General features: G+C 46.8%; 5 protein-coding genes across 13 annotated transcripts; 2 read left to right on the forward strand and 3 right to left on the reverse strand.

Moving 5' to 3' along the window:
* Positions 1-514: 514 nt before the first annotated feature.
* LOC117586502 (protein transport protein Sec61 subunit gamma-1) lies at positions 515-1,005 on the forward strand. Its single transcript, XM_034276627.1, has 2 exons — positions 515-644; positions 698-1,005. The coding sequence occupies exons 1-2, from the start codon at positions 595-597 to the stop codon at positions 963-965; spliced, it is 318 nt and encodes a 105-aa protein (XP_034132518.1). The 5' UTR covers positions 515-594; the 3' UTR covers positions 966-1,005.
* An 8,182-nt stretch (positions 1,006-9,187) lies between these two features.
* On the reverse strand, positions 9,188-9,670 carry LOC117582214 (general odorant-binding protein 57a-like; the record flags this gene model as incomplete). Its single annotated transcript, XM_034269825.1, has 1 exon — positions 9,188-9,670. A coding segment is annotated over one exon (273 nt), but the record flags the coding sequence as incomplete, so codon positions are not given.
* A 161-nt stretch (positions 9,671-9,831) lies between these two features.
* On the reverse strand, positions 9,832-10,425 carry LOC117582203 (general odorant-binding protein 57c). Its single transcript, XM_034269814.1, has 2 exons — positions 10,324-10,425; positions 9,832-10,259 (listed from the first exon to the last, which is right to left on the reverse strand). The coding sequence occupies exons 1-2, from the start codon at positions 10,384-10,386 to the stop codon at positions 9,855-9,857; spliced, it is 468 nt and encodes a 155-aa protein (XP_034125705.1). The 5' UTR covers positions 10,387-10,425; the 3' UTR covers positions 9,832-9,854.
* Positions 10,426-15,088: 4,663 nt separating this feature from the next.
* Positions 15,089-15,971, forward strand: LOC117584550. 2 transcript variants are annotated; one of them, XM_034273507.1, is made up of 2 exons: positions 15,089-15,250; positions 15,300-15,971. In XM_034273507.1, exons 1-2 carry the CDS (start codon positions 15,200-15,202, stop codon positions 15,945-15,947), a joined length of 699 nt encoding a protein of 232 aa, XP_034129398.1. In that variant the 5' UTR covers positions 15,089-15,199; the 3' UTR covers positions 15,948-15,971. The 2 variants fall into 2 exon arrangements, with proteins under 2 accessions (XP_034129398.1, XP_034129406.1); XM_034273515.1 differs by having other exon boundaries at positions 15,099-15,250; positions 15,306-15,971.
* A 25,190-nt stretch (positions 15,972-41,161) lies between these two features.
* On the reverse strand, positions 41,162-99,064 carry LOC117587415 (nephrin). Of its 8 annotated transcripts, none has more exons than XM_034278139.1 (21): positions 98,640-99,064; positions 93,088-93,426; positions 90,899-90,919; positions 58,809-58,941; positions 56,424-56,629; positions 54,824-54,937; positions 53,902-54,111; positions 53,664-53,815; positions 53,032-53,176; positions 51,686-51,816; positions 50,759-50,918; positions 50,153-50,367; positions 49,769-49,850; positions 49,429-49,588; positions 49,003-49,139; positions 48,456-48,620; positions 47,203-47,628; positions 46,738-47,090; positions 45,268-45,579; positions 43,364-43,717; positions 41,162-41,721 (listed from the first exon to the last, which is right to left on the reverse strand). In XM_034278139.1, exons 2-21 carry the CDS (start codon positions 93,230-93,232, stop codon positions 41,608-41,610), a joined length of 3,735 nt encoding a protein of 1,244 aa, XP_034134030.1. In that variant the 5' UTR covers positions 93,233-93,426; positions 98,640-99,064; the 3' UTR covers positions 41,162-41,607. The 8 variants fall into 8 exon arrangements, with proteins under 8 accessions (XP_034134030.1, XP_034133979.1, XP_034133969.1 ...); XM_034278088.1 differs by having other exon boundaries at positions 45,421-45,579; positions 98,640-99,063; XM_034278078.1 differs by having other exon boundaries at positions 45,421-45,579; positions 47,194-47,628; positions 98,640-99,063.
* Between the last annotated feature and the right edge of the window lie 43,844 nt (positions 99,065-142,908).

A 142,908-nucleotide genomic window follows, 5' to 3' on the forward strand; every position in this document is an offset into this window, starting at 1 on the left:
GGGGATACTCTGGAAGCCAAGGCGCTGTCAAATCGTAGCAACAGCAAGCAGCAGCAGAGGGTGGCAAGGGGTGGGGATCAGGAATAGAGATGGAGAGGATGTGCCTGACCATTGTTGGCTTAGTCTCTTTTGGGGTAACATTTTCGGACTACGTCGACTGACTCCCTTTGCATTTAGTTAAGCTTCAAGTGAAGACAGCCAACGATTCGGCAGTGAAACAAATTGCAGCATTTAGGCAGCCCCTGCCCCAGCCACTGTCCTGTGCCTCCTGCCATTTGCAGTACAAGCACAAAAGTGGCAGACAAAAGCATTCTCGCAAATGCTCGTACTCGTCGTAGTTTGTGGGGCAAACAGTTTGCATAAACTTTGATTATGTGTGTAAGCCTCGAGGCAGAGTCGCTCGCATGTGTGGGCAAGAGCGAGAGAGTACAGAGAGCGAGCGAAGGAGAGGGAACTTCAGATCCGAGTAGGCCGCAGATTGGCTCTCAATCATTCAGTAAACAAAAACAAATGCTAGCAAACACAACACACAACAAATTTCAGAGTTTTTTAGTTTCCTAGTAACCAAATTTAAATTACTAATTAATCCCACAAATGGATCGTTTTCAGCAGCGTCGTCGCCAGCGGCACAAGCAGAATCATGGGTACGTGCCACCAAGAGAGAGCCATAGAGATCATTGCCTTGTCCCGCCTTTAGTTTCGTTGACAATATGCTCAAGGAGCTGCAGAAAATGTCTTGGGCACCCGGCTGCCGTCCCATGTTTGATTCCGTGCTGCTGCCCACAATGGGATTCGTTAAGGATGGAATTCGCTTCTACAAGCGCTGCCACAAGCCCGATCGTCGTGAGTTCAAGCGCACAGCCATTGCCGTCGGTGCGGGCATCCTTGTGATGGGTGCCGTCGGTTATCTGGTCAAGATACTGCAGATACCCATGATCCTCACTGCCTACACCACAGACCCGTGAGAGAAATGAGTAATAAAGTTGCACAGTTCATCCGATAGCAGCCGTCCGGGAGTGTCCTCGTGGCAGCGGGCCAAAAGCCAAGCTGCTTTTTGGCTTGAACCCCGAACCCAGAGAGAGTGTTGACAGGCGAGCAGAAAAAAAAAACACATTCGATGCTGCCAAAAAGTTTCCACTGCACCTTCTCGAAATCAGAGGGGGTGGAGGGGCATGGCAGGGCAGGAAGCGGCGGCATCGAAGAGTCAGATAAGCAGGCAGCGGGCGTCGTGTGGCAACCTCTCTGAGAGTGTCGTCGTTTTGGCTTGTGTCGAAGGTTGCCAGACGGCCCAAAAGCATTTCCAGCTTAAAGTCAAACTGTCAGAGCGTGTCCTTTACGCTGTCCCCTTTAGTCCCTGCCCCTGCGCCCCCCACAAAGTGCTGGCTCAGGGGCAGTCGAAGTTTTCCTTCCTCAAGTGTCAGCATTAAAGTTTCTAGCTTTTTCACCCACTCACAAAATTAGCTGCCGTTGCTTCTGTTTGCGGCTCTTATCGTTGCAGTTGCAGCAGGCAGCAGGCAGTAGCCAGAGACTGCATGGGGACTGCATGTTGCATGTGTCTCCATTTGCTCCGGCTGTTATGTTTTATTGATGAGTCTCGCTCAAACCAAAATTGATGATGCTCTCGTCCTGCGCTCGTTCTGCCGGCAAATGGCGCAAATTTATTCAAAACTTTTGTCGGTTGTTGCATCCGCTCAAAGCGGAGTTTGCCATGCAACAGGCAGTGCAGCAGCGCAGCTGTGGAATGCAACTTGATGGAGGAGATCCTGTGTCCTGCTTAGCTGCACCTGTGTTTATGAAGTCTTTTTGCTTAAGAGGCATGCAATGGAAGGCAGACACAAAGCCATGGAAACGGCGGGTGTAACGCAGTCACAGCATAAGACACTGCTTTATACAGATGGAGCTGTCACTGTCTCGCTCCCACTCCACTCCACTCCACTCGACCCACACACAAAGTCCTGGCAACCCAGTTACTTAGCCTGAACGAACGTACCTCCAGGGAAAACCTCAGACTCACACCAAACGAACCGAAAAGAACCAAAAAGGAGTGTGTCCTTAGCACTAGAAATTGTGTACAGCTGCACGAAATTCCACAGCAAATTTATTATGATGTCCTCGTTGTTGCTGGTGAGGGCAGAGAGAGAGAGAGAGAGCCAGAGTCGCTGGATGCTGTTGTGCAGCTTGTTTGAAGGAAATGTTTATCATTTTTGGACAAAAGAGAATGGGGATTCACAGGGACATATCGATTGTGGGCGTAATTTATCGATTGGTAGCTTGGCTGAGCGATTACTTGCGATCTTCTGCGATAATTGATCGATTACTGCTGTAATTGATCGATACAAAGGTGACATTTCATCGATTTCCAGCGTTAGACGTAGATTGCTTGCCTAATTTTTTGTGTAACTTTCTGTTGGATTTCGTTTGCCAGTTGCCAGCACCTGCAGCGTATCCTTTATTCGTGTCAGCCCTGTCGCTCTCCTGTCTTCTACTTCTCTTTTTGTTGCATTTTAATTAAAAGAGAAGTGAGGCCATTAATTTGCAACTACAAATTACACTCAATAAAACATGGGTCTGCCGCTGCTGCCACTGCCGCCTGACTGCCTCTGCCACACACTGATTTCCCGGCAATGTACAGATGGAGACAGCCATGGAGCGAGAGAGCGAGAGAGAGAAAGAGTGTGAGAGAGAGAGGAGAGCGAGTGGCAATCAATTTGCACTTTGACTACAATTACTGATTTTCGACACTTGAAAGGATTTTATAAATTGCCATTTGGCCCCCCAAAAAAAAGGACCTCTGTTTGGTGCTGCTGCTGCTGCTGCTGCTGCTGCTGCTGTTCTTTTGACTTTGGCAATTTGTTTTGGCCTTTTGCTTTTGCTCTGTTCTCTGGTGTCCCCGCTGCTGCATATGTGAGAAAGAGCCTTTCGGCCAGGCTTATGCTCCTTTCCTGTACAACTTTAATTAACTCACTTCTGTGCGACTTCTGTGGCCAAAAAAGGCAGGGCAGGGCTCTATCTGAATGGGGGGAAGGGTTAAGCACAGGAAGGGTTGGGCTTGAGTGTAGAAAGCAGTCGAAAACTTAAGTGATATTTGCTGGAATGGAAGTGGCAATTGGGTTACGCCTGAATGGCCGGCTTAATGGTGTGATGACAAACGAGAGGGTAAGGAATGATTGTGTGCTTAACAGATGTGCAGGAAGAGAGAGTGTGAGCTGCCCTCAAAGGATCTACAAAGCCATGGAACTACAAATGCTCCTTAATCACACTGAATCGTTGGTTTTTCGGCGTTGCCGCAGATCATCATAGCTATGCCCCACACCAACGACTTTGCCACAGCTGTTGCCTCACTCCCTCTGTCTCTGTCTCTGTCTCTCTTTGAAGCAATTTCCATGCAAAAAAGGCAGCCACAAGCATTGGCCATAAAGGCGGAAAACATTTTTACACATATGACTGACGAGTGACGACCTGACGACCTGACGCTGATTGCGTTTGTCACGTCCGCAGCATCGGGGGAAAAAAAACGAATACAAGAAAGAAACTGCGGCCCCGTGTGACGGCTAAGCGAAGCAGAAAGAGGGGCGGGCACCCCAGCAAATAGGCCATGGCAGGAGGTGAGGTGAGGTGTGGTGTGGGGCAGCGGCAGCGGCAGCGGCAGCAACCAAAAATTCCGAGGACACGCCATGACTTTGTTGCTGGTTGTTGTGGCTTGACTTTTTGGGCTGCCTGCCCCTCTGCAGCGCTCATGCTCTGTGCTCCTCGCACGTTGCCTGCCCCTCTGTGCACTTTTAATACCCTGTATTGGTAGATGGAAAAGCTGCGTATCGACAGCTGATTTTCGCAACAAATTTCCTCCCATTTGGAGTTTTTTTTGTAGCTAGAATATTTCCTAGAAACATAAAATATTTTCCCAGAATTATTCGAGGGTATACCCTATTCGTTGCACGTGTGTATCCTTTTTTGAGTGCGTTTTTTTTTTGGTCGCTTTTGCAACTGCGCCAAAAACTAGGCAAAACGGACGACAGCAGCAGCGGAATTGCAGTAAAATCGTCATCGATGAACTCGGCGACCTCTTTACGCACACACAACACAGGCACACATATGTCTGGTATGGGTCCAGCCAGCATTGCGTATACGTAACGTGCTGCATATGGAGTTGGTGGTTGCCCTGCCTTTGCATTCCGTTCCGGCGTTTCTCCGATTGTCGCAGTTGCGGCATATTTGCATAATTTAGCGATTGAATTTTATGCTCAGAAGCAGCCGTATGTATGTATGTACATGCCATACATAAATGCATACATAAATACGTACATACATGCATCAAACTGAAGCTGTAGGCTCTGCCATCCATTCTGGTTTTCACTTATTAATTAAATAATTTTTGTGTTGCATTTGCATGCTGGGGCAGCAGCAGAATGATGTTGCTGCCGTTAATGATCATTGGCTGCACAAGGGGAGTGCCACACAGGACACGAGCGACATGCGACATGCGACAATAATTGCATGCAACATAATTAAAGCCATTAAAGCACTTAAGCTGCCGGAAAACCCACGACATGGCCATACGGCAGGGGTGCACAGAGAGGAGCAAAGAGGGGACTGGCACTGCCACTGTCCAGAGTCATGTTTGCATATTGCATAATTATGATGAAACACACATTTAAATGCATTTAATGAAGCGCACTGAGGAAGCAAGCGCACGCACAGAAGGCCGAAACCCTCGCCCGAGCCCCGGCAGTGAGATTCGTGGTTTGAGCCCTTGGTTTTTGGGGTCAACCCGGGATTGGCAGATGGCTTATGGCCCTACCCTATCCCGCCATCAACCCAAAAATGCTTTTAACGTTTATTGGTTTTTGTATTAAATATGCTACGGGGGGGGTGGGGGGTTCGTAATATTTATAGACAGAGGTGTAGCGACGCACCATCAAAGGGCATATTTAAGTTCAAAAAGGGATACACCAGGGGCAGGGGCAGGGGCAGGGGCAGGGACAGGGCTGAACTACCAAATGAACAACTACATACATGGATGGATGGATCTATGGCAAATATTTTCAGCCTTTCCCCTTTCTATTTGAAGCCCATTTGTACACCCGAAAAGCAGCAAACGAAAATGTTTTCGGAGTGTCCCCAAAACTTGCTACAAGGAAATGCAATTTTAGTTTTTCAATTACAAAATTGTGTCCAGAAATGCAATTGATTTTGCCAAAAATCTTTCACTTTCCGTTTCCAAGATTCAATATTTGCAAATAAACAAAAGTCATTGAGGGAAAAGGCCGGAGTAAGAAAATTCGAAATGTTCGATTGGATTGCTTATTTTTCCTATTTTTGCTGTGTTGCTGTGTTGCTGTGGGTTATAGTTACTCTCTGTGGAAAGGCAATTGAGAGTTGAGTATTTGGATGCAGGATGCAGCCAGGATACATGATATTTTTCTAACCAAAAAACTTGTGAACTGCACAAATTATGCATGCAATTCAAGTGACATGATTTATGGGCCAAAAAGATTTACCCAAAAATATTTATGATGAAAACACGGTACCTCTCCCTCTCCCTCTCCCTCTCTCTCTGGCTCTACTATTTTTGTAGAGGCTCCCAAAACATTCAATTAAATCTCTGCTCTGCTCGCCCTCTCTGTGGGTTTTAAATTGTCTTTTCCCATTTTCTATTTACACTTTGTGACAATTTTTAACGCGTCAAACAGTTCCATTTGCCAGGCCAGGCCTTTCGGCCGTTTCATCTTTCTGTTTCATGTGGCTGCCACAAATGCTGCACGAGGCGCACTTCCCGTTTCCTGTTTCGCTTTCGAAACTCTCTCTCTCTCGGTGCCAAGGCGAACAGGAAGAAGATTTTTCGGCTTGGCTCGAGCAGGAAGCTGCAAAGTTTTGTGTAGCAAGTGCCAGGCCCACGGAGGGGAGTTTGGGCTTCAATTTTGGCTCAAGTGGGGTCCCCCCATAATTGACACATTATCAGTGGATGTCCTTTGGCTTCAGCTGCCACCTGCTGCTGTTGGGGGAGGGTTTTTTCGAACGCGCCTGAATAAAGTTTCAATTACGCGCGCATTTCCATGGACTCTCTGTCTGTCTGTCATGCCGCGCGTGGATTAAATATTTATTAAGTGCATTAATGGGTCACACTTGGGGGAATGTCCAAGCGTTGCATGGAAGGCTGTGCTGCATGAAGGAAACTCTGGCTGGTAATCACAGAGGATGAAACACCTCCATGGCGCACTCTCTGGATGGGAAAGGGTATCCATGAAGGCAGTGAAGAAGCCACAACAATTATAATTATTTATTATGCCACAGTGTTGCCATTTGCCAGTGTCTTTTGTCTCTCCTGCTGGCGCCCATCTCTGTGGCAGTCACCTCCACCAACCCCCCTGTTATGGCACACTCTGCAAACGAAAGCGAAACGAAACTGTCGCGGGAGTTGGCCATAAATCATTTATGCAACAGACACACACACACACACACACACACACACACACACGCATGCTGCAAAAGGGTATACAAAGTGGCATAAATCAACTTACAGTCACCCCCCGCTCCAGCTCCAGCTCCGAGAGAGAGTGAGAGAGAGAGAGAGATAGAAACGTGCCTGCAGTCATATGCAGAACTTGCAACAAGAGGGAATTTTTTGGTTCTGTGAAGAAAAAACTTACGCGTTTCGCTTTGGCGCCTTGTCTTTGCTTTTCCCCACCCCGCCCTGAAAACTTACCCGTGAATTTTCCACCCTTTGGCATTCCGGCTTGCACCTCACTTCCCCCCGTGTCAACTACTTTGAATGCATGTCAGTGCCTTGGGTGTGTGTGTGTGTGTGTGTGTGTGCCTTTTGATAAGCGTTCTTTTGGCTCCGGGAAGAGGGACAGGCAGGCAGCTTGTCGATGCAACAGCCAGGACCCGAGCATAAGCTCAAGCAGCAACTGTGAAACTGAACCTGAAGCTCAAGCTGAAACGCTTTGCAGCGGGAACCCCCTTCTCCTTCTCCTTATCCTTCTCCAGCAGGGCAAAAGTTGAGCTTCTTCTCCTTCTGCTTTTTTTTCGCCAGTTTTTGCTCGTTTCGCGGCACTTTATTGGCAGTTGCTGGCCCAAAGTACGCGACTATGCAGCACAGTGTAAGTTTTCTCCCTTGAATTTAATTTCTGACACGTGTACGAGTATGTGTGTGTGTGTGTGTGTGTGTGCTGTGACCTGAGGGGGAGGCGTGCTAGTGCCGCGTGATTAGATTGCCACATGAGGGTGCCACATTGCCTTGGAGGGTGGTGCACTTGCAGCAGCTGCTTTTGTTTGGTGCCAGCGAAAAATATGAAGCGAAAACTTTTCATCGGAAAATACTTGCGTGTATGTGCATAAAAGAAAATTGCTTCTAGATATACACAGATACAGATACAAGCTTACACGTGTGTGTGTGTGTGTGTGTGTGTGTGCGGCATTCGGGAGAGCTTGTTAAGAAGTTTTTTCTTTTATTCCAGGGATTTCGTTAGGGATCTGCTTTCGGGCAATGCCTGTGAATAATGCAAAGTCAATGCAAAATATTAACTAAAAATACGAAAGTTTCCCCTAAAAAAGGCCCCAAAGAGGTGCAAAATTACAGCACAGAATATGCACAAAAATAGTTATAAATATTTTTATTGTTCAAAAATTTGATTTATTTTATTTTTTCTTTGTTTTCATTTGGGAACGGCAAGGCAGAGCGCTGTTAAAACTAGTAAAACAGGGTACTAAATTAAAGCATATAATACTACCACCTCCAGAGTTGATAGCAGTGTACATAAAAAACAGAAAAACAAATTATTTTTTTTAAATAAACCAAAAATATGGTGGAAGCTTCAGCTCATACCAATTTTTGGCTCGACTATTGACTGATCCCTAAAGAACTTTAGCATGATATTTACTTGTTATTTATTTATAATATTACTTAGTATTATTTATTGCTTACTGCTTTTATTTCTTATAATTTCAGCGTTGAAGAAATCGCTTCTAAAAATTACTTTTGCCGGTGAGTGGTTTGTTGTTCTCTTTTACATTATGAGATTTTGTTACATATTTTGTTTATATTTTGATTTACAATGTGCAACATTTTGGCATAATTTCCCTCAACTCTTGTGCTGCCCCTGCGGCTGTGTCGCATTTTTTTTCGCAATTTTCGCTGAACATTTTCTCATTGGCCTGAGGGCTGCTGCTGCGCTCTTTTTTCTTTGCTTGTTCGTGCGTTGTGTTCCTTGTTGTTTGGGTTGCACAGCAAACGATTTGCACGTATGTTTTTCCCGAACATCCGTCGATTTACAAAATTATAATTGCAACCACAGTCCACAGTGAGCGACAGAGAGAGAGAGAGAGAGAGAGAGAGAGCTGCAGCCCCAGAGCCACGTTCTTGCTGCACTCACGGGGGGGTGCTGTGCTCAATATGGGGTTCATGCCACGTTTACAATGCACTTCCGCCCCATTGTTGTTTTGCATGTTGACATGGCAGAGGAGCCAGAGGCAGAGCCAGCGCTAGGGCCAGCGCCAGGATTCAGAAACAGGAGCCAGACATATTACTCATACGCCCCATAGTCGGTGCTGCCGCTGCTGTGGCGGCGTACGAGGTGGCAGCGCGGAATCGTTGCTGCGTGTTGACAATCATGGGATCTCCTTTTTTTTTATTTTTCGTCTGCCTGCCCCACTAATGTGCCACGCCTTTCGGGAAGTGTGTGTCTGTCTGTGTCTGTGTGTGTGTGTGTGGAAAGCGGAAAAAGTTGAACTGACACAATCGAAAAGGGGAAGGGAAGTGAAGGGAAGGGAAGGTAAGCGTCAGAGCCAGTCAAGTGTGCGGCTCGTCTTTTCTTTCCACACCTCCCGTGTAACAGTAACAATAGCAGTGGCAGCAGCTTGCAACAATGCAACATGACAACTTCCGTTGCATTCTGCCGCCTGCTGCGGGCACAAAAGAAACAGAAACACAGAAACACAGAAAGAAAAAAAGAAACAAACAAATCCTCGAGAGTGAGGGGGAAAAGCGCGTGGAAAACTGTAACGGAATCGCATTGTGTAAGGAAATATGTTTTTTCCTGCAGCCCCACAGCAGAGGAGTGCCAGCAGCCAGCGATCGATTAGGAGAAGGAGCTGTAACTAGATAAATGCCACATGTATCTAATAGATATAAAGTAAATCAATCTCAAGTCTCCCACCCTGCACCACGGGGATTGGAAAATGTAATTAATTTGATGCCAGATTCGCTGGCCTGCAATTCCATTTAATTATGCAAATCAAACGACCCTTAACCCCACCCTGCGCTTATTAATTACTGTCCACTTTTTGGCGACTGCTATAGGTCGGAGCTACCCTCGGGGATGTCCATGTACTCCTCCTCCTCCTGCTGCTCCTGCTGCTCCTCCTCCTCATAATCGATGACGGAATGATCCGCCTTGGCTCAGGGCTCTGCATCGGCAGCCTCCATGCAGCTGCTAATCTTCAGTGCCGTCTCCCCCGTGGCATTCAGCAGCTGCAGCTCCATGCGACCCGCTGCATCGAGCCACTGGGCAGTGGGTGGCTGCCTCAGCAGCTGACAGCGAATGTTGCACTTGAGCTTGTACTTGAGCTCCACTTGCGCTTCGTTCAGCAAGTGCCCGAGATTCTCGTCGCTCTCAAACGTTTCGTACTCCTCAGAAAGGTGAAGGGATGGCGGCCCTGTTGGCAGACTCAGTCAGGGATTTAGCTAGAGATATTCATGAATTCCCACCTGAGCGAGGCCTAAGCTGAGGGCCAAGATCAATGCGAGCTGACTGCTGGGGCACATGGCTAAAGTGGAAAGTGGAACTGAACTGCAGTCTAGATTTACAATAGAAAAAAACACTTTTGCTTTTGCTCAAAACCAGTTCCATAAATGATTATTCATTGCTCTCTGACTGTGCCGCTCCCTCCACCCCTGCTGACTCATCGCTGCCCTCCAAATGATCCGATACACAGAGCAATATGCTAAAGGCATATTCACAGGCATCCGCCTGGGCCTGCTCATCGTGCGTCCGCTTGCAGCTGTCCAGTGCCTGGCGATGTTCATCGCTTAGCGGCTCCATCGCATCGATCTTGGCCACATCCACCAGCCCGGCACTGTCCAGAATGTTTGCCTTGGTGGCCAAACAGTGGGCAAAGCACTTGTATTTCCTATCCAAATTCTCGAGATCCTCCTCGGAGCTGCTCATGTTGATGCGTGACTGGAACTCGACTTGGCTGATGTTATTCGTGGTGAGGCAATCGTCGACCAAAGCGGACTCATCCAGCGCACCAGGCAGGCACTAAAGGAGTTGGTTTTTAGAGCAATTTATTGTATTACTATTACTGGCAGCCAGCCAGACGTACCTCCGTGAGTGGAGCAACCGCCAGCAGCAGTGCCACAACAACGATCGCCGTACAATGCAACATTTTGACTCGTTGGCTCAGGGCGAGCAACTACTTGTTGGGTTTAACCAGATCTCTGGCTATATATACGACTCTTATCTTTACAATCGCGAAGCCAACTAATTAGCTTCTAGGGAGGAAACTCGTTAGCGGGCGAACAAAAAGCAAAAACCTGAAACTCTCGTGCATTTAATTGTGTGGCGGCTGCGGAAATCTATTTCGAACTATATAGAAAACACAATCTCTCGCCGGCATCCCATTGGGCGGTTTAGTCACGAATGATTGATTGAGGGTCATTCATTTTCCCACTCAAAACTCTGCATTTCCCTTCTCATTTTCCACTCTGCAGCAATTGCACTTTTTTCCCTGCTTTTCTTTTTTGCGTTTTTATACGCAGTGAAAAATTTCGCATAAAATTTGCCTGTCAACGTGTAGGTAGCGTGTGAATATTTGTGCAACTCTTTTGCCGTCTCGCTGCCCGAAAATGAAGCGACAACTGCGGCACGAGTGGCGACAAATTGGAGCTGACAGCCAAAAGGGGCGCACGCGATGCGTTGGGTGTGCCGTGGAATTTGTAACCATGCGAAAAACTCTAGACAACAAATGAAAATTCCAAGAAATACTCGGCAGGGAGGCTTTTCGCTCTCTCTCTCTCTCTCTCTTCCTCTGGCTTCCACTTGCCTTCGTTTATTTACGGCCTTGCTTTGCCACAAGAATTTTCCTATGTTTTGGTGCATATTTTGGCCTGGGGCCAACAGTGCAAATATGTGTGCTGTGGAAATTGCATTTAAATGGTCATCTATGGGAGGTGCTAAACTGTGTCCTCTGCCCACTCTGTGTGCGTTCATTTCCAATGCATTTCCATCGCATCCATCAACTTATCAGGGAAATAAGGTAGACACTTTAGACATCCCTCTCTGGGTATAGGTCCAATGCTAATTAGAGAGGAATATGAACTGAAAGTTCATTGGTTTTTTTTTGGCATTTGTTTGTCATTTGGGGGCAACCGTTGCTGCTGGAGAGTGCTTATAATATATTTTTCCATTGAAAGGCTCTCTAGAGGGTCTTAAGCTTCTTATTTAAACATCATAAATCTACGCAGAAACACTCCACCTCGGGTAGACTTTATTGCAACTTATTTTGCTTCCACTTATTTTCAGTGTTCTCCTTTACTGCCGCTCCCTTGTGCTGGTTCCAACGCATATTTCATCTAATTTAATGTCTTTGGATGATATTATAATAAACATAGCTTTAGCTTAGCGAGAAGTTTACTTTTCTGCCACCAAAAACTTCATGACAAAGTTGTGCCACACGCAAAAACCAAAGTTGGCGCTGCTTCCCCTTTGTTTTTTTTTTGTTTGTTTTTTGTGTAATAAAAATAAATAGTCCGACGACTTTCCAATATGCATGTCACGTATTTTGCATGCACTTTGATGGCAGAGCCACGCCCTCACACACACACACACACACAGTCATGTGTGGCACCTGGCATCCAGGGAGCAGACAGAGAGACAGCGAGAGAGAGAGAGAGAGAGAGAGAGATGGCCCTGCAGTGCCCTGCAGCGTCTGAAACAATGGATAATGCAACAAATTAATTGGTCAAAATTTCAAAGGTGGGGAGGGGACGGTGGCAGGTGTCTTCTTCAGGTTGCAGCCCCAGCGGCAGGTCCATTTCGGGGGACAAAAGGACACACTAAAGCAGTTTACATTTATCAATTAGTACGAAATGGAGACCAAGGCGAAGGCAGTGGCAGAGACAGTGGCAGGATGCTGTCTTCTGCTGGAGCAGACCAAGCCAGCTGCCAAGAGTTCATTGCAATAACAGTTACCGGAGGAGGCGGTGGGGCGTTTGTTCTGGGAGCCACTGAAGTGTGAACTGCTGCAAAATAAACAGAGAACGAGAGAGAGAGAGATGGAGATGGAGATGCAGCGGCAAAGCCAAGACAAACTCTACTCCCAGCCCGCTCCACACTCTCATCCCCCTGCCCTTTGCCTCGCCCGTTGGTAATTACAAAATTTTTAATTAAATGTTAAGTGTGGAATGCACCACCCTCCGCCGCCCTCCTCACGCCCTTTAAGCACTCATAACTATAAATGCGCACGAAGCAGAGCTTTAAGTTCCACTCCAGGACGACGTTGATGACTTGACACTCGTCCCGCTCCGCGTCTATGCCCAGAGCGGAGTATGAAACTATCTGCCAAAAGGACCACAACGAAACGGACTTTCTCTCTGGTTATTTTTTAACAACTTTCCGTGCGATTTTCACGCCTCGCTGCCCTACCTCGGTGACAATTGTGTGCACTGCCGCCAGAAAGACGGGACATCCACACGGTGTCCATTGATTCGGTGACTCAAATGAAGAAGATTAGAGACTGAAATCTTACAAAAAAATATTATTTTGGTTTGAATTTTGGAATGGAAAGTAGAAACCTTGAAAACAGACTGCAAATGACTCGAATTTTATCCAAGAAAACAAAAGCTTTCCTGCTCTGAGCTTAAAAATCAACGGAGACTCCTCTTGAAAGGGTACAAATTTCGCACCTAGAATTGCCAATTCATTTTCTATAATTATAATTGTTGCTCATTGAAAGGAACCTCTGGAGTGAAATCAGCTTGTAGGAAAGTGCATAAATCTACGGGGACTTTCTCGGATTTGTAATCATTTTTTCGCTCTAAATTTAATCAGTTTTAAGACAAAATTTGTTCCTCTCTTTATTGAACCAAAGAAAGTGCTGAAAGTGTATGCCCATATTCGTATATACCGCTCTTAAATGTACTTTTATGTATCTCTGGACGGACACACCTTTTAGGCTTTGGCTTTGGCTTTGGCTTTGTCGATGGTTGAGGAGAGCTTAAAGTTTGAGCTCAGTGCCCACGCCGCTGCCTCTCGTGTGTGTGTGTGCGGAATAGTTTTACTTTATGCGCCAAGAGGAGGGGGGTAACGTTAACTAAAAATAAACCGAGTGTTAAACGTGGGCTAACAACACACTGGCCGTGGCCATTCCCCCTGCCCCGGGTCCTTTCTCTTTCCCATTTTATATTGAAGATTCGTGAGGCGTGAATAATCGCATTAGTTGCGAAATTAAAAATTACAAAATAGAAAATAGAATAGATAAATCCGCCCACGGCTGGGTGGATTTCCCCCCTACCCTTTTTTGTGCGCTTGTATGGGCATCCTTATTTATAAGGATTTACTGCTAATTGAATTGTGTCCGTACAGAAAAAAAGAGGAGAAGGCAAAGACACACAAAGACAAAAGTGGCGGGAGAAGGCAAAAGGCGGGAAATAAGTTAAGCCAATGCATAAAACTTAATGTCCTGGAAGTTTGCGGGCCTTCGCACAACTGTTAAGTGGGTCAAAGGTGACCCCTTGGTGTAGCAATTAATGTTCCATATAAATGTATCAAGTATCAGCGCTGCCACGCGTTGTTTTATATCAAATCTCATGGCAGCAGCAACAGCGAGAGCAAGGGAGACAGCTGCCCAAAGACAGACCGAGAGCGAGAGCGAGAGAGAGTGAGAAATCAATTTATTTTGTATGGCTTTTGTAAGGTTTCGAAATGATTTTCAATTGTTGAGTTGCATTGAAAATTGCAACAAGGAAAAGCAAAAAGCAATACTTAGAGGAAACTCAATCGTCTTATGGATGCTTATTCTCGCTCTTTTCGCTCTTCTCTCTCTCTCTCTGTCTCTTGCTATCTCTTTCTTTTTGTCTCCTTATTTGCTCCTCTTTTTTCTGCTGCCTTTTTATTGTATCGCTTTTGAGCTTCATAATCCGATTCTTTTTACCCTTTTGAATTGTGGGGTCCATGACTTCACCTTTGACCCCAGGCGTCTGGCATATTGTGTATTCAATTCCGCAGCGCTTAAGGTAACCCTTTGTTCCCCTTAACCCCTGCCACCAGCCACCTGCAACTGCGACTGCGACTGCAACTCCGACTGAGTGGCGTGTGGCAGAAGAACAACACTCATTACTTGAGTGCTGCCGCTTGACTGGGCTGGCTTGGGCTCGCTTGCAGCACTTTTTGTGGCAATTTTCGAGTGCGCTTTCTACAGTTTTTAACTTGCAACAACAAGAGTCAAGTGCTGCTGCTGGTTGCTGCTGCCTTTCTTTCGTGCAGCATGCGCCAGGTGCATATGTGTGTGCTGCAAAGTGCCGCACAAAGCGTCATTGATGCTGACGTTGATGTTGCTCTTGCTGTTGCTTCTGTAGTCAAGCTGCCACTTGTCACATGGCAACAGTTTAGTTTTCCACTCACCCACACACACACACACACACACACACACACTTGAGGCGGGTGCAAGTGGCGGCTCAAGTTGCACTCTCACATAACGGCAAAACGGAAATCAAGGCAGTGCAGCAGCCCCGTCGCCGTCGCCAAATGAATGCAACACGAAAGACGAGACAGGCGCAACGGTGACGCAGCCACCCAACCCCCCTTTTGAGTCTTAGCTTGTGTGGGGGCAAGGTGCATTTTTCGATAAATAAATATACAAATAATTGACTTTAGAGGAAAGCAATCAGCAAAAACATTTGAGCACTTTGGACTCTATTTTTGGACCCATTTTTTGTTTCATTTTTGAACTTTTTTTGCACTCGAATATATTTTGGGACTCAACTGAACTCCATTTTTGACTCATTTTTGAATACCATTTTTGGCCTCAATTGAAATGAATCTTTGTGGAAATTGTTGTCAAAATTCGTGTTGTTGTTCATTACTTTATTGGAACTTGTATTAGACACACCAAACAAAAAAAAAAGTATCTATCAAAATTGTATAAGTTATAGATTTATTCGAAGGATTTTTGTTTTGTATTTTGTCACTTTGTTGTTGAAATGCGGCTTCATTTTCTGGTGCATTGCCTGTGGGCGGCTCTACTTGTGGTGGTAAGTGGAGTCTGTGGACTCTGATGTATCCGCTTTTAACTTGCCACAGTCACAGCTCTCGAGTAGAGGATATGCACGAAGTTTGCCAGCCCACGAGACGCTGCCATTATCAGTCGAGCAGAAGATGAAGATTCCAACTGGCAGCGGCATGAGGCACGAGCCTGGTACAGCCAGAGGGGCAGCCATCGCTGTGGGTTCAACCAGGGGCAAAAGCAACTCCACTGCGCTGACCGGACCGGAGTCCACGATGCTTGTGGCACGAACAGGAACAGGAGCAGGAACAGAAGGAAGTGCTGGCAATGGCACCGCCGCGGGTACAGGCACTGCGATTGCCACTGGTAAAAGCACTGCGATTGCCACTGGTAAAGGCACTGCCCCCGGCGGCCCCTCCGTTGTGAGGCACATTCTCCGCAAGCGTGAACTGTATGTGGATACACCGTACGACTTCCACACGACTCACTTGTTCTGCGACATGGACATTCGGAACAGGCACCTGATCATCTGGTTCTTTCCCAATCACTGCATTTGGGTGTGGAACAACAAGTACGTCCACGAGGGCTTCTACCGGCTCTACAAGATGTATCAGTTTGAGGGCTTCATATTCGGCCAGTACAACATTCGGCTATTCCAATGGGAGTTTGAGAGTTTCTATTTTGGCTATGTCTGGTCAAAATTGATCCCGCCAGAACTGGATTAAATATTTATATATTTGTGCACGCTTCACCCTAGACTATAATTATTCCAATGAAGCAAAAACGATCATGCAGTTACTTTCACTTGCTGGGTTGTATCTGTGAGTCGGGAGTCGGGAGTCGAGTGTTGTTCCACTGCTCCTGCCACACTCCTGCCACACTCTGTCGAGACACAACACTTCGGCTCTCAGCTCTCTGCCTGCTCGACTCCCAGCTGCCACAATGTTTGTGTACATGTGTGCAGTGTTGCATAAGCTGTAAGAATAACCTGTCGTCTTGTTGCAGACTCTACTCTACTCTACTTGCCACTTGCCACTTGCCACTGCCACTGCCACTCCTGTTTCTGGCATTGGCAAATATTTAGTTTCGATACGTTTGCCTTTGGGCCAAACTCATTTAGATGCAAATTTTTGGTAGCCAAGACGCTGTCGCAGGGCAAAGTGCATCGAATGCATAAAGTTTAATAACTACCAGCAAGTATTTAGACTTTGTGCTAGTCAAGGGGCGTGGGAGGCGTGACGGAGGCAGCATAAACGGAACAGATTAAACGGCAACTTCTGTGTGTGTGTGTGTGTGTGTGCCTGCCCTGCCCTGCCCTGCCCTTGCACACCTTTTTCTGAGCTGCCACAGATTTATGTGTGCTTCAAGCTGACCAACAGCAGTAGGATCCAACCCACAGACTGCTTCCACTTTGACATTCAGCAGCGTTCCCCTTTCTCCCCCGTTTCCCCGCTTCGAGATAATGCTCTCGATCCGTTGGCACCTCTCTTCAACGCTCTGCCTGCTGCCTGCTGTCCTGCTGCTTCCTGATTCCTGCCTCTCTTTCTCTTTCTACTCATGACAAATGTTTTTGTTTACCCCAACATAATTCTTTTGTGATTGATGTCCTGTTTCCCCCACACTTCTCTCTGCGTGTGTGTGTGTGTGTTTTTTTTTTGTTTGCATAGGCAAGAGGCAAGCTAGACTCTGTCATATGTGTAGGTGCACCTCTTTGTCGCCCTGCCTCCTGTGGCACTTGTAATAATTCGTTGCCAGAGTCTGGGTCACTTTCTGAAGGTGCAACAGCAGCAACAGCAGTGGCAGTGGCAGCAGCAGCAGCCTTAGCTCAAGTGTTTTCCCTGGCAGTGGCGAGCAGCAGAGTCGAGAGTGGAGCACTCCTAAGGGCGCGACTGTTGGTGAAATATTTATGAGAACGGATGGAGAAAGGTGGAGCAGGGCAGGGGCAATGCAGGACAGCCTCTCTCAGCGCTCCTTCATAACTTTCGAGTTGCAAAATTCACTCTCAACACAGAGGAGCCATCAGAGTGGAATAAGTGCAACGATACGGCTAAGGATGCGGATCCTAAGCTGCAGTAAAATACTCATAATATGCATTTCCAAACAAGTTTCCAGCTGAGAGAGTTCCCCATTAAATAATATGCTAAATAATTACTGATACAGGGAAAGGGCAAATAAAATGCGGGGCTGCCTTAGTGGAGAATTCTAGAAGGGAAGAGCCAGTTATCAATCTAAAATAGTTGCGGTGGCACTTGGTGGAGATTTTAAGAATATTTTGCACATAGAAAGAGCTTTATTTGTCTCTTTAATCTTTGAGTCTTCGAGGCAGAGAATAGTTCCATTAATTATGATGTTTATCTCTCAGAGAAGTACTTCCCCAAATCATCGTCGTCAGATCAACAGTTGAGCAGCTGACAGAAAAAGTTTTTTTTGCAGGGGATTAGAACCGTAAAGTAAAGTATTTCTCTTCTTATTTCTCTGCTCCTTTACCTAAAAGAATATAACGTTTAGTAGAAGAAATAATTCACGCTCCTTTCACATATTTTTGGTGCTTAGTCAGAGAAGCAATTGAAAATTCAGCGAATCCAAAGTTGTGTCTCTCTCTCTCTGGCCCTCACTCTGTCTCTCTGTCTTTCTGCACGAATTTGGCAAAAGAAATTGAAATTGCAGGCAGAACGAAGTGGCTGTCAAAGTGCCTTTGCCTTTCAGCCTGATAATACGCCAGCCAACAATACACACATCAAATGAATGAAGGAATGACTTGGGCAAAGCTTGTGTCCCGGACAGGCCAAAAGTTAATTTAAAACTTGTGGGGAGACACCACCAGCAGCAGCATTCATTCCCCCCCCAGAGATATATCCGCAGTGCAGTTTTCCCCACTTGAAAAAGTTGTTTAAGATTTTGAATCAATGTGCGAGTGGCGCATCTTTTAAGAACTTGAACAATCAGCAGCCATAGGGACACATATTAACCATATAGTACAGACCCTTTACCTGCATAAACTTTAAGGCATGCCTTGGCATAAATTGAAGGCACATTTCCGCGGCAATCTCGAAAGGCAGTGGCTTTCCCTTTGCCTTTTCCTTCACCCTCTCCTCCAGACCCCTTTGGTTTTCCCTAAGCTGTTCAAAACAACTGACAACCGCAGAAGTAGTGCGACTTTTAGTGCGCTGCTGGCTTCCGCTGCGGGTCCCACCCTTCCCCTGCCTGCTGCCACTTGCCACTCCCTTTTTCTGGGACGTAACTTTCGTTCGCTTCCGGCGACAGCCGCCTCCCGTCCTGCTCGTCTCCGGCAGTCCCCGACTGACGACAGTTGTTGAAAAGCCAGAGGAGTCCTGACGGAGGCGCTGCCGCTGCCGCTGCCTCGATGCCGCTTTAGCTTCTGGCTTCTGTTGTTGATGTGCATTTGGCACTTGTTGTAATTGCTCAGCCTTTCCCTTCGCTGAAGCAGGAGCAGGGTGTGCTGCTCATTGAATAGTTCTCCTGCCGCTGCAATGAGGCTTTGGACGCGCATCAAAGTCGCTCTTGGCCCTGGGCAGTCGCAGTCGCGGTCGAAATTTATTACAAAATTCCATTAGCTCCCCACGGTCGCAGCTTCTGCTTCAGCGTCAGCTTTGGACATTGTTCGCAGCCGCAACAACTATGCAAATAAGCTGGGAATTTATTATATAATGAGCCGCGGCGCTGCAATCCTCGCCTGATGTTGCACTTTCAGTGTGGTCGGAGGACAGGTACCATCAGCACGGCCTAATTCTTTTGCGCTTGAAAGCTTTTTGGTGTTTTGCAGAGGGGGAAAACGCAGGATTACGCATAATTTGTGAGTGTCAAAAGGGGAAAGAGAGAGGACAGGCTTTGGGGAGGGATTCTTCCACTGAATTTTGTATTTGTTAACCTTGTTTATAGGCCCTCTTGCACATATCTACTTGTATTTCATATTTGTTGAACTCTGCACCCATCGCCCGTTGCATTTTTCCATTTTGCATTTGCAGATTTTGCATTTTCTTTGCTTTTCCTTTTGTTTTTTTCTGTGTGTTTCCTTTGTTATTTTTACGTTTTTCCTTTTGAAATGAAGTGCAATTTATGCGAAGCAACAAAATGCAAATAATTCCAACGAAAAATTTCATTTTGCATACACAAAAGATTAACCCATTGAAACCCCCCGGGGGGCGGTGGCGGTGGCGGTCGCGATGGGGTTAAACGGCTGTAAGCAGCAAGTGTCCGACGGGTAAATTCCCAACGATTAACCCCCCAGCCCCGCCACCGATATGCAGAGCATGAAGCGGGGGCGTGGGTTGTATGCTGCTCAATTTATGCATCAGCAGCAGCAGCAGCAGCATAAATAACTGAAGAGAACCAAAAGGAATGCCCAGCTATGGCTACCCTTTTTGGGTCAACGATTTGTACTTTAGGGGAGATCTTTAGGGGTGCTGCTGTGCAGTTTCCCACTGCTGATCGTGATCCGAAATGTATATCCAAATGTAAGCTGCACTTTTTTTCTTGCTGTGTAAATCAGTCACAGCCTCGGTCATGCCCTCTGACATACCCCCCAAAGGGCAAAGAAGAACTGCAATTCGTATTTATATGGTCATGCGGCCCTCCAGCTGTGGCCTGCCTCTGCCTCTGCCGCTCCCTCTCCCACTCTCATTCTCTTGCATTCTCTCTTTCGCTCACTCTCTCACTCTCTCATTGTCTCGCTGTGTGGCATGCGTGGCATGCATAAATTCGTAACTTGACCGCTTTTAAGTTGCATAAATTCTCGAATCCAAAGTGTCAACAGCACAAAATGCTGTTGTTGATTGTTTTTCTTGCTGGCTGCTGCTGCTGCTGCTGCTGCTGCTGTATGCCTGCCCTCCAGGGTGTCTACTGCTACTTGTCCGCCCTCCCACCCGCCAGCAGCCGCCAACTGATGGGTCATTGGGTTGATGATAAGCTTCACGCGTTGGCTGGACCATTGTTCCTGCCTCTCTGTATGTGTCTGCCTGTCTGTCTGTGTGTGTGTGTGTGTGTGTGTGTAAGAGAAGAAAGATGGCCGCTTTGATCCGCGTTGATATCAGAGGCCACACCACTGCTGCAGCAGCTTCGGCTCCAACTGCAGCTGCAGCGTCAGCAGCGGCAGTAAAAAAAAAAACGGTTGAAAAATGTATGAGACCAAGGGGGGGTAGGGCATCGGGTGCATTGTGTGGATTATGCGACAACTGCAGCAGGCAGTGGGCCACCGTTCGACGTGTCAGCAGTCTGTGGCGCCCCCCAAGCCACCAAACCGCCCAATCCTCTTCAGACATGCAGCTGGGCAGCAGGGGAACGGACAATGGCCATCATTTTTTTCCCACTTAGTTCCGCGTTTAGTTGCCCCACACACACACACACACACACACACACGCACCTTTCTGTGGCATCATTGTTAGCCTTGAATGTGGCCACATGAGTGTGGGGCAGGGCTTTGGTATTGGATTTTGCTGTCGATAAAGTTCTGTGACTCTAATGGGAATTAAAGGGCAAGCAAATAACTTTCGGCAATGAAAGTGAGAGAATGCTGCTGGATTTAGTGCAAAATAGTTACTAAAATCCCTTCACCATCCAATATTCCATGTTTTTTCGGTTGATCAGATGAATGAAGCTTCAATTTGCCTTTCTTTGTGTATTTTTAACGATTTTTAAGGCTGAAATTAAACGGAAAATCAGCTGAAAATTCAATTCCCTTGGTGTTGTTGTGGTGTATCCTTTATAGATGCAGATCTGCATCGCTGCAACTGCTTGATTTCGCATTTAATTTGATACCATTCACACAGCGAGCTGCGACTTCAAACAAAAGAAAACTCCAACTCTATCGAGACTCCATGCAGCAGCAGCTGCTGCAGCTGCAGGTAGCTGCTTCGGTTGCGCTCTAAGAACCAACAAAAAAAAGGCCAAGAACTTGGCTATCAAGTTGCTTAAAAAGTTGTCATGGCGCTTAAGCCCCTCATGCAGCTGCAGCTGGAGTCTGCAGTTGAGTGCAAATGAGACACGCTCCCCTCAGCCCCTGGGCCCTTGGACACTGTCCCTGCCACAGTGAGCCTCAAAATGTGTACTCGGGGCAGCTGTAGCTCTGTCGCTGACTTCCATTGCATTTTTTCTGGCACATTTTAAGGTCTCTCTCCTTTGTCCATGCATTTATGCAGTTCTTGTTGATGCCATTCCGGGGCATTGCATTAACATTTACCCTCTGTGCACTGCAGGGTATTCCCAAGTCGTTCATTGGCGCTGTTTTCTTACCCTTCAACTTTAACTTTTTCGCTTGAAACTTTTGCAATATTATTAAAGTACACTTGCAATGCCCCGCTCCATCCCCTTGCACATCAAAATTGGCAAAGTTCTCTGCCGATTTCTCCTCCTTGCCCCTCTTGTCGTTGTTCTTCTGCGCCTTTTGCCAGTGTCCAAAAATTAGGCAAATGTCTCTGCACTTTCTGGTCAAATCGGAGCAAATGGGAGCATATCGGAAAAATGCCAACGGCAACTGCCACACAGCAAAAACGATTCTGCTTATTATACACTACAGCAGCAAGGGCATAGCGATTTGCTTGGGAAGTCTGTAGAGGAAAGAACTCGTCGCGGGGAGCACTTTATGGGAAAGAAATCAAATTTTTGTTGTCAAAACTTTTCTATTGCTTCAAAAAAATCACTAAAATCTATGCAAATTCGTTGAATATTGAAGTGTATCCGAGAGCGCAGCTCTTCTTCCGCCAATTTTGTTCGATTTTGATTTCACTTTTACTTTGGAAAAGCCTTTCAAAGCTCTCTCTCTCTCTGTCTCCGGTTTCTGGTTTCTGGTTTCTGTGTGTGTGTGTGTGCCCCTGTGGCATGCGGCTCCAAAGTGCTCCTCGGGCGCAATTTCATCACAATTTGGGTCAATTACACGCACTTGTCCAATTGAATATGCAAGCAAGTGTGCGTGTGCGTGTGTGTGTGTGTGTGTGTGAAGAAAGAGGATTGAGTGGATAAAGGAACGAACAGCTTGCCTTCGGCTTGAACTTTGGCACAGCGCAGAAAGGCAGAACGGTGTCAGATGGCCACCCTGCCTGCCTGGAGATTAGCATAAAAGTGTAGCATACATTTCAGCGTTCGCTCCATCAACCTAATGAGCCGCTGCCGCGCCACAGCGCTCTCCCATATGACAGAGTGCCCCATCAATTGTGGCTCATAAATCATGTGTGAATAAACATAGCGGATATAAAAGGATGTTTTGTATTTCTGTGTTTATTTCTTCTAATTAATTATCTAGCTTTAATAATACTTTAAATATAATAATAATAATAATACTTCTTACACTAGTGGGTATACTCATAATGAGGGCCGTATTTTCTGGTGGGAGTGGGCGCCCGTCGCGCGCGGTACTGCCGCAAAGCATTGCTTCGCACGCTCGAAGGCTCCTACTCCGTCTCCTGTTTACGACTCCTCTCCAATGCTCTCAGCGTTCGCATAACGCTCGAGGCGAACTCTGCGGCCGCTTCCCATGTCCTTGGCTCGGCCAGCATGATCGGCACCAAGGTCTCGGAGGAGATCCTGGCGCCTACTGCTGTCTCCATGCGGTGTCGCTCGTGGTCGAACCGGTGGCATTCGAAGAGGACGTGCTGTGCATCCTCCACTATGCCGGTGCCGCACTCTGGGCACCAGTCCTCCGTCTCGTGGCCAAAGCGCTTGAGGTAGCTGCGGAAGCAGCCATGACCGCTAAGCGCTTGGGTGAGGTAAAAATCTACCCGGCCGTGCTTCCTCTCCATCCAGGCTTGCAGCTTCGGTATGAGGGTGTAAGTCCAGCGCCCCTTAGTTGACCTGTCCCACTGGTTCTGCCATCTGCTGATGCTGTTCCTCCTCGCTGCAGCCTTCAGCTCTGCTCTTGTCGCATCGCCTTCGCCCTGCACGGCTGTATGGATCTCCGCTCTCTCCCTTATTAGCTCCCTGAGTGGGACTTGCCCCGCAATGACTAGCGCAGCTTCGTCCGACACAGTCCGGAACGAGCACGCTATTCGTAGGGCACACAGCCTGTACGTCGCCTCAACGCCTCGCATGTAGGTCTTTACCTGAGCGGCTTTCGCCCACGCGGGCGCTGCGTACAGGATCTGCGACGTCACAACACTCGTCAGGAGCTTCCGCGTTGCCTGCTTCGGACCTCTGGTGTTGAGGAGCATCCGTGAGAGCGCTCCTGCGGTTCCGCTGGCCTTCCTCTGCACGTACTCCAAGTGCTCCTTGAAGGAGAGGCGAGTGTCGATGAGCACCCCGAGGTACTTGATTGCCCTCTGCGAGCGTATCGTGGTGCCACCGACCTGCACACTTGCAGTCTCTACAGCTTTCCGGCTCGATATGAGCACCGCCTCGGTCTTCTGCGCTGCCAGGTCCAATCCGGCGACCGTAAGCCACGACTCCACGGCTCGGACGGCCGCGTTGGCGAGCTCCTCCGCTGCGGCAAGGTGCTTGGCCACCACTACTATGGCGACGTCATCCGCAAACCCCACCATGCTGGTGTTGGCTGGCATCGGGAGTCTCAGGACTCCGTCGTACATGGCGTTCCAGAGCAGGGGTCCCAAAACGGAGCCTTGAGGGACTCCGGCTGAGACTTTGTATGCCCTGGAACCCATACTGGTCTCGTACGTCAGCACCCTGTCGCTGAAGTAGCTACGCGCTATCCTCTGTAGGTAACCAGGGATGTTGAACCGCTGTAGGGCCTCTAGCGTGCGGCTCCAATCTGCCGAGTTAAAGGCGTTCCTTATGTCAAGTGTCACCACGAGACAGTAGGATTTGGATCCTCCTCTCCATCTGGAGCCAGCGCATGCTTCCTCTGCCGTTTTGACCACCTTGGAGATGGCGTCCAGCGTCGACNCGAGTGTCGATGAGCACCCCGAGGTACTTGATTGCCCTCTGCGAGCGTATCGTGGTGCCACCGACCTGCACACTTGCAGTCTCTACAGCTTTCCGGCTCGATATGAGCACCGCCTCGGTCTTCTGCGCTGCCAGGTCCAATCCGGCGACCGTAAGCCACGACTCCACGGCTCGGACGGCCGCGTTGGCGAGCTCCTCCGCTGCGGCAAGGTGCTTGGCCACCACTACTATGGCGACGTCATCCGCAAACCCCACCATGCTGGTGTTGGCTGGCATCGGGAGTCTCAGGACTCCGTCGTACATGGCGTTCCAGAGCAGGGGTCCCAAAACGGAGCCTTGAGGGACTCCGGCTGAGACTTTGTATGCCCTGGAACCCATACTGGTCTCGTACGTCAGCACCCTGTCGCTGAAGTAGCTACGCGCTATCCTCTGTAGGTAACCAGGGATGTTGAACCGCTGTAGGGCCTCTAGCGTGCGGCTCCAATCTGCCGAGTTAAAGGCGTTCCTTATGTCAAGTGTCACCACGAGACAGTAGGATTTGGATCCTCCTCTCCATCTGGAGCCAGCGCATGCTTCCTCTGCCGTTTTGACCACCTTGGAGATGGCGTCCAGCGTCGACTTCCCCTTCCTGAACCCGTATTGCTCCGGGGATAGGCCGCCTGCTGCTTCGATGGCTGCGCTCAGCCTCGTGGCGATCACCTTCTCAAAGACCTTCCCTATCGTGTCCAGGAGGCAGATGGGCCTGTACGAGGATGCCTCGCCCGGCGGCTTGCCCGGCTTGGACAGCAAAAGGAGCCGTTGCCTCTTCCACCTCGATGGGAACGTACCCTCGTGTAGGCATCTGTTGAACAGACCCATGACCTCGCTTGGGATCAGCGCTAGTGCCAGCTTCGTCGCTCGGTTGGGAATCGCGTCCGGCCCCGGAGCCTTCTTGGGGTTCAGGTCTCTGCCTGCCCGCAGCACCTCTTCCTCCGTGACCTCGCGGATGTCGTCCAGGCTGTGCTCTGGGCTCGGGGATGTTGTTATGGGCCGCCCTTGCGGGAACAAGGTCCTAACTATCCCCTCCAGCACTGCTGGGTCTGTCGGGGCTCTGCTTCCGGCGTTGATGTTCTTTACCACCATCTTGTAGGCGCCTCCCCAGGGGTCCTCCTCTGCGGCGTCGCACAGCTTGAGGAAGCACTCTCTTTTGCTGTCTCTGATGGCGGTCTTCAACTCCTTCCGCGCGACTTTGTATGCCTCGCAGCAAGTCACTAGACGCGGAGTTCCCCTGGCTCGTTGGAGCTGTCTTCTCGCTCTGTGGCAGATTTTGCGGAGCTCGGCGATGTCCTCGTTCCACCAGAAGACTGGGGCATGGTGTTTCCCAAACGCACTTCGCTGTAGCATGCTCTGGTCGCAAGCCGCTTCCACTGCCTCCCCCAGCTGGGTCGCCCACTCGTTGGCTCCACCGGTCTCTGGTGCCGTGTGGGTACGGAGGGCGCTTGCGAAGGCCTGTGTCATCAGCGTGGCCTGCCGATACGCCTTCCTATTCTGGGTCTGAGTAGGGGCTGCTCTTCCTGGGTTCGGTTCGCCAAACACGCACTCGATGGCCTCGTGGTCGCTAGCGGTGTGGATATAAAAGGATGTATACACGTGTGTGTGTGTGTGTGTTTGTGTGCAGAAGGGTTTAGGAGGAGGGGGGCAGCGCTGCAGTTGCGTAAAAATTACTAAAGGGAAAATCCACATTAAATGCACTTACACAAAAGGGAAGAACAAAAAGCAGAGAGAGAGGAGAGACAGAGGAGAGAGAGAGAGAGCAGAGACAGACTAGCCAGCGGTCAGAGAAACAAGAGAAAATCGCCAAAAAGAAAATAAAAAAGATCAGAAAGGAAACTGCGGCCAGTGCGAGTGCGAATAATTACTCTGGGGCCATGAAACGTATACATAAACATACTATACATATATAAGTACATATGTACATGCATATGTATGCATAGCCGCAGTCCTGCCAGTAAAAAAGCAGACAAATGTCCTGCTATCCGGCTGTATGGCTGCGGTGAATGTTGACAGCAGCAGCAGCAGCAGCAGCAGCAGCAGCCCCTCTGTTGCAGTTTCTGCTGCCGTTGCTGCGTGCTGTGAAGCCCCAATGATCGATGTCGTATTGTCAGTTTCATAAAAATTCAAATAGCCAGTGTTCCTCCTCCGTGTGCTGCTGCTGCTGCTGCTGCTGCCTGCTGCTGATGGTCCATGGTCCTGCCTCCCGGACGGGGCGCAAAAAGCTTTTGTCAAAAGGCTTAAACGGCCAACGGGCAAACTGTCAGAGCTCCGATGACCCCCAACGTACCATTCGAGCCACTTCTTGGCTTTATTGTTGGCCATTGATGCCACAGCAGCAGGGAGCACCACCAGCAGCACCAGCAGCAACAAAAACTCACAAACTCACAGAGAATGCTGTAAAATGCAATAAATTAAACAATATCTGCGCCAAATTGCTGCCCCAATGCGATATACACACTCGGACATATACAAGAGGAGGGTAGCCAGAGCACGCTGCGCTTTTCACCGATGTTTCGTCTTTGTTCGGCTGCTCCACGCGTTTGAATGGCAGACCGATGGCCGTCCCTGTGAATGGCAAAATCTGCCAAAGGTCGGAAACGTGTCGTGCCACAGCAGAAGTTGCTTCTGCAGCTGCCGCTGCAACTTCTGCAGCTGCTGATTTTCTTTTGTTTTCCTTTTGTTGTTTCGTTTTTTCTGTTTTTAATTTTTCTGTTTTCGTTTTTGTGGTTTTATATTTTGCCACGCCCCACGCTGCTCTCCATCGCTCTACCTCCCCCCTGTGCCCCACGCTCTGTTCAATATGTTCTGCCCAACACTTGGAGGAATGCCTCCCCCTGCCCCCTGCCCCCAGCCAGACACACACACATTCTGATGGAAGGGGTGCTCCAAATTGAATGAATGCGTACATTGGCCAAACACGCAGCGATTGCGACAGGACATGGCATCAGGACATGACTAACGGGCAGGAACAGCAGCAGCAGCAGCAGCAGCAGGGGGAAGCCGCAGGACCAACACCAGCCACAAGGAGCCGCAAGGCGAGACGAAGCCATTTAATTCAATCAAAGACAAAGCTCTGCGATCCAGACAAGCGATGGCCGTGCAGCCAGCATTGCCGTGTCTCTTAATCGGTGGGGCAGAGGCGCAATCTACACTGAAAAAAAAATGAACTTTGTACAGATACATGGAAAATATGCACAGCCAAGGTCTGAGGTAGCTCCTATGGGAAAATCACAGAGAGAGGCTGAGAGGCAGAGAGTCTGCTGCTAATTTTGATCCATTTCTCTTGGCAATCCTGCGGCTCTGTTGCTGGTTTGCTGCTGTGTATTTATGGGACAAGCTGTCAGTTTGGGTTCACCATAAAGGACTCATAATGCCTGTCAATGCAATTAATTGCACAATTGACTTGCCGCACGCCACAAAAAACACTCACTGCAGACTTCCATAATGGCATGAAAACTTCACCAAACTTTCACAAAAAAGTATAAAAAGATTTCTATATTTAAAGATCATAAATCAAAGCTCGCTTCCATACCTTTTCTTGCCTTTAATTGGGGGCAAAATATTGCAGCAATTGCAACAGATTTTTGCTCGAGTTTTCTTACAGCTTCAATTCCATCAATGGGATTCTATTTAATGAATATTACAAAAAAGAAAACAAATTTCCAAATTGCTGGCTAGGAAAGGTAAACAAAATTTCGTTTTATTATATTTAATTTTAGAATTGTTTTTGGGCATTTTGTGCGAGTTTTCATTTATTGGGACGCGATGCATGATGCTGGGATAAATTAATAATCATGTACTCGAAATGCAATAACGAGCGTATCAGGCAGGGACAGTGCCGGCCATAAGTGCAGGAAGCTGAAACGAATTTTATAATTTAGTTCCGGCATCAATTGGTTTTTTATTTACTCGAAAATGTCTGTAATGGAGCTTATGTCGCGCACTGTACTATGCATATGCTGCACTGCATTTCATGTGAATATTTGACCAAAAAGGAAATGCAAATAAAATGCACAAATTTTCATCTGATTGGGTGGAATCAACGTTTGAGGAATTTAATGAATTTATGGACCCTTTTGTGTGTGTGTGTGTGTGTGTGTGTGTGTGTGTCGCTGATTGCCTTCCCGCTTGCCCTACCACTTTGGAGAGCTGCGGGTGCTGGCCGGCTGGCCGTGGCTGTTATAATCCCATGGTCTAATCCTTTCACCATGCTTTGACACGCTTACAATTCACTCTTGAAAGTCAGAGGCTAAGCCGCCGCCGCCATCACACACAATGCCGGAGAGGAGATGCCTAGACATGCTTTGACATTACCTCTCACTCTCTTTTGGTATCTCTCTCTCTCTCTCTCTCTCATTCCCTGTGATTTCTCGCGCTCATCTCGGCACACAGCGGTTCGACCCGCATACGCTGTCGCTGTCACTGTCCCAGCTGAAAGTTTTCATTGCTTTTCCTGCTTCTCCTTCTTCGTTTCCCTTGCTCCGCATTGCTTTGGTTTTTCTTTTGCTTTTTCTTGTGACATTTTTAATACCCGCAAACAATTTAATTAAGCGGTACGCTTTTTATATGCTCGTTGGCTTTTCATTGGCTCTCCGGCTTCTACTCCTTTCTCCACGCGCCGCTTTGTCTCTGTCTCTGTCTCATTTGCTGTCTCCACTTTGTTTTACCGCCTCTCCAACCTGCTCTCTCTGTGTCTTCCCTTTCTCCATCTCCATCAGCGTTTTTGGGGTCATGCTTCTTTCTGTCTTTCGCTGGTTTGCTGCTTTGCTGGTTTGCTGCTTCTCCTTCTCGTAATTTTCACTTTGTCAAACATTTGTTGACATTTCGTTAATGTCCTTCCACATGCAGCAGCCGCCCCAACCCCCCATGCAGTACCCTCGCTTTCGTTTGATTTGATTTCATTTAATTTTAAGTTTTATGTCCCTTGCCCCCCGGCCACCGCCATTATTATTGTTGTTTGTTGGCTCCATAAAGACATTTCAAGTTTTATGTGGCCTTAAACTTTTGACTGCCAAATAAACAAAAAAAGAAAAGCCAGGAGCACCCCCCAGCCGCAGTGTGTTTTGGCTTTACTTTGTGATTTGTATAAATACAGGAAACGGAAATGACAGTCACGACACGGAAATGGCAAGCCATTTCATTTCCATGCACCATGCGGCCGTGACTCTTGCGGAATCTCCCTCCCTGTTTCCATCTCTCTGGGGCTCTTTATGGCTTACATTTGTCTATTTTTAGGGGTATGAATAATTAGCTATTTGTGTAAATATTCATCAAAGCAAGCATTTCCACGGAAAGGTCAGTACCAATGGGAGACAAATGTTAATGGCGGATCTAAGCTGCTTCCTGGAAATAAACTTGTGAGGAAACTTTTGTAAGACGAGCAGAAAAGACAGAGAAAGAGCACCCACCCATGGTGGGTGACCCTCTACTCTCAGTGCAGAAGGAATTTGCCTGAGTAACGAAACCCCCTAACTTCCCCTTCTGATATTGAATAGCTGTAGATCATTTAGTTAGCCATCCATTACATGCGAATAATTATATTTATATTTATTATTTGCATTTAATTATGATTTGTTTGCGAATTATTCATCTTATTTATTGCTGGCTGCAGCTCATAATATCACTTATTAGTCCTTAATTGGGGATACCATACACAATATAAATACCAGTTTATATCTCTATTTGTATTTGCACATTTTTTGTTTTGTTTTTGTGAATAATTTTTTAATAATTTTTCGTGTAAATTCCATCAATTGATGCCCCGAACCTGAACCTCTGCATTTTTGCATATTTCGCATTGTAAAGTGAAGTGTTTTTTCAGTGCTGTTTTGTTTTTTATGCATTATGCATTATGCATTATTCATTTGATTTTATTATTATTTAAATCAATTAATAAATGCATTTATGGACGAGAGCGAGGGCTTTAATTGCCGCAAAGCACAAAACAACAGAGAGGATCAATTTAAGCGCCTTTTGTTTCAGAATTAATTGCAATGCATTAAGCAATCATTAAAGCATCACGCCCACACCCCAAGAACCACCCAACCCCCCTGTTCAGAGCAGACAAAGTGAAAGTTTTTTGCGATTTTGCTGCTGGATATCATGATATGCAAATTTTATCCGCCCCTCCTCTATGGCAAGAAAACATCAAAGGCGAAGGAAAGACAATGACCCCACTGCGTTCTGGCAGTGCCCCCCGTCAACGGCAACAGCAGCAGCAGCAGCAGCAGCAGCAGCAGCAGCACTCCCCTCCCCACCCCTCTCCTGCTCAACCCACCTTTGTCTTTGTCTGTTTTTTATTTTTGGGGGCGACTGCTGCCGGGGGCCCATTTCGACAGCTTTTGTTACAACAGTCCGCATTTTATTTGCACGTTTCGTTTTACGGTTTTTGTCACTTGATATATACCCCAGCCAACAGTGCCCTCCGCCTCCCCCCTTTGCATCCCTGTCTGTGCCTTTGTTTGCTTTAATTAAAAGTTAAGTAGGTGCGAGGCGCCTCAACAATGCCAGGAAGGAGGGCGGAATGCTGCCAGCAGCGGCAGATGGAGGGGTGGTAGCTGGCTGTGCCAACTCAAATGTTGCAAATGAAGTTGTCAACTTTCCACCCAGAAAACACAAGAGAAAGAGCGAGAGGAGAGCGTGACGAGTGGCAGTAGTTCTCCCTTTTTGCAGATCTCCAATTTTTGCAATTAATAAACTTTTTTAGCCCCCAATTTTGTGTATAATTGTTGCCTGTTGCCTGTTGTGTGTGTGTGTATTCTTCTGTTTGTGCAGCAGCAGCAGTTGCAATTAGTTTTTGCCCAGCAAAAGTAGTTTTCCCAAGCGCTGCTTTGATGCCTTTTAGGCACTCAAAACTCGGAAAATGAATGGGCAAAGCAATGACGGAGGCACGGGAGGAGCGACCGACCTGCTGGACAGGTGCCACAACTGATTGTTGTGCCCCCCTTCCTCCCCGCTCCTTGTACCCACTTTTGTCCCGTGTAATTAACGTGAAAATTGAATTGAAGTAGCGAAAAAAACATGAAAAGGGGAAAACTACTTGAGGCCAGAGGGCGGGGCTAGATAATTATAATTACCATGTGCCTTACCCTTTGCACCTTCGCTGTAGCTGAATTTTATCGAAGCTTCTTGCTGCACTTTTCTGTTACAACTATTGGCGGGGGCAACTGAAAATGAAACCGACAGTCAGACAGACAAACAGGCAGGCTGGCCACAATCTGACTGGCGTTAAAATCTGCGAAAAATAGCAGCAGCAACAGCAACAGCAAGAGCCACACAGTGGCTGATGTCTGAGGTCTACGGGGGTTTTCCAGCGGTGTTTGTTGGCCAATTTTCTGTGGCATATTCCTGGGGCATTCCTGCTGCCGCGTGGCGCGAGGGTTGTGCGGGTGGGAGCGGAGTGTTGTTTATATTTAAACAAATGCCGGCATGTCTATAATTTTCCACAATTTTGCACCATTTTCGTGTGGCTTTTTCGTGTTCTTTTGCTCTTCTTGGCGTATTTTAAAATGTTTTTCTTTCTGCTCCCCACACGCTGACCAAACGACCGACTATTTGTGTGTTGTGTGTGTGTAAGTGTGTGTGTGTGTGTGTGTGGGGTGTTGGTAGTTGTTTTTTCTTCATTTTTGCAAGCAAATAAAATGAAATGGAAATGCTGCAAATACTCTCAGCCGCCGCTCTGTGTGGACCCCATCCGAGACCGCAAATTGAGTGTTAATAAAGTCATGTTAATAACTTTAACGAAAGAGTGCAAAAGGAACTGAGCAAAAGGAACTGAGCAAAAGGAGAGCAAAAGGAGCGGCTATTGGGGGGCTGGGGGGAGAGTCTCTTCCTGCCTCTGCTGCTTGTTCCTTGGGAAATTAGCAGAGAATGACCTCAAAACGCATTACATCTGCCGGTCGCTTGAGTCGCTCGCTCTCTGTAGCCAGAGCTCTCTATGCATATGCCAGGCAGCATTCCCTCACAGCAGATGCGACACAGGACAAGGGAATGGTATGGAAGGGGTTGGGGCTACCAAGCTCTAGCAGCTCGATTCCAAACACCAAACATCCGTTTTGGCCTGGCGCCAGGCCGCAACAAAAGTTACCCACTGACGACTGACTGACTGCCTGGCAGCAGCAGCAGCAGCAGCAGCAGCAGTAGCAGTATGGAGGGCAGGTCCTGGCAGGCTGGGTGGCAGCCAAAACAACTCTTATGCCACGCCACAACCCGCCCTCCTGCCTCCAGTGGCGTTGCCATAGCCATAGAGGAAAAGGCGAGCCTCAAAATTTCATTGCAATTCATTCGAGTCAAGGAGGGGCGCCAGAGGCCAGCAGCTGAAGCATCTCCTCTTCCTGTGACAAAAGTGTAGCCAGAAAATATTCAACACAAAATGAAAGACTAAACGAAGTGGGAAATACACTGACAGAGGCGGAAAACTGTGTCAGGGCAAATGGTTAGAGGAAAAATGTACTGGATTGAGGATTTAGTTCTAGATTTTCCGGCAGCTTTCCATCATTTTACAGCCCCAAAATGTGTCCTTTACCCCTTCAAAGGGCAATCGAAAATAGAAAATAAAAGAAAACACAGAGACATTGAATGAAAAGTGAAGCACAGAGAGTGCGGGAGAGGAGTACAGGGGAGAGGGAGAGAGGGAAAAGCGGAAGGGTTGCTAGCTAGCGAGAGAATTGTAGCCTTCTTCTTTTTGTTCCTTTTTTGCGTCCTTCGGCCCTCAAACAATGCTTGCAACCGAGGCAACAAAACAGCAAACAATTTGAGGCATTCAAATGTGCAACCAGGCAAAAGGCCAGCAGCTGGGAAGAGAGAAAGAGAGAGAGGTGCGGCGAGGGGAGAGCAGTGCCAAGCGTCGTCGTGTGAAAGTTGCAGTTTTCGTTCTGGCTGTTGCTGCCTCTGCCACTGCTGCTGCTGCTGCTGCTGCTGCTATTACTCCTGCAGCTCCTTCTGCCACTGCAATTTGAGTGCGAAAAAGTTTGCATACCAAAACAGTAAAAGGCATTTATTCCAGCGTGAATCCGTTTGCCCAGCCAGGCAGAGGCAGTGCCAGTACGAAGAGGAGGAGGAGGAGGAGGAGCGACAGGAGTGGCTGCTGGATGGGCAAGGCTACTTGCAAGTGCAGTCAATTGCCTATGTGGGTCAGCATTGCATTTACGCTTAATGAGCAGAAATTATGCCCCGGCTGCTGCCGTTCCCGTTCCCGTTCCCGTTGCTGCCACACGAAACGTTTATCACCGACGCTTTTTGTGGGTAACTGCAAAAGGAAGAAGGAAGAACTTGTCTGAGCTGTGAAACTGGATCATAGAATGGCAATTTCAACGTACCCCCGGCACATGCCTTGGCTTGTGTGTCGCAGCAGCTGAGAAAATGTGAAAATAAAGTCTGCTCGGCTCATGCATGCATTTTAAATTCTAATAAAATGTTGCAAAATTGAGAGAGATTTCCAGCAATGGAAGACAGCCCAGCCCCCCCCACTGCTGGATGTGCAAGGTGGCAAGGTGCGGTCTACCTGCGGCGGCAACAACAAAAAAAAGTATAAACAGCTAGAAGCCAGGCAAGAGGTGGCAACTTTTTGCTTGCCTTTTAAAAGTTACTTTCTGCCACAAGCGCCCAACCCCCTGCACACAAGCACCCAACATATCCTCGTGTGAAATCCTTTTGGCAGTGGGAAAATGTGTTTGCAATATGAAGAAGCAACTCGCCAGAGCCAGAGTCAGAGCTTTTTCGCACAGCAGCAAAAGTTTACAACAAAAACAGCAGCAGCAGCAGCAGCAGGAGGAGCAGCAAAACAGCAACATTTAGTCGTAAATTATAATCAAAAAGGTGCCAGAAATGGCTGCAGAGCAGGCTGTGTATGTGTATGTGTTTGTGTGTGTAGAAAAAGTAAAGGTAAAAATAAATAAACAAACCGCTGGCTGCATTTTAAAGGCTTGCAAAGTGATTTTCCGAGTGCCCTGTGGGTGTTGGCGCTTGAACTGTAGTTGATTCGCCAAATTGCCAGGGCAAGAGGACTTGCAGGGGGGAGGAGAGGTTGCTCTAGAGAAGAGAGAGATAAATTCCTAATGCATAATGCCAGATTGATGTCTACAGAATTTCTATGATTTTTCTGCGATAAAAAGACCCGCCGCCTTAGAGTCAATCCCAAGGCATTTCCCTAGCTTTTGGGCAGAAGGCATAGTCTAGCTTCGTTTCTCTCAGTGTATGTTGTAGCTGCTGGGATGCCCTTCCAATATGCAATTGATATTGCTGCTGCACATTCGAATGTACACTCATTAGTGGCACAAACTATAATGATTAATGGGGAGTGCGGGGTTGCTGGGTAGCATGACATTTGCCTGCGTGTTCATGGATTGAGTTCTGTGCCACGTTTGCAATATTCTCCAGCCCGATATGAAGTACTGATATTACCTCATTATGCCATGGTCTGTCTACAGCAATGCCAACTCTGCCCCATGTGATGTAGCAGCAGCAGCAGCAGCAGCGTCTCGTCTCATTTCTTGTTGCAATTCAATTTATTTGTTGTCTTTGAGCTGAAGCTTTTAGCAGCTCAGACCAGTACCTCCCTGTCTTTGCCTCAACGTAAGCGACAATTTGTGTTGCTGCAAATTTAATGCCGAATCGTGTCGAAGAGAGATAGCCAGAAAGGGAGACAGGGAGACAGACAGGGAGAGGCAACCGCAGTTTCGGTTTTCGGTTCCTGTCGCCCCTTGCTAGCTTGTGGCAGGACTGTACTTGGTTTCTGGTTTCACACATGACTCATGGATAGCATGCAGCATGCAGCATGCAGCACGAGGCAAGCATGAAGCTAAAAACTCGGTTGAGTGCAAGCGCCACGCCCCCCAAAAGAACAGGCTAAAGATGAGGAGTGGAGCAGCAGAGACTAGACTGAGATGTGCACAAGTGGACAGAGTGGATGGATACTGGAGTGCTGCGAGCAAGAGCGAGTGTGCAGAGCGGCAGCGGTGTGAAGTGTAAAGTGTGCTGGGGCATGAGGCATGAGGCACGAGGCAAGGATAGGTGAGAGCGCCCAAAGTTAACTTTTGCCACGACAAAGTGACATATTAGCGTAGTCAACTTTACAAAAGGAGTCAGAGCAAAAAGAGTCCAGCAAAGAGTGGAGAGAACTTAACACTCGACTGCACACACACAGGTCGACACTTGAGGGTTAATTTTGTTATTTGCCAAAAGAAACTTTGAATCAAGAACTTGTAGGCTCCAGCTCGAAGCAATTTACTTCTCCAGAAAACCCCAAAAATTGTTATGGGACAACCCAGAGACGAAATCAAAAACCAATTAGAGATGGGCTCGGGGAATTTTGAAGGAAACTTTTGTGGCCGTTCGCTATATAATTTGCCACGCCTTTATAATTGCCCAAGAAGCAGCAGCTGAAGGCAGGCAGGCAGGCAGGCAGTCAGCAGGGGTATTCATGCAAATGTCTCATAATTGCAAAAACATTTTCCTACCCAGTAATTATAGACTTGAGACTTGAGCTCTCTCCTCGCTTCTCGTTGTGTCTCTTTGTAATTTAAAGACTTTTCCAGCACCTCTACCCCCCCGCTGCCTGCCTGGAAAAGTTGTGCATAAATTTTGTCAAAGAGAAAACTGAAAGGGGAACGGGAAAAGGGTAGCGGGTGCTGGGGGATGCGGGGGGAATCGTATGCACAAAAATAATTAAATATAAATTAAAACAGAAAAACTGAAAAACTGAAAAATGCATGCAAAATGTCAATGGAATCATTTCGATTCACTGCACACACACACACACACACACACACACACACACACACACACACACACACACACCTGTCATTTACATATGATAACCCCACACCCATCCGGCACTTCTATATTTAAATGATGCGCCATTTATTAATTATCTATTAAGTCCATTTAATAAACCAAATTACGAGCGTGCTCGCAAACTGCGGCAGGAGAGTATTCAATATAAAAATTGCATAAATTTCATGTTTATTAGTTTGCAATCAAAATTTTGTATATCGCACAATGATATCTGGCTGGCTGCAATTTTCCATCATATTTGCAATATTTAATTGCTGGGTGGGAGGGGACGAAAACATTCAATCAGCATAATGAATACAGAAAATGCATTATTAAGCCACTTGATTCTGGTCAATTGACAGGGACAATGCCAGGCAGTGCTGCTGCGGTTTCGGGACCCTCGAAGTGCCTCAATTTGCGCGTACATTCAAAATTATAATTAGCTTGCACAGCACTCATCCATTCACATATATTTGACAGAAATAGAAGCCAGAAAGGTAGGCAAACAGAACATGTGCAAATAAATGCTCGAAACAAATGGCGCTAATTGGTTTTTAATGGGGAGAAGCGACAGAGAGAGGCTTGCGAGAGTCGAGCTGCAGGGAAAGGCTTGAAAATTGTGCGAAAATGTTTAGAAGAGTTCATGTAAAAGGGAGGCTCATTCATTCACACTTCGTCGTACAACTGTTTTGACTGACGAATGCGTTGCGGGCCATAAACTATCCATAATCGTTAAACGCACACCTGAAAGGGCATGGGGGAACTCGAACCCTCCGTTAAGCCATCAGCGAATGTAAAGCATATGCAAATGAAGTATCTCTCTCTTGCCGCCAGAGAAGTGGCCACATTAGTTGGTAGTTCGTTTTGCCGCAAAGTGAGCTTCGAGTTCACGCACCTTTTTTGCAGAATTTACAACTGAAAGGAGCAGCCAGCAGCAGCCAGGAGCAGCCAGGAGCAGCCAGGAGCAGCCATGAACTCCTGTGAGCTGTGTGCGCCTAATGCGCATTGAATAAGGTACTAAAAAAATAATTTGCTACCTCTGGGGGGCATAAAGCAAAGGCATAGGGGAGACCCTAACACCCAAAAGCGAAATCACTGGCAGAGCCGAAATGCTTTTCAAAATTTTTATGTTTATTGCGTATACGCCGCACTGTGCTTCACTGAGTAACCATTCGTTGTGCCTCTGTGTGTGTGTGTGTGTTTATTTCGGGCGTATTTGTGTGGAATTTTATACAGATATACTTCCGGTTGTCCCCGGCCCCCGGCCCGAGTTTACATAATGTTGTTTTGACGCCGCCATATTAACCAGAGACGGAAGCGCTGCGTGTGGCACGGTGTGCCGCGGTGTGGCAGGGGGTGGGTGGCAGGAAATATGCGCCGCCAGGTACTTTCTATGTAAATGGATACACGCATTTGTTACCCCTCCAACTCCCCTGCCTATCGCTCTCACTCTCTTCCGCTCAACCCTTTTTTCCCTCTCTCTCTCCTGCTGTTTGCTTTGGCATCCCAAATATTTATGGCCCGCAGGCATATGTTTGGATCCAGCAATTTATTTAACCTTTTCAAATGTGTCCCCACATCCGGGCACCCACTTCCCCCTCCCTCAGCCATGTGTCACCGTGTTGTTTGCCCAGAAATTTGCGTAGATTTGTTACACATTACACCGGGCGGGGCTTGCGGCCAGGAGTTGAATGCCAAATGGGATTGAGGATTCTAGTGTTTAATTTTGTGGCGAAATTTGTGGGCCATACAGGAGAAATATAATAATACAAGTTGCACAGAAATTGAATTGATTTAATTATTTTATAAAGAATTCATTTCGATTGCGTGCAGAGATATTTACCACAACTCCCTGAAGCGACAGTCTGCCATAAATTGGCAACGCTCACAATAATCCCTTAAGCCTCTACCCTTATACGACCAAGAGAAGTTTCTTTCTGCTTTAATTATACTTTCTATGCCTGCCAAAACTTCTTCCAGGCACTATCAGCCTTCCCTCTCGCGCACCTTTCCAAAGTAAACTCCACTTTTTCATGTGCATTTTTATGTAGCTCTTGGTTTTTGTTGTTGTTGTCTTTATTTACCCGCTGCAAGCTCTTCACAGTTAAAAAATATTTTCTTTATTTTCATTGTCACTTTTATTTACGATATAAATTTCAGCAAAGGGATGGCAGGCAGGGGTGGAAGGGTACAACTGACCAAACAATAAAAGCGCCGGCATTAATCTTCACTGGACCCTGGACTCGGGATGCCCCTCAGTCAGTCCTTGGCTCTACAGCGAGCGAATGGTAAATGGAGGCCGTGCCAGAGTTTTCTCGCTCTCCCTCTTCTCTTTTTGTTGCCAATTTCCGGTTGCAATGCTGCACGTTTCCGTCTGCGAAAACTTCACAACGATGGCGACGAAATTGCTTAAATGTAAATAAATCAGTGGTAAGAAAATGTTTCAGCGGCCTTCCCTCTCCCTTACTGCTGTAAGTGTTGGCTTATAAATCAGACAAACTGCAGTACAGCCGCAGCCTGACAGACAGATAGTCCGACAAACAGACAGACTGGACAGGCTGAAGCGGCTGTGCATTAATAGCGGCTTACGAGAGAGAGAAAGAGAGAGAGAGAGAGCAAAACGGCAACAACAGGCAGAAGGCAAAGAATATCCATTAATTGCTGCATGCAACGTTTTGTTGCATGGGACACACAACAAGTTTTTATTAGCTGCCCGCGGGCATACATCAAGCGAAGTGAAACTCGTTTGTCATTCGCGACAATCAATTAAAAGCAAATGTTGCATAAATACATGAACTTTTCATCAATCGATCCATCACTTTTTGGGGCAAAGAAACTACACACAAAATAGGAGTACGGCTGCAGGTTATTGATTGTTCTTCGATTTGGAAATTGCTATTAGAACGGCAACCAGAGATTATTTTGCAACGTTTATCCATGAAAATAGATCGTGGCGCAGGCAGAGGCTTTGGCATTTTGTGATTTATATTTTTTAGCTGCAATTTTATTAATTCTCTTACTTTTTTCATTCAAATATTATTCATTCTGTTACTTTTTTTGCCTTTTTAGTTGTCTCCCGCGATTGATGGTCATTGATGGTACCTGCCATAAGCCGGCTGGCTGTATTGTCTCTTGAATGTTCCATTGTATGTCGCTTGCCCCCCCCACTAAACGTATCTACATTTCAATCGCACATTGAATATTTATTTGCGAATTTAGAATTGCAATTGGAATGGCATTTTTATGTCATCAGCATGGTGGCAGGTAGGCCGGTAGGCATTTACATTTTCATTTCCTGTGTTGTGACTTTTGTGTCGCTTAATTGTTGTGCTGCACAGTGTAGCGCCTGATTGATGGCACAAAACACAGAACTGAGAGGGAGGCTGCTGACTGCTGCCTGGAGACTGTCTCTCTGGCAGCATAAACAGGCTTTTAATTTATAATTTATGTGGTGTATTTTGATTAATCGATTTCAATTTGGTGGGTAAATTTGGCACTTTGCTGGCGCACACGCCCACTGCTTGTGTGTGGTGGCATGGTGTGGCATGGCTTGGTGTGGTTTTGTGGCCTGACACTCGGCCGTTCCTTCGGGCAGCCTCATCGCGTGCCAAATATTTGTGGTACACACACACATACACAAAGGTAAATGCATAGGCATATAGCGTGTATGTACCGTGTGGCAGCATATCTGCCAAGGAAATCTAAACAGCAGTCTGGAAGCTGGGAGGCTGCCATCCCAAAATGTACAAGTCATCGACGCCCATCGAGCGGTCAAAATTTGCATAATTTACTTTGAGTGTGGCTGTGGCTGTGGTGTGGTGTGGTGTGTGTGGTCGCTGTGTGTGTGTACCTTTTCATAACTGCTGATACTAAGCAGCAGCACTATGATCTGTGTGACTCCTGTGGTACGTTCCACCTGGCCCACTACCTACTCATTTGTGGTGCTGCTGCTGCTTCTGCTTCCCTGTTTGCATTTGCTTGAGCGAAAATGGTGTTAAGTGCTTTCGCATACAAAATTTACATGCCACATGCCGCAGCAGGCACTGTGACAGCGTTTTTGAACGATGTATCGGCCCAGGTTTGGTGCTCGCTGTTCTCGCTCCTCCTCGCTTGTCCTCGTTGCGGCTGTTACTTTTGTTGTTCCTTTGCGGTCATGTCGCTCAGCTTGACTTCCGTTTCCGTGTGTTTGCTTACGCGGCCTGTCAATATTTACCCGATTGCTGCGCTACTAGGCAAATCCCCCCAGCTGCCACCTCATGCGCCATTTCTGGCTCCTGTTACAGTTCCTTTCCTCCAGTGCCTTCCTCGGAGCCTTCCTTGGAACATCCGTGCAACATTTGATTGTTTGGTGTCCCTGCAAAATGTTTGGGCCACTGGTGGCTCCACAAAGGTAAGAACTAGTGGATCCTACTTCCGTTTTTCGAGGTCATTCAACTGGTAGGAAGAAGTAGGAGCTCTCTTTGATTTGATGAAGTTCTCGTGCACTTTTCTTGACTGTCGCTAAGTGCAGATATTTCCACTTTAGTGGCGTAATAGATCCATCCATTCCACGCTCCTTTCTCCTTCAAATCCCAACTCCCAAACTTCCCTTTCGTTTCATACATTTTATTAGTTTTAATTGTTATTAACATTAGCCTAGAACTTATTACATTCGTCAGTGTTTTTTTTTTTTTAAATATTTTACATGCAGCTGCTTGGCATTTTATTTTTATTTTATTTCAATTATTTCTTTTATTTTGTTGTCTTATTCTTGTGGCTTGTTTAATTTTCAACTGTTTGCCTCCATTTAGTAGTTAGTAGCTAGTACTAGTACTAGTGTTAGTTGGCTTAAACTAGAGTTCGTTCTTTGCTTCCATTGTTTTGTTGTCCATTTTGTGTTACGTATAAAATGCAAACTGGAATTTGCTGCCACCTTAACGACTACATTTCCTTTAAATTCTTTTCTCGACGCTTCTTTTAATTACAATTCGACCTAAGCTAGGGGGGGGGTTGGGTCTTAGTTCTACTTGGCTTTGATTTATCTGTCTGTTAAGTGTAGTTTTAGCTTAGTTTTAGGCTTAGTTACAAGCTGACAAGTGTCGAGTTTAATCTCTGGGAGTTACGAACCAAGGAAAGGGCTAACAACATTCACGAATTGATTTACTTAACTAAACTTCACTTTCCACACACATTTTCCTGCCGCTTTAAGCTGCTGTTTCCTCTCTCCTCTCTCCTAGCTTTTCCCTTGCTTGCTCTTTGCTTTAAAAATATATTAACAATTCTGCTGCAAAATGTTTATTAATTTTTGTAGCCATAATTAGGAGCTATTAATGCTAATTGTATTCCATAATTTACACGACATCTTACAGGACTAAGTGGGCTTCCGTTCTGGCTTCCGCTTTTATGCAAAACTTGTTTTGTTTTTATTGTTATCTTTTTACAGGTTTCCATCCATCTACTGTGCCGCTTAAAAAGTGCCCTAACTAGCTCCTAGCTCCTAGGTTCGTCCTTCCGTTAACCATTAGCCATCTCTAATGGCCGTGCCCGTGCCAGGACTCCTTTTAAAAACCAATCCTTAGACTCCTGCCGCCATCACATACAACTTATAGTCAATTTGTTTACCAATTATAACACCCTCCTGTGGGTTTCTATTCTTAGTTTTGATTTGGCTGATCCTTCCCGCTGTGTGTTCCTCGCTGGCAGCCTCTACGTTCGACTGCTGCTGCTGCTCTCTCCACTCCTCAAGGCTTAGCGTCAGAAGCGTGTCCCAGTGCCATGATTACGATCCTGTGCGATCAGCACGTCCTCGCCATTCAGCTGATGGTGCATCTCCTCGGGCACAGTCTTCAGCAGCTGCGGCTTGACACCCTGAAAGACACGTAAGCGTGGATGTAGCTGTGGTTGTGGATGCTTAAACGATTATTACACAGGCAGACACAAGAGACATCAGGATGACACAAAAGTGTCGCGCTAGGGGCAGCATCTGGGGCACAAATGAAACACTAAAGAGAGAGAGCCGCGCGCGGCGTCTCCTTCAGAAATTAACGAGGCGCACATCATTCGAGCAGGCACTGAGCACTGAGAGAAACGGTCCAAACCCTGCACAAACCCCCAAGTACATGCAATATTTGCGCGCTTTTTCGAGTGTAATCCAAACAGAAAGTCACACAAAAAACGAAACAAAAGTGCAGAGAAATGGCTAAAACACAGCCAACGCCGCGGGCCAAAAAGCGTCAACAGTCAGTCGTGTCCTGCCCCTTGGGAAGCTCAAGAAATGGGCGGGCAGCGGTAGGGTTGAGGGAACAACCCGTGAGGACACAACAAAAAATGTGGAAAAATGTGAAATAAAACATTGTTTCGACTCGTTTTTTGTTGCCTTTTTGCTGTTCATTTTTGGTTTGTGCTTTTGGCCCTGTTATTCGGGTCATAATAATTGCAATCATTAGAGTCAAAAGTTGCCACACCGCAGTGTCCTTTTGGCAAGGAACTGTTGTTCAGAGAAAAAAAAGAGCGTAAACTTTTGATGTTGCACCGTGCAAAGCAAGGGTATGCCAGGCAGGGTTTACCCTTTGTACTCCAAGGTAGCTCCATGTCGAGTCGTCTGCAGCTCTTTGCTCTCTTTCTGCAGGGTAATGCAATGCCACAGCCAGGAGCAGTTCTGGGAGCAGCTGGAAACGCATTGCGCTAGGCCAGGACCACAGATAATGGCATATTTATAAAGCCCAAACTGACAGCGACAATGTGAATGAGAGAGACAAAGGAAGAGGCAGAGAGACAGCGAAAGAGTTCCTTTTTGCTGTTGTTTCTGCTTTCATTTCTGTGTGCCACATTCCGAGGTCATTTACTCTGAACCTCTCAGAACCTTCCCCAAATGAATGAATGCATTTTTTGTTTGCTGTTTTTTGCATCAACTGAGTTTCAAGTTGTCTGTGCAAAAGGGGATCAAGGGTTATGGATTGCCAGAAAATTGCATTGTCAGGGCTGAGCGCGGGCCCTGGAATTTGAGTCATCTGTTGATCGATGGGCAGTCCCAGTCGCTGCTCTCTCGAGTGGCAGTGTCCAATCGATTGTAATGGCAGATATCTAACCACTATAGCGGTAGACAAAGTACAGTTGTTGAGCACTTTTTTAGTTGGTTTCAAAATGAAAGTAATCTGTACCCTTTCCGCTTTGCCCCCTTGCCCCACCCCGCCTGCTCGACAGGTTTGTTATCATCGCTGCCGCAGAACCGCAAAAAAAAGAGCCATTTTCTGCCCCAGCGGCTGCTGCCATTTATAAGGCGAAAAAAGCGAAAACAAAATCGGGCCAAAGATAAATGTTTTCCTGCTTTAGTCTGCTGCCTGCTGGCTGGGCTTCAAATCCTTGCCACCGAAAATCCACTTTGCATATTGATGCTTTCAACGTTTTGGACATTAAGAGGAAGTGACTGGGCAGGGGCAGGGCCAGGGGCAGGGCGGCAGTGGAGGGAAGTCCGAGCTTCCGAGAGAATGTACATCAAACTGCCACTTACCACATCGCTGCCATAAAGGCTCATGCCCACATTGACGCCGACAATGCTTCCGTTTCCGCCATTGGCCGTTGTCTGGTGGTGGAGATGTTGTTGCTGCTGCTGCTGCTGCTGTCCCGATGCTGCCGCTGCTGAAGACGTGGCTGCCACAAGACCCATGCAGGTCACCGGCTGTAGTAGTCCACCCTCGCCGGTGGCGGTCATCACGCTGTGTGTGAAGATGGGCGGCGGCGGCGTTGGCGAGAAGGTGGCCAACTGTGATGGATGTGACATGGTGACTCCGGTGATGGTGCCGCCATTCGTGGCGAACATCGGGCTGGTCGAGTACATGGGCATGGGATGGTGTGCCAAATCGATCTACGAGTGGGTGTTAGTGAGAGAGATCGGGCGAGAGAGAATGATAATGGGGTTTTAGTCATGTGATGATTCATATTGTACAGATGGCGCAAAGGGTGTTAGTCAGGTGTTGAAATGGATAGAAGAGAGGAGGTTCCTGCAGCGTCCTTGCAACACAACATTTGCCCCGCACGTTCTGTGCAAATGTTTATGGATCTGTCCCCAGATTTATGCCCCAGCCCGAACGAAGCTTTTAATGAAATTAAGTTTATAAATTACAACGCAAATGCCAGCCGAATGAGCAAGATGCTGGCCAAATTGGTAAACATTTAACAGAGCAGAGGCCATAAATTGTGGACACATTTACTCGGGACACAAGCAAGTTTGTGGCAATATTTAAACTGTGTCTTTCTGCTGATTAAGTTATGTTTTTGGGTCTTGGCTTGCATAATTTAATGGAATTTTGGCCATTGCCTAACGCTGAATAGTAGACAAAGGAGGGAGGACAAAGGAGCAGGGCAGCAGTAATGTTTTCCCTCTCTCTGAAGCATATTTCCGGCCACAAACTTTCACCATTTGCCTGTCACACATTTAGCTGTTAGCTGTTAGTTAATTTAAGCAAACTGTTTTGGCTGCACACACTTTTAACGACAAAATGATCTCTGCAGGATGCATCGTTCTGTGCTGCTGCTACCTAATCGAATTTCAAATAATTGCCATTAAAAACAACAAGCAACAAGCAAAAACTGAATTCAACAAAACGGACAACAGCCAGCAGCAGTGGGCAGACGGGCAGACGGGCAGACGGGCAGTGCTGTGTGTGTTGGCTGTTGTTGGCCAAAACTACTGCCGTGTCGTGTAAAACTTTCCAATAAATGACAATAAAGCCAAACAATGTCCATTAGGTGGAAATGCTTTGGCCCAGCACAGTTCCAGCAGTTCCAGCAGTGCCACAGAGCCCTGAAATTTGCCACTTAAGTGCATGTGCTGCTGCTCGGTGCTATTCACATAACTCGAGTCATTACGATAATTGCGGGGCAAGCGCAAGCAAAGAACAAGGTGCACGCTGGCTGCAACACACTTGAGGTGTGTCCGTGTCTGTCTGGCAAATTCCTTCAGCTCTAAATAGTAGTTCTGGCTGACTGTTCTGTGGCCGGCCCATTCATCATCTGACAGCTCAGATTTACAGCTTCTGTAGCTGCTCCTTCCCTAAATACTCCACGCCCGTGCGTATGCGTAATTTTCGGGAATATTTTCTGTCATTGCTGCTGCTGGCATGACATTCTGCTAGGCTTTGTGTCAGCTGTCATTGTATTGATTTGCCACGAGTGTCTTTGTCTCTGTCTCTGTCTGTGTCTGCAGCTCCGCTTGCATGTAATTGATTTTGGCAAGTGCCCTTTCTCGACTCTTTTGTGCGAATTGTAATTAAAAGCCACTGCACTTGCCACTGCAGCTGCAACCGAAGCTAGAACTGAAACACACTCGAATCACAGGAGGCACTCTTTGAGTTTATTAAACGAAAAAGTAAATAACAACAAATAAAAATAGCATTAAAGCGCACCCTTTTACACACGCGTCGCATAGCCCTGCAGGTAGAGGGATGGGGAGGCGCCCCGTCCGCCCACATTGTCCACCACAGCCCCGGCCACATAGCTGCCACCGGCACCGGCCGCTGTGGCTGCCTGCAGGTCGGCGAGAATCTCATCATCCATCATGACATTTACCTGCGAGTAGATATTCGGTTCGGCCCGCTTCAGCTCCGCCTGTCCACGGCCCGGTCGGCCCAATGTGGCGCTGCAGTATGGCGCCAAGCGCTGAACGCCCACGGCGCTGCCACCCACCCCCACCATGGGTGCTGTCAAATCGCTGTAGCTGAGTTCAGTCTGCAACAAAAGAGCAGAGGGGAAAATTACAATGATATTGGGATAGAGACAGCTCGCTGGCACGTCAATCAGTTTTGGGTTAATTGTCAGGTGGTTAAAGGTAACCCAATAGGAGTGCTCTGCCATCGATGGGACTGTCTGTCAGCGGCATTCGTTAGCAGCCTTTAAGAGTTATTTACTGCAGTTTTTGTTCAGTTTGCCAGTGCTCGCCCAGACAACGCCCCAACACATGCAGCGTCTGTTTGTAATGTGTCTGCCCCTCCTCTCCTCAACAGCTAACCGACACAGTCCCCAGCCTGCCTTTGCCCAACCTCAACCCTTGGCTGCTTATTGCATTTTGAGGCAGCAGCTCCAGACTCCAGACACCAGACACACACACACAACAGGATGCGGCGCATACTTTGGCTCCTTAGCGTTTTCTCTTGGTTTTCTGCTGGTTGCCACTTCTGCTTTGGAGTCCCAGCAGCAGCACTGCCACTGCCACTGCTTGTCCGCCTGCAACTTATTTTTATTAAATTCGCAAATGGAAAATTTATATTGCTGCAGCTGTGGCTGCTGGGCGTGGCATTTACACACACACACACACACACACACACAGCGTGGAAATTTCTACTTAAATGATTTTCAAATTATAGTTCCATTCTCTGTCTTTGCTTCGCTTCGCTCTTTCTCTCTATGTATTTATCCCGCTTTCTGTCCATTTATTTCCGCTACTTGTGTGCATTTTTGTTGTTTTGTTTTCGTTTTCCTGGGCGACCTTCATGGTGCCTTTCTTCAGGGTTCGTTGTAGAAAAGTTCTGCCATTGAAGATACAGATACGAACAGCTATAGATACATTTTCGCCATCTACTGGCACCTCTTTCAGTCTTCTTTTTGTTGTTGTTGTCAATCAGCTAACCTGGCCGAGGTCCATTCACTGCGGCTGCCCATCAATTGTGGCTTAAACAATAAACTGGCTATAAAAACCACTTAACCCGTCAGCCAACCCAAAGCCCACTCCAGGCCCTTGCTCGCCTGTGTCCATTGGCTCATAAATTAAGATGGGTCTCGTCTCGTCTCTCTCTCTCGCTCCCTGCCACATGTGGCACAGGCTTCGGGTTAAAAGGTTAAATGTTTGCCCGCCAGCTAAGAGCGGATTAGGCAGGGGGGGGGACCCACCTTCTGTTGCTGCTGCTGCTGCTGCTGCTGCCCAGCCTGGAGTTGATGCTGATGCGGATGCTGGTGCGGATGTGTGTGTGGATGCTGCTGCTGCTGCTGCTGCTGTTGTTGATTGGCGTAAGCGCCCATTTTGCTAACGGGAATAAGCGTATTATACTGTATATACGGGCCATGGCCATGACCGCTGCCTGGGGGTAAGCCCCCCGTCTTCTTGTCAACCACCGCATATGTGGGCATCAGGTGATCATAGGTGCTGGAGGTAATGACGGCATTCTGTTCGGCCAGCGCCGCCGTGGCATAGGCGCGATTATGACCCTTCGTTGTCGTCCACTCATCATCCACGTCGTGGCCATCTGTTGCAAGAGAAAGACACAAAGAGAGTGGGATAAGGTTGCGGGCTGGCCAGAGAGAGGGAACGCTGTGGTGGCACGCGGGGGGCACACCTGTGGAACTCACCCAACCCACCTTGTGGTATGATGTCCGGATTCTTGTCAATGCTATCCAGGCTGCTCGTCACGTGGCATGTGTCCCGGCCAATGCGATGCATATCCTGCACTGATTGCCCGCCATTGTGCGCCAGTGTGCCACCGATGCCCAGGCTGCCATTGTTGTTGCTCGCGAGGAGGCCCAGGCTGCCATTGCCATTGGCTGTGGTGCCAGCAGGTCCACCCGTGCCAGCGACTGCCACTCCTCCGCCTCCTGTGCCGCCTCCACCGCTGCCACCGCTGCCCGGATGCGAGTAATTATTGCGATCGCGTCCCGAGGAGCCGCGCACTCGCACCACAATCACAATGATGAGTGCCACCAGGAACACGCTGCCCACAATGCCCGCCAGTATGCCCAGGAAGGGCCGGATGTCCTCGATGACGGGTGCATAGGCCAACGAGAGGTCTGCAAAAAGGAGCGAGAGAGAGAGAGAGAGAGAAGGAAAGAGATGGGGAAAGAGAAGCACATCCAGCGGATGGGTTGGTTGGATGAGCGGGGGGAATGTACATGTAATACTTAGCATACAGTTTATATCTTTATAGTATTTTGTGTGCCTTTCTTTTGCAACTCAAAGTTCCCTTAAAAAACCCCACAAAGACCTTGCATACAAATAGTATCTACAGCTTCGGTTACTGTCTTATTCTGCCTCTGTTCCTGTTCCTGTTCCTGTTCCCGTTCCCTGTCTTTGTTTTATGAGCTGCTAACTACATTCCATGCTTGCTCGCTGGCTTTCTCTCTTCCTTTTCCTAGTTGTTGTTGTTGCTGCCGCACGTGCCTCGAATTTAGTGCCGCTTTAATGAGCTGCATGCATCTGCCCCACGGACCAGTGTTAAGGCTGCTAATTTGTGTCCTCTGCCACTTCCAGTGTTGGAATGTGCAGCATTGTTAGTTGGCAAAAAAAAAACATAAACACAAGAGATAAAGAGGTCCTAAAGGAACCAAATAATAAAATCGCAGCTAAAATTATACAAATTTCATGCACAAAAAAATAGCGCTAAAAAAACTATATGAAAAATTAAACAAAAATAATTACGGAAAGTGCAGAAAAAACCAAAAATATATTTAAATAAATATAATCAAAAATATTGAAACGAAATAGACATGGAAAAATGGAAAAATATTCATAAAACTAATAAATAAAATCAAAATAATCAACAGACAAAATAATAACAGAGGAAATTGAACAGTAAAAGCTTAATAAAATATTATTGAGAAATAGGTGCCACCGCTACCTTCGGTCGCCTGATCCTGGCCCGCATCGTGGACCAAGCCCTTGCCCTTGCCCACTCCCAGGAACTCCTCCTCATCGCAGACGCAGTCGCTGCTGGTGGCCATTGCGGTGGTTGTGGTGCTGGTGGGCCTTACACCCTGATAGAATTTTGTAAATGTGATTCTAACTGAAAAGTGTGCCAAAAGTAGAGGAAAAAGCAAGAAAGCAACAAGAGAACGTAAGAAAAGGAAATAGTAAAGCAAAGAGGAAAAGGAAACAGTGTCAAAGGGGGGTGGTGGGAATTGAAAGCAAATTAAAAGACAAACGAAAGAGCAGTAAATGCAAAAAACTGCGTCAATTAATTTATAGGCAGAGCAGGAGCCAGAGAATGAGGAACCAGCAGCAAGCAGCAAGCAGCTAGCAGCCAGCAAGGACAGCCAGGGCAGCCAGGACAGCTCAGGACATGCAGAAAATTACAAACGAAACGGAGGGACACAGACGGAGAGACAGGCCCCGCATCACACGAGTTGTGGTTCAATTTTTGGTTCCATTGCTGCCTAAGGACTCACCCGTTTGCTTCTCGGGATCCTTCAGTGTGTAGACCTGCAAAATGGTCGCATTGCTACGTCCCTTGCTGTTGTTGGCGATGAGAAAGACATTGTAGCCCATGCCGGGCACCAGGCCGCTCACCTCGAAGTACGGTCGACTGCAACAAACGAATCGATACTAGAGCACAAAACCACAAAAAAGCCAACAGCCACGAGCCAGAGCAGCAGCAGCAGCAGCAGCACATGGAAATGCACACATCAGAGTGGAGGAAATGGTAGCCTAGGACATGTCCAATGCCCAATGCCACGCATCGTTGGGTTTGTTGTAATGCAAAAGTCACACGGCGTGTGATTCTGATTGCTCTGTGTCCATTTTTGGATGTCCTCTCCTATGCACAGTTCCATGTCTCTAGCAGAGGCCTGGCTGCTTCCTCTTCCTCTACTCACTTTGATTTGGAAAATTTTGGATTGCGGGTCGTTCCATTCACATAAACCTCCATTATAAAGTCCTGCTGCAGGCCGCCATCAAAGCCCTCGATGCACTCGATTTGGAAGCCCGTCGATGTCTGATTGAGCACCGTGCAATTTAGCAACGGATCCGGTTCGCCTAAGAGTGACACAAAAAGGAGAGAAGAACTATTAGTTCAGGAAATATTTTAGCTGCCTTAGAAGCGCTGAAGGCGAGTGCCCGCCCAAGTCATTGGCAAATAAGCACAGCGGGGGGTCGAGTCAGCAGCAACAAAGAGCGGAATAGCGGACCCCTCGGGGGCTGTGTTGCAACACTCACCTGCAGGGACTATTGTGTACACGCAGGGTTCGCTCTGATCGCCAATCTCGTTGGTGGCCCAACACAGCAGTGTGCCGTAGTCCTGCAAAAGAAGGCAAAAGAAGGACACAGATGAGCAGTGGCAGTGGCAGCGGCAGCGGCAGCACAGTGGGGGTGTCACGGTGGCTGGCTACTGGCGGATGAGTGACAATGCCTTTTCGTTGGCTTAATTTATGCATGCAACATGCAACACACAGCAACCGGCAGTCTTAATTGAAAATTCAAAACCGCAACTCGTTTGGAAAATTATGTGTCCGCCTTCAGTCGGTGTCACAGCGGCTGCTGATTTATATGAGGTGCCAGCGAGGGGGGAAACAAGGGGAAGTGCTTGCTTTTGGCACTTACATTCTCCGTCATGGGCGTGTAGTGGGCAATGCTGCGTCCACGGTCCACGGCCACCTGGGAGGCGGGTATGTCCACGGTCTCACCCTGGCTGGCATTAAACTTCCACACATAGCTGGCCTCCATGGGATTGGCATCGATCTCGCAGGCCACCTTCACCGTCTCGTGCCGCCCGGAGCTGTAGGTGGTGCGCTGGTTGCTGCGGCAGACAGGTGCAACTGCAACAAACGAAAAGATTTGCATAATTAAAGCAAAATAAAGCAGACAGAGAGACAGAGAGACAGAGAGAGGAAGATTTCCGCTTCTGTGCGTTGCTGCCATTAAATCCTTGAGCGAATTTTGCTGCAAGAAACTTTGTTTGCCATTCAATTGATTTATTTTAACAATTGCATCATGCAATTTGTCTTCTCCACTGACAGGCAGAAAGACAAGTCTGAGCAGAAAGGAACTCCTGTGCTTGTCCTTTGATTTAATTGCAATTGTGCAACAAATTGCATGAGCAAAAATCCCTAATTCCCTTTTGATTAAGATGTTATGCAAATTAACACTTTGATTAATCAATTCGAGAAGCTTCGGGGCCACCTTTGGGCACCCTTCGGGCATACTCACATCGAATGTCCAGCTGCACGGGATTGCTCTCGCCGTCGCCCTCTCGATTGCTGCCCACGCAGGTGTAGATGCCGCTGCGGGCACGGCTGGCATTTTGCAGCACCAAACTTTGGTTGGACACCGCAATGCCTTCGGCGGGATTGTTGGCTAGAATGGCGCCCTGCGGGGAGGAAGCAAATGTAAGAAGCGTTAGGCGGGGTAGGCAGGGGAGGGGGGAAATTGTAGTCGCAAATTGAAATCGAAATTCAATTTACGTTTAACTGGCGGGAGTTTGAATTAAATTTAATTTCTCCGGCTAATAACACATTTATGTGGCATGTGGCATGCCCCAGCATTCCCCCCAACCCCTGCATACGTTGAACGATGCATGCCCCTGGCTGTGGCAGTGGCAGTGGCAGTGGCCGTGCGGCTGATTGAGGAAGCCGGAATAAATTAGGCATCCGGCTGCATAAATTTTGCCAAGTGCGTGGGTTGGGGAGGGGCTAACAAATTCTAGATGTATGTCTGTGTGTGTGTGTGTGTGTGTGTGTGTAGCATTCAATTTACGTTTTTGAATTCAATTTTTATTTTCTGTGGCGCACACCTGAAATATGCAACAATTACAGAGGCAGCAACGCCACGCCTCCAGCAACCAACCAGCAGCAGGTAATTTATGAGGCAAATATAATGGAAATTATAATAATAATATGGTGCTTGAGGCCGGCCCAAAAACGAAGCTTTTCCACAGCAAAGAACCAATGGAAAATTAAGTAATAGGGGGAAGGCTTTTCCTTCGATTTATGCCAACGAAAATGTTCGATTTTGGGTGCCTTTTAGTGGATTTTTGTACCCAAGTTAGCGCTAGACAAGCGCTGTGTTTGGTGTATAAAGTGTGGAAGTTCCATCAGTAAATTCCTTCAACTTATTGTCTAAGGCTTGCACACTTACATTATGCCGCCAACTGACTTTGTAGATCCATGGATTCGATTTGATGTTGCACTCGAAGAAGACATCGATGCCCTCGCGCAGTGTCGCATTCAGCGAGTTGGTGCCCAGCTCCAGGCTGACAACGGGTATATCTGTGTGGGTAAACGTAGAGGAATCATCTCTCGTTAGTCAAAAGGATAAGCACAAAAGCACAAAAGAAATCGCGGGTTAGCCATGGCAGCTGCTGGCCCCATTACTTTGAGTTGCCTCGTCCCAGGCTCAGACACACGCGAATCCCCTTAGACAGCCGAGTCGCGAGTTCCTGCCCCCAGCCAGCCTGGAATATCCTCAGCCCGCCCAAAGGTGTGTAATTATTGTGTAAGCCCCACAAATTAGACGGCCATTTAAGTTGTAAGTTGGCCGCCAGCCTGCTATCCGTCGGCGCTTCTGTTTGTCTGGAATTTAGAGGTATTTGTGGGGTTTTTTTCTGGGTATATTGGGCACGGGGGAGACAATAAAGTGTAGAAAATGCCTTTTTCCTGGGTACTGTCAGTGTTCCAATCAATCCACCAAAGAACTCAATCTCTTTCTCTTCTCTTGCTCTTGCCCCGAAACTGGCAATTAGGCCTCAAAAATGTTGCCCAAGTTCAGGGGAGTGGGAGTGGGAGTAGATGGGGTAGCTGGTAGTCCAATTTTAAGTTGATTAATTCAGAATTGTAGCGCGAATGCGAATCAATTAAGCTTATTAAGCAATCTATCAAATTGTGCAAACAAGCCCAAGCCCCCAATCCACAATGCCCAATCCCCTATAGCTCCCCGCCTGCGAGGGGGGGGGGGGGGGATATTTCAATCGAAACAAGGCCAGAGGGTGGGGTTGGGGCCAGAAAAGTAAAAAGGTAAGCAACAAAAACCGCACTTTCAGGGGGCAAACAGGAAGCGGTTCGGCATGGCAAGGCCCTCCACCCCCTGGCGCTTTTGGCCATTTAAATTTCGTGCAAACAGGTCGGGAAAACTGTAAAAGCGTTAAGATGACTCTGGCTATGACTCTGGCTATGGCTATGGCTATGGCTGCTGCGGCTGCGGTGCCTGTGGCGGGTTAAAAAGTTTCGCAAGTTTTGTGCAAAAGTTTCGCCGCCGCTGGAAATTAATTTGCCAAAACTTGCAGCAGCCCAAGCGGGAGTGGGTGTGGCTGTGGGTGTGGGTGTGGGGTAAACCTATCGACGTAAAACCTATAGAAAGAGTGGGGCCAGGCGATTCCCGATTTTTGTACAGGCTTCCCTTTAAAGGACTTTTGTGCCTTTCGTTTTCATTAAAAAGTTGCAAGCGGCGGAGGAAAACATTAAATATTTAGGGTAGGGAAAACTCACGATAAATGTCCAATTTCCAGCCATCCTCCAAGCCCGACTCGGGTATCATGCTCTGCTCGGCGCGGCAGGACAAGAACTTGCCGCGATCATCGATGGTGGGCGTGAATGTGAGCACGGAGGTGGTCATATTTCCATCCGGATTGGCCTGCGAAAAGTAATGAACAGAAGCCAGAATTAAAAGCAGTCAAAACACACAAAGCAGGGAGGCCCAAAGAAAGGGTTGTCCTAGCGGAACGGAGCTGGACTCGGGCACGTTTCATCGACAAAGATTTGGGGGCTGGTTTTAATTGGAGCCCGGTGACTGGTACGTGACTGCCATTGCGGCCTCGACTGTGCAGCTCCTGCTTCAGCTTCTCCTTCAGCTTCAATTACCGCAGAAAGCATGTGGCATGTGGCATGTGGCATGTGGCATGGAGGGATGCAAAATTTGCATGTTTCTAAACATTATACAAGGGGTAGCAGAGCGGACATGACTGCTGAGACAAAGTCTGAGTGGGTTCTGGGAAGTGTTTTCACCGAATTACTGCTGGGTATTTGCTTTTTCCAGCAGAAACAACTGCCAGTATCTGTAGCTCTCCTCGGGACACTCGCTTCTAGTTGTAAAAGGGTTTCTCGGGTTTCGTTTCACTTACAATCTCGTGGGTATTCTTCATGGGGCTGCTGCCCTTCCACCAGGTAATCGTTGGCGCTGGACGTGCCCCAATGACAACGCAACTCAGTTGATAAGAGTTACCCGCCGACAGTGGGCGATTCTCGCCCTGCAGCTTAACAATCAAAGGACGCACTGAAAGGCAAACAGAGAGAGAGAGAGAGAGAGAGAGAGAGGATTTAGAGAGTGAGGATTGGAAAGGGGACTGCTGGCACACTCACAGTTCATGTCGAGTACGACGCTGCTGATAATTGGCGTTGTCAAATTATTGTTCTCCGCCCGACACGTAAGCTGCATGTGAAGATTCCGGCGCTCCAGGCGTGCCAGCGATAGGACATTGCCCACCCTGCGCTCCGAGAGGGAGTGGCCGACGCTGGCGTTCTTGTAGATGGTATTCCCATGCAGCCAGGTAACCCTCGGCTGTGGTCGACCTGTGGGTGGAAGGATGAGCGAGCAAGCGAAAGAATTATCGAGTGTGTGTTGTGGTAAGATGGTTAAGGGGGAGGTAGTAAGAGCTGTCTGTCTGTCTGTGTGTGTGTGTGTCTGTGTGTGTGTGTGCTTGCAACTGATATGTTTGTTATACGGCTTGGACTTGGCGAGTCCTTTGCCGCTCGTTGCTCTGCTGTTTGTTCAGCAACTGCTGCAAGAAGTTCATGGAGTGTGTGTGCTGTCTGTCTGTGTGTGTGTCTGTCTGTGTGTGTGTGTACAAGTGCCTTTCGCTGTTTCATTTGTTGTCTTGTTTGGCTTTTAGCAATTTCCAAGTGCTCTCAGTGCAATTTGTGGGGCCATTGTGTCTGCCTCGCTCCACCTCTCTCTCTCTCTCTCTCTCTCCGTGTCTCGTTGTGTATCCATGTGGCATGCAGCAGACAGCTAGCCGTGTGGAAATTAAATAAAATGTGAAAATGTGAAAATCTTTTCGCCTGCAGCACAGACGCACCGCGCTCAGACTCAGGCTCACTCATCACTTTTAATTGTCAGACACAAGAAGCGCGTCACAGCGTCAACACTTTTCCGCACACACACAGAGCGAGAGGGAGAGAGACAGGGAGACAGCGAGACAGGCGACGACACGTGGCTGATGCTTCAGCTTCAGCTCCAGCTTCAGCTTCAGCTCCAGCTGCTGCTGCTGAAAAGGGAACTTACCGCCGATGGCCACGCACGTAATGTTGATGGCGGATCCCTCGTTGTAGGGCCCCAGGGTGTGGTCCTTAATGGTCGCCCCCTTGCTGTCCAAAATGATGACGGATTCGGGCGGTACTGTTCCGTGGTAGAGTAAGAAAATAACAAGTGAAATTAGTCAGAATATTCAGCAGCATTTGTCTCTTGTTGTGCCCACAAAGTTTTTAATTTCTCGTGCCGCAGCTTTGACACTGCCGCTTGCCGGAGCGTTTAGCCCACTTGGCTCTAACCCGACTGATTATCCGCTCTGCCCCACACTCCTCTGCCCTGCCCACAGCTAGAGCAAGTTGTTGCCCCCGAGAAACTTTTCCTGGGGGGGCGCAACTTTTAATCTAATATCTTCTTTAAAGTTTCTTTTTTTTTTTTTTACAAAGTTCTGTAAATCCTGCGTTGGTTTTACGCTTCACATGTCACAGCCACACACATGCCACTTGGCCCAGTGTTTGTGTGTGTGTGTGTGTGTGGGGGCATGTTGAACATGCTCAAGAAGTTGGTAAAAACACAGCCGCCACGCCCTCCCTTTACGCTTCATCTGGCAGCAGCAGCAGCAGCAGAAACTATTTACCAAACAATATTCGACCAGTCTGCCCTCTCCTACACTCACCCTCCTCCCGGTCTCCCTTTTGGCCATATATCTCGACGGCTAAACGCCTTTGGAAAACGCATATAAATTTTAATGGTAAATTGCAGGCCACAGCCACCAGGCAGCAGGCAGCAGGCAGCAGCGAGCGCCTCAGTGCACAGGTGGAGGGAAAGGCATTCCGAAAAACCCAAGGAATGAAATTGCAATTGGAGAAGGCTCCTTAAAGAAAGGGATTATCCAAAGGGACAGGCAAGGAGAGTGGAAGCAGGGAATACCCCTCCATGCCAGGGGATTCGATTTTTAATTGGAAAGAAAAAAGTTATAGCTGCCCACACACACAAAAATGTTTCTTTCAAGCATCCACTCAAGTCCTGTGCAGCTTTCAGCTACCCTGGAAATTCCTGGAGGAACAAAAGTGCACTTGGCAGGGAGCTGGGGCTCATTCTCATACATATGTGTGGCATGGCCACAAAAAGGGATTAAAAAACAGCAAAGGTTTCAAGATACTTGGCTCTTTCTCTTTTTTTCCCAACGAATCAATTTCTGCAGAGAAGAATTGGGAAAAATCCATTTAAATGGCCGAAAAAAAAGAGCAGCAGAAAATAGGATAAGAAAAATTGAATTCAAAACTTGTTCCTGGCGCTGTCCTTGGGGGGCAGCTTTAACCCGCCCGAGAAGCTGCAACTTTTGGGGCCAAGTTTGCACTTTAAAAGCTGTTTGCAGAGAGCGTAGGGGATTGGGTTGGGGTTGCCGGAAACTTGGCAGCCCGAGCATACAGTTGGCGTCTTTCTTCTGTAACTAATGTGTTTGTCCAAGAGCTGAGTGGTGGCTGCGGCTTGCTCCAAGGCACAAGCAGAGATTCAGAGCCAGACACAGGATATGTCGCTGCACAAATTAGCTGCTCAATTATGCTGCTGGGCAGTGGCCCGATCCGTGCCCCTCGGAGACCGGAGTGTACTCTATCAATATGTTTCTACTTACTTATGACTGTTAAATTCACTTTGGAGTTACGCGTCGGACTCTTTTGGAAGTCCACGCGACACCGATACTCGCCCGTATCGTCCTCCGTTGTTGACTTGATGCTCAGCGTGCCGGCACGTCCTTCCACGTGAAAGGACAAGCGCTCCCGATACGTTTCATCTGACCAGTGGGTGCCCTGGGCAAAGTTCGAGTCCCGCGTATCCACACTGTGCGAAAATGAAGGAAAATGGACGATAAAAACGAGCGTCAGAGAGGTTGATTTTAAATGGAATTTCCCCACAAATGAAAACAAGAGGTAAAGGCAGCGGCAAAGGCACGTTGAAAGTTTTTCTTCCCCTCCGCCTTAATTGGGTTCTGCAATGAATTAATAAACCATGCCCACTCCCGCCCCTGCACCTGCCCCACATTGTTATTTATTGTTATTTTTGCTTGAATGTTTTCCGATTATTGATTTACTTTCCCCATCGATATATTTCGGTGTAATGAGACTCATTTTTGTTGGTCAATCAATGGCCTTAAAGTTTGGATAAGCCATTTCTGGCTTCTGGGCTTCTCGGCTTCTCTGGGGTTTTCCCCGAGCCGGTGGGCGGGGTCTGGCAGCGCCCTGATTTAGGTCAACACTTGTCCAAGTGGCCGAGTTAATTGGCTGCGCCTCTCTCTCTCGCTCTTAACTCGCAGTTAATTATGCAGCAAATGCTGTAAATTGCTGCTGAGTTGAGTTGAGTTTTCCACCCGAAAATTATGAATTAAAGATGGACAGGGAGGGAGCAGGTGGAAATTTGTAAATATTTGTAGCTTTTTCTTCTATAGGAAATGCCACACAAATACGCTTTGCACTTGAGTAAACCTTAACTGCAGTTCCTTTCATATGTGTATCTGTGGCAGTGTCTTTTCCCCTACTCTCCTGGCAGTCCCTTCTCTAAGGTGGATTTCTCTCCCTATTCCTGCCCTTTCTGCTCGTTTTCTCTGACAGCTTCTCCAATTGCTGGAGTCTGTGTTTTATTGCTTTTCAATTTTGATTTGTTGGTGAACATATGGCGGAGATGGCTCTTTATTCCTATGCTTGATGCTCGATGGGGAAGTGTGGCAGTGGCAGCGGCAGTGCTTCTTCCAGTGGCACATAATGAGGTTCCTGTCCTGACGCTGTGGCAATAAAAAGTCAATGGCTTTGACGGAATGGCAGCAAGAGCTGCAAAATGAAATGCTCACCCCGAGGCACGGGCCGAATGTGGCCGAAAAAGGAGTGGCTGGAGTTTCTTTTATGATTAATTTACTTGCTGAGTGGTTTTTAATTACCAACAAGAGCTGCCAGCGGTCGTTGTGCAACGCTAATTACAGCGAGTCTCTCGCGAGAGGATTTTTGCTCTAGTCATTTGCCTTGGAAATGTTGTCCTTGAGCCCCTGACCGAAAGTTCAATTAGTTTTAGCCGCCGCCGCTGCCTGGCAATCAGCTAATCAGCACCACACACACACACACACACACACACACATGCCCCTTGCTGCCATTGCCCCTGCCTAGCTCCCTCCCTGCCTCTTGCTGGCGGACAAATCCAATTAAAGTTTCACGCCTTTGATGTGCTCTGTAACTGGAAATGGAAATGGAAATGCCACTACGAATGTGTGTGTATCTGTGTGCGGGGAGGGAGATACTTTGCACAGTTGGCAGCCAGAACATAATGTCAGACATGAATAATTGAAAAAGTTTTTTGGTGCCATCAAATGTAACCTTGGAGCTATGTTTCCCACACTCCACACTCCCCCCCTTAGACACTGTTCTCTCCAGTGCACAAACTTTGCCCCAAATTCGTGGGTGGCTCAGGCCCTGTATAATTTTCTAGTTATGCTAATTTACATGCCAGACGGACACTGCCTGCCGTATGCCTTAATTAGCAGACATTAAATCAAAAATCTAAATGAAAATGTAAAACGAAAAACGAAAAACGAAAAACGAAAAGCCTGACATGTGCAGGTCCCTGTGTGGTGGGTTTTTCTCCTTTAATGTTGGCATTTTCTGGCTCATCTATCTGCTGGCTGTAGCTGTAGCTGTGTATCTGTGCTGTCTGCTCTCGTATCTCTCTCTCTCTCTCTCTGTTCATCTGTTTGTGTGTGTTTGTTTGCTGCTTTGCTTTGAGTGGCCAGCGGGTTGAGTGCGTCAAAAGTTGTCTGTGGTAATCAATTTTGTTTATTTATGAGCCACCACCCCGCCCCACTCGGCCACCGCCCCTGTCTATGTGTGTCTCTGTCTCTGTCTCTGTCTCTGCATTGAAATGTTTTTGCGGTCAAAAGGTTGGAGGGGCAGGTCCGCTGCCTGGGCTGCAGTTGACACAAAAGCTTTACCGATTGAATGGGCCCTGAAGGGGCTGGAAACCCACTTGCGACACTCACCTGTAAATGGGCGTCTTCAGGCCCACCTTGTACCAGATAACCAGTGCCACACGATCCTCGTAAATGGGCGGCGTCACGTTGCAGGGCAGTCGGCCGACGGTGCCCATTATGGACTCGGACAGAACGGGCGGACCTGCAAAGAAACACACAAGAAATAAAGCAAAGAAACGTTGAGGAAAATGTTCAAGCAAGTGATGGAATGGAATGGAATGGAATGGAATGGAATGGCGACACAAAAGGCACAAGAAAAGGCGGAAAAATGTATGAACCGGAAGCGGAAGAAGTGGCGGCAGCATCGGCGCTTAACAAATGATGTATAATTAGCTCAGGGCATTAGCACTTTGTTTTCCACGACAAAACAAAAAGAGCGCTGCGATCTGCAGCTTTTGGGACCCACTAATAATGCCATAAACAACAGAGAGAAAGAACAACCAGCAGGGACACCAGGGAGAGAGAGAGAGAGCGACAGACGGAGCTAAAGATAAAAGTGACGTAATGGGCGCGACGTCTTCATCGTCCTGCGTCCTGCGTCCTGCGTCGGTCCTGTCTTGGCCGCATCTTCACATTAAAGTGAAATTAGCGAGCAAATCCTTTTTCTATGCTAATTTCTTTTTGGCTTTCAAGGCATTCGTTTCTTTTTGTTTTGCTTTCGCGTTTTCCTTCTCATTTTTGTTTGGGCCACGCTTTTGCGTCATTTTTTTTTTGTTTGAGCCATGTCCTTTGGCTTTGGCTTATTTTCCGAGTCTTTGCTCTTAACAATTTCCGTTGCTCCGGCTCTGGCTTTGGCATTTATTTGTGTTATTTTTGGCCTGCACTTAAAATTCGTTTGCCTTTTCATTATTTTCGAGCTGGGGCCCTCAAAAATATTACAATGCAAAAGAGATGGAGGCAGAGATAGAGGGAGATGGACAGGGGGTGGGGTTGGGGTTGGGGCAGAGATAAGGCGATGGAGGGAAAGAGAAGGAGGGTTTGTTGTTTGAAGTTGACATTCATTTTGGGTTCCTCTGGCTGGGGAAAGCTGCAGGGATGGGGATGGATGGATGTTTTTTTGTTGAGTGAGGGATCCTACGGCAGGGCAGGACTATGAAGATTTTAGAGCAAGCCAAACACTATCTTTTGGCTCCACTTAGCACTCCACTTTCGCTTTAAGCTAAATCTGTGCACTTTTTCGGCATAAAAATCAAAAAAATTAAAACTCTCTGCAAGGAAAGTCTCAAAAATAAATTTACAGGGTATCCCCGACATCGGCAGTCATTGATGATCACTGGCCCTAAAATTCCGTTTTAATTTAAATTTTAAAAGATTTTTGGTCCAAGTCTTAATTTTGAGTCTTCAAAAAGTTTTCGAACCCTTTTTCGCGGGACAGTCCCTCGTCGCAGAGCTGGCCACCCCCGCTGTGTGGCGGTGTTTTGTATCTGTGTATCTGTGCATCTGTATCTGTGACTTATTCAAATTCAGTTTTCGACTAATTTGCATTTCGCGTGGGAGCGAGGAGGAGCAGAGGGACAAAAACACTGAGGAAAAACAGTTGAAAAACAGAGTTATTAAAGTCCATTGGCAGGCAGGCAGCCGCAGATGGCGGCAGACAGCCAGACGGCAGCAGTTCCTCAACTCAATTACATCGCTCATACGCAGCGGTGGCCCAGTCCATGGGGGGGGGGGGGGGTCACTTGCTCGTGGACTCTGCTAAGTCGTGAAGTTGCGCCACAGTCGATCCCCCCGATAATGCAATGCATAATTTATAATGATAATAAATGGGTTTTGTGCCCCAGCACCCAGCACCCAGCATTCAGCTCCCTCTGTCCATCGATTTTGCATAATAATAAGCCAAGTCAGGGGCACGGGCACGGGTGTGTGTCCTCCCGCCACATCCACACGTAAGCCCAAAGAGTCGTTTAAAATGTCATGTTGTCTGTGCCGGAAATCGACCGGGGTAACCATTTTATCTGTGTGTGTGTGTGGGGGGGCAGGCAGCTACGAGCTGGCTGGGTCCTGGCTGTTTCGATTTTTCGCTCATTTCATATGCAAATATGTTCGATTTGGCATTAAGCAGAGAACAGTGGGGAGCACTACGCAGCACCAGGACCAGTACCCACCGCAATAATAACAATGCTTCCAATGATGGAGAATGGAGAATGGAGCCCACACGCTCATGAACACGACCACTGCCACTCGGGGTGGCAGCAGGGAGCTGCGAGCTGCGAGCACCCTCAGAATATTTACATTATCCTTGCGTCTCTCTCTCGTTAAACGAAATGCCAACATTAGCAAAACATTTAATTATAGCAATTAGCTAATTAGAGATTTTGCCTCAGCAAAGGCCCAACACACGTAAATTGTGCACCCCCCAACCGCCACCCCCCAAAAAACAGCAAAAATCAATCGGAAAATGCCCCATTTTGTGGACCATTATCCCGTTTGCTGCATGATTTTACGCTGAGGCTGGCATTTATTTTCGTGTGGGTTGAGTGAGGCTTTTGTATGCACATTTCTCTGTGTGTGGGCAGCTAATGGAAAGGGTAGCATCAGCAGGGAATAAAGTTTCAAGGCAGCAGAATCGTAGCATCAACTAAATTTGGTTCAGAATGTAAATTATATTGATTGACCGCAATGTAGCAAAATGGCAACAAAGAGCTTGCTTTTACTGCTTCTAAAAGCAACTTTAAGCAGACCAACATCTGTACTAAAAGTCACTAAGGCGGGAGAGCATAAAATGGGATAATTTCCTTCACCTTCCTCTGTAGCCATAAAAATGCCATTGACATTAATTGCCACAACACGGCGGACATTAGGAGTGCTGCCAGACACACACACACACACACACACACACACACAAGTACAAGTACAAGTGCCAGCCACTCATTAGTTGAAGCAAAAAGTGCAGCCTGTCGTTGGCTGTCTTTGCGTGTCTGCTCTCCGCTGTGGCAAATTAATTGCACATAAAATTATAACCGAACGCACTTGAGGCGACACACGCAAGCAAACATTTGATGCCACACACACACACACACACACACACACAGATGGCAGGCCAAGGCTCATAAAAACAGGCAACGGTAAGGCTAAGGAGCCAAGCCACGCCACGCCACGCCATTAATTAAAAGCAATGTGTTGATTCCTTATGCCGTTTCTTATTCCAGCTACCCAGCACATTCCCCATCCTGCCCTGCCCTGCCCTGCCCAACAATTGGCATTTTGTTTTGACTTTTAGCGCATTTATTGCCAATTATTTTTATGGCAAAAGAAGCTGAGGGAGACCAGAACTCTGGCGCTGGCGCTGGCCCTGGAAGGTGTGTGAATAAATGAACTCTGGAATCGATGCTGCGATGTATGTGACACGCAATACATTCGATTTTGAGGGGTCCTTTAAGTGTTTCCTTGGAAGACTTTTATTAGTTTTTGCTTTGAAACAGAGAATACGAGAAATTAAATGGAAAAATGAGCTCGAAATCCAGGCCAGACTAAGGGCAAGTCTCCCAATATACAGCATTCCGCGCTCTGCCCAAATCACAAATCATTGTACCATAAATTCAATTATTAATAATTATTTTCGCAAAGCAGCAAAAAGCTCACAAAAAAACAAAACCAAGCTCGGTTTTTTGTGTTGGACAAATGTGATGGAATATTTATCCGCGGTTTCCTTTGAGTCCCCCCCCGGGGGGGGGGGGGGGGGGGACGCACAATGCAACAGTGCAACAGAGACAGAAGACAGGGATAGAGATAGAGATAGAGATAGAGATAGACAATGTCACTTGGGGATATAAAAAATATGCCAGCCCTGTGTGGCCATAAATTAAATTGCTTTAATTAATTTTCTCATTAAATGACATTAAATTCAATTTGTTTGGAAAGCAGCAGCGGGAGCGGCTCAAAATTGACCTCAAAGCGGAAATAAATAAGGGCTTTATGATTATGGCGCGTAGGTTGGGTCATGCCAGGTTTTAAAGTCTACTTTAAAGTTAAAATTTAAAGCAAAGAAAGCAAAGGGAAGTAGGAGACAGGAGACAGGAGGGGCTGATCTCTCTCTCTCTGGCACAAAATCTGGTAAAAATTATTATGCAAATTTGCTTTCATATTAGTGGCATTTGCTCTGGCAGGCAGCACTGTTACGCTCCTCCTGGAGATGGAAGAAGAAAAAAGAAGAAGGAAATCTGCGAATGGAGACATGGAGACATGGCAGCCAGCAGCCAGCAGCCAGCGCCAGAACTTCACTTGACAACGGCAACATTTGCTGATTTGGCAAAAATATGCACACAGAGCCAGAGCACAGGATATGGCCAGAGTGGCAGAGTGGAGAGTGGAGAGTGGAAAGCCCAATGACATTGCCGGAAACTCCACAGCCAAGAAATTGGCAGCGAAATTTAAATAAAAATCTTGTCAATATTGGCAGCAGATGCAGGCACAAGCCAAGGCAGGGCCAGAAGAGAACAGCAAACGGAAGGGAGGAGTGTAGCCCCCCCGCCCCACCCCTCCCGAATATGAGTAACAAAAATGTTGTTACGAATAAGTGCAAACATTTGCATAATTTGCTTCAAATCATTGCAATAAAATCAGCTAGAAATGAGTTCACGAAGCTGTGGAGTTGTACCTTAAGCTGATGATATTGATGGGTGTACGAAACATATGGGAAAGGGTTTGTTTATACAGTACTTTTGTGCAGAAATAGACAAACCAAGGAGGCACCCTGACACACAATTGAATAGAGTGAGTCTGGAGTGAGTCTCCCTCGCTAATTGTTAATGGCGGCAGCGGGGGAGAGCGACAGACTTCGAGGTGGCAGCGCATTAAAAACTGAAATCAAATAAAAATCAAATAAAAATTCAGCTAGGGAGAGAGTGCTGGGCCACGTCGCTTTCAGTTACAATTAAATTAAATCTGTCAAGCGGCAGGGGGTCCGAGGTTCGAGCTCCGTCCGGCAACTATTCATGTGTAAAAAATTCGAACAAAAGGCTCTGCCCCTGCCCCTGCCCATGCTCCTGCTCTGCTTCTAGGGGCGACAATTACTGGCAACGGTCAAGACGGTCTTCTGCCGCTGCCGCTGCCGCTGCCTCTGCTTCTCTTTCTTTGGCTGTTTCGCAGTTCCCTTTTCCGTTTTATGGCCATTTGCTTTATGTAATGCCAAGTGTTTTGGCCAGGCATAAAAGTAAAGGGCGGGCAGAACAGCAGCGACCGACAGGAGGAGCAGGAGCGTCACAGTTTTAATGTGCAATAAACTGTAACGATAATGATTATGCGTTGTAGATGGGGCATAGGCCTCGTGCCCCACGTGCTGCTGCTGCTGGCTCTACTGTTACTGTTACTGTTGCAACAGTCCAGTCAATCGCTGTGGCATAAGTTGACTTTAATGTGCGCCCAAGTGGCAATTATTGAAAGTGCTGCGCAGAGTCCGAGTCCCAGAGAAATTGTAACAAGAAATCGTTTTGTGGAATTTTATATTTAATTTAATTTTTGGCCCAGGCACTTGGATTACCATTTTGCTGGGGCTTATAATTGGGAAGTCCTTGCGCTCTCCGAGTTGTAAATCGAGTTGTAATCGGGGCATAAAACAACCCTTTCAGCACACACACACGCACACATTTACAGTTCCATTTCCATTAATTTCATTACAGAGAAAACCCAACCATGAAGATTGAAATGAAGATGACGATGACGATGATGCTCGTAAGTATTTTCCATGTTCCATCTTCCATTTTGCCCATTTTGCCCCCTCTGAAAACGAGTCACATAACTGATTCTCTTGCATAAACCATCAATGGGGGACTGCTGCTGTGCCCACATCCTGTTCTAGCCTGCCCTTTTTGGCCACATAAAAATGCAGTAAACTCTTGACTACCGACTGCCGACTGCCGAACTACAAACTGAGAGACTACCAAAAACTTTCACTTCCCGTGCGGCAGGAAGAGCCTTTGCTCAAGGGGCAGGGGTGCGGGGTCCAAAGATTCTTAACTGCCAAATTTTAGTGGCCATTGTGTGCGTGGTCTACCCTTTTCGCATTTACATGATGCCTTCGCCCAGTTCATAAGTATCTCCGAAATACAGGGATAAACTCGCATTCTGTTTATATCTCTTGCATTTTTATGGGCCCAAAGGAAACACTTTGCTGGCATCAGGTGGATACACACACATATGCGAGTATCTTTAATGCACAAATCAAGTCACTCCGTGAACACTTTTTCTATAAACATTTTCATTTTATAGATACTTAAATCGGGGGCCTGCCTCCTGTCTCCTGCCTCCCGCCTGCATGTGTGCCGTCGATTTTATGCGGGTGCTTGTCCGTTTTCTAGCTTCACCTGCCTCTCTCTTTTTCCTCATTCTCTCTCTCCCTATCTTTGAGCTCTCTTTTAGCCATAGCCATCCGCTTTTGGTGCCCATTATGCTGGGGCTCTTTGTGCCGGTCTGTGATTTTAGTCAGCGTTCGAAAATTGTTGCATAAGAAGGAGCCAAAAAGGGGTGAGCCAACACGTTGCGTGTGTTACAACTGTGTGTGTGTGTGTGTGTGAGTGTGTGTGTGTGTGTGTGGCATGCTCATTGAAGCCCTCACACACGTTTTACGTGTCGCCTCTTTTATCTGTAAATGGAATCCGGTTAATGCCTTGCTGACTCGACCAATGTTCCATGCGCTGTCCCTGTCTCTGACTCTATCGCTATCTCCACTTTTATTTCCGTGTAAAATTTGCCATGGAAACGCATGAATTTAAGCTGCCAGCTAGCCACCAAAAGTCACAGGAAAATTATATTATGAGAAAAGAAAGAAAGAAACGAAGAAAAATGCCATGGACTGGGTGTAACGTTATGAAAAGAGAATATACAAATTATATGGAGAAATTAATTTGGTTTCCGCTTTCTTTCCTTATTTTTTTGTAGTCAAAGGAAAAGCAGCAGCAGAGGCAGCAACAGCAAACGTATTTCCATTCTTAATTGCTGCACAAGGAATTTCCAAATGAAATTTTAATTTCAAAAGTATCTTATTTTATTTAATTCCGCACCCCCAAGTGCGGCACATTAGATACCCTGCGCTGCTCTTGATTAAGTGAGGCATTCAACAGCTTCGAGCTTGGGGCATTCCTCAAGTGCAGAGCTAAGCTTTTTCTTGATTTTTTTTTTGGGGCTATAATTTGTTGTGCACTCAACAGTCTCCGTCTCCGTCTCCTTTCCTCTCTCTCTCTCTCTTTGCCAGTAAATATTCTCGCATTTTCCTTGCCATTGATGTGTTTGGCTGCCGCTTTTGCCCCGCCGCGGGCTGTGGCTCCTCTCGCTCGAATGTGGATATATATTTCGTGATGGCATTAGAAATTAATGAAATCAATTCTGGCAAAAAACAATAGCTGGTTGGGCCATCCACAGATGCGTAGGCGCGGGCCATGAAATTGGAATTGGAGTCGAGCAGAGCAGAGCAGAGCCGAGTCGAGCCGAGCGATGGCCCAAAGGCATTTTGTGCTGCGCGAATGTGCAGAGATATTGATTGGATTTTGATTGATCATAGCCCGCTCCGATTTATGCTTCCCAGAATGTTGGGCCTACAAAACGATACCCTACAGGACATGCGGGCATGCGAAGCCTTTTAATTGGTACATTTTTGAAAGAGCTTCGCTGAAAGGTCGCCTCTGGTCTGTGCCTTGAATCAAATATTTAAAAAAAGAAAAAAGAAAAAGGGTCGTCGACCGCATAAAATATGAAATGTCCGTTGGCCATTGAAAAGGGGCAACGCATATTTTTCCATGCACACAAAAAACAATTTTCTTTGATTTATGCGCTCGTAAAAAACAAATAAAATTTACATGCTCTCTCTCTTCGGAGTCCTGGGCGACCGCTGTGCAAATGTATATCCATCCTCGCACAACTCTCTTATGTCTGCAAATCGTGTGTGTATAATGTACCCTGCCCTGCTAATATAATATTTTCCTAGCTAATATATTAAAAAAAATAAATACCAAGCCTGAAAGTGCGCACCAAGAGTCCTGCGCTGCAGCATACAAAAAGTTTATCCTTTCCCGCTGCTGCTGCTGCTGTTGCTGCTGCTGCTGCTCTTCGGGGTAAAACAAACACAAATACACACAGAACAGGAAAGGAACGTAATGTGTGCGTAATGTATGGCAAATATGTGCGGGGAGCACACACACACACTGAGACACACAGACACACACTTACATACATTACACACACAACTGAAAGACCCCATAAATATTTCATCAAATATGTGTTGTGCCCCATTTATGATGTGTTTGTTACACTGTCCAACAACAACGACCCATAAACATGCAAGAGACAAGGAGAGAGACTCCTCTGGCAGGAGCAGAACTTCCATGATGATGCGCCTGCCGCCTGTGTTGGCATGCAGCAAATATGTACATTCATATGTATACATATTTACATACATATTTATGCATTTTATTGCTTGTTTTCCCACACCTCAGACCCACGAATCGAGGTGCTTTTCATTGTAGTTTTCCAATGTTTTCAATGGTATTTCGTAGAGACACAATCAAACTGCAAGCAAATTCTTGCAGCAAAAATTATGCGAAGAAAAAGATTGAATTTTGAATCATCTTTCGCTTAAAAGTTGCCTGCCCTGCCGAAGGTCTCTTTGCTCTCGCAACTTGCCCAGCATTTAGTTGCAAATAATTTTGCCCACAAACAACTTTTCACATTGTCAATTGCAACGCCTAACCATGTGGCCGGGGCCAGAGCATATGGGCTTAATGCTTAATGCCGCAACTAGTTGTTGCCACACAATTCGATTGCAGGTTATGGGCATTGGGCATTATTGGCACAGGGACTGGGGGCTCAGTTGGGGTTTTGATCTGGTTACGACAGCAAACCGCAGAACCAAATTAGCCAGCAATCGATGGCTACTGGATGACGACGTGTTCGTGCCCGTGTGCCCGTGTGTGTGGATGCACTTGTGGATGAATGACTGAGTGATGAATGTGTGCCTGAAGCTACGTGAGCGGCGCTTACATTACAGCAAGCCTCAGCCCCAGCCCCCTGCAACCTGATGGCTAATGAAGTTGCGCGGAAGGATGATCGGCAGCTAATAAGCGAAGCGTTAACCGCGTTTTAGTAGCACGTGCGCGTCTTCTCGTCCAAGCAGTTTGCGGCTAAATGTTGTAATGTGAAACAGGGTCCGGTCCGTGCCCCACAAATGGAAACTCAATTAAGGCTGCCAGGTGACCACAAAAGCAGCAAACAGAAACAGCAACAGCAACAGCAACGGGAGGGAGCGGAACGCTTCATAATGCTTCCTACTTTGAAGGATTTTGGTGTGCAGATTCCCCCTCTGTGCCTGTGTAGAGGCTTTGGCGCACACTTCCTTCGCGTCATGCTCCAACGCGGCACAACAAATGAAACGCTCTGTCATGTGTCAGTGCAACTGTGGCAATGGCAGTGCCAGTGCCAGTGGCAGTGGCAGTCGCAGCAGCTCTGAACAATCAGTGGCTACATGAACGCAGAGCAGCACCACCGCCCCAGAGTCATTGTCATTAATTTAACAGAAGAGAGACAGAGGGAGAGAGTCTGATGCTGCTCCAGGCCATAGCTTAGGAGACTGTGCCTCTGGCCATGAGAGTGCACAAAAAAAAAGAAATGAGCAACTTGCCTGTGGAGTGGCAGGGTGGCAGAAGCAGTCTCTCGGCACAGCCGAATTGGTCGATTCATTCCACTGTGCCATGGAGTCTGGGCTGTGGGCTCTGGGTTTGGGTTCTGCCTGCGCGCAGTGTCTAAATTAAATAATTCCCACAACTGTTACAATGTTTCTGTGTTTTTCTGCTGCAGACTATAATCCCTCCCCGCACCTTATCGCCACAGACCCTCTTGTGTGTTTTTGTGTGCCACAACAGCAAACGAGAATGGAGAATGGAGGATGGAGAATGGAGGCTGGAGGCTGGAGAGGATAGCCAAGAGGAGTCGCTCCTCTGCTGATAAATGAGTCCCTAATATGAGCGCTGTTAATAAAAGTGGCAAATTAAACGTCAACCTCTGTTGCGACTCGTTGCCATTTGTTGTTGTTGCCGGATTGGGGGCACAGTCGGATGGGACTTGGGTTTCCATTCTGTGGGACCCTCGACTGATTATTGCTGTTGGGTTTTTGTGTGCCTTTTTGGGTGTCCCATCAGGGGTATGCCAGCCACTCCACAGACTGCGTGTGTTTAATGTAAATATTTATTTAATATTTAAATATGTTTCTCAGGCAAGATTTAACCACTGAAATGCACACAAAATCTCTATTTTCTCTTCCTTTTTCTGCACACACTTCTGTCCTTTTCCAGGGTATCCGCCCAGTCGTGAGCTGCCTCTCTGTTGGCTGCTTCTTGTTTAATGTCTATTTGTTTGCTTTTCAAGCGCCTTTCGGGCCCAATGACAAAAGTTGCCACAGCATTCTCCACTCTGCCTCTACCTCTACCTCTGGCTCCTCTGTTGTTATCCCCGAAGGATGTGGCGTCTCATTATTTGTCGGACACGCCCTTGCAACACTATTTGTGAGGGTGGTGGAGGGTTGTGGGTGTCTGTCAGTTGTTGCGGCTGTTTAGTTTATAGTTTGTCGCATGATTTTCCAGTTAAATTGCTTACAAAATGCTTTGACAGTGGCCACGGGGCGGGGCGAGTGACTTTTGAGTGAGGATTTTAATGAGTTTTGCCTCAGATCCCCCCCCCCCCCCCCCCCCACCCGAAAATAAGTCCCACACCCTTGTGGGACTGTTGAATATTTAATTTTGCTTTTTGCCTACCCCATCCATGACCTCTTGCGTGGCAGGTATGGAACAACAATGAAGAGCAAAAGCCAAACGCAATTAAGCGTAAATAAATGCTTCTATTATTTAGATAAACAATTATTACACACACACACAGAGAGACGATAAATGGGCACACAAATTCATTGATTATCGATAATTTAGGGCAATCGAATGGGCCGACAGTGGGCAGGGGGGGGCACGACTTCCGCTTAAGCCACAGCTGGACGACTGCCTGCTGGTGGAGGCTGTTTTTGGCACACGGAAATACAGAGAGGAAAAATCTATTAACGCCCGGATTATTAACGTCACACCATGTGTAATTTATACGTTAATTATGCGGGTGGGGGAGTGGAGTGGAGGAATGGGCTGGCAGCCACATTAATTATAATGGTTCTGTGTGTGGCAAAAGCAAATGCAAATGCCTTGTGCCACTTGAGATATGCAATGGAAAGAGAGCGAAGAGAGAGAGAGAGACTTGCAGCTGCTGCTGCTGCTGCTGCTGCGATAGAAAAGTAAAAGTAACCGCTCTCAGCCTCAGCCTGAGCTAAGGAAATGATGATGATTCTCCCCACCCAAGAAAACTGCGCGGGTGGGGCTGGGGCAGTGGCAATGTGTATGCATAACTAAGACTGCAAATGATAAACTTGCAAGCAGGGGGGAGAAATGAAGGCTGCTGCTGCTGCTGCTGGCTTCTAAGTGGAAAGTATGTCAAGCTCAGTGACACAATAAGAACACACATGACAGAATGATGCAGCAGGGCAGGAGGCATGAGGCAGGAGGCAGGGAGCCTGGAGACAGTGTTCTGTTGGCGGCAGGCATGACTATGATATGCCACGTGCAAATTATAAGCCTGCATATGTCCTCCCATCCACATCATGGAGCTCGCTCTTGTTCTGGTTCCGCCTGCTGCTGCTTCTTGGCGATTATCTAAGCTTACCCCCGAACCCGAAGCTCCCTAGCCACCCCCTCTGCTGCCTTTTTGCCATATTCTTTGGGCATTGCGCATACGCCGCCGCCCACTAAATGCGTTTATTAATGCTTCTCCTTGGCCTAATTCGCAACACTTTCTGCGTCTCCGCAGCGCCGTTGCCGTCATTTACATGCATACATACATCATTTCGCATACATGATGTATGGGCACACACAGAGAGACAGAGAGCGACAGAGGCAGAAAAACAATGGCAGCACCAAAGCAGAAACAATGATAATAAGGTGATGGCTGGGCTGGGAGGGGGGTTTGGAAACAGATGGCCTTGCCAGGTAGCAGGCAGCACACACACGTGTGTGTGTGTGTGTGTCTCCATAATAAAGACAAATGTTGAAGGAAACTTGTGCACGGGACACATAATTAACACGGCAAAAGGCAGGCAGGCAGGCAGGCAGGCAGGCAGCCAGCAAGAAAATTGCTTTGAACTGTGCGAGAAAAAAACGAGGGGAAATGCACAAGGAAAATGTACATAGAAAACACATGTACATATATTTATGTGCCCGCATCTATCACAAAGGAAAATCTTAAATACTTTGCGCACTTTAAGCTGCAGGAAAGTGTCAGCAGGTTGAAGGAGTCCCCTTTTAAGTGGCTTGCCTGATGGCTCGCTCGCTTGTTGCTCTTTTCAGTTTTTAATAGATCCCCGAAGATAAATCCCAGTGCCCGCAAATCATGACCTGCCACACACACACACACACACACACACACAGAGCAAGTTAGAGGACCTGCTAGAGGACCATCACCGTTAATAGCCCGTCCGTTGGCAGCGCACAACATTAATCAAATTTTCAAAAAAAAAAAAAAAAACGAGAAAAATCCACCAAGCAGACAATCAAAAAAGTTTGCAGCACCAGCAACGCTTCCTGCCCTGCAAAATTGTCTTTGTGGTGCCCTGGAATGCGGGCAGGGTATGACGATTTGCACAATAGAAATGTGAGCCACTCTTGGCCATGGTTTCTGGCTGGCAAAAATAGCTTTTGTGTGGCTAACAACTTCTTCTAACCAAGGGGTTAAGTTAGTAGACACTTCCAGGGTATCCTCTGCTTCGTTTACACACCTTAACCTTAGACAGCCACAGCCTACTTTCTCCTTTGTTTGCTTTCGTTTTCCGCCGCCGGGATGCTCCACTACACTCTCCACCTTCCACTCCCCAGTCTCCTCGCTGCCTGCTGCTCCGATAAGCCCATTTAGCAACGTTGTCATTTCTCTTGTTTCGTAACGTTGATTTCATTTTATTGTTGCCTGTCTGCCACATGCCCCTCAGTCCACCACCCAACCCATGTTGCCGCACGCCTGTCATAAATCTTGTTTTGAATGTCCTGCCAGCGTTGACAGCGAATGAGCAGACACCGGAACAGGGCAGGGCAGGGCAGGGCAGGGCAGCTCCTCTGCCTAAGTCAAGTCGGTCGAGTCATCGATTCTTTGGGTTGTGCATACCCTGTACATGCATACCCTCTAGTTGGGCCATGGCAACACACATTAAATTAGTACACTTGATCGAGCAGGAAATATTTATGGCAAAAAGGAGAGGCGGCTCTACGCTGAAGCCAAGAAGCCAAGCGAAACGCAGGGCCCAGTTGATGTGCTTCAAGGACACGTCGTGCGGCCAAGTGAGGCATATCAGACAGGGGGGGCACAGTCTGCGCTGCCACTGTGTGTAACAGTTATAAATCTCGAACGCAAATTGACTGTGCAACGTTGCGACGCCTCTTCAAGTGAGGATAACTGTGGGGTATGGAAACGGGAGGTCGGCCACCCGACCGAAAAGGAACATTTTTAGGACCCTTCAAACAGCAAAGCCCATGGACCAGTCGACCAGTCGGCATGTCTAGCCTTCTGTTACGGTTTCATAGATAGGCTTTTGATTGGCATTTTATGTTTGTTCATCGCTTTGACTGCCGCTTTGACTTATGTTTCATTAATTTGTATCATTTTTATTGGGGTTAACAAGGGGTTCGCCTCTCGGCATTGATGGGTCCTCGGATTGCCCGAAAAGGTTGCCCAGCGAATGGCTGGCTTTGGCTTCCCTTTGGTTATTGTTGCCAGTGATAAAGGATGATAAGCAACAAAATTTCATAACAAAACAGAACAGTTGGCAACAAAAAAGCAAAGGAAATTGTATGGCAAAATCGAAGGCAGTCCGAAGATGGGGCCTAAAATTGATTTAAATATAAAAACATTCAAATGTAGATGGGGTCTTCGATGGTTTAATGCTGAAAAAGTAAATCATTCGGCAGCGCTGACATCATAATTAAGGGAACGACGAATGCCAGAGAAGAATTTTCCTTTATTTTAGTTCCGAACAAACACCCAGAAAGCTTCTCTAGATTTGAATGAATTTGCTAGAATTTCTGCACATCAGCCACTTCATATTACTGGACATTTCCCTTATGTGCCTGCACTTATCCTATACTTTCCAGGGCACTTCCTCTTGCAGTTATTCCTTGGAAAAGTCGAAGAAATATTATTAATTAAATCAGCTTACTCTGCACATATTTTTCATGCGAAATACTCACTCGATTGGCGCATATTTGTGTTGCCATTAATGGAGTATATTTCCCAGGCATAAATTAACAACAATTCCATGCCATACTTTGTGCAACTTTTGCAGAGTAAAGTGGCATAATGCCGTGTGCTGAGTCCCTGCCATATTGAAGGAGGAGCTGCTGCCACACAAACAGATTTTAAATATTTGCAACACCTGCTGCTGCTGGCAGTGGCAAGAAGGCTGGGTGTGGGGGCTTAAGAGGAAGTGAATGTATCTCCAACATTTACACAAAATCTGCAATGAATTTGTTTTGCCCGCTGTCCCAGACAGCGTGAAAATCGAGAGCAGGGCGAGAGGGAGCTCTCTCCATAAATCCATTTTTATGAATTCGATGAATTTTGTTTTATATGAGCGTGGAATGGAATGGTAATGGAATGCAAGGGGCTTTGTTGGGGCTCGTGAATATTTAAACAGCATCCAAGGGAAAATGAATGAAACTTTGCTCTGAATTCCTCATGCGAGGCGGACGGGCTGGGGAGATGGCTGCGCGCTGCCTGTCATATGCAAACGAAATTAAAATGCACTACAGCTACATCGTCATCGTCATCGCCAGCGTAGTCCTGCTCGTAGTGCTTGTAGTCCTCGTACTTCTGGTAGTCCATGCAGTCCTCCTGCCTTCATCGTCGAAAGGCAGAGGAAAAAGAGCGCACGAATGCATAAATAAGTCGAGTGCGGGGAGTGGGACAGCTGCGAGGAGAAGCGGCGTACTTGCGGCTGAGGAATAGTGAAAACTCCATTGAATGGCACTCGAAACTATGCAACAAGAGCCTCCTTCAAGGCAAGACGAGAGGCGGCGCAGGCGAAAGTATTTATGCCAGAGAGTGAGAGTGAGAGTGCTCCAAGGAGCTTAGAACGGCAAATGAAACGGAAGGCGGATTCAAATGTGTAGGACAGGAACGGCAGCATGTCAATGGGCTTGAAGGTGGAGCATAAGAGAGAGAAAACTTTAAGCACAGGCCCTCAAATGGAGTATGAGTAGCCAGGCCCCAGGCCCCGAATGAAGGGAAAACCCAAACTTAATGCAGAGTTAGCCACAGGAATAGGCACCAAAATGAGGCTTCAAATTTAGAATTCCGGCTGTAAATTATGAGCCAAAGCAGCGAGGTAAATGCAGCAGCTACGAGCACAAAGTGAAACACTTATTGTTTTTTTTTTTTTGTTTTAATGCAATAAACTTTAACAAAATAAAGTGCATTTACGAGGCCACTCCCACTCGCCCCAGCACCAGCCACTCCCTAAACATTCTCTCTCTCTCTCTCTCCTTGCTCCAAAATGGGTCAAACACTTTGCTACGCGAGGAGTGTAGGGGCAAAGTCAAAGGCAAAGGCAGAGTCGCCGACAGGAGAGCAGAGGGAAGATGCTTGCCAGGCACGTAAATGGAAAGTGGTTGCCGCTGCCAAAGTAAAGTGCATATGCAACACACACACACACACACACACACACCACATGAGTCGCGACAATGCGTATACGTCACGTTGCACAAAGAAAAATGGTGGAAAGGGTGGAGATGAGGAGCCACGGAGCCACGGAGCCTAATGCAATCGGACCCGAGCAAACAGTGAGTTTCGTGTTGCGGCTTGATGGAATTAACATACGATGTTGCAACCCAGAACAAGGTGCACCAAGCACGAGGTGGCACACAATGTAGAGTGTAGACTGCGACGTGTACCTGGGAGCTGGGAGCAGCCAACCCCGAAAAACCCTTCCCTGTCCATTACCGCATTCGCTGATGATTCGCTGAGCTGGCTTAGAATTAGCATGGCCCAGTGGCACACACACACACACACAGGGCTCTACGCTGACTCGACAAGACACAGAATGGCGGCAGCAGCGATAGGACGACTGGTCGATACCCTGTAATGGGGATACCCCATTCGAAATGGATTTGAATATGTTTCAATGAAGAAATTTGTTTATTCTCTCTCCGTTTGGCACAGTTCCCTCCCCGGATTACGAGGTATTTAAACATGGCCAACCGGATGTCGGCTCAACCTTTTTGGTCCTTTTCGTGTCCTGTTACTGTCGTCGTGCGGTTTTTAAATGTGTTTTTATTGATTTTGCAGCCGCTGCCTCTCCCTATCGCTGGCTGCTGCCAAATTGAAAACTGCACGCCCCCGAAAAAATAAATTTACCAAAGCACAGGACAGGCAGGATATACGAGTAGGAGCTGGCAGTGTCCAGGACTCCACTCTGCTCCTCTCTTTCGCTCCTTTTTGGCCCATTGCTTTGTGTGTGGCGCTGGCCCCGTGGGTTATTTGTTGAGTTTTGTAAAATTTATGCTTGGCAGCAAGTCAAAATGGGTTGGAGAGCAGGAGCAGGAGCAGGAGCAGGAGCAGGACACCACTGCGGTCGAGTGAGAGGTAAAGTTTTGCCAGAGCCATGGCCCTGTGGCCCCTCTCTCCTTCAGCTGGGTGTCCCATATGGCAGGCACTGCAATTCCCATATAAATTTAATGCGCCAACAGGCAAAAGAAATGTGTCCCTGCCCAGGAGCGGGGCGGCAGAGTCTATGGCTATGACTTAATGCCGGGTAGGAGGCTACATAAAAATTGCATTAAGCGCAACGAGAATTATGCAAGACAGCGGGCAGGGTAGCAGCAGCGGCAGCGGCAGCGGCAGCGACTGAAGCAATCTATTTTCATGCCCAACGGCTGGGGCCAAGGCAAAGGCAAAGGCAAAGGCAAAAGCAAAATAAAGCTACCACGGGGGACATGGAGACATGGCGACATGGGAGACTAAGTAGCTGCTAAGGTTGGGTTATCATCGTACAAAATAAGCTAATTTTACACATGATAGGCCGGGGCTTGGCCTGCTCCTCATTCAGCTGAAAACGGGGCTGTGGCATCCACTGATTCCAAGCGGCACAAAAGAGTTTCAAGCTGCAAAATGGATCATAAGCCAACAGCCAAGTTCGCCTTTCAAGTGGTTTCAGGGCAGACAAGGTCTGGCCTGTCCCTTCCTCTCCCCCCCTTTGACATTTATGCGGAGAAGTTTTCTTAAAGCGCTTCCCGTTGAGTGGACCTTTGGGTCAAGTTAATGGACTAGAAATGGCCAAAATGGACAGGCGCAACAGTCGCAAGGGGCTTGGGGGAGGGAAAGACACACGCCGAAAAAAGTGAACAGAAACAGAAAGGGATAAAACATTGTAACAGTGAATAATGCGCATAATAAAGTGTCCAAAACATTTGTTTTCTTTTTGGCTGCCACTGTTTTGACCCCACCCCGTAGTCCCTACGTTCTTTGGTTTTTACCAATTTTCCTCTGCTGTAGAGGCCCTTTTTTTTTGTTGCTTTACTTTTTTGGCAGAACTTCCCAGAGGGGGGGGGGGGGGGGGGGGGGGGGAGCCAACATCCACCCCCCCCCGAGAGTTTCAAATTGCTTTAAATTTGTTGTAATGGCGCTTTAAGTAGTTTTCTTTTTGCCTTGTTGATTTATGATCTTCCTCCTAGGGGATAGAGAGAAACAGAGAGAGAGAGAGAGAGAGAGAGCAGAATGCTGGAGAGGATGTGGCCAGCCATTTTATGCTCTTAATGGAAGTCACCAGATTTTCTTGTGTGCAGCATATTTTGATAATGGCCCTAAAATGCGCCCATAAATCGCAGTGAAATGAGGCAAGAGGCAACGGCAAAGGCATTTCGAGAGTCTGTGTAGTTTTCCCATGAAAAACCATTCATATCTGCATTGGGAAAAAGCTGCTAACTCCATGGTTGAGTGACAATTATGTTTGTCGGGCTGCGCCACTACAGCGCAGTATTGTATTTCTGTCGCTGCTCTGGGTAGGATGTGACCCCCAAAAGCCCATCCGCAAATATTGACAGACCAGAAAACGGGGTCACAGCACACACAAAACGATGAATTTGCTCGAATGAATGCAGATGTACATAATACGTACATAATACATACATATACATCTGTACATATGTATTTAGTCGGTCGTCTAGTCTAGTCAACTTCCGGAGCATAGAAATATAGAAATTAAATCCACACGCTGGAGGTGGAGGGGGGGAGGTGGAGGATAAACACTGCGGCGGCGTTGTTGCATGTGTGTATGTTTGTGCCACAAATAAATATTGCATTAAGCCAAACAGACACACACAGAAACAGACGGGAGGCAACATCAACATAAAACATAAACAGACGCATTAGCAGCAAATCATTTAAATATGCGAAAGCACAGAGGGAGGGAGGGAGAGACAGAGAGAGAGAGAGAGCGAAAGTGCGATAAGAGTCAGAGGAAATGAAAGAGAAAGAGAAAGAGCTTCGAGCAAGGCCAGCGGTAGACGAACGAAAACAGAGTGTGAGAGTGAGAACAAGTCGAAGCCTGGGATACCCTGGAAAATACAGCTGAATCCTTCCAGAATTTTAATGATAATATTTAATGCAAATTTGTAGCGCTTCAGTGGCTTAAATTTGAGCAGCAATTTCTATAATTTCTGACAATAAAATGATGCCTCGAAGCGGCAAGTTTTTTGTGCCACAATTCAATTAAATATTATCCAAAATGAATTGCATAATTTCCAGTGAAAATGCAACCCCAAATTTTGTATTTCCCTGCCACTCCACAAGTACAACAAGCCACCCACTGCCCTGCCTGCCCGCTCGTGCCAGAGACAAACTGAATGCCCAACGAGCCGACTAACTGACTTACAAAACATTCCCCGAACGCCCCCAGCGACGAGTTAAACATTCGCTCGGTTAGCAGAGGAAAAATCATGAAAAAGCGTGGGGCAGGCACTCCGGCGGCATGCGAGGAGGAGGCGGCGCTGTCTGTCTGTCTGCAAAAACTATCTGAGGGCCAAATATGATGTCTAAATCAAGCCCTAGGTCTCGCCCTCGTCCTGCCATAATATTGTGTATTAGATACACGTTTCAAGGACAACACCAGCGGCACGGGCACGGGCACGGGCAGTGGGACAGAACCACCTCCTTGACCACAACACTGCTGGCTCTGTCTGTAGGCATTCTCTTGACTAAACCAGGGCCCCGGCTAATTACGCCCCAACCACATGCTATAAAAACTCGTCTCGAAAAGTGGCCACATGCCCCATGTGCCCCTCCACCGCTAACAAGCAGCTGTGCGAAATTCTTCAACTAAAATTGCAAAAGTTTCTGCCCCAACCACGACACACAAAATTCTTTCTCTCTCACTCTGGCTCAGTGTGCGGACGTTGGTGTTTGTTTTCTCGTATTTCTGGCTGCTTTTGTGTGTGTGAAAAATGGCCAAATAGCAACTAATATGGCGCACATTAATTACGACAAAATGGCGCTAATGTCGTCAGTGGCTCACCCACACAAACACAAACACACGCAGACCCCACACAGACACACAGCAAAGGCACGCACTTCCGTTTTGGACAGCAGTTGTAGGGACAGACGAACGAACTTTCATTAGTATTCGTGTCGCCGCAGCGCTTGTATTTTTTGTGTTTTTTTTTTAGTAGTTGAGCTGCGCTTTTGGTCGCAAGAGGAGTGCTTCCAGTGCCTCAGCCTGATGGAGTATGATTGAACACTGTTTGGCCTGCCCCCGCAAAAACACATAAAGGGGAAGTAGCATGCCCCACTGATTGAATTGCATTTCAAGGCGCAAACAGAGGAGGAAACTAGCAGTGGGAAATGATTTAAAAATATATGAAAATATTACCCAAAATGTACACAAATTTACACTTTACCGATGGAATGGAATTCCATTAATATTTCCATTCTGATTGAAGCAGCATGAGCTTGCAGCCTTGCATCCTTGAAACCAGTGTGTGGCTGCCCCCAAAAGCAATTGTCCGCCATTGTCGTACTGCGCCATTGTCCAGCGCAGAGTTGACAGAACAGACAGGAGAGTTGACAGTGGTTTTTGTACTTGCCGCCGGTGTTATTGCAGCAGGATTGTCAGGGAGTTGTGGTGTGCGCGTGTGTGTGTGTGGCTTTTGCTTAGGTGTGAAAAGGGCGGATTGTGTGGGAACGGAACGGAACGGAACGGAAAGGGGCGCTTAAAGCGTCCACTATTTGTGGGCTTTCCCAGTGTTCCTGTATAAATATCCGAGGTATCTCCTTTGGTGCCTTTTGTTGTGCCCACTGGCTGCCATTTGACGTTCGCTTTATTAGCCAAACAATGCACGTAGGCGGGATGGCGGAGCATAAATATTGCCGCTGGTTTCATGTATTTTATTTATATGCGTATGTGTGGCACATACAATACACTCCTACAGGAGGAGGAGCAGTGGGGGAGGCATTGTTGGGCACCTTTTGAGTGTCGATTCGAGAGGCGCCTCATGAGCTGCTGCTGCTGCTGGTGCTGGGGCTGGGCTTTGGTATGGAAAAGCAAGCACCGTGACATAATATTTTCATCTTATTTTATGCCAAAAATAAAGCCACACAGACAGGCACACAGGCACACACAAATCCCTTCAGAATGAGAAGGATACTGGCCGGGGGGAGTGGGGCGGCGCTGTATCTCTTGTCATGCGGCAGACGACAATCAAACATAAAGTAGGCCTCAATTTTCTTTTTGGATATACCGTTTCTTTATATGTACCCCCAAACATGCCACAGATTTGCATGTGGCAACAGTTGGGGCAACGAGCGAACGAGGCATTGATTCCTTTTGCGGCAGCTGATGCTTTGGTTGCGGGGCAACGTTCTTTGATGTGCCACAGAGAGAGATTTAATGCGGCATTCGAAGATACTCGAAATAAAGCGGGATTTTCGGGTTATTAAATGGAGTTTGGAGCGAAATGTAAGGGCATCTTAAGGTGGAAACGAACCAATTAGAGCTCCTCTCCCATTCCTGTCTGTTTGCTTGTGCGAAAATCGTTTTATTCAGGGAGCAAAGCGAGCGGCTAAACGATAGAAAATCCGTAACATTCATTTAACCATAACTCCCAACCAACGGAGCAACAAACAACAGAATGCTCGCTGGGGAGCAGTACAGAGAGCGAGCAAGAGAGGGAGACCGAGAGAGTGGGAGACCGTCTGAAAGGATAAAGAACGCCCTGACCCAGAAGAAGGGGCCTTTGGGGCCAAAAGCGTAGCAAACAAAGACGCGGCCACCGAGGTGGAGTCAAAGTAAAGGGCAAAAATAAAAGGAGGGAAAACAATTGCTGCTGTGAAAAGTGCGTGCCGCACAATGGACGAAAGGCGAAAGGCAAAAGGCGAAAGAAAGGCCCCGTGACACGGACAGAGCATTGAGCTGCTCAGAGGCTTCCTCTTCGGAGAGCGACAAAGGTCTCCCAGCTCATTTCAGGCGGCATCACGTGTGCGCTCTCCCTCTCTCTCTCTCTCTCCGTGCCACAAAGTAGGCTACAAGTAACGAGTCGCGTGGCAGGGGCATATGTGCGTGTGTGTGTGAGTGCGTCTTTCACTGTTGCTTCTTTAGTCGCGCGCCTTCTGGCTTTAATGGCAACGGCAACGGCTGCCACAAACAACAATGCCCCATGTTATGCGCGAGCTCACACACACACACGCAAACTCCCCCTGCCCCCTTTTTGAGGCAGGGGGTACATTTTGTACGATTTTAGAATGCTACTTTCACGGCAAATTTAATCTGAATGACATTTGAGGGCGAAACTACTTGCCAAACAAAGAAAGACCCGTGGAAGCGGTCACCCCCGCCCCCTGTAACTGACTCTGACAGCAGAGGGAAGGGGCAACAGCAACCCCTGGTGGGCTGACAGACAGATGGATACCTTAATTACAATGGAACCGGGGGCCATGACATCCATTTGGGGGAGATCTGCGACACATCAATCTTAAGCGTAACGTACAGAAAGTTTAAGCTAAAGTTTATTTGTGGTGGCGGCGGGTAATAGCTTGGAGTCGTTTAAAGCTATTTTTATTGATACTTGGCTTTGAGTAAAAACAACTCGCAGAGTAAAGAAAACAGCAACAAAGTGTGCAGTAAAATGTCGTCGCACAGTCACAGCAGCAGAGAGCACACCAACAACAAGCAGCGGAGTTTCTGTGTTTCTCACTCTCTCTTGCTCATAATTGCGTTCCCAATTCTGCATGCACGATCGTGCTTAACTCTCACTGCACTTCACAGCAACAACAATAAAGCTCGAGTCGCAGTTTCTGTTTCTCTTGTGCTCGTGCTCGCACTCACCCCCTAAATTTCAATTCCCACTGCACTCACAACAGCAACAACAACTACACTGCTCGCCACTGCGCTGGCTGTCGTGCGGGCAATGCTTATCGGCAAATACGAAACACTCGGTGGAAGAGGAATTAGCAAAATAACCAACGGGACCGACCTTGCCTTTGCTTTGCCTGGCTGCGGTGTGGTGTAGATTTCATTGAATTTCATTTAAGCAAATTTTTGGTTGATGGCACCCTTTATTAAATACCCTTTAACACGCATACATTATGTGTGTATGTATTAATGTATTTTGTACAGACATGAACCATATGTGTGCGGGACAAACGCTTCTTTCCGATAAAAATCAAATTAAAAACTCAGCAGCAGCGCCAACAAAAGACACAAAAACGGGCACCAAATTATAGAAAACCAGAAAAAGCGGCAGACAACAGACCATTAAATCAAGCCACATAAAAGGCCATAAACGGCGCGGATTGTGCAAAATACTCTAACCAACATGGAGATACTATGATAACAGCTAGACGTTTGTCATCCAGATGAATATTTTTGCTCAAGAATAATTCCTTTTCCGTCATTTGTTTGCTTAATAAAAGTAGAAAATTCAATGGAATTCACTTGAAAACTGATCCGTAAGGGTATCTAAGCAGTCGTTCTAGAGCGCCACTCGCTTTTGTTTTCCATTGACGATAAATGCACGAGCTGCCAGGAGGCTGCCAGGAGGCGGAAGAGTGCTTTTGGCCACAGACAATTTTGCAATTTAAAATAAATAATTTGTATCTAAATGTGTGGGCTAGCACACACACACACCACACACACGCGCGCTCAAATGGGACATTTCCTTGTGTATGTGCAGATTGCATTTGGCAGATTAGGTGCCGCCCCACACACATGCCACAGGGAAAGGGCCTGCTGGTCGAGCGCTGATAATGCGTGGCGGCGGCGGCGCATTCCCTTTGTCCCACCGCGTCTCTAATTTCGATTTGCGAAATTTATTTTTGATTGCAAATTAAACGAATCGAGAAATCGTGAAATAAAGTACACTCCCATTTGATATGGGTTTCGGGGCAAAGGTTAACTTTCAGCTCTCAAAGGGAACCGAAAACTTTATCAAGTGCTGGTCATGGCATGGTGCGGGGTGCGGGGTACGGCACTCACTCCAATAAGCAAAAGGTGTCAAAATATTTGGCGGTTCATCTTACAAAGGCAGCGATGAATGACGGCGCCTTAACCACAGGCAGATATTCCCTTTGTGGGAATGGCACTTGTGTGGCCATGTTGAACTTTAACCTGTTGAAAATAAAGCTTAAACCGATGTCGTTGGGGGCCAGCCAGCCAGCCACTATTACACAAGTGCTCGCTGGGGTTTGGCTCGCAGCCCCTGGAGCTGAGCACCGGACATGGACACGGGACTCCGGACACTGGACAATGGGACAAACGGACATTGGACAACGGACACCGGACACCGGACACCAAATGCAATTTGAGTCAACTCTTGTCGGGTTTCGCTTGCCTGAACAACAACACTGTGTGCGCAAGGGTGTGTGTGTGTTGGGGGTGCGGTGCTGGCCTGGAGGCACAAATTTTGAATGTGCCAGAGACCGCAGTAGAGGACAACCAACAACCGACAACCAACAACCGACGGCAGCGATGTTGTTGGGGCTTGTTGTCGTAAAAAGCCAAAAATGGGTTATATGTCTGTACATATATACCTACATATATTCTAGGCACAGCAGACACAAAAGCAGCGTTGACAAGTGGTGGGTGGGCTACGTCGGGAACGACCTACGAAACATGAGTTGAACTTTTGAACCCACAGTCTGCCACAGCCCTCGTACCACACTTTAAAGACGGGGGGCAACGGCATGAATGAAACCCAAAAACACAGTCGAGTCGAGTCGAGTGGGGAGGGTCTCTGCTGGCTGCTGGAATTTACCAAAAATTACTGCAAAATTTACATAATTTTCAGTCAAGTTTTCTTCGAGCAAACTGTATGTGTGTGTGTGTGTGTGTGTGTGTGCAGTGGCTGTGGAAAATGCTCATAAATAAATGAACATGAAGGGGAAATGGGCAACACAGCCTAGAATGCACTCCAATGCTCTGCCTCCCCCCAGCACTCTCTGTGACTCTCTGTTCGTTACTGGCCAAGTCACTGGCCTTTCCCCTTGCTTTTGGGGTGTACATTTATCGCGCACAAAATGACATGAAATAAATAATAACTTTTTCTGCTGTGCGACTGTGTCGAGTCGAGTCGAGTCGAGTCTCGGTCTCGAGTTAATTAAAATTTAAAAGCCGCTGCCGTCGCCGCACTCGTGCGGCAATTGCACATCCAATTGCCATGTTCGGAGTCGCAACACAATGTTGCAACAGCAGCCAGCCGTCGCCGTCGCAGCAGTTGTGCGACTCTAACGGTTACTATAATGGTAAGTGGTGCGCTGCCTGCCTGCCTGCCTGCCTGCCATAACCGATTCTGCTGCTGCTGCTGCTGCTGCTGTTGCAACTGTCATTGTTAGCGTTGCAGTTACTTTTACAGTTACTTTTACAGTTACTGTTAGTGTTATGGTGTCGTCAGTGGCAATGTCGAGCTTTTTCTGCAACTATTTCGAGTTGAATATGATTTTTGGGTAGCAGCTAAATGTCCTCTCGTTTCATTAGTCACTGGCTTCCCATTAAAATGTTCTCCAGCAATCGTTGGGGAATTTTTAAGTCAATTTCAAACAAAGGAAACTCTGTACATTTGTATTCCTAGGTAGAACATTGCAAACGGAAACCCTGGAAAATTGTTTTTCCGCGCAAAAGAAAACAAATATCTGCACATTAATGATGGCCGCTTCGGCAGCTGTCATTGTTTACGGTGGAATATGTGTGGCATTCGCATGGGAAGCGTGGGGTGGAGGAGGCGGCAGGCCAAGACAAAGCGCCCCACTGACAGGTTAATAATCTCGACTCGATAATCGACAGTCCTCGAGGACGACCCGTAGCCCCGTAGCCAAAGGACACGACAGCCACAAAAGGGCCGAGAGAGAGAGAGAGAGCCCAAGCCCAAGCCCAAGCGAGTGACAGCTACGATAACACGCACACACACACAGGGACACGACACACATGTGGAGATGCCAGAGCAGGAGACCTTCCCCCTGTGTGCGTGTGAGAGCTTATTAACGTGCCGCAGACAGCAATTGGGGAATTCCTGGTAAAATGCCTTCCGCCTTATCAGTGCGATCTCTGCCTCTGCCCCCTTACCCTCTGCCCCCTTCTAACGCTCTTTGCCGCCGCACTGCTGATTGGCAAATATTTCAATTATTTTTTCATTTCGTTCAATGAAATGTGTCAGGGCAGTCAGTCGGCAGGCATGGCAATGAAACAAAATACGAATCCGAATCAAAAAAAAAACAAAAACCAAAATGGAAAAAAAAAGGAACAAAAACAGAGACACAGAAAAACAGAGCGGAACATTTATAAATCTCATCCAGCAAATACAAAGTAAAATGCTTCGTTATTTATGGACCATGCTCCATGCTGTTTTTTCTCTCTCTCTCTCTCTCTCTGACTCTCCCTCGCTTGCTGGCCTTCCTTTTGTTGGGAAATTGTCGGGCGAATGACACACATTTTTTGTGTGTGGAGTAAACGAGAGTGAGAGAGAGGGACAGCGAGTCAGAGTGGTTAAAGTAGAAAAAAATGCAAAATAAAATCATAAATTTATTAAAATGCAACAGCAGCAGCGGCTACCAGTTTTCCACCCCTCCCTCCCGCCGCTGTGAAAATACATTTTCATGTGTATGCGATGAAATTTACATGCAAATTTTTAAAACTCAAACCAGAAACGGCAACTGAAACACAGAAACAAAACCACACACAGACAGGGAGAGTGGAGCAGTGCGGCAGCTTCGGGATTGTACGGGCGGGTGCGGCGGTATATTTGACATATAGCCGCGTCGGTTTTACAACGTCATTTCTGGTTTTGTTGAAATATTAAAATGGATGACACACAGAAAATGCATATGCCCCTGCGACAACAACAACAAAAATACGAAAATGCCACGAGGGGTGCGGGTGGTAGAGTGTGGCGTGGGGTGGGGTGGGGTGGGGCAAAAATACACACTTTTAGCGCTGACAAATATTTGCTTAATCGATTTACTATTTGTTGCACAGCAAACCATAATGAAGGGGCATTAATAATGCTCCCCCGCTCGCGTTATGCGGCTTAATGCCTTACTCAAAGATTCATGAGGCTGCTGCCAATGGAAGTAGAGAGAGAGAGAGAGAGGTTTCAAATATCGATGGAGAATAACAAAAGTAATGGGTATTTGCAGCAGAATATGCTTTGAAATCAATCCTACATTGGCAATGGCTAAGATTGTTTTTTGGCCAAGGAGCGGACAGGACAGGTTTTGTTTGGGCTTTGTAGCACCATCCTTCAATTGATTTCACTTCAAATACTTGAAGAATAAAACTATTAAATGCAGCCCCCGGAAAGGTTAACAAAACTCCCCATATGAAGGGTGTATCTGGAGGTGGGCTTTGTGTATCATCTTTGCCCAGGTGGCACCTTAAATCGCCTTCAATCAAATAACTCTTCAAAAGTGCAAGCGAAACTTTATCCTTGGTCCAAGGAGACACACACACACAGGCAGGCAGGCGCTTTGTAGCTCGGTGTGTACACACTGGCCCCGTCCAGTGTTGAGAAAGTTCCGGCAGTTACGCCTCCGATGTTTGGCTTTGATTTAACATTTTGTACGTTTACTTTAGAGTTTAACTGGCGGAAAACGCCACGACACGCCCACAACCTCTTGGCCTGCCATTCGCCTGCATTTTTCTACACTTTCATTTGGCCCCTGGGTCGCCGCTGGGAGTTCAGGCCAAAGCTGAAGTTGGGTCCGACCTAAGCTGTAGCTGAAAATGTGCTCGCTTTCCCATCGACTTTTCTCCCTGCTGTCATGTTTATACGCTGCCAGTGGGCATTCCGATGTGACAGCTCAGGCCTGAATGCCTGTTGCTGCTTATCAGAGTCCAACCATTTAGGTGACCCTTTGCCAGTGTATCTTAAACTTCGTTCTGCCTGTCGGCAAACCCTTTTCTTTGTAGCTGCCCGCACTGTGTGTGTACCGTGTCCTGTGCCGTGTCCTCTTCTCTGTTCTCTTTTTTGTTCTGTTCGTTTGTGGCATGCTGCAAAGTAGTGCCGCGCTTAACTTGACTTCGACTTGGACTGCTTCGATGGAACTCGAATTGCTGGAAACTAGAGCCACGCCACGCCTCGCCACGCCACCCACTGCTTCTCCTCCTTACACATTTCGAGGGACTCATTCTGCTGCTGCTTAGTGATGGAAAGGGAGAATGGAGGGAGGGCAGCAGAGAGTTGACAACTTTTGTGCTGTCGCCGCGTTGTTTTAGTTTCAGCTTTTTCCTGCTACGCTTTATTCTTTTTCCCAGTTTTTTGTGTTCTTTTTTTTTGTTTAAGTGTAGTTGGTTTTAGTTGCTCCGCGATGTTTTCATTTTGTGCCCCCCTGCCCCTCTCCCCTGCTGACATTCTTCCTTGGCTCCTGCTCGACACAAAGTTAAATGCTTCTATGTCGCTGATGCGCAGCCGGGCGGCACAAACGCGAAATGGCAACAAACAATTTGAAGCAATAAAATAGAGAGAGCATACGAACAAAAGGGGAGCGTAACTACTACTAGTACTAGTACTAGTACTAGTACAGCGCCCACCCACTCCTTGCAAGGAGCAGAAATAAAAACGAAATTGAATTGTAAAATTGTTATTGTGCTTTGAAGTGGCACCTACCCGAACCCCTGCCTACTGCATGTGGCAAGTCGCGTTCGTTTATGATTGCCACATCCTGGCTGTGGTTGCATATCTGCATTCAAAACTCTCGCAGCACAATGGAAAGCACTCAACTTCCACGCCGCAAGTTAATCAAATTTCGAATATGCTCGCGGGTACCAAAAGCCACTGAGCATACCCTGTAGAAGGAGCTAAGGGGTAATGTAATTAACTTTCTGTTATGACTCTCTCTCTCCCGCCCTCCCTTTCGTCTAATTAGAAAAGTGCAAGGAATGTCGACTGCAGATTGCAGCAGCTTCCATGTAATGAACCCAAGCTTGACCATAGGAGGAGGCCATAGAAGCGAAGCAGAAAGAGAGTGAAAGAGAGGGAGAGCTCCTGCTGCCACATCAGAGCCTTCAGTCAAAATTTTAATTTGGGTTTTTGTATGCAAATTACGCTTCCAAATGTTGCACAACAATTGCCACACAGGCAGGAGAGCTTTTTGGCTGCACATCTTCTTTGTCGACAAATTGTTATGAATGTGCTGAAGCAAGAGGCTGCCCTGGCTGCACGTGGCTTTGGGGCACTAAGCCCTTAGGGTTTTGCCAGTTACTGTCCCCAGCTAGGACTGGCTCTAAGTGTGTGTGTCTCAACGGCTTGCCACACACTAATTGCCAGCCCTTGCCGCACCTGCACGGCGCTTTCCATGGAATCAATATTCCCCATTTATGTTTTGCTTCGATAAAACACAGAAATTCCTCCCCCTCCCCCTCCGCACCGCTTGCTTATTTAGCATAAATATAAATTTATTGTAAAACTTTCTGCGTTGATTTTACTGCATTTGGCTATCAGAAAAACTTGAAATGCAACACAAATATATTTTCCGGCGGGGGGTAAAGTTTTTCATGGCTGCCTCTGCCTCTGCCGCTTCCTTGTATTTTATATGAAAAGTTTTTTGTTTGTCAATTTTTTAATTTTCGTAATATCTTCTTTTTGGTGCCGGATGCCAGTGCAACCCGCCCTCATGTGTGTGTGTCTTTTGGGGAGTAGTTTCGGCACTGCTTTTGTGTGTGCTTAAAGTTGTTAAACATAAACTTCCTGTTCTGTTTGTTGGTCTTTTGCAAGGAGAGAAAAATAAAGCCAGAGCATACAGGACATGTGGCACCTTCATTTGAGGCGGCAGCATCCTTTAAGAGCGGATTAAAGAGAGCCTTTAACATCGCAAAACAAAGCTAATTGCAAGAAAAACCCAAGAAAATCGCTGGCCATGCTCCAGATTTCGAATATCTTTTGATTTAGAGCCGGAAACTTTGTTTAAGTATTTAAATATTTGACTTTGGCCCCAGTTCAGACCAGTTCCCTGGCTTGTCCCTGCTTGACCCACAGCTCAAATAAGCAGCAGCAACAACAATAACAATTTAGATATGCAAATCCCAATGCTGCAACAATAACAACAACAACAACAACAACAACAATTTGCAACAAAAGCCAAAAGATTAATGAAAAACTTTCTTGTGTGGGGAGATTTGTGATTTTTATGTTGGGAATGGAATTAAAGAGGAGGCCGCTCTCGGTACTCCCCCTCTTTAGCATACAAAATGAGAGCAGCAGCAGCAGCAGCAGCGCTGACAGCAGTTGCCCCTTGGGGCAGGTGGAAAGGATGTAATGCAGAGGCCCACAAGAGGGCCCACCAACTGTTTATTTATTTATTATGCGGCCAGACACTAAAATGTAACTAAAATCAGGGACCCAGCCAACACAAAATGTCTACACATGTCGTTCTGCCAGAGATACAACATCGCAAAAATGAGGGTAAGGAACTGGCATTGACGTTGACGCCACTTTGATATATTATGCACGCTTGAGCTTGAGGCCAGCAACAAATAATCAAGTATCAAATTCCACACGGAATGCTAACGAAAGAGAAAAGCCCGAGGACCGAGCAATTTTTTTTTTGCCACAAATGGCAAGGCGCTGGAGTAGAGCCCTTTGCCCAAGTCTTAAGCTGTCAGCCGCCGCCCCAACGTAGCAGAGACAGAGGCTGCAAAGACAAAAGCCTCTGCCAGCACAGGTGGAAGGAAGGAAGTAAGGAAGTAAGGAAGTAAGGATGGGCCTCGCCTCGTCTGCGGTCTCTCTGTTTTTAGCTGGTGCGCGTGTGTGTGGCAAATGAACAATCAGAAATGCTCGGAAACGAAGGCCAAATGACAATCTGCTGGCATGCCACAACCAAGCAACCAACCAACCAACCAACCACATGGCAACATCTTTTGGGCAAAGCAAAGAAATGGCAGACACTGAGCAATGCTAAGCCGATTAACAAAGCATAATAGTTGTCAGTCAGTCAGTGGCAGCCAACGACAATAGAGTTGTTGTCCACCCCGTGACAGAGAGAGAGAGAGGGGAGAGGACAGACTAAAGTTGTTTGATTTTTCCAAGTTGATATATTTTGCATGGAAAATCCCACAAGTCAGGGCTGGACATTCTCGTGGCTCTCTCTGGCACACAATTAGTATTGGGCCGCTAAGCTTTATTTGCTCATTAGTGTGTCCGTCTGTCTGTTAACCAATTGGACATATCACATACACAATCCGCAGCCCAGCACCGCAGCCAAAAACCCACCATGGAAGCAGCTTAACCTGCAAGCCAAAAACAATTCCCGCAGCACTCACTCTCACTCGCTGAACTGTCGAGTGTAATGAGTGCAAATAAATTTCAAGTAGGCTTACAATTTTCCACTTTTCTGACCCAGCGCCGCTCTCCTTTTGGCTCCTTAATATTCAATGTAACCGCAGAAATTCATATACAAAAATAACACGAGCGTTAAGAGGGGCAAAAAGTGCCATGAATAAAGGAGATGGCAGATAGCCAGTGAGAATGGAGAGTGGGAAAAGTACACAAATAGAGGGAGAGCAGAGAGCAGAGAGCAGGCGGCTACACAGCGAGAAAGCAAACGCAATTGAAATGAATTTGTATTTAACATTTTGCGGTTGGCCCCCCCAGTTTTTCGTCTGTTGTTTTTGCACAGGAAAAAATGTACAAAAACATAGTAGAAAAATCACAAGGACTGATGGCGCTCGCTTGCTCTGCCTTTTTGTGACGCACTCGAGGGCCCACGATGATAAATGTCCCATCTGCAAAGCCATGAAATGAATGAAGTATGGCCACGCATTTTCTATACTTCCCCCCCTCCCTAAGGCAAACACAGCAGAGCAGCAGAAAGAAAAGCCACCAAAAATGGGTCGAAAACGGGGGCCAAAAAGTCACACAGCAAATGGAGTGAGCCATCCGCTGGTTTCCTGTGCCTTTGAAGAAGAAAACAGAAGTAGGCTACTCCATGTCAGGCAGAGGACAGGGGACAGCGAAAGTAGATACCCAAAGAAAAGCCAAAGAAAAGGCAAGGAAAATCTTGAAAAACTCAACGACCGGGGAGCGGTCGTCATTCACTGCTTGTCATTCAACGCGCTGTCAGGGGCGGCTGCATTGGGATTTTTCAAACCATTTTCGAGAGCCAAAATCGAGGCGAAAGTTTTTACTGGACAACAGGACACAGACACACACACACACACACATGCACACAGACATGCGATACATGATACACTCACACACATAAATATAAGGACATGCGACAGCAAAGACTCGAGACTGGAGGCTGGCGGCGACTTTTGACCAGGCCGAAACTTGTTTTGGCTGTTTTTTCCGTTATGCTTTTGTTTGGTTTTTTCCCTTCAAGTTGAGATGCTTGACTTTGGCTTTTGCTCAGCTCCCATCCGATCCCATTCCCTGGCCCGTTACTAAGCCGATTCGATTCGCTTCGATTCGTGCGTGTGTGGCGCGGAGGCGTGTCGTACGCCCCCTTTTGGACTGGTCAATTTGGTGTGCAAATTGTTTGGGTTGTCCCACTGCTCAAACACCAATAATATGTTGATAATCTGGCTAAAAATAGGCTCTAAAAAGAGAAGAATTCGGTCAACGACTTACCAGCCAAAAGCAAAAGTAAAGCTGCAAGAAAATTAAGAGAAATAAACAAACATTAAAGAAAGGAAATTAAAGTTCAATTAATGTTAAATTAAGTTGTAAAACATATAAAAATATTAAAGAAGGAAATCAAAATGAAAGTAATGAACAATTTATGGAAATTTAATGCAAAATAAAATGCCAAAACAATTATATTTGATGCACACAAAAAGTTGAATTAAATTGTAAATTTTCTCTGTAAAATATACAAAAAAACTATGAAATTTGAGCATAAAGAAGTGTGTTTAAATTTCGACAAGGAATTGAATGCCCCAAGAGCCCACTTCTACCCTGATCCCGCTCAAACAATAAAGTAAAGCTCTCTGAAGTATTGAATAAGAAATAAATAATTGAGTCAGTGCATTGAAGTGTCTACATTTACATCTTATCCCTTTCGAGACTCAACTTAGTTAGCAGGCAAACCAATTGCTTTTGCCTAAAGCAACTCCGATTCCAACTCAAAGACTGCAGACTGTGGGGCCCACGCTGTGGGCTCACTGCCTGCTGGTGCATGAGATCCAACAGATCTGGCGGTAAATCTGGCGTTAAATCCCTTTGGGAAACTTGAGATATGGACAGCCGAATCGGAGTTTACACTGGCCTCAAACTTAACTCATCAGATTTTGCCTCTAAATAAGCATTTATAAGGCTGCTGCTGGAAAACTTTGCCCTGCGAATGCGAATGCGAGTGTGCCGCTGCCTCTGCCTCTGCCTGTATGTGGCAGCAGCGGCAAGCCAAACATAATTCCAAAGTTTTTGGCCAAAATGTTGAGTAGGTTGTTTTCATAGAAATGCGATAAATACTTTTCGAAGCCAGTACACAAGCCTCTGAGCAGAGGGAGCAGAAGCAGCAGCAGCAGCAGCAGCAGCAGCAGCAGCAGTGGCAGAGTTCCAAAGGAAGTGGTCCAGCAGCGGTGGACTCGCAACTCCTTCTGCTCCACGCTCCACAGCGGGAGCTGCAAAAGTTGCCTTGGGAAAACATGAAAATGCCAAAGTGAAAAGTTTCTGATGGCGAAACAACGAAATTCAATTGAAAACATATAAAATCTAAATTTATGAAGTCCCTTCCAGCTTGAGAAACACGCTCCCCCCCCTCCACTCCCCTCCGCTACCCACGCTGTGGCCAAACTTTGACTGCAGAGTGAAACAATATGGAACCCCCGCTTGGCCGCAGGCGTTGGACCGCTGCATTGGCCTGGTCCTTACGTTCCACCGTGCACAGATTGCTCATACGCACTGTTAATTGAGACGGATACATACAGGCAGAGAGCAGAGCAGAGCAGAGCAGAGCAGAGTGGAATGTTCTCTGGATTACCGCAGCTTGAAGCCCGGCTAATGCACTCCACTTCTGCGCTCATTGTTGGCCATCTTCTGGGCCAACTTTTTTGGTTACTTTTGCAAAAGTTTTGCTGCCTCTTTTTTCTCGTACTTGAACTCTGGCCTGGGCTCTTCGAGCGCTTATTTATTAGCCGATATTTATTATTTGATGGCCAGCAAAAAAAGTTTTCTCTGACCAGCCTCGAGGCAGCAGCGACAGCAGCGACAGCAGCTCTGCCTCAGTCGCAGTTGCTGCTGCCATTGAAAACGTAATCGAAATCGAACTTCGAATCCATAACAATTTTCGGCATAATTTCCGCACGCATAAAACCCTGAAAATTCCATTTACTTGGATAATGCAACGACAAAAGGAACGCAGCAGCAGCAGCAGCAGCAGCAGCAGCAGCAGCGTCGCTTTGTCGATCCACGCAACCCAATTTCTTTACACACAATAAAGTTTATGTTGATTGAATAAAAGTTGCGTCAGGGGCACACACACACACACACACTCATGCCACACGGCCTTAATGGCAGGCAAACTTTTCACTTTAAATTAAATTACAGCGCAAAAGAGAGAAAGAGAGAGAGAGATGGGAATGGGAGTGTAAAGAACTGCTCAAAGTGAATGGGTTGGGTTTGGGTCTTGGGCTGAGGTGTGGTCTGGCAGCAGCAGCAGCAGCAGCAGCCGCCAGGCACAATCAGTTTATGTGTAAAAGCTAACGAAATCAGTGGCATGTCTATAACAATATGAAAGCAACGCTCAAATCGACCTGGAAACAGGCACACACAGAGACACTCATACTCGGTGGTACCTGCAGTTGGGGGGTTTTACTTACCATTCTCCTCCTCAATGTTGCGTGTCATGGTCGTGGAGGAGCTGACACGAACACGTGTTGCTCCAGCCGCTCGACCATTTAGCGTGGACAGCACGAGGCACACCAGCAGCAGGCAGCAGCAATAGTACAACGAGGCCCGGCCCATGATGGCCCCTCTGCGCTCTCACGATGTCTGTGTGCCGCTTCTCTAGGTTTTTGCAATCTGCAAACGGATGGCAGTGGCTGCTCTGACGCTTCGTTGGTGCAGGTGCGGGCTCTGCAGTTCCTTTTGTGTGGCAAAAACTCCTTTGCTACACTTTTCGCTGCACGAGCAACATATTACAATTTATTTCAGCCCAGCTGTGAAAGAGAAATACGGTCAGAACAGAGCGAGATACAAAGAGAGAGAGAGAGAGGGGTAGAGGGATAGAGGGATAGAGGGATAGAGACAAATGCAACATTTGTTGACATGTCAATAAATAAAGTAAAACAAAATGCAAACACAAACCAACAAGCCAAAAATAAAACGAGCATTTTCATTCCATTTTTGGCAGATAATTGCAGTTTTACTGTCGCTGTCGTTGCTGCTGCTCGGCGGTGTGGTGTGCGGGGAGGAGCGGGGGGTGTAAAATTCTATTGTGCGAAATTTATTTAATTGCCTTTATATTCGGTTTTTCGGCAAATTTGTAAGCAAACGCATTGCACTTTTAGTGCCACAGCCAGCCAGAGACAAAATGTAATTTATGTGATTTTTGCACAACTTTTATTGGGTTAATTTGTTTGTTTTCACTCATGAATTTATGGCAATTGTAAATGCGCGTTATTTATGCGTATAAAATGTTTAATTTATGTTGTACTTTGCAAATCCAATTACGAATCCAAATGCAAATGCCCAAACGATTGTCCAAAACGTCTCCCTTTTTGGTTTGTTTCAAATCGGTTGATTGGCTAACAGTTGGGCGCGGATTTATTTTGTTTAAGATAATTGATATTAACATAAAGTATTGTCATAGTTAACGTAGCGGAGATGGGCATAGTTTTTGTTTGGAACATTTCTACAAAGAGTTTAGAGTTGAGGCTGTCAGAGTTCAGGGCTTTATGTGAGCTGTTGCTTAAATTGAACAAAAATAAGCAGCCAGCACACACACACATGAGTAAATGTCGCCGAAAAACCTAATTAAGGAACTTCTGGCGGGGCGTCTCACATTTTGACAGCTACAAATCAGAGGCCATTTCCGCGCACAGGCAGCGTCACGTACTCCTACACGTGCACACCTTAATATTTTAAAACATATTCCAGGGGGTTGCTCTTCTTTTAATTAAAGATTATTTATAACATCCACTAAGCGGAAAGCAGTGAGAAATCGGCATTTGGAATGCCGCCTGCGTACATATTTTGGTTATAATTTATGTGGCCCCATATAAATGACTAACAACTGGCAGGACAAGAACGATGGGAAGCTGGCAGATGCCAGGCTGCAGCAGCAGCAGCAGCAGCAGCAGCAGCAGCAGGCCGTGGCAAAGTATCCTACGCTCGCGCGCGCGTGTAGATCTTTAAAGAGCGAGGCAGGAGGCAGGAGGCATGCGGCCCAGAGGAACGTGCCACCATCAGAGTTCAATATGACGAGGTCGACGCTGACTGACGATGATGGCAACCCAGAAATGGCCATGGAAATGGATGTAGAAATGGGTCGTAGTCGGGGCCCTAACGAGTGCGAACTTCTCTCTCTGTTTTTGGATGGATTTTGTGTTGCTTTTTTCTTGTCTTTCCCATCTGCTGGCGTCTGCTTTCACTTTTATGTAGCGAAGCCAAAGAAAAACTCAATAAACGATAAACAGGAAAACGGAAATCGGAAACTGTTTCTAGACTACGACAAGGACGACTACACTGGCAGTGGCAGGCAGGCAGGCAGGCAGGCATCGACTGGCTTTTATGATATATTGACTTGCTCCTGGGCGCCCTCTGCACCACTCTTTATCGTTGGACTCATCGCTGCTAGCCACCGCACTACTAATTTTATTTCGTGCAAGTTTTTCGTGTGTGTTTTACATTTATTTTTGTGTAGATTTTTGTGTATAGATTTTTATATTGGTGAGCCACAGTCGTAAATATGAAATTGTGGCACAGGTCATGCACCCACGACCGATCCAGAGTGCCTCTCGGCACTTAATCATATTTTTCGACTCTCTCTCTCTCTCTCACCTGGTGTCGAGTGTCGATTGTCGTTAATAAATTGACTGGCCCAATGGTTCTGCCATTGCCAATAAACCAAAGCGGAGTGCCGAAAATGGAAACGTGAAACGCTTTTTTGCCAAATAAAAATAACAAAATTCAATTTCAATGAAACAAAAGCCCAAAAAAATATATTCACCAGTGCAAATATTTCGATCTAATCTAGAAATATATGCGAAAAATATTTGCAAATATATATAGAGTGCATGTGTGTGTGTGTGTGTGTGTGTGTGTGTCCATAATTGAATCACGGCGCAATGGTGAAAGCTTGATTGAAAAATATGCGAAATAAATGTGTGAAAGAGTTTCTCGATTAAATGCGAACATTTCGTGTGCACCTTCATTGCTGGTTTAAGCTCTTGGAAAATGGAAACAATTTTGAAGCACTCGAATCTGCTCTTGAATCATCAACATAAATGCCATCAACTGATAACACAATCATTGTTGAACTTTTAGTTTTGGCAACCATTGGATTGTATTGGATTGGATTGGATTGGATTGAATTGGCGTCTCGATTCCCGTGAGGGCATCTTTAATGCGTCCGCCACACACACATACAGCGAAAATGCATTTACTTTGCTGCCAAAACTTTTGCGCAAATCAGTTTAGAGTCGGGCAAAAAAAGGAAAATGTGCAGCCAATAAAATGTGACACACATTAGCTAATGCCAGCCCAGAGCAGACCCGACCCGACCCGACCCTGCGTATACGTAACCCACTGGCTGCCACACATTGTGCCAGTTTTTGCCATTGAGGCATGCAACCAGCACGACGACGACGATCGGCATCTGCACTTCAATTTACAAATTTACAAACTTGCAAACTCAGCAAAATATCTGTCAGTGTGTGTGTGTGTGTGTGTGTGTGGCATGTTTTCCGGCTGCAGCTGCTGCTGCAAAGTGTGTCGACTCTTTTCCATTTCCGACATGCAAGCTTCCCTTCGCCTTGCTGGTCCTCGTCGTAATGTAATGAAGTGAAGTGTGTGTGTTTGCATTAAAATGCAATTTGAAGTGCAAAGAGTTACAATATTATTATGGCATATTATGGGCATGTCGAAGGGCGATGCACGGGCAGGCCAAGTCCTTGAGGGATTCAGAGCAGAGGTAACACACTCCTGCCACACCTGCTGCTGCCTCCGCTTCTTGCTGCGGTTTATGGCCGCTAAGTGAGCCTATAAAAAACGGGCATGCATGGCTGGATGTTCAAGTACATTTTTATGCATACTAAAAAAATACTGCCACAGGGGTAGACCCACAGAGGAAGAGTGGAAGTGAATGTGGCCAGCAATCAGAGCGTTCCACACTTGGCGCCATCGTCAGCTTCAGCGTCAGCGTCAGCGTCCTGCCAGCTGTTGGATGCTAATTTTGTGTGGTGCATGGGGCACACTTGGCACTGCTTTAAGGGTTCATCATGCCACTTGCATGTGACACAACGCTTAACACTCTTATCACTCGACAGCAGACTGCTGCTGGGCATGACCTTTGCACACTCTAAAACACTCACACAAATGCTTTATGTTGCACACTTGTTTGTTGCCCCCAAATGGTTTAGTTTACTTGCTGCAGTATATCGCATTTCGTTGCTAAATTGCTTTTGTTTGAGTTTTTTATAGTTCTTTATAGTTTTTGTAATTGTTTTCGAATTTCATAATTAATTAAAGCAACAAAATGCCTGCAGCGGAGCATGCTGGGAAATTAATTTGCTGGGAAATTGCACAAATAAAGAGCTTAAATGGAGCGCTTAACGAATCATTTCCTATGCACTGTGGAACATGTACACAATTATGCTAAACTGTTGAATGTTGTTGCCCTAGGGCTGGGATTCAATGCAATTTCTGTACGGAATTAATGTATTTCACGGCTTAAGCGAACAGAGAAGTTGGTTTTGCTTCGAATAATCCTTAATTAAAATTAATATTAAATCAAATACAAGAAATGTTAGCCACTTTTTCAGCGTACTATAACAGTCGCAAGACTCTATTTTTGTACAGGAAATCCATGTGCATATCTACCATGGAATTACTCAATACTTTCCCTGACCTTGTGCTCTAGTTTCTCTCCACTTAAATCGCCTGCCCAGCCAACAACAAGCACTTATCCGAATTTGTAGAGGAGCGCACACACAATTTCTCGAGCATAACAACAATTTCCCCCTTGAATTTGACTCGAATATCAAATAAATTTCCATTCAATTTGCATTCCTAATCTGATTATTCATCTCGCATTCATTCGCATTCACAGATTTTGCACCTCCTGTTGATGGCAGACAATTGTAGTTGGGCCCCCCCCTGACCCACCACTTCATCTTAATCAGTTCCAATGTCCGACCGCCTGCAGCTCAAGAGCATTCTCCAGCAGAAGTGGCAGCCTTCTCGAGTGGCAGAGGGACGGACGGACAGACGGACGGACGGACAGTGTGTAATGAAATTACACGCACACTTCAGCAATTTAGCAATTTAAACAAATGTATATTCTCCTCGACAGATAGAGGAGAGAGAGGGAGCTGGTGGTTGGGTGTTGAGTGGATGTTGGGTTGGGTAACATTTCCCATTAGTTGATAGTTCGTATTTCATTCTAACAGTGCCACTGCCTCCCTGCTCAGCTCCCCCCTAGACGTCAGGGTGCAAGCAATTTTGCACTTATGTGTGGCATGGCATGAAATATGATGGCATTTGCCACACACAGCACAGGCGAGGCAGCAACCGTAGAAAATAATACAAAATACCAACCCAAAATGCCCAGCAATAGCAAATGTTTTTGTGCAATTTCCATGAGCAGAAGCAACGAAAAAAAAACCCAAAAAATTCTAGACTGGGTCTTGTGAGCCAAACGAGTGGATACCCTGCAGCAGGCTAAATATTTATTCTCTAGAATATCTTTTGCACATCTACTTTAAATCATAGCACCTGCACCATGCCGCACCCCTTTGCCAGACACCAAGCAGTGCATAAAAAGCGCAGCTGGGCATAGAAATCGCTTCAACTGCTTTACCGGCACATACACACACACACACAGAGAGAGAGAGAGAGAACGAATCCACACCCACACACCAGGAATCCAGCAACAACGCAGAGTAATCCAAGCGACGCCATTCACAGATTTCGTGCGCTTTTCAATCGCCGCTGAACGAGCGACCGTCAGTGCCGCAGCTGGAAAATTGACTTTCATTGAAGGCAGAGACGACGCTTTTTGCCGTTTTGTAGTCTGTTGTCCGGGGGATCATCGCAGTGGGGGATCTTGAATGCTTTGATTTGCGCAATTTTGGATACTCTATGAGGCAGCAACAATGACAGCGACAGCAAATTGCAAAATAACAACAAAACACGAAGAATTTACGCTTACATTGCAATAACAATTTGTGTGTGGGCTGCTGCTGCTGCTACAGCGACAACGATGACACTGACGCGACTAAAAACGCACTTGAAACGCACTGGAAACGCACGCGTTTCTGTTTTAGGGATTTTCTGTGGGTTCTCCGTTCGTTTTTTTTTCACATTTTCCCACGAATTGTACCGATCGAATCAATCAATTTGAAAAGGCTTTTGATTTGTACAGATTTTTGTGGGGGGGGGGGAGATCTTTCTTTTCTTTGCAAAAATGATTGCCACACCACGGCCACACACGCACGCAGCTAACCCGCGACAAATTCGCGTACAAAACGCTGATAAGGAATTCCCGTTAGTTCCGACCGTACCCGCGGGATCGCAAACTCTCACTGAAACGACTTTTATGGTACACACTGTGACACGGACGGGAGCCGAGAGCCGAGAGCCGAGCATCAAAGCAGCACCCAAGCACGGATGCTGATGCTGTGCTGTGCTGTGCCTGCCAGCCCCGAGTGCCCCAAAAGCCGAGCCACACGCTCGTCGCCAATGAGTGAGACGAGACGAGACGTAACCGAGGGCATACATGGCACGATGCGGTGCCAAAACACGACACAATGAGGCTGAGGCGGCTGCTGGGGATAACAGAGCGCTGTTAAAAGTTTAGCAAGCTGCCACCAGAAGCTGTGTTTTTTTATAGCAAGCTTTTGGGCTTGGGTTTCCGGTTAAATGTGGCAAGCTGAGGGTTGGTGCTGCAGGTGCATCATCCCAGGGATCTCCTCTACAAAGTTTGATCCAAAGTCTCTAGGGATTGCGAATTATAAATGAACTGCAGTTCGATTTATGGCAAATTTCTAATCTTGTTTACATTTCAAATTGGCCTGCGGCATTCCGGCACTCTCTCTCGCACTCTCTGGGCTCTGTCTCTCTCTCTCTCGGCTGCTGCTCTCGGCTTTTGGGAGAGCGCAAAAATCTCTAACAAGCGCTCTCGCGATGCTCTCGCTCTCTCTCCTGCGCAGCTTGTGCTAAAACTCAGCTGTTTTCTGGGTGTACTAAAAGTTGCAACTGCTTTTGGATGCCTGGACCTGACACAATTTATTACTTGAGCGTGAAGTTTGAGCGCCATGAAGATTAATTCTATTTATATTTGGGTTATTTACGTTGCAGGGAATGTGCATTAATTATAGACATAACTGCTAGTGTTTCTATGATAAATATTTGACCAAATAACACCCAAATCTAGCTTATATCCGCCAGCAATTTGCCGCTAATATTACTCCATAAATAACCCCGCATCATGCCCCCTAACATCCCTTTTCCTGATGGCACATCAATCAAAAACCCACCTGTTGCAGGGCGCAGCCATCAATCAATGCAGGTGCAACCCATGCCAGGGGAGAGAGAAACAAAGCAAAAAAGACTGCAGAATGCTGACTAAGCATAGCCCAATCTTTAGCCCTTAAATTTCAACTACAAATTGTTAATCTAACAAATAAATTGTTATGCAGATTAACATAGAGATTAACAGACAGACACACGAGCATCCACCACTCTCTACATTCATTTCTCTTAATCGCCTGACGCGCTCTTTGCAAAGAGAGTCAAAATCCTTTAGCCAAAATCCTGCCAAAAAGTGTGCCAAAATAATCTCTGAAAACTGAGAGCTTTTTTATGGCTGTGGCCTGGCAAAGGCTGCTGTTAACTGTGGCCACACGTAGAACTAGGCCAAATCGAGAGTCTGCCTTGCCAACCGCTTGCCCCATGCCACACAGTATCTCATATTCACTTCTGCTGCTGCTGCTGCTGCTGCTGCTGACCCTCGGTTAAAGTCAGTTTCCACTTGCACAAGTGTTGGTCAACTGTTTTTTATCAGCTCGTAAACATGGCAGTACAAGTTCATTTTGGTGTTGAAAGCCGTGTACTTTTGCCCCACCCCCTCCCTCCCTGGCATGTGGCATGGGCAGCTGTAAAATGAACTCCGCACACTCCCGTGGCCGCTGACATTTTTAATAGCAAACACAACACGCAACGACTTTAGCACATGAAATAATGCCCCTCCAAGCACTAAGTAGTCGGAGTGGGTTCGAGGCGAGGAACAGGAACAGATGAATGCACCATGGGCGGAATACTTGCAGCAGAGCGAACTGAGGAAAGGTTTCCTTGTGGCCAGAATACCATAAATGTCAGAGAAAACCAAAGAAATTCTCACAGAATGAATATCAAAACAGATCAAATCTGCCACAAAGATGATCAAAACTAATGCAATCAAGGCTTAAGAGGTTTTCTCTTAAGAATCTTGCACGAAGTCTGCACTTTCTGCTTATCTTTTGAGTGCCCTGGAGCAAATTTCTTCCACGGTTCAATGCTGCGCCTTCACATGCTCCAGCTCTGGGCTGCCCGTTATTGTTGTTGCTTGTTTGTTGTAATGAAAGTGTTTTTTATGAAGTGCCCGCATCCTCGCACAACGCACAACGCACACGCAGCAACATGCGTGTCCTGATCCTGTCCCGTCCGCCAGCTACAGCTGCAGCTTCTAGTGCTGGTCGGTCCTGCTGCTCCTTGTCTGCTGCTCGTTGTAGCCAGTGAAATATGACAAAAAGTATGCTCTACAGTTTCGCCATTTCCGCCACTGACTGTTGTTGTTGTTGTTAGCGCTTTAATGGCGAAATAGAAAAGAAAGTCAATGCCGAGGAGTCGCCTGTGCTTGTTAGTGTATCCAACACTCGCATGTGTGTGCGTGCCTGTGTGGGTGTCTGCAATAGCAATAAAAATATATTTCACAAACTGCTGGTCTCCGTTCACCCCCTCTGCGAACGAACCCTTTTGTGTGTGGCATGGCGCTTGGATTTTTTTTGTACGCTACCAACCAACCCTCCCCCCCCTCGGTTAGCCCTCTAACATTCACGCTGGCTATTGTGTGTGGCAAAGGCAGAGGCATGCAAAACAAGTTGGCTACAACAAATTATTGGAGAACCCCAGAAGTTTTCACTTCTCCTCAACTCTCTCGCATGAGCAAAAAATATGACAATAAAAAAAGTACCACATTGAGATGTTTAAGTGGCGACTAAAATATATCCTCTGCTAGAGCAGTTCTTTTCCATCTCCAATATGTGGAAAGGCACACAAATTCCTCTCAAAATACAGTGAATGATAAAGTATTTTTTCGCTTTAGAAAATTACAGAAATTGTTCTCAAACTACAGTGAGGGAAAAGACTCTTTTGTGGCTTTGAAAAATGTTCAAAAAATTACCCAAGAAATTGCATAAATTGCTCAAGAGTAACAGAAGAATCTGCCACTCAAAATACTTCATCTACGAGACCATTCTATTCGACCAACAATCATTTATTCCACTATCAAATCACTACAATGACATCCAAAAGCTGCATCTATGGCTGATAGTTAAACCTCTCCATAGGTACGAGCACACCCTTTATCTCCACAAAATACCCTTTGAAACAAAACCCGTGGAAGCGAGTAAAAATATCGTATAAAAGAAAGGAAAAAATACAAAACTTGCTCCAAAAACTTCAGCGAAAGCCAACAACAAGCATATAAAATGTGTTTTTTTTTTTTTTTGCTGGTCGCAGTTTTGCGACTGTGATTCGTATCTAAAGGATATGCCAGCGCACTTATACTTACGTCTGTATGTGTGTATGTGTGTTTGTGCATATGTATCTGTAACTGTAACTGTATCTGTATCTGTGGCTGCTGGAGTTATGACACTAAAATACATTTTGCTTAACGCGCTTGAATCGGTTCTGGAACTGGGTTCCCTTTCCCCTATACTCTGCCACTCTTGACTCGACTCTGGTGACTGGATTTTCATTCGAGAACTCAAAGTGGCGGAGAGGAGTGTGTGTGGTGGGGCGGAAGGGTAGGGGAGTGGTGTTTGTGGTGGGAAGGGTGGTAGATCTTGTTGTGTTTCACAGCCATAACGATTTTCTTTTCAATTTGGCTTTAGTGCGTATTTTGTTCTAATTTTATTGCACGTATTAAAATATTCTTTTGGCCCCCTGCAGCAGCAGCTTTCATTCGCCTGCCCCCACCGTTTTCGAGGATCCTGTTAACACACAATTTTGTGTAGCACACACAGTCACTCCCAAATGTATACGCCCATAAATAGCAATAGGTTTTGGGGTTTGGTTCGTGGGGCTATGGCTATTCCAATTTTGAAGTTCTGGTCGCATGATAATATATTTTTTATGTTATTTATGGCTGTCCCCCTGACTTTTGCTTAGCTGGCAGGCGATTTATATTTTTCGGCCAACTCTCCTGCCCCTCTTCTGCCTTTGTTTTAGTTTTTGCCCTTCCTCCACAACCCCCCCACACTCCACACCCTCTTGCATTTTTACGACCATTGTTGCTGGGGCATCGTTTTGTGGCTGTTTATTGTTTTGCGATATAGGAATAGATCCAGCATTGAATCCCAATCCCTGCCATGTTTGTCCATTGAATGCGGTTGTCATTCTGTTGTTGTCGTAGCTGTTCCCTTTTTTTCTTATTTTATACATACGCCGGGGAATTATGCAGATTTTGTGTGTGCCATTGGAATGGCTTTCAAATATTTGCAATGCATAAAATACTTTCGAGTACATGCAGCGAGGATTTTCATTATGATCCACTTTTTATTCACATTTAATGCAATTCTAAAAAACATATAAAAAAATATATGCTGCAGTCTCCGCCATGCCCTTCCCGCTTCAGTGAAAACGGAGAGCAATGCAAACAATGGAAGCGAATTGGCAGCGGCGGAGGAGTGGAAAATTATTTTTGGAATTTCCTCAAAATGTGGGCCAAAAATGTTTGTCTGCCACTTTGCCGGGATACTTGAAGCGGGAAGGAGTGGCACTGTGGAGGCAGGAACGGACTGTTGCTGGCAATTAAAATAACGCCTTTTTTTTTGTTTTTTTTTTTCGGGCCTTAACTCTTCAGTTTAAGACTTTGCCGAAATGTAACTCAATTTGTCTGTCCCTCTGTCTGCCTCTGTGTGTGTGTGTGTGTGTGTAACAATCTGCAATCTGGGAATTAGTTGCGTTAAGTCGTAAAAATGTGCAAGCCGAAACCAGTTCAAGTGCAATGCCCGCTCCGTTCCAGAGACATTTGTTTAAGCAAATATTGCAAATGTGTGAGTGCTGCCTTGGAGTGCGTGCTGCTTGCTGCACTTCTGCCATTCAGTTAATTATTGAGCCACTATCACGTACGTGCCCCTTTCTCCATGTGTATGCGGCTGTTGTAGCTGTTTGCTTGTGTCTGGGCTCTGGGCTCTGGGCTTTGGGTTTAACTTAATTAGTGCTGCGATGCGCTGCATTTTGTGGTCTCCATTTAACGCAGCACGAGGCCGTCGAAGGCACCCACCACCAGTGCCGCAAAACCCAGCAGAACTGAGGCAAACCCAGCACAGAAATCCCATGCCCCGAATCGTGCAAGTTCCAGTCCCAGTGCCCAGAATCCCAGAACCACACCGTCAGATTGCCGCCAGCAGTTCGCCTGAGGGGAGGGCGGGCATTGCTTTGGGTCAGGGCTGTCTCGTCTCTGACTGTGCCACTGCGTCGCTGTTACAGTGTCCATTCGGCAGTTCAAATTTAAAACTGCATGAAGCTATGTGCTGGCGGCGGAGGGAACGCCCTCTCTGTCTCTCCCTCGCTGATGTAGCCAAACATTTCACGCTGTTTATTTGTTTGTTACCCTGTGCAAAAGTAGCTGCAGAAGGGTTGTCTAGGCTTCAGATGTTTGTGCTTGCAATGACTTTAGAAAGTGGAGAACCTCAGGAAGTCGCCACTGCAATGTCAAGATAAATATTTCGATGCATTCCCAATCCCATTCCCATCTGTATTCAAGCTTCCCCTCTTCCATCTATCGCTCTCTTTTATCTCCCAATCTTTCCCTCAACCTCCACTGCCTTTTCCAGGGTATTTGCATCGTTTCTACTCAGCTTTGCTTAACCAATAGATTTTGTCTTTAGTTTTATTTTTGTGCTCTGCCCTTGTTGTTTCTATGCATTCTCTCTTTGTGTGTGTGCGTGTGTGTGTGTGTGTGTTGGGTTTGTGCTTCGTTTCGTGTGCTTGCATGTTGCACGTAATTTGCATTGTTGTTGCCTTTAATTGCTTAGTGTTAATTGCCGTAATTGCGGTAAACTAAACGCAGAGAGTGAGCACAAGAGTTCAGACTAAAGGCAAAGGCAAAGGCAAAAAAGAAGAGGGAGAGAAAGAGTAACTACGAACACGTAGACGTCGCTGCTGCTGCTGGCGTTGGTTTAATTAAGCTTTGGATGGGGTGAGCCGAGAGACAGAGACAGAACCTTGAAACCGATGCGCACCCGAGGTCACATTCCCCCTTGGCCAGGTAGGTGTCCGAGCAATGGGGTTTCGCTCTCTCGCTCTCTCGCTCTCTCTCTCTCGCTCTCACTCTCTCTATCTCTCCGTCTATCCATCTCCTTGGTGCGCCTTTTGCAGCTTTGTCAAACGATCGCCCTCCAATTTGGCTCAGGGCGAAGTGTCATTCAATATGCCTGCGAGTAACGTGGCAGCGTGGAGGGAGGGAGGGAAGGTGGCAATTGGAGGCGGATGGCGCTCGTTAAAGCCCATTAAAGGCTGAGTGCCGCAGCGACTTTAAAATGCCAGCGACGACCATGAGAGGAGACCACACCCACGCTCCAGCAGCCGTGCCACGGCCACGCTCTATTACTCATCGCTGACGAAGGATCCGAGCTCAAATGTCACTGGTGGCGGCCATAAATTCCGCCAGAAGCCAAAACCTGAAGGCCAATTATAGCACAAAATGTGCGAAATGCGTACCAAAGATATGGATATAAATATATGTAGAAATCCCTTAGATATTCGCAGACTTTTGCGGCATAAAAGTTCGTTCCCTTGACTTTTCGTGTGTGTGTCATGTTGGGCTTAGCGCTGGAACACACACCTTTACCTTTTGTGCCTGGCATTAATTAATTGGAAAGGGAGAGAGTAGCTTTTGGCTCTCCATTAATTAGTTGAGATACAGCAGGCCATAAATACCAAAAAGGCTAAGCTCTGAGGGAGCTCTGAAATGCCGCCACGAACTTAAACATTCTTCAACCTTCTTCTTGCGAGGCCTTTTTTCCCACTCGTTGACTTGTCACTGGGTTGTCCGTCCTCGGCAGTCGAAAAAAAAGCACACAAATTGAGCAAAGTTCATGCAAAATCTAATTGATTGGAAAATGATGTGACGTGGAGGCGGCAGAGGCAGTGGCCAAAAAGTATGTAAGTGGACAATGTGGACAATGTGGAATGTGGCGCCAGAGCACACCCAAAATGGCAATATAACAGGCAGCATCATCATTGACTCTAATGATTATGCATTAAGTTGCCATTAAAAAATTAACTTGATTACTCGTGACGTAAGCACGGCCACGGGCACTGGCGACATTCTCTAATGAATTGATAAATTGAATTAGCAGCAGGCCAGGAGTAGCGGCCAGTCCTGGATGTCCTCCTTCGATTCGTGTCTGTCGGCTAATCAAATTACAAGTGAAACTCTAGCCGCGGGCTGCTTCCACTTGGCGAATGGTTTGTGACGTGGCCAGACACAATGCATGATTGATGATTGACGCACAGAGAGAGAGAGAGAGAGAGAGACAGAGCGTAGTAGTTGGAAGATTCTCGTGGAGTGCTCATTAATCAGAATTGCTTAATTAAACCTCAGGCAAAATGCTCAGACTCCCTACAAAGTGTTGACAAGCCATAAAAAGTGGTGGACCCCAAAGGTTTTGCGGCAAACAATAAAAATCACGAGACAAAAGCCGCTAAACGATTGGCGTCAGTCGACAGTCAACAAAAACAGTAACTGCCCACCCCACCGCCCTCCCAGCTACACTTACACATAGTCGCCCCATCCCCCAACCCCTACTCTACGCGAGATTTATAACATTTTCCATTTCAATTGTGGCTCCCCCCCCCCGATGAGTGCATTCGCGTTTCGTTTCGATTGATTTCATTCTCATTCGCCTGGCTCGTCGTTTGGCGGTTCGACAGTTCGCTTTGGTTATAAAAATTCATTGCAATCATTGTTTGTTACCCTACGCCAGAAGAGTTGCTTAGAATGTTAGAACAGACGCAGGGCGACTGAAGGAAGGATAGAGAAAAAACTCTCATGAATCATTTCAGAGCAAACAAAAAATCCTCAAACTCAAAACTCTCAAAATTCGACCACTTGCAGGGTATCTAATGCTTCGTTCTTCGCATTCGTTCATTTTTCTGTCATATGACACAAAACTCTCTGTTACGTGGTTTGCCTGCCCCGCCTCCTCTCTGCCCCGATTTCTGCTTTCTTTCTTTCATTTCTTTTTGTGGTTTTTGTGTGGATTCAGATTTTGTTGTCAAAATCATGTCTGTCCGTGTGTGTGTGTGTGGCAATAAAACGTGTTTGGAAGCGCTTGCAACTTCCATTTCATTTGAATTTATTTCATTTTTGCCATAATATGCAGCATCAGTCGATGTCCTCCTCTGCCAGTTGCCACTCTGTTGCATATTTCATCATCGTCACTCAACGACACACACACACAAACGCACACACATCCACTTTTTGTGGCAACAATGCAAGCACTCGCAAGTAGCACTCCCCCCCCCTGCAAAAACCCTTTGAAAATCATTCACTTTGCATGCATTTACGCTTATTTGAGCATAATAATTTTTGTTTATTGGCCACAAAAACGGCTCGTTGCAAGTGCCGCACACCCAGCCACTGTGCAACGGACGGACTCTTGTCCCACCAAAAATCACCGAAAAAAAGCGAACGGCTTAAATATTTAAGTGTTTGGGATTGTTGATGATGCGCTTTTTAATTGTTGCGAAATCAATTTTGCATATGGCCCGGGCCATATGTAGATACATGTATATATATTTCTGGGAGATTTATTGGCCATGCCACATGCCACATGCAGCACGCCACTCTTTAAATGCTTTCGTTTTGGTAGCATGCACAACCCATGCATATTTATTTGCCCTCGTTCTTCTTTTTTTTCCCCTTTTGGCGCACTCCAAATTGCCTCAAATTTCGATGTCACTCAAGCGCATATTATGGCTAAATGATTTGGCCAATGATTTAATGGAGAATTAAGCGCTTGAACTCCTGCCAATGGGGAGGCTAATAGCAGCAGCTAAATAATCAAGTATTAACCTGCGAGAGAGCGGGGAATTGCTGCTGGGTTTTGGTTCCATTTTGTTCGCATTTTGTTGGAATTTTAGTTTTTATTTATGTTTTTGTTTTGGTTTTTACGCTATTTTTTCTAACTAATCGATCGATCAATCATACTTTTGGTTGATTGGTCTTCCAGTTAGAAGTTATGAGAAGTTGTTTGAAGGGAAGACGAAGATTTTTGTTGACTTATTTTGGACCTATAAAACTTCTCTACGACATCTGCACTTTACTCATTAAAATCGTAGAAATTATATGCCCAAAAAGAGAGATTTAAGAGAGAGACCCCCTCTGGGGGCATGCCTCATTCAGAGACATTTCAGAGTGCCCCTGGAGCCAGTCGAATGTGTAATTTAGTTGAGTGTTTCCTCCACGCTACTCTCTTGTCCATTCCTAGCCCCTCCACCCACTCCCACTGTCTTTATGCGCTGGGCTACAAAAGAAATACTAAAAATATGCAAATGCTGTGCCGTTCTTTATTGTTTATATGCCTCTCCCGCTGCCGCTGCCTGTGTCTCTGCCTTTGCCTCAACTTAACCCTTTTCATTGTGGGACTCCAAAGACAAGCTACACTACAATCTGAGGCAGACCACTCGTCCTGCCGCCTCCCTCGATTCGGTGGCACACTCCATTTGGCAAATATAATAAATATTCAAGAGAGTGAGGGGCACGATGGGCTGCTGCTTTATGAAGATTGCTGCCATTTCCCACAACGATTCGGATTCTGATTCGGCTTCACAGATTCAGATTCAAATTCGTCTGTCTGCGTGGGCAGCAGCCACTTGGAATGACTTTCTGTCTGGTCAAACGGAAAATGAATGTGTAAAATATTTGAATGCGACTCTTGGCCCTTTGCTGCTGTGGGGTTTTATCATAAGTTGTTGTGGTTCCTTATTCTTAATCAAACAGAGGCCGAAAACTAAGAGTTGGTCACTGATATTTGATATTGTGCCGTGCGGACTGTGCAAACACTGGCCGCGTCGTCTTGCCTGTTTGTTCAACCAATAATCATCACATTTCCTTCTCTGCCTCTCTCCCACCAACTCAAATATTCATAAACGATGAAGCAAAAAAAAAAAACAAAAAAAATGACAGATTAACACAAATATTGATACAGCGAGCAAAGGACGAAGGGAGCAGCCTGCCGAGCTCTTCCCAAAAATACTCGAAGTCCCTCTGGTTCGCTCCTTGCTGCCCCTGAGCACATTTTGTCCATTCGCAGCGCGTTTCCTTTGGCTTTTGTTTTGAATAATTCTCCAGCGTTTTATGAAATATTAATGAGAAATTGCTACCAAGTCGAATGCTGCAGCTGGTCACACACACTGCCACACTGCTACACTCCTGCCGGAAAAGGATAATCACTGCCGCAGATGACTTCTAATGACCATCCACCCCGCCTCCCCCTTGTGGAGTTGCTTAAAAATGTTTCTGCCCTGCAGGCGTGGAGTATAAAAATTGTGCTGTTGTCTGCATAAAAAAATCTTTCTGCTAGGCTAGATACCAATTCGCATGTGTGTGTGTGTGACTGTGTGTGTGTGTGCTCCTTCAGTGGCGAATATAAATTTAACTTTTAATGCGCTGCGTACGCGAATGTGTAAAAGATTATCTTTATTGGCCATTAATTCATATTTAAGCCGCTGCCGCTGCTGCTGCTGCTGCTGCTTCTGCGGCAAAAGAAAATGGGCGCCATTTTTACTTCACTTTTTTTTTTTGGGACTCTTTTCCGCTCTCTCAGCTTTTTCTTCATATTTTCTTTTTTTTTGTGTGTGTGGAAAAACGTTTGTAAAACACTGGATTTGCGAAAGGATAAAATTATGCTTTGTAAAACAATTAAGTAGCATTATTTATGGGCTCCACTCAGCCTCTCTACCCGGACTCCACGTAATTGCCTTTTGGGGGTGGGCGGGCGGTCGTGGCTGTATCGCTGTAGTCCCTGTATTTATGAACCTCCTTTAATGGCCAGGATGGAGTGGTTTTTGTCTAGTTTACTTTTTAAGCAGCGGAAGTGATTATTTGTGCGGTTTTGCCGGTTAATTAGCCAGACAAAAGCGGCAAGCGATTTAGGATTTGGCGCTTTCCTTTGGCCCCCAGCTGATGTGGCAGCGAGCAGGTGGAGTACAACGATTCATGCTACAAGAAAGCCGCACAAATCGAACGAAACGAAACTGCCATTCTGCAGTTGTGGTACCCAATAACAGTATCAATATTCCGTGCTTACCTGCTTGAACCCGCTCAACTCTGAGACTCCACTGCTGACAGCCGCCGTAAAACCCCTTTAGCAAATTTACAAATTTCCGCAATAAACCAAATAACCAAAATGAATACAAAACATTCGCAGGAAGCATGAGGGAAAACCCTCCAAATCCAAACAACAAATTGTGAAAAGGGAAAATGGAAAACTGCTGACATATGCAGCAGCAGCAGCAGCAGGAGCAGAAGGACTCCGCAGAGTCACGGCTATTGGCAATTCGGGAAAAGTTTCCCAGCTCGATGACAGAGTTCCGAGTGTCCCCTCCCCTCCCCTCCCCACACATCACCCCACACCCCCTCTTGTACCTTCAAACTTTCAAGTGAGCAAACGCGACTTTCATTCTCTGTGCTGCTGCTGCTGCTGTCGCTTTTCCTTTGCCATTTTCCATTCTATTTTCCTTTCGGTTTTCGCTCAACTTTTTTGGCTGCGCGTGTGTGTGTGTGGGGGGGGGGGGGGTAGGGAATTGGAAGGCAAAGTCGAAACTCAAGTGAGCAGCAAAGTTCAAACACCTGACAGAGGTGGAGGCGTCGCCCACTCTCTTACCTCTGCCCATCATGTGGCACACGCCCCCTAACATGACTCGCTCTAATAGATAAAAAGCCAACGGCCCCCGCACCCGCACCCGCACCATGCACTCGCGCTGTCGTCTCTGCGTCTCCCTTTTGTTGCGGTAATGAAATTTATTAGAACATTATACGGTCGTCGTCGCTGCCTTCGTTCGTTGTCATTACCTCAAAACTCACCCACCACCCGACCCTACCTGATAACTGATTGTGCTGCTCACAGTGGCAGTGTCCCCCTGCCAGCTCTACTCGCCCTCTTGGGCTGCCTCAAAAATTTCTTGACGCTGATTATCATTTTCAAGTTCGGAGTTTTCATTATGCGCGGAATGCCCTTGCCAGAGAGGGTACTTCTGGCAGGCAGGAAGGCAGAGCCAGCCCAAAAGGGTTTCTAAAAGGGTAAATATTTGCAATAATTTCTGCTATCAAAATTCATCTAGAAGATGACAAACCGAACCAAAAAATAAAGCTGCTTCCAGGCCACAGCAGGGTATTTCGGTGTTCGACTCGCCGTAGCTTTTGGTGCCTGCACTTCCTGCTTGTTTTTGCCATTTGCAAGACGCACAGAAAGAACAACAAGCAACAAAAAAATGGTTTTGTTTTCGTCTGGAATTGTGCCTTGTCCTACTTCTGTGTGTTCTCCCTCTCTCTCTCTCTCTCTCTCTCTTACACCTCCCTTGCCACCGCCCACTTGCAGTGCTTTTGCGGTAGTCTTTATTGTGTGCGTGGCTGTTCATCTCCCCCCCGCCTCAATGGCTTTGGAATAATTTAACTTAATTTTTGGCACAAAAATTGTAATTTGCATTAAATTTATTGAGAATTGTTGCCAGCACACCTCCATCCCTCCCTCCCTCTCTTTGCTTGCTCCTTCAAGTTTTGCCACCCCCTTGAATTTTCGAGTATTTTCCATCTCAAGTTCAAGTCCCTGCCGCTGTCCCTGTCGTTGCTATTAATAGACTGCCAAAGCACTTGAACTCATTTCCCCATTTACTCATCGAACGAGAGCAAGGAGCTCGGCAAGGGGTGGGGCGGGGGGGTGCTGGCTGCCATATGCGACAACTTTTGAATGAAATTGACAACCCTGTCAAGTAGCTGCCTGGCCTGCAGCCTCCTCTGTACCCGGTAACCGGTACCCTGTACCTGCACGTCACACACACGCACAAAAAATTAGTTTGGGGGAACGCCACGCCGGAAGCGATGACTCGCTCTCTCTCTCTCTCTCTCTCTCTCTCCCAAAAGAAAGTACAGAAAATCCACACAACAAGCAGGCAGGCGGCAGGCAGGCATTTGGGGAGTGCCAGTGCTGACAATTCCCGCGGGAAATGCTCGCAGAAATTCGCTTAATAACTTTCACAGCGTTGCGCGTCGCACAGGTAGAACTCCAACAGGAGGCGGAGAGGCGAGTCCCGAACTCCCCCGAACTCTGCTGAGCGCCCCAGACAGTAATTTGTTTTAACAGCGCCTTTTAAAGATATTTACAGCCTGCCGCTGCCGCTGCCGCCGCTGCTGCTGCTGAGAGTCGACTGGAGTCGAGTCCTTGTCGTTGTCCTTGTTCTTTGGTATCCTGAATGCCTACGTTGGGCTCTCTGCCTACCTGGCTGACTGCCTGCTGTGGCCGTCGCTCCATAAATTACCCGCCACGCGGCGCTAATATGGCGCAACATCCATGGCAGTTGCCACTTGCCACACCCCCAGCACCCGCAGCCGTACAATGCCCAAAGATACACCTGGACTGAGTGTCCGGCAGGGCGCTCCGTGTCCGTGTCCGTGTCCGTTCCATTTCGGAGTGGAGCTCTGCTAATGCCACATTCAGTTTTCGACTGTTTACGCTGTTGCGCATACGACACGTGGACGGAGGGAGGGAGGGAGTGAGCATGAGCAGGATTAGTGGGAGCAAGCAGCGAGGTGGCAGAGGATTACGGCAGCAGAGTGGACTCTGGCACTGTGTGGAGATGCCACAAGTTGCGCTTGTTGCTTGTTGTTAGTGTGCGTCCAAGTCCAAAGGCACTTTGAATTGACAGTGGAATGGATGGGCCCCTGCCCCTCCCCTGGTCATACTTCGCACAGCTTAAATATTTATGGCCCCAAAACGTACAGTGGGGAGGGGCGGTAGGAGGAGGCAACAACGTGCTACATGTGTTGCATGTACGAGGAGCATTGCCTCATCGCGATTTATGGAATGGTCAGGCCAAAAACTGCAGAGAGGGAGAGCAGGAGGTGGGGCAGCCGAGTTCCCTTTGCCATAATTCAATCAGCAGTTCTCAGCTTAATGTGTTCTCAAACCAGCAACAAAAAAGGGAAGAAAAAGAAAGCATAAAGAAAAGAAGTAAAAGGAAAAAGCTAAGAACCATCAAAGCGCCAACTCGACGGGCGAATATCGTGAATCAACTACGAAATTGTGGCTGCCACAACACACACACACACACACATTGAGCGGCAAATAAAAGCGAGAAAAATGTCAACCACCAAAACGCCATAATAAAGCTCAAAATAAAATCAATTACGCTCGATTAAGTGAAATAGTTACATAAATTACAAATAACCAGGGAGAAGGAGAGGCAGAGGAAGAGGGAGAGAGAGCAAGAAGAGGGAAAAGGGAAGAGGGATAGGGAATGGGGCGACTGGCGTTGGGATAACTATTAACATTATGCGAACGGAGTGTAGGGAGAAAAAAGTAAGGGGCAAAACAAAAATTGTACCGATTATTTTCCGCAACATAAAACAAAAGACAACAAAGAGTCTGCCTGCCGCTGCCGCTGCCGCTGCTGCTTTGCAACAAACAATAAATAATACCATTTGATGCTCGAAAAAGCCAAGAGGATAGCGCCCAAAAGCGGTTCTTGTTTGCAACTTTACGCGCAATTAATCGAAAATAAATTCATTTATAATTTGACAACAAGAGAACACAGCCAAAAAAAAAAGAATAGAAAGAACAACAAGCGTTAATTTAAGAGCTTTAAAATAATCAAATAGAAAATCACAGAGCCAAGAGCAGGCAGAGTGGGCTGTGGCATTGGCGTGGCTGTTTTAGTGTGGGGGTTGGGTAGAAGTTGTCTGCGCACGCAGCGCGCGACTAAATTCGATTTCCGCAGACAAATAAGCAGCAGTGGCAGATACTCGCAGATAGAAAGAAACAATAACAATAGCACTAAAGCAACTACCCAAGCAAGTCCGTCGCAGTCGTTGTCGTCCCGCAGGGGGTGAGGGGCAGATTTCAGGTTCAGGTCAAATTGAACGTAAAGCAATTGAAATCGAATGTCTGTCTATTGCCCCTCCCCCCCCCAACAGCACCCAGGCACCACTCCACGGCGTGCAGCAGTTGCCCAAAGAAATGTTTTCATTTGGCGGCACACGATTATTGCTGCTGCTGCCTCCTCCTCCTCCTCGTGCCTCGTAAATTATTATTTAATGACAGACCAAATTGAAAATAAATTCAAACCTAATAAGCGTTGAAATAAACGCTCGATGCGCGGTTCAAATAAATTGAGCGCCGCCGCGATTCATTCATTGTGTGGTGCCCCCCCCTTTGAGGAGTGGGGCACAGTGGGGGTGAGTGGTTAAAGGTTGCCAGCGAGCAACGAGTAACGAAAGGGTCCCTCTCCTGCGACGTACGTAGGGGTTGGCATTTGCCACCAATGCCTCAGCCTGCCCTGCCGCATGACCTCCAAAGCTTCTCATTCGATTTGACGGGCAATTTCCGGGTTTTGCCTTGACAGAAAATGGGAATAAGCCACGCGGCTTGTGGGTAAACGAAGTCTGGGATACCCTGCTAAATATTTCGCATGGAATTTATGGCATTTTTTTAATAACAAAATATTTTTTACATTTTAAACTAATTTTGTATATAAAAAGCTTTCAAAATGCTTCCAAAAATGATCATGCCCCTTGTCCCATACCCAACGTTAAATCCCTTTGCCTACTTTTCGGCATTCGCTTGACCGTGGCCTGGCGCCCACAACCTCCCTACCTCCCACCCTCCCAGTGCGTGTGTGTGTGGGGTACCCTGCTGTGCTGTCACACAGAGATAACGGTATTATGCTCAATGACAACACAGTCAAAGCTGCAAAGAGCAAGGGAGCGGGCAGCAGACAAGGGCTGTGCACGGGCGACTGTCATTGTGCCCTCGTGTGGGGCATGTTAAGCGTGCAGTGGAGCTCAGTGGCCGTCGAGTCTCTCGATTGCCCAATTGCGTTAAACAAATAGACCAACAATAATACCCATGGCCATGGCCCAACCGGCTTACCCACTCACTGTCGCACCTGCCACACACACACGACAATTGTAAATTCCTTGTATGCGGTTACTAATTGTATCCCCTCTGCGCCAGAGCAAGGCTTGGCTTCAACTGAATCTTTACAAGTGATTAAAATCTGTTGAAAGAAATGTTTAAAATCTGCAAAGGCAGCGCCCAAACCCAAGGCCCCAATCGGTTTTCTATCGCTGCAGGGGCACTGTTCTGGCCATAACTCATATGCAATGCCACTCCCTCCCGATTTGAATATGCAATTCGCTGTGCGGCGGGGGGGGGGGGTTCTATTGATTTTTTGTTCCACCATTTGGAATGGTACAAGGGAGGTGCAGGCTCTTTGTTAAAGTTAATTTGCAAAGCAAACACTGAGGCTTAAAAATAACACCACGCACAGCCCTACCTCATGCCTCATAGGTGCGAGCGAGGTGCACGCAAACAGCTGTGAAAATATCAGTGGCGGGCAAAGAGATTTGCTCTCTGGCACATTAAAGATTAAAGGAAAGGAGCGACAAAAACCAACTTACTGATTGGCATTTGGGGCACACACACAGAACGGGGCACATGTAGCGGCCATTACCTAGACAATAAAATAGACACAAAAACCCTTACAACTTCTTAGACTCTCCCTGGAGGATAAATATATGTATTCTATGCCAATGGCAAAAGCCCACAAAATGCGTACAAATTAGCCCAGACAAAGAGCGGGCGGAGCTCCTTTTTCGACCATCATTTATGGCAGCGAACTTTGCGGGAGGCACTTGGGGTCGGTCCAATCAGGCGGAGTCCAAGAAGTCCAATCACCAAATCGTGTCTTAACATAATTTTTCGTATGCTTTAGAGCCCCGCTGCCCCGCTGCCCTCCTGCCAACAGAACACAATGGCAGGAGGGCGTGGCTGGGGGTAAGGGTGTACAAAAAATTACATTTACGTGCTTCCAATGTGTAATTAAGGATTATTTTGTGCTCAAGTGCTCTCTCGCTGGAGCCCTGGCTGCCCCCGTGGCTCCCCTGTCGCTGGCTCTCTCTCTCTCTCGAGTCCTTTGGGGGCTTTGTCTAGGCTCAGAAAATCAGTTCAAAGGCCAAAAGCTGCTGCGTGACTTTGCCAGCAGTTTTGTTTCGTCTTTCGGCCTTGCTTGTGTTTTGTCTCCATGAAAAATTGACTAATGATGCTGGGGCTGCGCGCCTTTAAAGGAAACCCCTTTAAATGGGCAAGTAATCCGTGCGAGTGTGCAGCTTGTGGCACTGTCCGTGCCTCGTGGGAGCAACGTGTGTTATGACACGTTCCAGCGCTGCCCTTTGCAGCTAAGCTGCGTGGAGACGCTGTGGAAATCTGGTGGCAAGACCAACAAATCCCACAGCGTCGATACCTGATGGATGGACGATGCAGCAGCCACAGGAGGCGAGAGCCGTGTCCTTGTGTCCTTGTGTGTTTGTGTGAAGAAATTTGCATTATGCACAGTTTAACATGCAAAATGCCACTGGGATGCAGCAGCAGCAGCAGCAGCCACTTGAGCAGGAGCAGGGGGGCAACAGCAGGAGGAGGCGGAGCTGCTTGGGTGCATAGTTATTAAGCAAATTCATTTCAATCTAATCAAGTTGGTCAAACAACTTTAAATTGATTTCCCAGTGAGCACAGGCAGAGGGAGGGAAACAGAGACATTGCTAAAAAAAAAAGGATATAAAAAACCCAGAGGGACACTTTTAACGGACAATTAAAATGTACGCCGCAACGACAATGATAATGAGATTTTTAATAACCTCGTAAAGCACTCCGGCATCTCCCCTCCCCTCCACTCCGGGAATCCGGTTAAGCGTTGACAATGGCACACCCCTTCCCTCCCTGCCCAGCCCCACGGTTGTGCGGCTTCACAGCACAAAGTTAAGAAAGCCGGAACGACATGCGCCGCGTCGCTTAACCCAAAAAGAAGTAGCCAAATAGCCGCAAGTCTCTCTCTCTCTCTCTCTTTCTTGGCCTTCTGCATTATGTGGCTAAATGTTTTCCTTTGGCTCGCTTTTGCCCTCCCTTTCCCCTTTTTTTGCGCTTTGTTCGCGCCAGAGACGGAAACAGCAGCAGAAACAATTAAAAGTTTCCGTTGGCACTTGCACTTCCGTGTGCCAGACAGAGAGACTTGCCACTTGCCACATCATTCATCCATTTTGGAGCGTGAGTGCGTGAGTGCGTGAGTGCGTGAGGCTGCGGGAAACTTAATAAAGCTCTGCCCAAATGATTAACTGCCCCGCGAAAGAAAAAAGGAAAGGGTATTGCCAGTGCCAGTGCATTGCGGGGTAATACTCAAATTCCATTTAGCCTTTCTGTTTGATTCTCGGCTCTAAAAAGTGTCATTTAAGCGTGAAATGAGATTCCATTTCAGTTTTACTTTTTTTGTGTTTCTAAATTAATATTTGCCCGCACTCGTGGTGGACGGACGCGACAAAGGGAAAAGGGAAATTAGCGAAAATTGTCAAACGTTTGACAATTTATTTGCTTAGGCTTTTGGCTCGTAATTTGCCGCATTTCCAGCTGAGCGGAAAGTTAATGCTGTTTAATCAACGGATTGCGGTTGCCTGGCCATTCAAATCTCCCTCTAAAAATATGACACTAATCGCTGGGGCATCCCTTTCAGGCTCCCTTTAAGGCAGAAAGCACTGGCAGAAAACCTGTGTGCCGCCAGGGCTCAGCCTTGGTCCCTTGTCAGTGGAGCTTTGGCAGTTCATCGAGCAGCTGCTGATTGACGTTGCTGATATTGGCAAACGGAATATCCTGACAAATGTCAAAGTGCAGGCAAAATTAAGTTGAAAAATTGGGCAAAGAAAATCTAATTTATTGCAGGAGAAGGGAGAGCTGTGGGGGAAGCCTTTCTGCGTCATTCCAAAGGATCTACAGGGTATGCAAGTGCTTTAGAGACTTTAAGTCGCTTCTTTTGCTTGCAAAAATCAACAAGAAGGAAGCCAAATGAATGCTTGGAGGAGGTGTGTGGCAAAGCTGCCCCTATGAGCATGGCAAGGTGTTGCCCCGCTGCAAGCGGTAATAAGTGCACGAAGCTAAAGTGAAACGTTGCGTATACGTAATATGCGCTGCAAATATTACACATACGCTGCGTGGCAGCTGAAACAGCAGCAAACAACCCAAATAACGGTCAAGCTGAAATGAAATTTTCTCATTTATCTGGCCAAAAACGCAAACTGCAAGCCATGGCTCCATAACTCATTTGTCCCCGGAGCAAAGAGAGGGTGGGCGGAAGACACTGGGTGTGTGCCACAACGTTGCAAGTGTTAAATGTGACCACTTAAGAGAATGACAATAGTTTTTAACTTGGCTAGAAGTTTTGGCGTCACCGCAAAGTGGTTTTAGCGCAGTCCGAAGTCCGAGAGGGAGCAGCAACTGAAACTTTTTTCCACATACAACAACGTCTAGCAGCTACGAATATTTCTACATATATATATATATGTATATATCGCTTATAATCCTTTGCCAAATCTGAACGATATGTCGCTGCAGTTGCTGCTGGAAGCGACCCAAAAACTTGACGAAATATGCTGCTAATACGAGCAAAAGTTTTCGACTTTCCAGCTGCCAGCCCAGGACAGCTCGCAGCTCCATTAAATATGCATGTGACCTCTGCCGCGCTGCAACACGCACTTGGACCCCATCAGCTCTGGCATTTCACAGCAATAAATTGCGTTAGCAACAAACACCGGAGGGCTAAGGGCTAGGGGGTGGCAATGGGAATTGGGGGTAGAGCCGGAAGCGACAGTTGGTCATAGGTTTCCTTCCGGTCCGCTGACTGCTGACTGCGGTCAGCACGGGCAGCACTTTGTGGTCAGGTCCATGCTCCTCCGTACGCTGAAAATTAATTTCAAATTGTCGCACAGAGACACAGACGCAGACATGACAGTCGCGGTGCCCACACCCTGCCCTGCCCTGCCCTGCAATGCCCTGCTGCCAACTGCCTTTAGCCGTATGATATTTCAATTTCATTTGATGCCCCTGACAGACAGGTGGCTTCTGATTGAGGCCACAGCCACAGCCACAGCCCAGGAGCCGAGCCATAGATAATCCTCCGCCGTTGGTTGATTTCATACATTTTCCAGCTGCCGAAAACTTACTTAAAACTGAGGCGCTGCCTGTTAGGTAATTAATTATATCTGCAGCGAATTGCCAGCAGAAATTACATATGCTCGTCCCTGCTGGCATCGCATAAAGAACGCACCGCCCCGCCCCGCCCAGCACCAAAATAAACAATAGCATAAAATATATCGAGTGCTTAATCCTCGGTTCGCGATCTCCGGCAAGGCCTTAAAAAGTTCATTGTGCAACATTATGCTGCATGCTGCATGCGGCATGCGGCATGTGACAGTCGCATTACATATGAACATTATCTGTGGTGCGTGTAAGCCGGCTTTAAAGCTGCCAGTGGACAGAGACTGTCACAGGGTTTTGCCCTAGAGAAGGAGAAGTGAAAGGTAATTAAGCTGGAAATTATCTCATTATCTGATACGTAACGAATATAGCGGCAGGCCAACCAGCGGCAGTGGGTAAAAAATATATTTATTTGCTTTAAAAATGATTATTGGCAGAAGAAACTTTTGGCTTCTTCGGTGTCTGCGCCTCTGTGGGGACGACTCTGCGCTTCTTGAGCGTCTCTGATGGGCAGAGATTAGTGCCAATAATTATAACATTTAACTGTCTCTAAGTGCCCAACATTAGTTGAGTAAATTTCTAGCCCAGAAGCGTATGGTTGAGGCATTCCGTTCTGGTCTTGCTGCCATAAAACTTTAAAGTTTGCTCCGCATATCCCTGCCCCTTGTCACACACACACACACACACACACACACACTGTCGCACGTCATATCTAATAACACAATCGAGTCAGGGAAGAATGTCACTTGGGCTGTCAGCATAAACCAAACACGACAGCCAATCCCCAATGCCAATGCCAATGCCGCCACATACAAAAATGCTAACTGATCTCAACTGATTGCGTGTCAACGTGGCTCGTCCCTCTGTGACTGAAACAAAAACAGCAAAACGGGGGGTTCGGCTCCCCCCCCCACACACACATGTCAATATTTATCAGAGATAACCCTCGAGACAAGCAACATTTTCAGTGGCCCATTATAATGTGTGTGTGTGTGTGTGTGTGTGCGTGTGCGTGTGTGGAGACAAAAATCAAAACAGCAAAAAGAGATTTTGGTTTTTATTTTTTATTTCGTTTCTTTTTTTACATTTAATATAAACACATTTAATTTATACAACATGACAGCGACAAGATTTTGGGGCTTAGATTGACAAGGCATAAGCAGATACAGATACACAAAAGATACGCAGATACTTCGCTGTCCCTGCCCCTGCCCCTGCCAGTGCCCCTGCCTGTGTGTGGGCGACTTAGTTGGCTTTCAACTGCGGATCGAGAACTGACAGGCACAACCCAATGGAGTGGCTGTGTGGCAACGAGGAGCGTACCTTAAACAACTTGCAAAATTTTCAGCATGTGTAGCTGTAGCTGTCTATCTGTGCCTGTATCTGTGTCCCTCTCTTTGTCTGTGGGTTCTTTCTGCGCAGTTGAAAGGGGATAAAGGCAACAACAGCAACAACAAAAAAAAACTCTGTTTTCTTTGTGTGTTTTTAAGTTTGTTTGACATCAGGCAGCATGTATATTCTTGTGCGTATAAAATTGGAAATACTCGAGGATTATATGCTGATTTAACGCATGGCAATCGTGTGGGCCAGGGGCGGGGCGGGGCGGGGCGGCAGTGAGCAAACTTTATCCAACGCTCGCGCGTGTTTCCCTTTCTCGCTGCCTGTCTGTGAAATCGAGCAACTGATGGGCCAGGCCAGGCCACTCACACTTACACTTACACTCATATTCATACGACAGATTTGTGCTGCTACTCCTTTTCCCTTTCCTCTTCCCTTCCCTCTAAAAGTTGTGCATTAAACAAATTAATGCCATAAAATGTTTCACAAACTTGGGCAAAGTTTTTCCCCTTCCTTCCATCAATTGTTGTTCTGGCACACAAATGTTTTATGTGTGTTTTTGCGTTTGTTTATTGCAAAAAAAAACCCCTAAATTTATTAACAATAAAAAGTGAAACTACACAACTACAAAAAACTTGCAAAACATAAAACTCATTCGGGCGCCTAAGAGTTCTGTGGGTCATAAAGGAAAGTAGCGAAAAATCGCAGGGCGCGGTGGAGCGGGTTTCCAAATGAAATTAGGGGGGTCCTAGGGTCTAGCTAGCACACATGAATATATATTTTTGTGTGTGTTGAATAAATCCGTTGTCCCGGCCATCCCTGTCAAACAATTACAAAAACATTTTGTTTATTGCGGTGGGAGAGCAGCCGCCGCAGCGCCACTCATTCGGTTTTTGGTTTCGGTTTTCACAGCCAGAGAGCCAGCCAGGGCAGAGCAAATGGAAATGCAACAGCAGTGTCCCAACACGGTTGGTTATTTGTAATTGAATGGCGGGGAATTTCGCCCTGCGCTCCGTTTGGATCATTATTAGTTGCCACAACACGCGGCGGCCGACTGCAGCTCTGTGAGTGTACAATTTGTGTCCGCGGCCTGTCCTGGCCTGGCCTGGCCTGTATTTTGCCCTGAGGTTTCTGGCCACTGATTGCCATTCATTCAGCGAGCAGAGACATCCGACTCCACCCCACAGCATAAACTCTTGTGTGCCGCACCACTATGGAAATCAATCAAAGTTTTCCATCAATAAACATTATTGGAGTTCCGCTGAAAAGACGCAGAGAACGAAGATGCAGCAGCTGGGGGGGGGGACTTCGTTCTGGGTTCTGGGGTGCCTGCTGTCGCCTGAACTTTGTGCAGATTGCCGTCATTGTCAACATGCATTCGATGGGGGAAAGGCGAAGGACCAATCCACACACAAAATCCACCTCGGCAATCCTCGCATGTGTGCGCCATGGCAACTTCATGAAATCCTTTCGCACTATTTCATGCGCTCTCCTGCCTGTCCACCCAGCAAGCTCCCTGACTCTCCCTTTTTTTCACGACTTGCAACCCGTTTTTATTGCCTTGGCGTGCTGCAAAGTGCCAAGCCAAGCCAGAGCGAGCAGAGCGCACTCCAAAACGGGTTTTCCATTGGCCAACACACAACAAATTGTATCCACAATCCAGCTGAAGCTGTAGCCGGAGCCTCTGCAGCTGCACAGCTCAGGGGAGAGAAAAAATCCCTAGGACTCTGTGTAACTCTGTGGGACTCTTCTGCGTAACGGATGCGGAAACGGAAATCCGATATTATTGCCTTTGTATTGTATTAGAAGTGCGTCGATGTTGGCTCCAACTCCTGCCCCTTACCCCTTCAGGTGGCGTGCATGAAAATTGAAATGTCATATTGTCGCGCTGGCTTTGCAGCATCTGATTCGGAGCTTAGAACCAGGCAGGCAACCAACCCGGGCAGCCAGGCAACGACTATTGCGGCCGCAATGATTCCCCGCAGGCGGAATCTACCGGCCTGAATCTACATATGAAAAAATGTCTTTCCACTTCAGTGGTTGTAATTAGAGGAACGAAAGGAATACAAGCCCGCCCCTGGAGTTCCATGACGAACCGAAATCTATGGATTATCGAAAGCGTAGCCACAGCCACAGCCACAGCGAAGTGGAAACATCCACAGCTACGCATTACGGAGTTGATTATTGAAACTTGTGGCCATTTTTTGCGAGCAACTTTATGCTCTACCAGCTCTCGGGAATACTGCAAGTTGCTGAATGTTTTTAGGGGCAAATACAAGCAAAATGAACTACTCTCTTTTGCATCTAATACTAACACCTGCCAGAGGGGAATTTAGCATAGCATTCATAGGCATAATATCTGTGGCCCAGCGGCTGTCGATTGCCAGACTTCACAGAGAGGCGAAACAATATAAAAATGGAACCCATTTGAGAACAAAATCTCCATTAAAACTGGAAACCAATGGAACACTTAAAGTCGCAACTTTGCTGTAGAAATCTGCCAATCGATGGCAGGGGATCATTTGTGCTTCGGTTGTCAGTTGCTTGCCTCCACACTGCTCTCTAGAGTAAATGGGGACGGCAGGCAGAGTCTTTCGATTCAATTCCAAGTATTTTGTGTACGGCATAAAAACATTTGCTTAACTTTTCATGGCAACTATTGTACAACTTTTATTGCATATATCGTTTATCTTTGGACACATAGAGAAAGAAACACAATGGAGCACACACAGACAGCAGGGGGAGACAGAGACAGAGACAGAGACAGAGTGTGTGTGTGTGTGTGTTATTTATTGTTGCTCAGGTTGTCAGGGCGCTAATAAAGTGGCACAGAGTGGGGTGGCGGTGACTGCTGCGGGGGGGGGGCGACAAGTCACTGAAAGCTGTAAATATAACGAATGCCCCAAGTGGCGTCCAACTTTTGTTTGACCAAAAGTTGCCTCCTGCCGCCTGCCGCCTGCCACTGGCTTGTGTCTATTCCGCACAGGTGGTGCCACAACTTCTATGCCACATGCCACAACAAAGCTCAGCTCAAGCTGCACATTTTTTGCCATCAAATGAGAATATTAAAAAACATAATTGCTGCTGCAGGGTGGGAGGCAAGGGAAATGGAAATTAGTGCCGTGGCATAATGGCGTGGGCGGACATGCATATTTCAAAATATCATTTATCACAACAACAACAAAAAACATGGAAAATGGAAAATGGAAAAACACAAAAAGCAGAGAGCACAATAATGTAATTAAATTTCCCACTTACAGGTGTTTGCTGAGTGGCGGTGGGGAGGGGCGGAAACATCACTTTGAAGTTATTTTCAGACTCTCACTCGCTCTCTCTCTCTCTCTCTCTCCCCCTCTCTAGCTATCACTCTCTTGTCAGTGCCACACAAACGGCGAAACAATTGCATAAATTTAAATATTTATGATTTGATTTAAGAATAAATAGATACACAAATATTTTAGTTAAATGTATTTCAGATGCAAAATAAAATAAACAATTTTTAAAATATATCAAAAATATTCAAGTAAATTTCCTCGCATATTTGATGTATTTTTTGAATCGAATACAAATTCTATTTAGTTTGATTTTTAAGCACAAATATTTACACATTTGCACTTTTTTCTTGGAGTGTATGCATTCACTTGTGGCTGAGATATTCGAGTCGAAAATTGTTGCAGAAATTGCTGTTTGCCAATCTCTGTGCTCGAAACTAATTTCATCACAGAATAAACCCACATAACTGCATAATTGATGCCGCAAGATGCACACACACACACACACAGCGGGGGGGGAAGAGTGTAGAATTAGCATAAAAGCAGAGAAGTAATCTGCAACTTATATTAGTTGCTGCCAAGACAGGGACAGGGACAGAGACATAGACTGGCATGGAGACAGCATCATAAATAAATATCATTTAAAACAAACTCGGGGCAACTCTCTTAACTAAACCTGTGTGCACTTTGTGGCAGCGACTTTGCTGCCGCACTTCGAGTGCAGTTTGAAGCAGGGCTTTGGCTTTTGGCTCATTAAACGGGCTCCAGTTTGCTGTGTAATTACCCATTAAGACAGGCAGCAGCAAGCAGCCTCTACGCACAAATTCGGTTCAAATTATTTATGCCCAGCTCCAGCTCCAGCTCCAGCTCCGGCTCTGATCTGTGGAGCAGGTTTTGGTGTAATTAGTTTTCGGAATGCAACTTGTTGACAGCCGCAAAAGGTGTGTGCAAAATGCTGTAAATGAGTGGCAAATGGGATTTTTGCCAACTTTAAATGCAGCAAAAGGGTTGCCATGTGGCACATTAAATGTTGCTCTCTTTGCGCCTTTCTAATTGCAGTTCTGTGGTGGCAGTTGGCAGTTGCCGGAGCTGGCAGCAAACCGCAGCTTAATCAAAGTGCTGTCCTGCATTGCCTTGGTGATTATTTGCCAGATGTCAGCGCGAGCGCTGAGGCCAACATCAGAAAGCTGCCAAGTGTCAAGGTGTGTGGCAGGACGCAGAGCAGGACACGCATTTTGACAGCACTGCGCGCCCGCGCTGCGGCAGCATTTAATCAAGTTTGCAGCTGCTCAGGCTCTGTGTTTATGTCAAGTGTCTATTTGCCTATAACAAACAGAGACAGGATGGCTACACCTCCACCTCCGCCGCGCACTTTGCACTTTACACGGCAAGGCAGCAACATTAATTAAACAAATAAAGTGCAGGCAGACAGACCACCAAATGGCTGCCAAAGGGGGGGCTGCGTAAGGGATTCTCACCACCTTTACGACTGCCACACGTGAACGAAAGGGGCGACGACTCCTTGCCTTGGCTGTGTTTAATGTGGGTGGCTAGAGAGAGGGACATACATTTCCGCATAACTGTCATTGTTCTTCCTGCTGCCGCCTGCCGCCTGCTCCTTCCGTTTGGTTACAGTCTCTCTCTCTCTCTCTCTCTCTCTGCCTTTTTTTTTATGTGGCCTGCTTGCCTTTTGACTGCGGCTTCCATAATTGAATTTCCTTCTTTTTACGCACGCTCATTTGTGTTTTGCGCTTATATTAACAAAGCAGTCAGTCCCCAGTCCAGGTTTATACAAATACTTGTCTTGGAAAGGAATAAACGCAGAAGGAGCCAAGCCAGAGCTAACTCCCAGGCAGCTGCTGGACTGGCACACGTCCTGCAGCAGCAACTGTCTATCAATTATAACGTGACTGCTGCGCAGCACATTCCCCACAAATTCAGCAGCAAATCTCCCCTCAGCACACACCTCTGGCCCAACCCGCACCACCACTGACAAGGACATGAACTTTATTTGAATTCCTTGGGTGTCGTTTTGGCTGCGGTTCCCATGCCCATGCCCATTCCATTCCCAGCAATGTTGTTTGTGAGTGTTTTACCCCACTTTTGTATCATTCCCATGACATCCCCCTGTTTGCTGCTTTAAGTCGCTCGAATGAAAGATTTTCCCTCACTTTTGATGCCCTTCTTTCTTTTTTAGAGCCCAAACAGCTCCCCGACTGCCTTTACAGGGCATCACTGGTGCCCCACTGGTGCCCCACTGCTGCTGCTTGGTGGCATTTTTCCAGTTTTGTTTGTTTGCGTGTGGCAGGAAATTAAAATTTGCTTGCCAAGTGGCAAGTGCCAGCCATGTAATGAGACTTTTTTAATGTCTATTAAAATGCGACAACAATTTCACACAAATGCAGAAAAAGAAAAGAAAAGTAGGTGGCAGGGCAGGGAAGTCACCTCAGGAATCGTCAGAAGTTTCCGAAACAAACTCGCACAAAAGTGTTCAAATGGTAATGGATGGAAGCGGAACTTGCTACCCCTATACCCTGATAATATATGTCTATATTCCGACCCATACACCCTCTCTCGGCGACCTGCTGCAAGGGATTTCCGTGTCTGTTTTTATGCCTGGCTTTTGGTTTGAGCTGAAAATTCGGCAAATATTTTGTTGTAGTTGCTGCATTGATCGGCGGCGGCTTTAAGATGCATGCTCCACATTGTGTGCTGCATGCTGCATGCTGCATGTTGCATTTCGGAGGGGTGGCCGGAAGGGGGATTCTGCCTGCCAGCAATCTGCACTAATTGCAGTTTGTTGCTGCTCCTGCTCCCTGCTCCCTCGCTCCTAATAACTTCAGCAGTTGTTGCAACAGCAACTTGCCACATGCCACACCCTCCAGCAAGGGCTTGGACTACGCATAATTAAATATTAATTTTGGTAGCTGAGCAAAAGTTTTGCTCGTAGCTCGTAGCTCGACCAGTGGCCAGCTACAGGAATTTGTTTCAATTTTTGTATAATTTATTAGCTAAATACTTTTAGTTTGTGGGGATTTGGCAGCAAAGTTGCACGAGACGTAGGGGGCGGGGCGGGGAGTCAATCACCGCTTAACGCAAAGCAGCGCCCAAGGGCCAGTGTCCCAGTGTCCCAGTGTCCAGCATCCAGAGCTAAGGCCAAAGCCAAAGCCGCTTAAGTCCTCAAGTTTATCAGGATCGTAGCCAGCCAATAGTCGTTTGAAGTGGCTGCCACTGGCACTGCCACTGCCCCGCTGGTCAATCTGTATATTCGAATCTGAATTCCCTTCCCGCATCCCCTCGTCCTGGCCATGACAATCATATTTACGTGACCTGCATGTATAATTAATTCCCAGGCTCTCGATTACTCGGGGGAAAAAGTTTTCCACACAAAAGGCCAACAAACCAGCGTGCCCCAAGTGGCAACATTCGTAGTTGGTCTGCCCCTGCCCCTGCCCCACTGCGTGCTTGACTTTTTGTTTCGTAAGCAGTTTCCTGCTGCCTCAACTCTTGATCTGACTTTTTGGATACTTAACTTTGCGCTGAGATTTGGACAGCAGGCTCCTTAAGCCTTGATAAGATTTCATCAGCAGAGACACAACACACACACACACACACACACACACACAGATACACCCACACAGATGCTGCTGCTGGCTGATCCGATAATTAAGTCGCCCATTTGGCAGAGCGCAGGAAACGGGGCAGAAACCTTGCGGCTGCTTTTCCGTATTAACATGTAAATATGTCATTTATTATGCCTGTCCATCCTGTCCCGCCGCCATGCCACATGCCACAGTGTGGGGTGGTGGCAGGTGCCCCCGTCACTGCCACAACTATAATTAGCGGCCAGAGTGGAGCTGGCTGCCTTTTCATTAATGCGGCTAATAAATGGAGCTTTTGGTTAGTGGAATGCCATTAATATTTCAGTGTGGCAGCCGCAAATACTTTGAGGTTATCAATATGGTAGAGTCAGTCCGCACAACCCACACAGGCACACCCCACACACACGCACACACGCACACATTCCCCCTTTAAGGGTTGCTCTTCCTTCAGCCCTGTGTTGCATGCCACTGATAAACAGGGAACACTGTTTATTTTTATTGCACAAAACTGCGGCATAAAACTATCGCACAAGCAGCACCCACCGCTCTCCCCTCCCTTGCCGTAATGTTTGTTGTTTTTAACCCATTTCCGCCATCGTCTGGCTCTGGCTGTGACTCTCATTATGACTTGCCGTTTAATGGGCAATAAGGGACACGGAAACCCCCCCTTGCACACAGTCGATTGCCCCAGGGTATTCAAGTGCGGAGCTTAAGCATTATAATCGTGCTCATCCTGTGGTCTCGGCTGCTGCTGCTCCTGCTCCTCCCTGATGGCCATCCTCCTTTATCCTCATGCACATTAAAATAAATATTTGCGCTAATCTGTCATTTGTGCTCCTTCTGCGAGTTGCCGAGTTGCCGCCTGTGCCTCATCCATCCATCCAGCAAGTCAATCCCAATCCCCCGGCAGCAGCGGCCACACGATTATAATTAAAATTTCATATTGATAATGTGTGCGAGCTCCAGCGTTGCTTCACGCCTAAATGCAGCTCAAATAGTTGCTAGATTTGCTGTAGAAACTTGTCTACAATTCTCACTTAAATGTGGTTTCATTTAAGTAGTTTTAAGACATCTTCCAGTTTCGCTTTCATCTTTGCCATCAAAGTTACAAATTTTTGTGCAAAAAAACATTGCCTTCATTTCTGTGTCTATTTTTCTGTCTATTTTTCTATGATTTTCTCAGGTAAAAGACAAACTTTTAATTGGCTTTGCGCACACCCCCCCAAAGAGCTGTGGTAATTAGTCAGTGGGCCTAACACGCGCCACAGCAGCGGCAGCGGCAGCGGCAGCGTCTCCATTTCGTTGATTTATGTTAAAGATGCCAATGTTGCCCCACCCTCCCGCGCTCGTACCCGCACCACTTGTCATAAATATAATTTTATTGCCAGCCACCAAAAAGAAGAATAAACGAAAAGAGAGCAGCCAGTGACAAAAGTGCGCCAAGTGCTTATGTTCCCTCTTCCCTCTTCCCACTTACCCTTTCCCCCTCCTCGCACGATGCTTCCGCCTTCATTTGTTTTTGTTTGTGTTTCTGTTCGTTTCGGATATTAATAATATATTTTTCCATGGCTCAGCACTAAAGCCAGATTCGGGGATACTGGGAATAGTTTTTGGGTGGGCAAAAGATAGATGGATAAATACATATACAGGGATCTGTGTGTGTGTGAAAGAAAGAAAAGCTGTGCAAAGTTTTTATTGCTCTGACACCCGTTTCATTGTAGGTGGCCAGGCCAAGCCCATTGGACCCCTTTGAACCCCCCACACCCGCACTTTTGCCACTTTCCCTATACATAAACACTTCGGCGGGCTCCGTTTTTGGATACCCTGTAAAGGACGGAGAGAGCATGAGGAACGCTTGGCATGCAGCAGGAAGAAGTCTTTGCTGTATCTGTGGCTACAATACAAACGAGCATCTACAATAATATTACCCATAAATGTGCCAAAAATCAACACGATCGGTGAAGCACTTCAACCAAAATGAAGTCCAACACTCGGATTTACTATTCCCCAATGATATCTGCACGCTACGGGGTATTCTCCATGTCGCAACCGTTGCCTTGCAGCTTGTTTTCTCTCATAATCGCATGTTTGACGCTATAAAATCAATTCTTTATCTCTCACACACGGAGAGAGCGCAAGGGAGAGAGAGAGCGAGACTGAGTGTAGGAGTAGAGGAGTAGAGGAGTAGAGGACAGGACAAGCGTCAGCTATAGCTATGGTTATATATATGAATCTCTCGCTTCAGCTACAACTTGAGCTTCAGCTGCTGCCAGCGCCAGCGCCAGCGCCAGCGCCTGGTGCGTGTCATAAAAACGATTTGGCTCCGGGGGCAGCGCCCTGGCGACCCCACCCAGGGCATAAAAATGATATTACGACAAGTGTTGTTATTAAGGCCAACTGTAGTAGTCAGCATCTAACGCTACAGTCGCTGCTGCTGCTCCTGCTGCTGCTGCTACTGATGAAAGGGGAAAGCAGCCGCCCCGACACCCCCCTACAAGCCCAGTGATAACCGTTACAATGGCAAAGATATATACAATTTAGCTCAAATGGCGTTGGCAGCTCCCAAGCTAAACATCGCATTTATGCGAGACGAGACGATGGGCGGGAAAGGGTGGGTATGTGGGTCGAAAGCAATAGAGAAGTGGAAGTGGAAGTGGAAGTGGGAGTGGGTATCAAAATGAGAAGAAGAACAAAAAACACAAAACAAAACAAATTGAAAAGCTCACATAAGCAGCTGATGGCACACCGAGAGTAGTACTCAAAGTTGTTGTACAACACGGACAACATGGCGTTTGGCGTATGATTATTGCGAGTGTGAAACAAGGCAAGGACAGAGCGTAACGGCTCATAAGGCAGTCGCATAAATGTACAAATGTATACCCTGCACTGAGGAGAAGAGGTACATCTAGCGAAAGGGAGTGCAGGGAATCACTTAAAGAAGTCAAGGACTCAGAGCAGGCAAAAGTTATTCTAATTATTGATGGAAATGTGTAGACGCAAATCATACGTACTTGATGGAGCAGCCATGCTGTAGATACATTCGCTGAGATGTGCATAGACACCTGTAAAGATACAAGAGGAATTATAATATTTAGACATAAGTTATAATTTCTATGGAAGGAAGGGTTTGGAAGGTGCTGAAAGTTGCTGTGGAATTTGAAGTAAGCAAACAAATAAACAAGTGAATAAATGCCCCTAAAACAAGAGTTTCTACACACAAAAATGATAAATTAATAGAAACATTTTAAAGTCTCTGTGAAGTTGCTTAAATTCTGACCAAAAACTATACCCAAACCGAGTTTGAGCCTTCTTTTAAATCAAAAAAAAAACAAAACCAACAATAAACCAGAAAATAAAACTACTGTCGCACCCGCCAACATGCAAATTTGTTTATTATGTTGTGATAAAATAAACAAAAACCCCCAAAAAAGAGACACAAAAAGCAAGGGGGGAGAAGGCAAGTCCGGGAAACGTATGAATTTGACCACATGCATATGTAATGCGCCGCAAAGAGAGTGAAAGAGAGAGAGGGAGAGAAAATGCCCAAAAATACAAACGAGCATAGAGGATGGCCTGGTGGTCTGAATGGAATCCCTTTTCAACGGGACAGACGGCGACGCCAACTAATGGCACTGTCAACGCGGCGACGGCGGCAGGCAGTCACTGGGAATGGCGGCCCATGCAAATCTGTGTTGACAATGTTTAGCAGCCAAAACACTGGAAAATACTACGGCTATACGTACACACATGGGCAGGCATGATGTGGTGCAGATTGGGAGTTACTTTGCGCCTCAAGAAAATTGCATTTAATTTTATAGTGAAAAATCCACACGACTGTCTGGCGGCAGTGTTTATGAGCTCTGCTCTGGGCTGCTTATCTATGCAGCAAATACTCTGCCGATTGCTTTGGCTTTGGCTTTTTCTGAGGATTTTTCCTAACGATTTCCTCTGCCCTCTGCCCAGTTGCTCAATCAGCAGCCCCATTTGTTGCCTGGACAAACCGTAGCCCCAAGTTGCTGCCTGCCTGCCTCTCACCTTGCAGCCGTTTATAAATGCGGTTTTTAAGCTACGAAAAAAGATTGTTTTTGATTGCATTCGTGCAGCAAATTGCATCAAATATTGAAGAACGATGCCAGCAGTAAAAGTCGATCCTGTGTACGTGCTCCATTTCATTGCAACATTGGGAGGCTCCATCTCTCTTGGGGAAAGTCTTTAAATTATGGCTCTAGTTTTGAATGTGATTTATGCGGAGAGTATGGGAGGCACGAGTGGCAAGCAGCAGTGGCAGCGAAGTAACTCAATGGCAGTCGTAGATCCTTAGCTCTAGGAGTGGCATCGAGTGAACTCTGCCAACACTTTTTGTGCGCACAAAAACTAATCAAAGGCCGCCTGCCACTGCCACTTAATTGCTGTAATTTGGAGGAGCACAAAAGGGCGCAAATTAACTGAAAATTTCACTCATTTTGGTGCCCGAAACCGCTGCTCGAAACGCATTTCAAATGCCACATTCGGCGGCTGCCACCAGTTTTGAATTGCGAATTATTTTGATATCCAAACAGTTTATCATCGACTGCATTCGGTGTGGCAGTGCGGCACCTGTTTCTGGCTCTCTCTCTCTCTCTCTCTCTCGTTGTCTCTGCAAATGTAATTGGCTTGCTGTATGATGGGATAACAGAGCAGCCAGACAGCCGCTAAATGAAGATTGCATTCTGCCGACTGCAGACTTAAAGTTGCCACACAGGCAGTGAGTGCTGTTGTTGGTGCATGCCACAATCTCAGTCAATATATCAGGCCAGCCGCAGCACACCATTCCGTGTCCGTGTCCGTGTCCAGTTTTTGTGACATTACAGCAGGAGGGATGGACACAACTCGCCTGATAATGTTTGCTTCAGAGCTCCATTTGTGTGCCGCTCTTCCATAAACATTATTCGCACATTTGCAACGCGAGCCCATGGGGCATGGGGCATGGGGCATGGGGCAATCCGTTGTGGTCGCGCCTTGTAGCTCATTGTTGTCTGGCATCAGCACCACACCCACCCAACCCTCATGGCCATTCATTCTGTTGCTGGTCCAAATAATGGCATTTTCATTGAATTTCACGCGACAAAGTCAAAAGTTTTAGCCCAGTAATTGCGCAGAGAGGGGTAGAGAGAGACAGAGTGGGACAGGGAGGGAGGGCGCTCTCTAATGAAGTTGTAACTGCACATAGAGCGAGCGAAAAGCGTGCGCCAAATGACATTTTGGCTAAAAGTGCTTGGGCCCAGTGCGTATGGCTGATGGCTAATGACCAGCACAGACCAGACCTCAGCCTGTTCTGCGTGGGAGATCGAGTGAATTATGAAAATTGCCGAGACACCCGAAGACCCCGAAGCGCCGCAACCCTCCAGCCTCAAGCGCCTCAAACTCGAACTGTAGCAAATTAGGCGGCACTGAATCGACATTACAAGCACGTTGCCACTGCCACTGTACGGCGTACACCTTTTCCCGGACACATGTGTGTGCGGGGCTTCCCTTTTTCTTTTTTTTTTTTTTGCTCTCCTTTTGGTTGGAACTTCACCAAATCACTTACAATATTTGGACCCGCAGTACGTGCAGGGCTTAGGAATCACCGAGAGGAGTCCGTGTCTGCCTGCGCCCCCAGCATCTCCAGCATCTCCAGCATCCACAACTTCCAGTGTCATACGCATTGAGTTGCTCGCTACATTCCCTTCCCCTCTACAGTGTATACCCTGCCCTGCAGCTGTTGGTTTCTCCTTGGAGTTCTTTGGGGGCTGCTTGCTGCTGCTTCTCGGCAAAGTTAATTTTCTTAGCGTCAAGCGTGAAATCGATATGGCCGCGAGCTGTTTCATAAGTTGAATTGAAACTCTCTCTATCTCTCTCTCTCTCTCTCTCGAAATTGTTCAGGTTGCAGTTTTCCCATTCCGATTTTTGCTTCCTTTTTTTTGTGCGCTTTTTTTGCTCTTCCTTTTCTGCCCCCGCCCCTCGCTCGCACTCTGTCTTCTTGCTGGCTGCGTGAGTTGATAAATAAAATACTCAGAATTCCCGACTTGGCCGTAGGGATTGATTCTTTCGTTTGCTTTTCGTGGTTCGAGGGGGTTTCGGTTGCTGCTGCCGAATAAAAAAACGAAAAGCAAAGGCAAAAGAAAAACTTTCGAGGGGACCGGCTAATAAAAATGCTCAATTCCTGCTTCTCAAGCAAACAAGTTTCATTTGCCGTTATGCTCGGTCGCCGTCGCCGGCTCTGCCTTGGCCTCTGCCCTCTGCCACTGCCTCTGCCTCTGCCATTTCGTTATGCATTTCTTTTGTTGTTTCTGTTTCAACTGCCATTTTATTACATTTTATTTTGTATTATTTTGCATTATTTTGTTGCTGCCAAACAAAAAAAAAAACCTAAGTTGGTCGCTTTGTGGCCGCGCACCAGCAAATTAAGTTAATAATAAAACAGTTGTTGGGGTTACATTCCCGTTACGCTGTTGCTTTTGCTTTTGCTTTACTTTTTTTTGTTGTTGTTTGGCAAAAGTTTTTGGGTAAAGTTTTCTGTTTAATTTGCCGAGCGGCTGAGAAGGGGCAGCGTGGATCTTTAAAGTTTATGCCCCACCGCGGCGGCACATTTTGAATTTAAAATTAATATTATAAACTTTGATTTATTGTCGCCGCGACGCCGCCCAGTCGCCCAGAGTCGACAGTCGAAGATGCCAAAAGTTCCGTTCGACTTTCGACAGGGCACAGGACACAGCAGCAGGAGGGAGGTAGTGGCGGATTTCAGATATGAAGTACAACAAAACAAAGTGTTGTATTAACATAATGTTTTACTTTATAATTTGTGCTTTTTATTTCTGATGCTGCTGCCGCTGCCGCTGCCGCCGCTGCGGCAGTCGATAACAAAACTTTGGCCAAAGCACAACTTGGATAAGGCACAAAAAAAAAGAAAAAAAGGAGCGCCAAGAGTCGACTAGGAGTGCACCCAGGGACGGAAGTGATTCTGCGAAGATTTATGACAAATTGAAGCAGATTTTAGTGACCCAAACAGTGGAAGTTTCTTACAAAAATTACATGAAATTAACAGCACTTCCCTGCAAAGTTCTTTCATTAGCAAACAATTTGGACACACGGGGCACACCCTTTACCCCTTTCAGAACTATTTAAATAGTATTAAATATTATACAAAATGTAGTTACATCTTCTGCATCACGCATGAACCTGCCACATCGACTGGCATACATTTTGTAGGGTAGTGTAGCAGCGACAAAAAGCAAAGTTGAATTGAATTTAGCAGAACTGAAGTTTTTTGCATATATTTCGTTGACTATGGGCTATGGGTCTGAAGCTGATATCTGAGACGGTAGCCATGACAGTGCCAGGAGCAGGCAGCACCAACCAACCAACCAACAACAATTTTGTGCATAATTTCAACAGTATTGTCAGTCACCTTAGCAATGCGCTAAGAAGTTGCCCCAAAAAGAGTCGAGTCGCTCAGGAGTGGAGAGAAGACTACCGTTTAGGCAACGTTTTTATGGCTCATTAGAGCAGACGTGGCAAATAGGTTTTCGGCTTAATTCGGAGCCTTGTCAAAGTTCTTTGATCTCTAGTGTCGCTGCCTGCTCCTGGCTGCCGCCACTGATGATGATGGCAATGAGAGGATGCCAGGACAACATCTTTGTCTCCCCACACACGCACACACGCACACACACAAAAAGCCAACCGCCGGCAAAGCAACTTCCTACATGTCACGCATATCAAATGAAATTCAACCCCCCCGACCCAGGCCAACCCACTCGAAACAGAGCAAAACGGCTACAAATTCGTTTATAATTTTGGCTCAAGAGCAGTGGCTCGGGGTGCGGATATCTCCTGTTAACTGATTCTCGATAATGCTCGTAAAATCCTTGCAAAATTGTAGTGCAAAAACCCCACACGAGTGCCATTGGCATTTGCATTGATTTTTGGTTAGAAAACGTAACGGTGGGAGGGAGGAAGGCAGGCGGCAGGGCAAAGCCAGAGGCTAAACATCATCAACGACCAGTGGATAATATTTTTGGCCATGGAATTCCCCACTCGAGTGTTGTGCAAATACTCCAAAATGTTGCACTGCACTCGGGCCCAAAAATGCAAATATTTCGGAATTGCAAATAAAATGTAAGCTCTCTTCTCTTCTTTGAGAAAGTAATCTCCCCGCTGGCAACTAGTCCTCCCCCTTGCAAACTAATCCCTCCCCCCTGCCCATTGTGTCCGGATTTATGCACATGATGAAGGTGCCACACTAAAAGGGTTCACAATCCGCTGGATAAACTTAATTAACAGATGTCCCCGGCTCAGATTGATGTAAACTTTCACATTTTTGACACGCCTGAGCCGCTCCCCCCACCTGCCCAGCATTTAGTTGCTGTGATTTAATTAGACGCTCAACTTGTTTGCATTAACTACGGTTGGGCCTGTGCCTTTTTTGTGTATTTTTTTGGGTGACTTCTGTTGTTGTTTTGTGTGTATTTATTTTGTGGCACTTTAAGCCATTTACACGCACGCATAAATCTTTCCCTGCTCTAATTATCTATGGGCCGGCATCAGTTTGTGGACCCACATTTAAGTCACTCCTTGGGTTCCAGGGATTAGTCTGCTGTGTCCCTTCAGTGTTTATAAAACCCACACCCACACCCACACCCACACCCACCCCGAGAGACGCACACCCAAAGGTCGTTGCCGCACATACATATGTCCCCGTAGAGGTGATAAATTACCATCGGCCAAGGTGTCATATTAAAACCAAAACACTCACACTCTCCCTGCTCTGCCTGCGCTACCCCATCTTGCCCACATCCTCCTCTTGGAAAAACCCACAAACCTGTGGCACTGCCCTTTTAAATAAACCTCAAGCAGACACCGCCCAGTCCCCCCTGAGAGACGAGCAGGAGCGCAGGAGGTGCCCCCAATCCCATTGCATAACTAACGAGGAGAACTGCGGCACGGCTCGCCTCGGCTCTGCTCTGGCAGCAACCGCAAATCCAAAGCCAAATCAAAAAGGGTTGCCTGCTTATCACCACACACACACACACACAGAGACACACGTGTGTACCTGTATCCTGTAACTGACTGCGCTCACTCCCTCCCATTTGCTGCTCCTTTCAACTATTTAATATTGGCACCTGCCCGAAGGGGGCGCTCACTGGCAGGCAGGCGGCAATGCCACTTAAATAATTTAAAACTAAGCTGCCAGCAGATAAAAGCCTGAATATAAATAAGGGCGGGGGAGGGAGTGCAAATACCACTGTACCACTCGAATATGTGGCGAGAATATTGGAATTTAAGTGAAAAGGGAGAGGGAGAGGGAGAGCGGTAGACTTTGGTTTGTGCTCGAAGAAATGAGAATATCCTCTAGAAAAACGAAGGATTTGCAGATGTATCAATGGTGGATTGATGGCATCTTAAGTGGCTGGGCAGCTACTATAGCTTTTACAGCATATTTTACTTACACTTTTGCCTTAGAAAAGAATTGAAATTGGGGATCTTTCCGTACTAAAACTGTGCATATTTGGGCACTTTTTTATGGGCTATGAATTCATGCTAACTATGCATTTTCATAGACATTTGTTCACTTATAAACCAGTTAACAAAATAACATCAATGAATTAGTGCACCAAAAGTGTTATTTAAGAGTGAGACACGGAGACCCCCAGAGCGGCAGAGATCTCTCGCTCTCTCTAAGTGAACTAAGCATGCAGGCTAAGTGAATACTTTGTTATTTATGGCAATTTATGTACATCTCTACATCTGTACGTATACATATTGGAAAATGTTGCTGTTTTGCCTGAAACACGAGCAGAAATCTACCTCAACTCTCACTCTCTCCCAGCTCTTTCTCACTCTCTGCTGTCCTGTCCAGCTGTTCCTCCGCTCCGACTCTCTTTCTGCGACTGAGTAGCTTTTATGGACATTTATTTGTATTACCCTTTTTGGTGCGGTGGGCTGGGGAGGGGTAGGTGACTGGCTGCCTGGCTGGCTGGCTGGTGGGGGAATCGTAAATTTCAATTTCAGGCACTTAACACACAGCGCGCCGAAGATTATGCGACAGCAGCAAGAATCTTGCCGCCAAAATGAAGTCAAATGGACCAGAGGCACACTGCACACAGGCACACACAGAATGAGAGAGAGATACACATATAGTCGGCACTCAATAAGATACATTTGTATCTCATAGTCAGAGAGACAGAAAGAGCGGCGAATGATGTGGAAGTAAATTTTGTTTTTCTTTGCTTTTGGCTAATTAAAATGTTTACAAAAGCCAACAAATGAGATGGCAAAAAGGGGCGGAAAGGGCTAACAAGGGGCAACCCGAGGCTGGCAAGGCAGTAAAACATTTTTTATAACGCAATCGTTTCCAGTTGGCATCTGCGGGGGAATGGCAAGTCGATTGTCAGGAGAATGGCATGGAGAAATGGCATAATAAATGAATAAATAACATTAAATTTACATGTGTACAGGCACACATACATGTCTGCATGTGTTTGTGTAACTGTGTGCTTGTGTGTGTTTACGCCTTTTAACCCTTTCGTATCAACAGCGGGGCGGGGGCAGAGAGACCGCAAAGCTCGTGGCCTGTGTAAACACATTAATCATACAAATGCCACAGACAGAGATCGAAAGTGTTCCCCCATCCCACCCGCACAAGCATCACCCCCTCAAGGGTACCCATATCATTCCATTATATGTATGGCCATCCCTTTCTACATATCTTTTGGTTTTGGCTTCGGGTTTTGCCATAATAATAAGCAGCCAGCAGCCAGAAGCCAGAGAGCACACGGCAAAAGGAAATTAAAAGCGAAAACAACACAAAAACCAAATAAAAATAAACAAAAAAAAAGGGACAAATCAATGGGGAATAGAAATTACCCTATAAATGCGGAGAAGCTAAGTAAAACCTAAATATATAAAGCCAAAATCAAAGTTTTCTCTTTACTAAATATCAGTTTCTCGTTAGGGCAGGGGAATGCATGTCTAGCAGGGCATTCCCGTGACTACAATATACCCTTTGTAACCAGCAACTACAGGGTACAAAAGGTGGTGCAAAAAAAAACAAAACAAAGCGAAGCGAAGGGAGACGCAGCGAAACCAAAACCAAAGCAGAAGCAGAAACTGGAACTGGAACAGCAAACATCCGAAAACACGTGCATGTGTGTGTTGGTGTGTTTTGGTGTTGGTGTGCTGGACAAAAACCGAATAATATGCAAATACTTTTCCCAAAATGCAAATTTGACATCAGTTTGCCTCACCCCCCCCCCCTTAAAGCGGCTCTTGTGGTCTCTCATTCGTAATTTGTGAAGAGCGGGTAGGGCCCTCCCTTCCCTTCGCTTCCGATTACGTCCGCAACTAATTGAGTTGATTAGAGAGCCAAGGACCTGCGACCTGTGAACTTAAGTGGCAAAAAATCTCTCAATAATCATAGAGAAAATGCAGTACTTTGCGATTAATCATAAGACACAGAGAAGGCTCACGGCTCTCCAGATGTCTCTCTCTCTTTCTCTCTGTATCTCCCTCTCGCTACACTTCAGTTAAGACCTTTCGGGCCAAGCTGTCAATATAAATCACTGCCAGTAGCCGCAGTAGTGGAGGGACTTTTTAGGTAATTAAATTACATATACAATCCACAGAGGAGCAGCAGCAGGACTGGCAATCATTTTCCTAGGAAAAAGTATTCCATTCCGATGAAGCTCGTCCTCTCCTGCCCGTTCCCCTCCCAGTAATAAGCCACTTACCCGCAGGAACGCCTTAGAGCGGTTGGAACTGCGGTGGTTAAGGGGGGGGAAGTTGCGTGGAATGGTGGAAACTTTTACCCAACGAAGATTCAGGAATTTTGTCTACTTTGGTGTCTTCTTTCTTGTGTCTTTGTGCCGGGAGCTGCTGCCTCCCCCTTCGGCTCAACAATAAGTTGACAATTTGCAAGTTATGAAAGTAAATAAGTGAAATAGTTCTACGCAACGGGGGGGAGGGGGAGAGGAAAAACCGGAAAAGTTATGCCTCCCGCACACAACAAACCCTCAGGCAGCTCGTGCTAGAAACTACAACAAATCAACACGACTTGCAACAAATTGAAATGATGTATTAGGCCGCCAGGGATTAACGCCCAACTAATAAATCTCCCCGGGTCGTCGTTGGAGGCTGTCACAGTAGGCACTCGCTATGGCATACACTAAGCAGGACCTTCCATGGGGAGCACACTCTCATAGCGCTTGCCCACTGTCACCATTCATACATTAATAAGACACAAAATGTTGCAGATGGAAACTTGGTCCGCCTTTTCCATATGTTGGCAACTTATTTCACGGTTTTCCTGCAATTTGTCGTCTCGGGTCAATAGACCGAGAGCACCCCCAAAGACTCTCTTGACAGTTGTGTCTCGCATGTATTGTATTTCCAGGGATATTGTGTGACATTCGAGTAGATTTGATGGCAAAGTGCGCAGATAATGCAAGTAATTTGAGTAGAAACCATAAATTTCTGACTATTTGTGTGTCAGTGAGTGGGAGGATGCCAACAGCTGCAAGGAAAAGTCTTTAAATGTGGGGAACATGTCTTTAAACTATAAAGAACCAAGAAGAATAAAGCCAGCACCCAGGAAAAACCTAATTGTGCCCTCGATTTGCAAACAGAGAGTGCTTTCCATTCGGATTTCTGCCTCTCAATTACCATTCCAAGCAGCCAGAAACTAAAACAACGGCAGGGCCACACACAATCTCCGATAGCCAACTCCGAATCTGCTTCGGAACAAAAGAAAAAGTGTCAAAATTATTATGTTGCTGCTGTTGTTGGCTGTGCCCTGGCCCCCATAAAAAGCTGAGGCAAAACAATATGCTCCAAAGCCCGTTCCAACAACAGCAAAAAAAAACTTTGCAAAAAACTAACCAAGCAAAAGTCAAAGTCTTATCAGGCAACCAAGTGCCAAGAAAAAAATGAAATAATATCCTGGCAATGTAGTGGGAACAGGGGTAGCAGGGGGAACTACTAAGGGAAGGGAAAGCAAAAGAAAGTGTGGAAACTGCAAGGCGATACGCCGAAAAATGGCTTTAAAGTTTTTCTTTTCCATCTTTTTGTTTTTTGTGTGCCCCTCCCTGCCCCGATTCCGCCTCGTCCAGTGGCAGCGTCGAACTGGCGACACTTTTTGCCCACTGCCTGTGGCACTATCGAGGTGTCAGAGACTGGCAGAGAGGAGTCCGTCCAGAGGACAGTGTCATAAATTCAAATACAAATTCGGCTGCTGTTTATGTTGACACTGGGATTTTGACGGGGCGACTGCCGACGACTGACTCTCTGTCCTGACACTGATAAACAATACCCCCCTGTAGACCCCACACCCTGCCGACAACTTTTTACCCGAGTATTTATAGATCTCTATGTACATCCATCCATCTACATATCTGGCTGCTTGTACATATGTACAGTTGGGAGATAGCAGAAGCAAAAGAAAATGCTTTTTAAAAAATTACATTACATTGTCTACGCTTGAGTGGGCAGGAATTTATATTTGGTTGCGAAAAGGTCCTTGGTCCTGAGTCCTTCTTCTCTCTGTCGCCCATGTGGCGGACACACACACGCACAGAGAGACAAAACCAAGTGCCAGGCACAATCTATGGCAAAGAGCAGGCAGCAGGCAGCAGGCGAAACAAATTGTTCGCTGGACTATGCAATTGTCAGTCTAAGGACATAACAGGCGGCCCGGCCCTGGAACGGATCGGAACGGAACGGAACGGAGTGGGCAGAGAGACAGCGACTGTGTCCGGCATACATCACAATAAATTGCATGGCCCAAAATCATAATTATAAAACTAATTAGCCAAGAGATAAAAAACAAATGGCCTTTGAAGCGAATGGAAAATGGGAATTGGAATTGGAGCAGAGGGGCTACAATTTAAAGCGAATGAAAAGTCGAATTTCAGTACTTACAGGGCAGTTCTAGGGTGTATTTCTTGACTCAAATCTATGCAAGAGGAAGGAAAAAACATGCAAAAGTGTGTGTTTAAGTAGAGACAACAGAACGAACGAAGTCAAAGTACAAAAGTTATCCAGTTTACCGTTTGGTTACTTCTTACTTTTAGTTCCCCACTCCAAGTGTTTTGTTTTGCTCTGACACTTTGCGAATGCAAGCACAAGGCGAGAATGCCGAAAAAAGGGTTCGCTTGCACGATCGTAAGGGGAGAGACAACGACTCATAATTTCGCCTCATTGACACTGCAAATGGAGCAGGTAGCAGGCTGATCCATTCTCTACGCTCTTTTCCCCCCGCTCTTTCTTTTCTTACAGTTGGACAATTGTTTTTGTCATTTCCGTTGGCTGCCGTTGAAAGCAGCCATAAAGAGAGACAAATGCGATCTGCCGTCTCTCGGCTACTCATAATTTCGTCTCGGCTGCAACAAAAATAGAGCTGATCCATCGTTACTCTCTGTCTCTGTCTCTCTCTCTGCTCCCCACTTATTTTTGATATCTCTTTTTACATCTGGAAAATTGTTGTTGTTGGATTTACTCGAATTATGGGCCACACTTCCCGACTGTTTACCAGGTACAATGCAGCTCGTCCACAGCTACTCGAGTTTCCTGTTTCCGTGAGCTGTTACTTATTTTTTCTCTATATTTATAGCATTGTGTGAATCTGAGAGAAGGGGGCTGGCTACTCAACTAATGACTTTGAGCTCACTGGAGCTGTGGGAGCAAACTTCAAAGCAAATACGTGTACTCTTTCCATCCACCCACTCATTCGGCATATAAAAAATCCAAGAAATAATTGTCATCATTTGCTGTTAGGGGTCCACAGTTAATTGCAGCTGATGTCAGTCCATTGGTAGTGGGATTGCCATGGCCATTCGCTACATTCGTTGCCATCGTTGCTGTTCCTCCTGTTCCACAGCCCACACCCCGCCCGTTGTTGGGGCAAAAGCTGTCAAGTGTTCGTCATTGAGTGGCCGAGAGAGTCTCCGGGATATACTATATTTTTGTCCGCTGCCTGCTGCACGTTCATTTGACCGTGTGCATTGTGCCACAGTCGAGTGTTTGCGATGCCACAACAACAGAGGAGCTGGAGCTGTCAGCCCTGAAACGAGAGCCGAAAAAAACGCCAACGGGTAGCCACGATCCCATGACCATAAACGAATGGCAGATGTTTTAGATACTCTGCCTGAAAAGTAACTAACAATGCAAACGAACTTGTCATAGTTTCATTATAAAATAAATGTAACGATTCGCCAATATTTCATATCCTCCAAGCTGCAGCTCTTCACAAACTAAACCCCAGAATCATGCTACCCCTTGGTAGCGCATGGAAAACATTGTTAAAGTGTCGTCTATGCGGCGTTACAATAACAGTCAAGTCAACAATAATAGCAACAAGCGCGCCACAATGAGCGCCATATAATAGCAAAAAGCTTTTCATGCGAGTCGAGTCGTGTCGAGGAGAGTCGAGTGGTGCCGCAGTCCGCCCCACACCACCACCACCACCACCACCACCACCACCAATGACTGTGGCATTTTGTCGGTGAATTTCTGAAGCGTTTGATGAGGCATGCCACCACTCGACCCCCTCGTCCATCCCCATCCGCACACATGAGCCAAAAAATTGGAAATTTATCTTTGATCTTTTTTCGAGTGCGTGTCCTCCGTGTCGTGTATCGCTTGATGGCAAATAAACATCGCCAGCAACGAGTTTCGTTCAGCTGCTAGAACTG

Source organism: Drosophila guanche, unplaced genomic scaffold (assembly GCF_900245975.1).
Source record: "Drosophila guanche unplaced genomic scaffold, DGUA_6, whole genome shotgun sequence".
NCBI lineage: Eukaryota > Metazoa > Arthropoda > Insecta > Diptera > Drosophilidae > Drosophila > Drosophila guanche.

Coding starts and splice junctions, on each gene's coding strand:
- LOC117584550 (XM_034273507.1), top strand. CDS start 15,200: ATGCGGCTTCATTTTCTGGTGCATTGCCTGTGGGCGGCTCTACTTGTG. Junction 15,251..15,299: donor GGGCGGCTCTACTTGTGGTG/GTAAGTGGAGTC, acceptor AACTTGCCACAG/TCACAGCTCTCGAGTAGAGG.
- LOC117586502 (XM_034276627.1), top strand. CDS start 595: ATGGATCGTTTTCAGCAGCGTCGTCGCCAGCGGCACAAGCAGAATCAT. Junction 645..697: donor CGGCACAAGCAGAATCATGG/GTACGTGCCACC, acceptor TCCCGCCTTTAG/TTTCGTTGACAATATGCTCA.
- LOC117582203 (XM_034269814.1), bottom strand. CDS start 10,386: ATGTTGCATTGTACGGCGATCGTTGTTGTGGCACTGCTGCTGGCGGTT. Junction 10,260..10,323: donor CGGTTGCTCCACTCACGGAG/GTACGTCTGGCT, acceptor CAACTCCTTTAG/TGCCTGCCTGGTGCGCTGGA.
- LOC117587415 (XM_034278139.1), bottom strand. CDS start 93,232: ATGGGCCGGGCCTCGTTGTACTATTGCTGCTGCCTGCTGCTGGTGTGC. Junction 90,920..93,087: donor CAACATTGAGGAGGAGAATG/GTAAGTAAAACC, acceptor ATTTTCTTGCAG/CTTTACTTTTGCTTTTGGCT. Junction 47,091..47,202: donor TCCGGACATCATACCACAAG/GTGGGTTGGGTG, acceptor CTCTTGCAACAG/ATGGCCACGACGTGGATGAT.